The sequence below is a fragment of the Malus sylvestris genome, chromosome 16 (genome assembly GCF_916048215.2).
Source record: "Malus sylvestris chromosome 16, drMalSylv7.2, whole genome shotgun sequence".
Classification (NCBI taxonomy): Eukaryota; Viridiplantae; Streptophyta; class Magnoliopsida; order Rosales; family Rosaceae; genus Malus; species Malus sylvestris.
In genome coordinates, this window is record NC_062275.1 from 38,342,499 (window position 1) to 38,480,919 (window position 138,421).

A 138,421-nucleotide genomic window follows, 5' to 3' on the forward strand; every position below is an offset into this window, starting at 1 on the left:
AATGCGAGGCTTGGGCTCGGGCCGGTGCAAACTTGGTGCCGTGAGCCTTGGATGGCACGGCTCGGGCCGTGGTGAAGGCACTATGGACCTCACCACGGGTGGCTACCTAGGTAGCCACCGTGGTGGTTCCCATGGTGGTGGTGCTACTCCACTTATTGTCGCATTTAGCCTCACGGATCTCCGCAATCCTTTTTGTGCGAGGGTCTTTTACGAGTATGAATTTCAACTCTCAATGAAAGCACCAATTTGTGGATGCAAATTTCTTCCTCCTTGATCTTGGACAAAATTGCACCTACAAAATAAATAACACCTTTGGTTATGGCCACAAGCCTCACGCGCCCACGATGAATGGGGGGGCTTTGGCCGAAGAACCTCCGATGCCAAAGTTAGAATTTAGAGAGAAATAGTGTCTAGAGAATTTTAGGATTTTTGCAAGAGTATTCGAATTGTGTTTTGAAGAGAAGAGAGGGGTTTAAATAGGGGAGTGGCTGGCCTCTTAGGGTGAGAGAGGACCGGTCACCTTGCCTTGTTTGTGGCTTTTGTTCATGATTGATGATAATTTTGGGAATTATGTAGTTAATTGGATGATCTTAATTGGCAATTAACATATTATTTAGGTAAATATATTAATTGGCTAATTAGTCATTACAAAAGGAATGAATATATGATTTTTATGGTATGATTATCTAATTAATCAAATAATGGTTGAAAAGATTAGCTAATCAATGTAAAAAAGGCAAGTTATGGTGAAAAAACAAAGGAAATGGCCGGCTCCTATTTTAGAGAAGAATAAACAGCCTTTTGTGTGGTTTTTAGGCTTAATTGTCAATTTAATTGATAATTAATGAGTTTATTATGTAATAATCCCATTAATTTGTCAATTAACTCAATATATGTGGAATATTTGGTAGGTTATTGAATGATTAGATAATTGCTTGGCTAAAAGAGGGAAAGTGGGGTAAAAATATATGGAATGAGATAGGTTTTGAATTGTTACCTATTTTGGGCATTTCTGAATTGGTTGAGGATGATTGTCCGCCGCTCGTGTGTAGGACTCTTGGTATGCCTCAAGGGTATTTTTGTCCTCTTTTACCCAAAAATCCACGTGTCGCCTTGTGATTATTTTTTGCTCCACAAATTAGAATAGCAAGATAACCAGAGCGCAAGTAGGCATAAAAGCTTTAGTATACATATATGATGATAGATGGGATAATCACTAACAAGTAGCAATAGCAATAGCTAAAGTAGACTTAAGTTCAAACTTAGCAGTCAGTCATAGGATGTATTCCAATTTATGTGATGACAATTAATGAATTTAGTAAATATATTAAAGTAAGCATAAGAACAAAAAATTATAATATGAAAGGAGAGTATAAAAATTTGAGTATTAGCTTAATGTATATTGGTAAAGTGTCTAATAGATCTAATCATAAGTTTAATTTAGAATTTCAAAATTTAGTTCAAATATTTGGTAGTAAACATGTAAATATGATAGAAACAAAACCCGTAAATAATAGTTTTTTAGAAGGAACTCAGTGGACATTACCTAATTTACAAATAGCAAGAAATAGACAACCAGATAAAGTACAAATATATGAAACTAGTACGGGTCAAGCAACAATTAGATTTAGTAATTACAAGCAACTAGAAAAAATAGAAGATGATGAAAGTGAGATCGAAAATGAGAATATTCATATGACTTTTGATAATTTAGATATTAATTTAGTTGAGCAAAATTTTGATCATATTGTAGATAAGTATATAGAAGATATTGATCATTTAGATGAAGAACAATATTTAGAAAAATACAAAACATATGATTTACGACTACACAGAATTTCAGATGAAGAGATGAAAATTTTAATTTTAGAAATTGGAGTAGAATATATATTAGGATCAAAAGAATATAATAATTTATTAGAATTGAAAGTAGAATGTAATCCAGCAGAAGAAAGTAGTACATCAGGAGTAGAAAATCTAGGACACACAGGTAGAACCGATCAACAATTTTTTAGACCAACAAATGAACAATATAAACACCAAGCTAGAGTAGATTATATGGATTAAAGTATGATGAAACCACCTAAAAAAAATAGGATTTCATATTTGAGAGGATTAGAAAAATTAATATAGCAGGAAATATATTAAATTTAGATAATGTAGATGACACACCCCGACCTAAATCAAGGCGTGCTGGCCGTCACGCGAGAGTTATGTAACCATGTGCACAGTGCGGAAGCAAAAGAGATATAAGGAATTATGAATGAATAAAAACCAACTACTAGCAGTACTAGCTAATATAAAGTGCTTGTGCGAGATTAAGTGTGAAATATACAACCAGAGCATAAATATTATGGATGTAGTCAAGCAGGACAAGTACTAATTATACACACCCACGGGGAATCTGATGCGAAATATATAAGCACACAAATTAAACCCTCTTTTTATCAATTGTAGCAAAGTATGTAAGTAGGGATCGTTCTAGGCCAGGGATTAGGAGGGATTGCCAAATCACTTGAAACTGACTCAAAACGTAAAAACAAAGTTTAAAACACTAAACTAGACTCAAAGAATGCAAAACTAAACTATAAAACCCCAAAACAAACCAAAAGACTCAAAACAGCAAATAAACACTCAAAACTGCCTTAAAAACACTTTTTGGGCAGTTTTGAACACCTAACACTAAATTGGACGAAATTGGGTTATGACTTAACTCAAGACACTTAAAAACACAAACTAAATTGATTTCTAACTAATCTAACACTTCAAAATAAATGGGGGATTGAGTTTTGACGAAAATTGAAAACAAGAACAAACTTTGTAAATTGAACAGATTCTAAAACGAATTTGATAAAAGTGAATGGATGGAAAGCTAGCTAGGAGGTTCTTCTCCACACATGTCACACTTGCATACAAAACGATCTCCAATTGCTTTTCGATAAACTATGAATACTCAACGCCCCAGATTAATCGAGAATTGCACTAATTAACCCTCAGTTTTTTCACAAGTTATTGAGTTGGATGATTGCATACGACAACCCAAAACATTCCCTACAAGTTCCCTACATGAATTGCATAATAGAGATACAAGCAAGAATCATTAAGTTCTATGAAAAACATAAGCATTGACGAGGCACTCGTTACTATGAATTGCATGAAATTTATGCCAAGAATTTACTTAACGCGATTGTGACTAGCAACCTTCACTACTTGCGAATATAAGTTCATAATGATTAGGTGAAACTCCCTTATATTCTAGCATCAAATTCATGCATGAAAATTAAGCGTGCACTCTCAACCAACATACACAAATCAGTTTTTATATGAACGGATAAGTAAATTGAATTCACAGCTTATGAAACGCAATTAGAAGTAATCAAATCATATTGCAAGCATAAACATGGTTTCGAATTCCCCCCTAGCCAAAGGGGGGTTTAGTTCCTCATACTTACAAAACAAAGAGTATTGAATTTAAACATTGAAAACAAGGGAAAGAAAAGACCTAAAACGTTCCAGCAATCCTAACTCGAATGGCATGCACGTCCAAGGCTTCTCCTCCTTCCTCTTTGCTGCGGTACAAGGTTTTGGGGACAGATTTGGATGGTATTTGTATGGAGGAATGGATGGGAGATGGTATGGTGGTGTTTAGGATGGATGGGGGGTGTGGCAAAAGAGAGAAAGATGGCTGAAAATGTGTTTGTGATGTAGTGTATGAATGTGTAGATGGGTTTGGCTAAAAGAATGGATGGAGAATGGGTGGTGTGGCTGATTGTATTTTTTTGATGTAGTGTCATGTGTAGTGTTCTTCCCTTCACTCCCTATTTATAGAAGCTCCAAAGCAAAGAATCACTCAAGTGGCTTCAATAAACAATACAAACAAAGACCAAAATGATGCAAAAATAGTTAGTTTACATGCTCTTTTATCATTGTGTCTTGCCTTTAACAAAAGGCAATCATTCCTCTTTTGCTAATTCAACTCCTTTGTAGTTGTCCATGTGCCTTCATTCTTCAATTTCTGATGCATTTGCCTTGTATTCCATCCCTTTTCCACATGTACTAGCTGTTAGACAACTTTCACACACATGTTTTGCATCATTTCAGCTTGCAATTATGTTTGTAGTTGCTGAAAATGTGAATACAACTTGTAAAGCAATCCAACAAATGGCATCTTTCACTTATTTTCCTTTCAAATTGTTCCTTAAGTGTATGTATCTGCACACTTCCACACTTCAACTTCATTATTCAGATTTTTGCATGTGTTGAAACCCTTTTTAAAACACCAAAAACGTCCATCCCACTTGCTCCATATGCATGCAATCCATTTTGGCCCAAAATTGCTCCAAATTGCACCAAAATGCACTTTCTTTCCAACTTTGTTATTAGGACCTACAAACACACGAAAATAGCTTAAAACACTCTTATAAGCAATAACTAAGTAAGTAAATGCAAGAAAACATGTTAACTAAGTCGCATAAATATGCTCCTATCAGAATCCTACAATTATGATGTTCTGTTAGAACCCCCGTCGAATTTCCTCATGATCCACCAAAGCACTTTTACCTAAAACCTGGAGGTGCGCAAAATAGAAAGTGTGAGTGGGCAAAAACAAAGCTTTTCAAAATCATTTCATTTCTCAAAAGTTCTAACCCCTCGCCGTAAAACCTGTATAATTTCTCAGAAAATAACAATAATAATAAGATGTATCATAAATCATACTCAAGATGAAAATCCATAGTAGTATACCATGCCAAAGTATCTCAATGCAATGCCATAAATAATCCAAACAAAATATATCAATGTCAGATATCGTATCAGCCAAATTTCGTCCTCAAAATTCAAACAATAATTACAATCCATTAATAATCATAAAACAACCTTGGATACATATCCCTCATCCGGTCCTTAATTTCCCAAGTGGCTTTCTCCACCAAGTGATTTCTCTACAAAACCTTCACTAGGCGCACTGTCTTATTTCTTAGAACCTTATCTTTCCAATCCAAAATAGTCACTGGCTCCTCATCATAAGTCAAATCCGGATTAATTTCCAAAGGTTGATGAGGTATCACATGAGAAGGATCTGAGATGTAATGACGAAGCATAGAGACATGAAAAACATCGTGCACTTTTGACAACTCTGGAGGCAACTCAAGCCTGTAAGCAACCTCACCGACTCGTTCAATGATCATATACGGTCCAATGTAACAAGGACTCAGCTTGCCTTTCTTTCCAAATCGTAATACACCTCTCCACGGTGATAGCTTCAGAAATACCCAATCACCTACATTATATACCCGATCAATGACATGTCTGTCCGCTAGACTCTTCTGACGATCCTGGCCGCTTTCAAGTTAGACTTAATCACCTGAACATTCTGTGTAGTCTCATCCACGATCTCAAGGCCCACCAAAATTCTTTTGCCAACCTCTGACCAACATAGAGGTGTATGACAAGATTTACCATAGAGAGCCTCGAAATGTGACATACCAATACTTGAATGAAAGCTGTTGTTGTAGGCAAATTCCATCAAATCCAACCGCTTATGCCAAGCGTCACCAAACTGCAACACTGAAGATCTCAGTATATCTTCCAACGTCTGAATAGTCCTCTCTGATTGTCCATCTGTCTGAGGATGCTATGATGTACTATAAAGTCATCTCGAACCCAGAGCTTCCTGGAATGCTATCCAGAACTTAGAAGTGAATCTAGGATCTTGATTTGAGATAATACTAACTGGAATCCCATGGTACTTTACAATCTTCGATACGAATAATTCAGCTAATCGGCTTAAAGGATATTTCTCCCTCACAGGAATAAAATGTGCAGACTTAGTAAGCCGATCAACTATCACCCAAATGCCATCATAACCATTCTGTGTACGAGGAAGCTTGTACACAAAATACATAGTAATATTTTCCCATTTCCATTGTGGAACGGGAAGTGGCTGCATCAATCCAAAAGGCTTCTTTCTTTTTGCTTTGACTTGCTGACATATGACACACCTACTCATATATTCAGCAATTTCTTGTTTCATACCTGGCCAATAATAAAATGGTCAAATGGTATGATACATTTTTGTACCTCCTGGATGCATTGCATAAGCTGAAATATGTGCTTCATCAAGAATTGCTTTCTTTAATTCCATATTATTTGGCACATACATTCTACTCTTCTGCATAAGCATGCCATTAGTTTCTCGAATTCTGAAGTATTTCTTCTTCCCTCGATTCCTCGCTTGAATTATTTCCTGGGTCTCTTCATTATCCATCTGGGCTTCAAGTACACGATCAATTAAAATTGGCCTGACTTGAAAATTAGCAAGTAAAGCTTCCTCTCGATCTTCCACTCATACCTTCACTCCAGTGGACCTTAAATATGCAAGAAGAGGAACATGACAAGCGTACAAGGCATTAAGTCTAACTGGAGTTTTCCTACTAAGTGCATCAACCACTACATTCGCATGACCAGGGTGATACTCAATCGTGCAATCATAATCACTAAGCAACTCAATCCACCTTCGCTGCCGAAGATTAAGATCCCTCTGAGTAACAAGATACTGAAGACTTTTATGATCTGTGACATTTCTCACCATAAAGATAATGTAAGATAATTCATCTCATGAGGCTTCAATTGTCATGAAGCATAAGCAATTACCCTACCATGTTGCATTAACACAAAACCCAGACCATTTAAGGAAGCATCGCTGTAGACCTCAAAATTACCACTATCATCTATGAGTGCCATAATAGGTGCATGAGTGAGATAATACTTTAACTGTTGAAAACTTTGCTAACAATTATCATCTCACTCAAACTTAACTTCTTTTCTAGTCAACCTCGTTAATGGAAAAGCAATGACTGAAAAATCCTTAACAAACCGTCTATAATAGCCTGCTAGGCCAAGAAAACTTCGTACCTCAATGATGGTTCGTGGTTGTTCCCAATTCTCTACAGCTACTACCTTCTGAGAATCCACTTGAATACCTTGAGCAGAAATGAATGTCCCAAAAATGTCACATGATTCAACCAAAATTGGCATTTGTTAAACCTAGCATACAACTGATGTTCCCTTAATTTCTTCAACACCAAAGTAAGATGTCGAACATGTTTTGCTTTAGACTTAGAGTATACCAAAATGTCATCAATAAAAATAATGAAAAACCTGTCTATAAATGGCTGGAATACTCGATTCCTCAAATCCATAAAAGTTGCTGGTGCATTCGTTAATCTGAATGGCATCACTAGAAACTCATAATGACCATAACGAGTCCTGAAAGCAGTCTTAGGGACATCTTCACTGCTGATCTTCAATTGGTAATAACCAAACCTCAAATCAATCTTAGAAAACATGCAGGCATCTCGAAGCTGATCAAACAAATCATCTATATGTGGAAACGGATAACGGTTTTTAATTGTTACCCGATTTAATTGCCTATAATTAATACACAGCTTCAAAGTCCCGTCTTTCTTCCTTACAAACAAAACTGGAGCTCCCCAGGGTGAAATACTAGGCTGAATAAAACCTTTATCGACTAATTCCTGCAACTGGACTTTCAATTCCCTCAATTCAGCAGAAGCCATTCTATACGAAGTCAAAGATATAGGATTCATACCTGGAAGCAAATCAATAGTGAACTCCACATCTCGGTCTGGCGTCAATCCAGGTAAATCATCAAGGAATACATCAGGAAAATGCCTGACTACTCGAACGTCCTCCACACTACTAGAAGCAACATCATTCAACACTACATAAGCTAAATATCTGTGGTAACCTTTATATAACAACTTTTTCGCTCTTACAGCAGAAACAATACCGTGCCTCACCTTACTACTTTCACCCACAAAAGTAACTTCAGGTAATCCAAGACGATGGAAAGCAACTGTTTCTCATAGCAATCTATCTTGGCACGATTATAATGCAACCAATATGTGCCTAAGATTACATCAAAATCAACAATATCTAACAGGATAAGATTAGCTGGCATAACCACATCCTCTACCATCACTGGACATCCTGGATATACACAATCAACATAACATATCTCCCCTCTAGGCATAGCAAACTCTAAATCATACCTTAGAAGTGTAAGATGAGGTTGTGTCACTTGAGAAAATGTATGAAAAATGATAGAGTGCGTAGCTCCACAATCAATTAAAACTTTAGCAAAATGATCAAGAATGTTTAACGTACCCATGATCAAGTCCAGATGATTCTAAGCATTTTGTATAGAGATATTATTAATACGTCCTTGGGCTTACTGTCGTCCCCCACGACTTCTACGAGCTTGATTACCTCGCCCCTGCACACCTCGTCTCTGACTCGGCTGCCCAGATTACCTAGAAGATCCTGCACTACTGGAAGCAATCTCTACCCGCTGAAGCTGTCCTTCCTGATACCACTGAGACCCACCAGCTGGAATGGGAGGATACGGTGTATACCCTCCAGGATACTGAGAATACCCACTCTGATAATAAGGATCATCCGAATACTGATACTGCCCTGAAGCATAAGGAGCGGCATCGCCCTGATAATGATAAGCACCACCTCAACCCATCTAACCATAACTACCAGACCCTGGGGCTGTCCTCCCTGATACCATTAAGATCTACTAGTTGGAATGAGAGGATACGGTGTATACCCTTCAGGATACTGAGAATACCCACTCTGATAATAAGGATCCTATGAATACCGATACTGCCCTGAAGCATAAGGAGCGGCATTGCCCTGATAATGATAAGCACCACATCGACCCATCTGACCATAACTACCAGACCCTGGAGCTTGCTGGATCGGTGCTGGTGGTGGCATAGAAGGCTGCTGGGGCCTCTGTTAACTCTGGTAACCTTTAGATAACAACTTTTTCGCTCTTACAGCAGAAATAATATCGTGCCTCACCCCACTACTTTCACCCACGAAAGTAACTTCAGGTAATCCAAGACGATGGAAAGCAACTGTTTTCCCATAGCAATCTATCTTGGCACGATTATAATGCAACCAATATGTGCCTAAGATTACATCAAAATCAACAATATCTAACAGGATAAGATTAGCTGGCATAACCACATCCTCTACCATCACTGGACATCCTGGATATACACAATCAACATAGATATCTCCCCTCTAGGCATAGTAAACTCTAAATCATACCTTAGAGGTGTAGGATGAGGTTGTGTCACTTGAGCAAATGTATGAAAAATAATAGAGTGCGTAGCTCCACAATCAATTAAAATTCTAGCAAAATGATCAAGAATGTTTAACATACCCATGATCAAGTCCGGATGATTCTAAGCATCTTGTAGAGAGATATTATTAATATGTCATCAAGTCCGGATGATTCTAAGCATCTTGTAGAGATATATTATTAATATGTCCTTGGGCTTGTTGTTGTCCCCCACGACCTCTACTAGCTTGATTACCTCGCCCCTGCACACCTCGTCTCTGACTCGGCTGCCCAGATTGCCTAGAAGATCTTGAACTACTAGAAGTAATCTCTACTTGCTGGGGTTGTCCTCCCTAATACCACTAAGATCCACCAACTGGAATGGGAGGATACGGTGTATACCTTCCAGGATACTGAGAATACCCACTCTGATAATAAGGATCATGCGAATACTGATACTGCCCTGATGCATAAGGAGCGGCATCGCCCTGATAATGATAAGCATAACCTTGACCCATCTGACCATAACTACCAGACCCTGGAACTTGTTGGATCGGCGCTGATGGTGGCATATAAGGCTGTTGGGGCCTCTGCTGACTCTGGGGACAATTTATAGCTCTATGTCCCATCTTCTCACAATTAAAACATCCACTGCTGCCTCTCCTACACTCCCCAAAATGCCTATTATTACCTCTGTGGCATAAATGAGCACTTCCTCTTCCAACATGTCCCTGCCTCTGGAATCTAGGACCTCCTGAAAATCTACCACCTCTCTTCTGACCAGTGGCACTAAAACCTCTGCTAGAAAAACTGGAACTAGTTCCACTCCTCTTAAAGTTCTGAGTCTTGCTATAGAACGCTATTTCTTTTTAGTACCCAACCTGAAATGACGGAGCATCTCAACCGGATTAGTAGCAACCTCCAAATGATATCGCGACAAGTCAGTGAATCTCCTATAATACTCATTTGCCGTCATCTTCCCCTGCTTTAATTGAGTAAACTCTTTCTTTTTACTGTCAATATACTCAGGGGAATAAACCTTTTCTGAAACAACTGTTTAAACACTTCCCAGTCAGATGCTTTTTCTGGTAACAACTGAAAAGACTCCTGTCTCTACCAGGATGCAGGCTCTGGACCTAGAAACCAGGTAGTCATCTCGACCCACCTATCAGGAAGAAGATTCCCCTGACTCTGCATTACACAGAAATTCTTCTCAATATGATTGATCAATTTCTCCGTTCCTTCATGTCCTTCATTCCCCATAAAATGATTCAGCTTCAGATTATACACAGTCTCAAAAGGTGTCCTTTGGGGAGGACAGAGCGAAGATTGAATGGCATTAGCTATAGCTTCCCCTAACTGAGCTATATCGGGGAAACTAGGCTCAACAGAAGGACATGAATCTCTATGAGGCGGCATAGTTCTGACAGAAGACATCAAAATAATTAGAAATTCTCAAGATATGCAGGACTGCAAACCTAATGCTCTGATACTAAACTGACACACCTTGACCTAAATCAGGGCGTGCTGGCCGTCACGCTAGAGTGACGTAACCATGTGCACAGTGCAGAAGCAAAAGAGATATAAGGAATTACGAATGAATAAAAACCAACTACTAGCAGTACTAGCTAATATAAAGTGCTAGTACGAGATTAAGTGTGAAATACACAACCAGAGCATAAATATTCTAGATGCAGTAAAGCAGGACAAGTACTAATTATACACACCCACGGGGAATCCTACATTTATGATGTTCTGTCAGAACCCCTGTCGAATTTCCTCGTGATCCACCAAAGCACTTCTACCTAAAATCTGGAGGTGCACAAAATAGAAAGTGTGAGTGGGCAAAAACAAAGATTTTCAAAATCATTTCATTTCTCAAAAGTTCTAACGCATCGTCGTAAAACCTATATAATTTCCCAGAAAATAACAATAATAATAAGCTGTATCAGAAATCATACTCAAGATGAAAATCCATAAAAGTATACCATGCCAAAGTATCTCAATGCAATGCCATAAGTAATCCAAACAAAATATATCAATGTCAGATATCGTATCAACCAAATTCTTCTAACTCAATCTGTACGGCTGAGTCTATAGCTTATAGCCAATCTCAATCATATCAAATCAAATCCTGCATATGAGTCGGAACCACCTAAAATGGTCTGTACGACAAGACTAGGTGTAAAATAAATATGCTCTAGTGCTATGATCACGTGAAGACTGTGCGAATGATCGTGGGTCACCTACGAGTCAGAATCACCTAAAGTGGTCTGTAGGACAAGCCTGTGCACCTAACTTGGATCCAAGGTAAGCATATGGTGCGTAAGGTGAACATCACGTGAAAGACTGTGCCCTAACTCTGGGCGGAAGCACTAACACCAGGGTGCAGGTTTATGAGCTCTCAATACATCACATCATATCTCACATAACTGAAGCAATCTTATATCTTTAATTTATGAACTTACCTATCACTTACTTATGCATCCACAACACCAATTATAAATATATGCAACTACTAATGCATAAATAAACTAGGCAGATACTTTGCATGGCATTTCAAAAAGTAATATCATTCAAATTCATTTTCTGGGAAAAATCTCAAGTATATAGGTATATACGAAAAACCAAAATCCCATTCACTGATATGTCGAAGGGTCGTAGCCCCCAAGCCTCGATTGATGGCGCTCGTCCTCAGGATAGGTCTCACCTATATGCGAAATAACTGAATAAACGTCATTTAAAACACATACACAAAATTAGAAAGTAACTTCTCATATATTGCTAAAATGGGGTATTTAAATATACCACCATGACCTACTCAACCTCAGGAACATCCCCAAATTTTTAGAAAAAAATTTCATGACCCCATGTACCCTCACACGTCGGCCAAGGAACGGCTAGACGCGCGGCCCACGCGCAGGCACTGGCCTGGCATAGGGGATGGAATAGTCAACGCTGTTAGGGAATATTCCGTTAAAAACAAGAATATGCCGTTAAAGTTACCTAACAGTGTCAGAATATTCCGTCAACTTTGAAGGAATATTCTCCTCCTTCTTTCTTGGTTCACTGGAGTTCGGCGCCGATGCCGCTGCAATTGCCGGTTTCTGGAAAATCTTTAGAGCTTCATATGTCACTCATTTTTGCACCCAAATCCATGAAATTTGAACCAAAATAAAGCTTACAACGAGTAGAACAAAACCTTACCAATTTTATGCACTGAAATCCACGGGATTTCACTGGAGAAACCTCAATATTTCGGCCAAACTTGAAACTTGCCAAACTCAACTTCCCGACGTCCAAAACACTTTGTTTTTCTTCTCCAAGCTTCGCGAAGACGTCCTAAAGCTTCCTGGCAGCTTAAAATCTCCTAAAAACTTCACAATCACGAGTGCATGAACAGTGCTCGATTTGGAGGTTCTTAGGTTCTCGGGTTTTCGAGGGTTTCACGTTCTAAAAACGGTATAGATGTGTTCCTGAGCTCACCAGGAACATGAAGATGACTACAACAACCTCAATCCGTGAAGATATTGTTTGGTTTGAGGTTTGTCCGTACGTATTGTACGGAAAATGAAGAAAAACCAAGAGGGATGAGAGAGAGAAGGTCAACGGGATTGGGTATAGGTGTGTGTGTGGTCCAGTTTGCAGCCAACCAAAAACAAAAGAAATTAAAACCTAAATCCTGAATAGTTCCAAAAGTCTAGGAAAATAGGAATTGGACCACAACCAAAACATATCACACAACACATCTCAACGTCTAAGGGTATTTTAGACATTTCACTTAATCAAGGAATATCTTTCGAGACGGTCTGTGACAGTAGATCCACAAGATTGGGAGAGAACAATTGAGAGATAGGAGAAAGGTTGGGTACATGCACCATTAATGTTAGATTTTAGTAATTCACAAAATATGTTAGACTATTTTGAACCTTAGATGGTTTAGTTTTTTATTACTTTCAGTCATGGAAAGTTCAAAATTCAGAACAGCATCAGGCAGGTAAAACACATTTTAATATTGATGGTTTTGTTACCTTGATTAAACAAGAATTTTTAGATCATAATAGGTTAGATGGCAGAGGCAAACAAGAACAAATAAGAGTAATTAGAAATTTAGAACAATTACGAATTTGTGATTTACAATATATAGCTGAGTATACTACAGATTTCTTTAAATATTTAGGAAGAACAAGTAGAATTAGTGATACTAATTTATTAGATACTTATATGACAAAAATAAAAGGACCAATAGGTGAAAATATTTGGAATGAATGGCAAAAGCATCCAAAGAAAAATGATATTGCAATAGGACCTAGAATTCAACATGTATATGATATACTTAGACAAGAGTGTAGTCAAATAAAAGCTAAGAGACAGATTAGAAAACAATTTTACATGAGTTGTAAAAATATAGATTTACCACAACAGTATGGTTGTCATAAGTAAAATAAGCATAAGAAAATATACAAAAAAAAATATAAGTCATATAAACCTTACAAACAACATAAGAATTTCAGCATAAGACCTTCAAGAACATATAGGAATAGAAAATATATCCCAAAACAATTTAGAAAAAGAAGTGGTAAACCTTGAATTAGAAAATATAAAGCACCAAAGATAAGAGTAGCTGTAAATGTTATTCATATGGAGAAGTTGGACACATTAGACCTAAATGTCCAAAATTAGGTAAACAACCGAGAGAAAAAATACATTTAATGGAGTTGTTTAAGTTAGAAGAAGATGAGGATATACAGTCAATATATAGTTTAGATGATTTAAGTGATAATGAGTGTATTTATAGTATAGAGAGTATTAACATGATAGATTCAGATTTGGAAAATTCAAGTAGCACAAATAGTGATTTAGAAGAGTATATGTGTGTATTCATAGAAGAACAACATGAAGAAAAATATAAATATATAAATTTAGGTTGGCCAGAAAAATGTCATAAGTGTAGCAAGTTAGTTGCAAATAAGTACTGTAATACATATTCAATATTATGTGAAAAGTGTTATAGTAATAGGTTATTAGAAGTTAATTCAGCAGAATCATAAGAAAGTACTAAAATATTAGGAAATACTTTTCATAGTATAAAAAAAACCAAAAAATAGTTCTTTAATTACTATAAATTGTGAAATAGAATTAGCAAAAAAAACATAAGATACAAACAACAGTTATGATAGATACAAAGAGTACAAAGAGTGTCATAAGAGAAGAACTAGTATAAGAAAAATATAGACAAAAAATAGCAAAACCAGTGAGAATAATACAGTTTGATGAGAGACCAGTTTATTTAACACGCTGTATTAATAATGAGTTTATTAAAGTAGAAAAACAACAATTTAATTTACCATTAACATTTGTTTCACCAGTAGGATCATACCCATTCATTTTAGGTTTAAATTTTTTGAAAAGTTTGCAAGGTTTTTTATTTATGAACCCTAACATAACATTTTTCAAAAGAGGTATTACAATAACTGATCAAAGTAATACTGTAGAAGCATACAAAAGCATAAGTATAGAAGAATCTAGTAGTCAAGATAGTTATTATTTGGAAAGCTCAAAAGAAAATGATGAGCATAATAACATAGAAGAGTTTGATGAAGAAATATTTGAACATGAATATCCGATTTTAGAAGAAGGAACCCGTATAAAAATATTACAGTTAGATAGACCAAAGAGTTTAGAAGAATTGTTACAATTAGCAGAACAAACTATGATTATAGGAGAAGATCCACAGTTACATTGGAGTAAAAATAAAATATTAGCAAAATAATATATAATTAACCCAGATTTACCCATTAAAACAACTGATATGCCTTGTAGTTTATTAGATAAACAAGAGTTTGAGCAGCAAATAAAAGAGTTGTTAAATTTAAAAGTAATTAGACCCTCTAAGTCTAGACATAGATCAGCATCATTTATTGTGAGAAAACGTTTAGAACTTAAGAGAGGTAAAGCTAGAATAGTTTATAATTACAAGAGATTAAATGATAATACATATGAAGATAGTTATAAGCTACCAAATAAGGATGAGCTTATAAATAAAATTCAAGAGAGTAAATATTTTAATAAATTTGATTATAAATCAGGATTTTGGCAAATACGATTAGTAGAAGAATCAATTGAGTGGACAACTTTTACTTGTCCAGAATGACATTTTGAGTGGCTTGTTATGCCATTTGGACTTAAGAATTGACACACCTCAACTGAGATCGAGGCATGATGGCCGTCACGTGAGGGTGACGTAGCCATGTGCACAGTGCAAAAGTAATAATGATAATAAAGAATACGAATAAATGAAAACCAACTCATAAGAGTACTAGTTAAGAAAAGTGCTAGAATATGTGACAAATACTAATTAAACGACACCCAAAGATGCCCTATATTTGTGATAGTCTGTCAGAAAGCTTTACAAAACCATTTCATTTATCAAATGCTCTAACCCCTCACCATAAAACGTGTATAACTTTTCGAGAAATAGAATATAAATATATATATATATATATATATATATATATATATATATATATATATATACATATATATCAATTCATGCTTCACATATCCATAATCTTAAGTATGCCATGCCAAAAATAAAACAGAATAAGTAATGTGGAGCCAAAAATAATCACAAGGCGACACATGGATTTTTGGGTAAAAGAGGACAAAAATACCCTTGAGACATACCGAGATTCCTACATGCGAGCAGCGGACAATCATCCTCAACCAAGTCAAAAGTGCCCAAAATAGGTAACAATTTAAAGCCTATTTCATCAAATCCTTTCTATAAGGTAATTCCTAAAACCTAATTTATTCTATATATTTTGTATTCCATTATTTAGCTAATCAATTAGCTAAATAATATTTTCCTTTCATATTCCCTAAAAATTGATTAATTAAGGGATTAATTACCTAATCAATCCCTTAATTATCAATTAAAACACCCATTCACACCTCAAAACAACTTAAAACAACCAAATAAACTTAAACTAGACACTAGGAATGACTTTGGACAAAAATTGACTTTCCTTGAATCAAAACATTTAAAAACACAAATTAAAACAGATTCTAACTAATTAGACACACTAAAGTAAAGGGGGATTGAGTTTGGGACGAAGTTGAAACAAATAAACAAGTATGAAAAACTAGACAGATTGTAAAACAAATTTGAGAAATAAGATGATGGATGGGATAGCTAGAGGCTTTTTCTCCACACATGACATGTATGCAAATAACTCGATTTCCAGTTACTACTTCATTGAATTATGAACGACAATGCTCCAAATTAACCGTGACATCACTGGTTAACTCTCAAATTTTCCTAGTTTTATTGGATTGGATGACATCATTCGACAAACCAAAACATTCTTCGAAAGTTCCCTACATGACATCATAATAGAGATACAATCAAAGATCATTACGTTTAATGAAAATCATAAGCATTGACAAAGCACTTGCAACTATGACATCATGTCACTCATGCTAGGAATTGAACTTAACGCGATCGTTTATAAGCGACCTCCACTACTTCTGAATATAAGTTTGTAACGATTATGTGAAACTTTCTCATATTCTAGCATCGGATTTATGCATGCCAATTAAGTGTCCTCATATTTACAACAAAACAAAAGGAAATGAATTTAAACATTAGAAATAAAAGAAAGAAAACACCTAAACGCTCCAACAATCCAAGTTGGACAGCAAGCACGTCTAAGCACTTTCCTTCCCTTCCTTTGCTACGGCACAAGGTGTTGGTGAGTGTTTGAAGGTTTGTTTGTATGGAGGAATGGATGTAAAGATGAATGGGTGTGTTTGGATGAAGGTTGTATTGAAATGGGGATGAATGATCAATCAAAAACTAGACTATATGGCTGCCACACACACTTCCTTTTATAGAGGAAGTGCACGGCAATGGAGGGAAATTGGTGGTGTTTGAAATGATTCAAGGGTGAAAATGAAGTAATGATGCAAAGCATGGGGGGTAAAATGGAGTAGTGTTGCAGCAATGAGTGCATTGAGTGGTGTTTGAAATGATTCAAAGGTGAAAGTGAAGTGATGATGCAAAGCATCGGGGGTAAAATGGAGTGGTGTTTCAGCTAGGGAACATGAATGATTATGCACATGGTAGAGAAAGGAAAGGGAGGTGGAATGGTGCAGAAATGAGTCAAAGGTGCAGCAAGACTCATGATGCAAGGCATGGGATTCCAAATGTGGTGGATGATGCATCAATGAGTGCATGTAGTGGAGGTAAAAGTTGTATGAAATCTGATGGGTGAAGGGGACAAGAAATGTGCAGCAATTGAGTGCAATGATTCAATGTTTTGATGCATGAAATCAGAAATAATGAAGGAGACAAGGGTGGTGCACGGCATGGGTGGATAATGAGTGTAATGGTGCATGAAATGAGTGCAAGAAATCTAGTGCATGAAAGGGACAAGGGTGATTATGCATGGCATGGGTGGAAATGTGAGTAAGTGGTGAATCAATGAGTGCAAGGAGGTGAAAGGATATTGTGCACATGGTAGACAAAGGAAAGGAAGTGGAATGATGCAACAAATGAGTCAATGGAGCGAACATGGATGATGATGCACGGCATAGGAATCCAAAGGGAGTGCAATGGTGGTGCACAGCAATGATGGAAAGGTGAATGGTGGAGTGACACCCCTTTGTAGCTGAGCTCTTTGTCCTTTTTACATTAATTCTTCTTTCTCTTTAACACATTCCTAGCCTCTTTAGTCTTCAATTTCGTCCATCCACCTTGCTCCATGCATGTGTTATCCATTCCAAGCCCAAAATTGCTCCAAAATGCACCAAAATGCATCTTATTGCTTATAAGGCATATGGACCTACAAACACACGAAAATAGCTTAAAATACATAATTAACTAAGAAATAACAACATAAAAGCATGAAAACAAGCTAACTCAATTGCATAAATATGTTTCTATCAGCAGCCTACTCTCGCAGCCCAGCCTGCTCTCGTGGCCCAGCCTGCTCCTGCGACCCAGTCTGCTCCAATGGCTTTCCAAGCAGCCCAAGTTGGCCCAAGTATCTCAACCATCAGGACCTACCATCGAGCCGGGGGCATTCTCACCACATTTTTTCATGGATTTGGCATTTCCCAACTCAAATCTCGCGCCCGGAGTCTACCACCCTTCCATTGCCAAATGAGGCACATTCCTTCTAAACTTTTCCAATCCAAGTGGCGAACAACACTTATCTCAACAAGTCATAAAGTTGACGAGTGCCCTCGCACAGCAGACGACCTTGGTGAACCAGCTCTTGCAGCGCACTGAGATGCAACGTGCCCCAGACAAGGTGTCTCGAATTAGGACAAGGGCAGACAAAGAACCTCTCCAGCAACGTCCCGGTAAGCAGTCACTCGACTAGCCATAAATCAAGCATTCAAGTAGTGTACACTTCCGATTGGGCCCCTGAGATAGCGTATACTCCTGTCTTAGAGCGCGGAGAAGCGTGCACTCTCAACTAGGCCCACAGGCGAGCATACATTCACGGTTAGGGTTACACTCCGATAGTCAACATAAGCAACCTTCCAGGCAAAGTGTTCATTCGCGGCTAAGCCCGCGAGGAGCATCCTCCACCTCACATTAAAGTAGGCAGCACGACGAACGGAGAGAATAAGTCACTCAATCCGGCTCAAGTTCAATAGGCAGTCTGCGAAGAACTCGCTCGCCTGCTAGAAACACACCACACGCACTGTATCCGGGACATAGACGAGCCAAACACATGGAAGAGCAGCCTAGACCAGCAAGTCACAACTAGAGGCAGCCGAGAGCTCCGCTACCCCAACAAAGGCAAACTCAGGAAGAAGTAGAGATACTCTTGACGAAGCAATTGCGCAATTTCCAATGCGATGAAGTCACCGATAAGGCAATACGACGGAACATGACCAACATAAGCAGATCACCTTTCACAAACAAGATCAAGCAGGCAGAGCCTCCACGCGAGTTCAGCATGCCACATTTCACATCTTTCAAAGGGGGTGAAGACCCGGAGAGACACTTAAAGCACTACCGAAGTGCAATGATCCTCTATCGAAACAACGATGATCTCATTTGCAAGATATTCGCCACCACTCTACAAGGCGAGGCGCAAGATTGGTTATATACCCTACCGCCACAATCCATCCGGAATTTTGACGAACTTTCTTTGGTTTTCACCAAAGAATATTCATTTTATCGCTCAATCAAAAAGAAGTTTGACCATTTGTTCGATGTCAAAAAGAACCCAAAGGAGTCGTTTCGCGATTATGTGAGGAGGTTCAAAGCAAAGAAGGCAAAAATAGTCAGATGCAACGACTCGATAGCTAGAGCAGCCTTCCAAAAATCTAGCAGACCACCCATTGTTCGGAAAACTAATAATGAAAGAAGATGTAACTCTGGCAGACTCTTTCGCTCTGGCAGAAAAACATGCACTTTGAGACGAAGTTCGTCAATGCCTATTTAAGGCAAATCCAAGCGATCTTGAATATGAAGTTCCCCACTACTCTAAAGGAGATTCAAAGTCTGATTGGATGAGTAGTCGCATCTGAAGCAGAAATAAGCTCTACCATAATACGAGAAGAGCTGGGGGCCTGACTACCTATATTCCATAGTTTAAAAGCTTTCCTCGATGCTATCAGTTGTATTCCACAGTTTAAAAGCTCTTATTGATGTTATTAGAAATTCAAAAACTAACTTTGGCGATAATTGTTACAACCCGGAAGCACAAGTTTTACTTTTAAACGCATGCAGTCATCCACATGACGTGCTATTCTGCCTAATCCAGACGCGCGACGATAAAGGCGTAGACCCTGGCGGATGTAAAGTTTTCTGACGAACGCAACAACTTGGCCCAAAAGACATACCAAGGGTAGACGAACACTGGAAGGACACACTCGGAAGCAAGTTTTATCCTCGTCACTCTAAAAGATTTTACATAGGAGCAATATGTACCGGCAGTTGAGTACCATTTCCTGTTGCGCACCACACGGCCCTAGTCGACCCTTGCTTAATGATTCAACTCTAAAGTGGCCCAATACCGGCAGTTGAGCATCTCCTACTGCGTGTGACATGGCCCCATCTCCACAGCTCCCTACTGTGCCTTCACGCCGAGCCTAGGTGACACAACAGAGCGGCCCAACGATGCCTCAGAAGTAGCCGAGCACACTCTAGTTGCGTCTACTCCACCCGATGGAGACTTCTGGCATTTGCATGTCGATGGCGCATCCAACTACAAAGGCTCACAAGCAGGCATGATCCTTGTCACCCTAGACGGCTCAATGCTCAAGCAGGCGATCACTTTAAACTTCAAAGCATCCAACAACGAAGCAGAGTACGAGGCCCTACTAGTAGGGGATTAAATCAACTTTGTTTGGACATTCTTATCCGAGGATCCTACACCGGGCCGCATCTCCGCTGCCTAGCGCCTACTGATGTCTTGAAGGTTCTAAGCTCAATCCACAAACGCGTTTGTGGGAATCACTCCGGAGGCCAATCCTCAGCACATAAGGCTCTTAACGTAGGCTAATACTAGCCTACCATGCACCCAGATACTAAGGAGTTAATATTGAAGTGTGATCGTTGCCAACGTTACAAGCCGGTACCAGCGCTGCCTGTTAACAAACTACATCCGCAGACGAATCCTAGGCCGTTCATGCAGTGAGTGATCGACCTGGTAGGGCCAATGCCTCCCGCTACTGGGGAAAGAGGCATGATGATCATGGCAACCGATTACTTCACCAAATGAGTAGAAGCAGAGCCCATGATGATCACGACTCAGACGGACATAGAGCGCTTCATATGGAGGAACATCATTTGCTAATTTGGCATCCCTCAATCCATTGTTACCAACAACGGCCCGCAATTCGTGGGCAAGGATTTGGCGAAGTTCTTCCAAAAGTACAACATCAAACAGCACATGTCCACACCGAGATATCCTCAAGGCAATGGGCAGGCCGAAGCATCCAACAAGATGATCCTCGACTGCCTCAAGAAATCCCTCACCAACAAGAAGGGAAAATGGCCAGACGAACTCCAAGGATGTCTATGGGCATATCGCACCACCAAAAGACGAGCAACCGAAAAGAGATAAGCACAAGCGTAAATCTGGTAGAGGAGAAGTGCGAGTAGACTATCACCCGCATCGTAGCTTCCACAGCAGCAGTTCCTCTCCAGCTACAACAAAAGGGCCAAGATCTGACAGTTCCAGCCCAGAGATCTAGTTTTAAGGCCTTCATCATTGCCCGCAGAGAAGGCTCCAAAAAGATGAATCTCATCTGGGAAGGTCTGTACAAGATTAGTAGAGAAGGCGGCAAGAGTAATTACACCCTCCCCACCATGAAATGGCAAAAAGATCGAAAAGCAGTGGATGGCCTACAATCTGAAGAAGTACCATGTGTGACCTCCCGCTACATCAAAACCTGAAGACTCAAGAAGCTCGACGAGTACCACCTCACAAGCTGAGGATTATCCAGTTTTTATGCAGTTCCTACCTTATAGCTAAGTTCTCGTTCGTTTCACTCGTTTTTTCAATGAGGAATTCAGAAGTAATCACAAATTGGCACGGCTGCATACTTACAACAACTGATCACTCCTGCACTTCAAAAGAAGACCGCGCCCTACTTAGGGACTCATCGCAAGAATTGCGCCCCCCAAGAGACCAACCATGCTCTCTAGTGCGATAGGGTAAACTAATTGCTCTCCAGTGCGAGAGGGTAAACCAATTCCCCGACACCCATATGGGTCAGCTTTCCAAGACGGGAGGATAAACTTTACACTCCGAATATCCAGACGTGGATGAGCCTGGCTGCCCTAGTATAACTAGATGCACGATGGCTTACGCCGGGATTCCTAGAAGTAGCCACGATGGTCTTTGTCAAGACTTAGCTAACTAAAGGATTTTTGGTCTCTTGGCTTAATCCGTGGGGAACCGGGCCATAGAGGCGGAGGGGGCACATTACGTAGTACGCCTTATAGACGGCTGCCCTGGAACCCTAAAGCTGCTATCGAGTGCACTAAGGTAGCCTACAGATTCTGGAAGACTGCCTACGGCTTGCCCTTCGAGCAGTAAAGCCGCACTAAACTTATACAACCACACATTCTTGTCAAAGGTTAAACAAGCTAGCGCACATATACGAAGTTTTATCCACTACCGACATGCTACGTAGTCGATAAGCTTCACCTCTGCCAAGCGCGGAACAACCTACACCAAGTCCTAAAGTGTTGTGATACTTGCTACGTAACCTACGGAATTGGAGAAAGCCAAGGTTAATAGCCTAATGGTTACGCGGACTAGTCTGCTTCTATAAGTAAGGCATTCGGTTGCCAACCCTATGGCTAACAACTTTGCAAAGTTCTACACCAACACCTATGGCTGCATAGGCTACGCGGGCTTGTCTGCTTATAAAAAAAGTAGCAAGCCTGCCACTGGTCTATCAAGTCTAAAGGTTAGGGCATGAATAAAAGAAGCGAAGATGAAGAAAAGCGAAGGAAAACATGCTTATAAACAACTAGCAAAGGCCGAAGAAGTTCAAGCAAAACAAGAGCTACAAGGAAAAACAAATAAAATCCTAAAGGCTACCTAGAAGACTATAGCAGCTTGGACATCCCACGACTACTCAGTCGCCACACCTTCAGCAGCCGCGACGCTCTTGGCAATGGTATCATCCGACGTTTCACCCCCGACTGCCCCAGCCTGGGCACTAACTTCTCCAACTACTTCACCAATGGAAGCCTTAAAAGTAAAATCAAGCAAGCCTTCCGGAGAAATAGAGAAGGTCTCGAAACCCCGAGCCCAGCCTTTTCACCTTTTAGCTGTTCATCCTCCTCGAGTAGACCAACATGGATGCTCTGCATCTCATCCACTTCCTTCTTCAAACTTTCAGTACGCCTTGAAGTTCCAACACTTGGGGTTTAAGCCTATCGATGATTCTCTTGAAGTGGATCACTTGGTTATAAGCAACAATCAACTCTTCATCCTTTGCAGTAGAACGAAGCTAGAAAACGACATGCTTAAGATCTTAAATCCAAGGCATGTGACATCCGATCTCCTTCTCTACACTTTCATGCTTAACTTGGATCGCGTCAAGATCTTTTGGCGAGCGGTCTCATGCTACAAAAAAGTGGGGGCAAAATATTAGACTCCTTCAAAGCAACGAGCTTAGAATCTGCCATAGTATTTGCCATCTCCTTAGCAGCCTTGCTATATCTGCATCATAGCAAGCAGAGCAGTCATTCTATATTGGGTCGTATGCTTCGCAAATGAGCTTGGGCAAACAACCTTTTTGAAGCCATCAACAAACTTGGCATAAGCGTCCATGTTTTCAAGAGATCTGGTTTCATAAGCACATAGATCTTAGCAGCCTCCCCAGAAGCAGGCTTAGTTCATTTCTCACAGTTGTCTACGCGAGCAATCTCCTCATTCCCAGCAGGCGAATCAGTCTCAGTAGCATAAGGAATAGGCCTTGGCGCCACTTTAGCAGCAGAGTCCACTTTATCGCTCTTCATAATGGCAAGCCTCTCCAAAGATGAACCGGACTTAGCTCCTAACAGACGTCTTCATACAAAATTCGGCACTAGGGGCATGACAGGACCTTTATGCCAAACAATCTTATCAGCAATCGTACTAGCCATTCTTGACATGGCAGGCGCCACATGCTCAGATCTAGCAGCCTCATTTTTCGTCCCCTTGGAAAAAGTCAAGTCAATCACAAGCTTGGAGGCAGTCGGCGAATCCGCGCGAGTAGCGAAAGAAGTCTTTGGTTTTTTCTCAGCCGGCATCTCTTAAGCAGGCAAGGAAGATCCCTTTTCCCACCTTCACTTGTAGCGGGATCCACAACAGTGATTGGGCGAGCCAATGCATCCGCCTTGATCCTATTCACCTCCTCTTTTGGGAGCAGTCCACATTTATCCTGACGAAGAGAGTCAAAGTAGCCAACGCCATTCGTGGTACCCAGCAGAGGAGTTCAACCCAACATTCCAGTAGCTCATGAGGCCCGCAACCTCTTCATTTCTCTCAATCACCGACCTAGCTCGCGTCATGTCCAAAAGCCTAAAAGGACATGAGCCATGTGACTCGCCTAGTACTGCGCCCCAGCGCCACAATCCGTGGCCCCAGCCACACAAGCTGCCCTTGGTTCTAGCCAAGTCGAGCAGCTTAAAGTAGTGGTCCCTGCCACAATACCTCCTCGGCCCATGCCGAGCCAACTGCTGGCCTATGCTAGCAGACGTGCCACATCACCTCGACGGCTGCCCCGCGGTAGCACCATCCAAGAAGAAGACAAGAAAAATTAATTTTTTCTTACCTCAGTGCGGCACGAAGAAGATGAAGAAAGCAACGAAAGACGGTCCTTTGCACGGGCAAGATGTAAAAGATTGCTAGAGGAGGAGGAATAAATATCCTCTAAGCTATCTCTCTCTTGTAGGGTAGAATAAATCGCTCTCCAAAGTTGATTTAATAACCCACTTAAGGTGGACTTAAATAAGGTTTGAGAGAAATTTATTTCCCTTTCCTAGAAGGATCTAATTTCCTATTAAAGAGAGAATCAACATCAAAATAGGAAGCAGTCTTAAGTTTCCTAAAGCAAGAAAATCTCTACACCTGCTGCCCTTTCATGCGAGCAGCCCAACAGGTGTGGGGGCATTTGTGGAGCCAAAAATAATCACAAGGCAACGCGTGGATTGTTGGGTAAAAGAGGACAAAAATACCCTTAAGGCATATCGAGATTCCTACGCACGAGCGGCGGACAATCATCCTCAACCAAGTCAAAAGTGCCCAAAATAGGTAACAATTTAAAGCCTATTTCATCATCTATAAGGTAATTCCTAAAACCTAATTTATTCTATATATTTTGTATTCCATTATTTATCTAATCAATTAGCTAAATAATATTTTCCTTTCATATTCCCTAAAAATTGATTAATTAAGGGATTAATTACCTAATCAATCCCTTAATTATCAATTAAAACATCCATTCGCACCTAAAAATACTAAAGGGCCGGCTATCCCCATTCAAAACCTAATCCATCACTTTTTCTATCTTTTTTCACCATTTCTTCCCTTTTATTAGCCAATTAATTCCATAACTACCAAAACATTTCCTTTTATGCTTAATTAGCCAATTAATTGGCTAATTAAACCAAAATAAAACCTAAAAACCCTACTTAGTGGCCGGCCACATTTCCTCTCTAAAGTGAACCAACCTAGCCCTATAAATAGGCTCCTATTTTCACCAAATATTCATTCCAATTCTCGTACAAAAAATCCCAAATGCTCTAAACACTATTTCTCTCTAAAATTCTAACTTTGGCATCGGAGATTCTTCGGCCAAAGCCCCCCCCCCATTCATCGTGGGCGCGTGAGGCTTTTGGCCTTAACCTAAGGTACTAGTTGTTTTGTAGGTTTATGACATCATAAACAGGCCTGTACCATATCTCCGGCTAAATCACAATCACCCGGGGTGCAGGTTTATGAGCTCTCAATCACGTCTCACATTATCAATATCTCATATAACAAAACATAACTCACCTGGTACTTACCTGAGCGTCCACAGCACCAATTCATATTATGCATCATATACTAATTCATATGCTGAATATATATTTAGATGCATGGCATTTCAAAGCATACTTTCATTTAAACACATTTTCTGGGAAAATATCAAGTATATAAATATATACTGAAAACCAAAAGCCCACTCACTAGTATGTCGAAGGGTCGTAGCCCCCGAGTCGCCCTTGACTACACTCGTCCTCAGGATAAGTCTCTCCTATATGCGAAACAACTATAAAAACATTAATTTAAAGCACATAACCAATACTAGCTAATAACTTTTCATACATTGCTCAAATGGGGTGTTTAAATATACCAACGTGATCTACACAACCTCACGAACATCCCCATATTTTTGAAAAAAAATTCCAACGTCCCACACGCGGCCGCGCACCAGCCAAGGCACGACCAGACGCGCCCCCACTCGCAGCTAGCCCTGACGGAATCCTTAACCGCTGTTAGGGAATATTCCGCTAAAAATTAGAATATTCCGTTAAAACTAACCTAACACCATTAGCTACCGTTAGGAATATTCCATCAACTCTGACGGAATATTCTTCTTTCTTCTTCGGTGAACCTTGCCGGTCGCCGTCGTCGCCGAAAACTGGAAAATGTTTAAACCTTCATTTCTCTTCCATTTCTCAACCAAACTTCATGAAATCTTAACCAAAATGAAGCTTAGGACTAGAAGAACACAATCTTACCAATTTCAAGCTCCAAAAATCACGGGATCTCACCGGAGAAAGCACGATAATTCCGACCAAATTTCAAACTCACCAAACTCGACTTCCCAACGTCTAAAACACCTCGTTTTTCTTCTCCGAGCTTCGTGAAGACGTTCTAAAGCTTCCTAGAGGCTTAAAATCTTCTAAAAACTTCACATTTACGTGTGCATGAAAAGTACCTCGAATCTGGGTTCTCGGGAAAACGAGGGTTTCACGTCTAAAGAAGGGTATGGTTGTGATCCTTAGCTTGCCAAGAACTCAAGGACACTAACTTTAGCCTCGATCCATGAGTGATCAAGGGGTTTTGAAACTGGTCCGTACGTTGTACGGAAAAATGGAAAGAAACCCAAGAGGAAGGAGAGAGAGATAAAGTGTCAACGGGAGAGAGAAAGAAAGAGTGTGTGTGTCCACGTGGGTCACCAACCAAAACCAACAAAATCTTACTTCTAATTGGATCCAATTAATTAGGAATAGAACTAATTGGTCCTCAAGCTTAGACACTCACACTCCACAATAAAACTCAACATCCAAGGGTATATAAGCAATTTCATGCCTCAAAAATAAATATTTCGGGACAGGCTATCACAAGAATGCTCCATCGATCTTTCAAAGAAAGATGGATCAAATTTTCCAAAAATATGATAATTTTTGTAGTGTTTATGTAGATGATATTTTGGTACCTAGTAAAAATAAAAATGAACATAGAAAACACTTAGAGATAGTTTTACAAGAATTTATCAATAATGGAATTGTGATTAGCAAAAATAAAATAGCATTAGAAAAGCAAGATATAGAATTTTTAGGAATGTATATCAAGTCAGGTACAATACAATTACAAGATCATATAGCTAAAAAGGTTTTAGAATTTCCAAATAAGTTAGAAGTTAAAAAACAGTTACAAGCATTTTTAGGATTGTTAAATTATGCAAGAAATTTTATCCCTGATTTAGGAAGAAAAATAGCAGTATTACACATTAAAACTAGCAAAATTGGACAAAAGTATTTTAATAGTGAAGATATTAAATTAGTTCAAAATATAAAGGAAGAAATTACTAAACTTAAGCCATTAACATTACCATTAGATGATAGTTACAAAATAGTTGAAATAGATGTTTCATCATTAGGATAGGCAGGTATACTATACCAGAAAAAGAATAAGCAGTCTCCAAAATCTGACGAACAAGTTTGTAGATATTCATCAAGAAAATTTAGTGATGTACAATCAATATTACCGTCAACGGATTTAGAAATTTTAGGGACAATTAACTCACATGAGGCATTTTCTTTATTTTTACATAATGAAATATTTACTATTAGAACAGATTGTCAAAATATATTTTCTCATTATAACAAAATACATGCTAATAAACAGGCAACCCGAAGATGGGTTAATTTTACTGATTCAATTACAGGAAATGGTTTTAAACCAATTTTTGAACATATAAAAGGTAATGACAATACATTAACTGATATCTTATCAAGATTAATTTGTTGACCAGGAATGGAATATCATAGACCATCATCCTCAAATGACACAAGACCACAAGGCAGAATAGCACCTTTCAATAGCATAATGATGCACCATGGACCTTCACTATTCGATGGTTTCCAAAATAACATAAACAGATCAACATCATCACCAGTACCAACTTTCAACTTTAATGACAATATTGTTGAAGGAATCAGAAATCCAACTCTAGGGTATAGGTCAAGAGTACCAGGGCTTTCTAATAGGCAATAGGTTCTCCTAGATAATTTTTGGAATATCCAAATTAAACAGCCAAGTATAAGGTTAGGTCATGAAAAATTAATTAAAGCCTTAAAATAAGAGTTTGATAGTTTTAATTTTAGTATCCATCAAAGCTAACATCATATTCATTCTTTTGAGCACAACCTTCAAGTCATTTCTAGGGATCATAAGTCATTACTTAGTAAGTTTACCAAAATGACCCAAGAACTCCAATCTCTTATAATGCAGTAGAAGGAAAGTGACACCTTGAAAATAGAATTAAAAATAGATTTAGAAACTGATCAGCATAAGAATAAAGAAAAAGAGGTTATTGAACCCATAGAACAAGGGGCTAATGAGCCCATAGAAGAGATTAAGATTGAGCTCTTAGAAGAAGACATTAAAATGGAACAACATCAAAATAATGAGTAGCATCAGTATCTGAGTGACAAAGAAAAACAAGAAAGATATGAAAGTTTTCTTAGGAATTTATCTTTATACTTAATAATAGATGATATCCTATTAGAAGAAATTTCAAAAGCAAAATTAAGAATAATGCCACTAGATATGCAAAATGAGATCATAAACAGAGCATCACAGTCCATGAAAGAGTTACAATTACAATGTGCTTTGTATTAATCCATCTTTGATCCAAAACCAGGGATAGATATTATTACAAAGATATATCCACCATGTCTTTGTGATAATACATAGAATTGTATTTGTAAACCAGAGGTTAGCATAACTGTGGCCATGATTAACATGAGAGATTTTAGACCATGTCATTTTAGTTATGAGCATCAGAAAAAGCATAATGTAGTAGAAGTTACCCCTGCTTTACTATTAGAGTTTGGTCATCTTGATAAAATATTCATTAACCATATTTCGCAACTAGAATTATTTTCTCAAAAACTTATGAAAGTAGCAGAAGATTATTTGGAAAAGTGGAAAGAAATTTGCATAAATTTTATTAGTAGTCATCTAGATTGGTATGTACATATGCATAATGAGAAATCTAGACATATAACCATGATTAATGAAGAGTCCTTTAGACTATCCTCTATCTCCTCACAGAGATGGACTTCTTCATACAAAAATATTCTAAAATATCGAGGGATCCAAATGTTAGCCTTAGATGAGTTTGAAGATTTTAGGTATGATATGATATTAGTAGCAGAAGAAGAAGAAATGTATATTTACAGCAAGACAAGAATCAGTCATCAGCCCTATTGGAAGCTTCAAAATTTCAAAGAAGAAACAGCAGAAATGTACTACAAGGTGAAAGAAAATAGAGAAAGAGATGCAGAGCTAGTAGAAAGTGATGACCAGTACATGAACAATTTGACAGAAGAAAAACTGCATAACATCGACAACATGATGGAAACATGAAGAGCTGGCAGCAAATTAGCATAAGTTGAATAGCATCATGTAAAATAATGTATTTCCAGACAGAAATGTCAACATCATTGTGGACCCCGCTACAATAATAAAATAATGACGTAAGAGTAAATAAAGAAAAGAGCTTGATCCATCATGGACTTTTTATACACAAAATGTTCTTTTGATTAAGAATGAATAGTGCTAGCCCTTTTTTGTTCAAACTCCCTTAATTTAATTTACCCTAGATGAACCGACCATTGCTCCGATTACTTTATCACTCGTCAAATATACTTTGTTTGAATTACTTTCTTATTGGTGCGGAAAGTAATCCCTTTCAGATATTTTGGATTACTTTCCTATGAGTGTGAGTACCAGAAGAGCCTCATCGATATTGAATTGGTCCGCATATGAAATCTAAAGATTAGAATTCTAAACTTAATCTAGGTTGAAGCATGTGTTGATAAGTTAAAGTTATTTTTGCATGAACACAAGCATGATGATTAACCACAATAACAGGGATCAATTTAATATCAGCTTCCTGCTATAACCATGCATGATGCATGTTAATTGAATTATTATGCTTGCGCTTACTAAACTAGTCCACAACACGGGGTGTGGAATACCTTAGGCTTTGGCAAAAAAGAAAAGTGATAATTGTCTTATAATTAGAGGTACTGACCAGTCTCATTTACGAGAGGTTTATTTTTTAAATATCAAAGTGAGCAAGTTTAATAGGATACACGGGGAAACGAAACTGGAGCTAAACACAAACTCTCGGATGCTTTAAATCTCTCTCTCTCTCTCTCTCTCTCTTCTCTCATCTTCTTCAGAAACCATAAATGATATGCAAGAAAAGTTTACCACTGAATTTGCAGAAAGAGCGAGATAGACATTAATTAATTGGTAATTAAGGAAAAAGTTGTCATCAAAAGAAACATGTCACTAACAGAAATGCAGTGAATTCAGTGAACCCTATATCCTCTTGCCTCAGTAATTTAAGTGTTAGTTACGGAAGCAACGCATTGCCCTAGCTTCGTTTTAATGGTCAAAACAAAGTCCGGCAGCTGCCCGGGAATCTTCCCAACTGATGATACACCAATATTGCTATTCTTTATGCAAAGTCTCAACTTTCAAATGTCACGATAACAGTGACGCTTGAGAGGTCTAAGTTTCATAAGCAAGACAACTGAACTCGCAAAATGGTTTCTGTTTTGGCTTGTTTTCCGTTTTCAGTCTTTCCTTGCCTGCTATATGACGAGACGCCCCCTTTAACCATTCTGAACAGGCTAGGTTCCTGCCCATCCATTAAATGTTAGGGGAACTCATATTTTGAACTGGAAACTTTCAAATGAAGACTACAAACCACCGCCGCACAAAACCAGTGTTCAACCCACTACCAAAAGGACATTTCAAATTTATTAAATACCGATCAGATAATCAATGTTTACCTTGAATCTTTCTCAGGACTTTATTCTAGACCAATACTTTCCCATGGTATTGTCAGCATCCTCGTCCATTCGTACCAGTTCCTAAACCACAATCACCTTCGCATTTCAGTAGCACATCATGCTTCACTTTGGAACTCTCTTTTTCTCCGCAACCATCAAACTTTAATTTCGGAAATCTCACTCTTGTAAATCCCTTCATTTGATATCCATATAATGGATAGCAGATCATTATTTCAGAACTCTGTAATACAGTAACCGCAGTCTTGTCTGGCCTTCCCTGCATGAAGGTTAAATCAAATCTGTTAATATGTAGTAATGTTCACCCAATGAAAAAGAATCAGGAAAGAAAAAAGTGGTGGTCATACAGCTAACCCTGACAATTGACATCATTGGAAAAGGAATCACTCCACTAATCACCTGTCTAATGAGTTTCTTATGCCACTTTGTCAAAAGTGGTTCTGATTGGTCGGTTTCACAAATTCTGTTTAAACATTATTGACACCCCATTTATTTCATTCAAAATATTTCCTGGTGATAAGCTTGCCAACGAAATTATTTTGTTAAGAAATTTATTTCAGTAATGAGACTTAAGAGACAGGAACCTGTTCATGAACACTAGCCAAATATGATGACAACCCTGTACCAATAAGCTATGTCCATAATCAACACAACGAGCGTTATCATAATGAAATATCCATCCGCCAGAAATCCCTGTCTCAAATTATCCAGTTACTAAAAATTTGATATATTTGAATGCTAAAGATAAGAGTTAATTCTGTAAAAAGCACATTACAAATAATTTTAAAGGGTCACACAATACTTACTAAAACGGGTGGAACGCATTGTTCCACGGGACGAATTTTGGATGAATTTTCGTTCTGCCTCACCCCCTGGAACGACTCGTTCCACATCCGTGGAACACAAAATTATAATCTCTCCGTCTCCTCCTTCCTCATTGTTTCCATCCGAGGGCATTTTTGCTCCCTCTCCGTTCCGTCCCATCCTGTCCCATTCCGTTCCGTCCCGTCCCGTTTGCATACCAAACGATACCTTAAGGAACAAAAGCTAGATACTGCCATATCCCTCAAAGAACATAAAATTTCTTTACTTGACACCTCAATGATGTCAATTCAGAAATGCCATCCCTTAGCACGCCAAAATCTTTGTGCAGTGTCATAACGACGAGCATCTTTAACTTTTAAAAAGAGCCTATAAGCGCGCTCTACTTTATTTGAAGCAAGTAGTTTGCTATTTAGTTTGCTATAAATAAGCCTGCTTGGGCAAAAACCTTTCTGCACAGACTCTTCCATGACAAGTACAGCACTTTCAAGCTGCCCATTGTTGCAAAGTCCATTAATTACATAATCATAAACTTCCATATCCGAATCATATCCGCATTCTTGCATATCCTCCCAAATGTTTAGCAGCATTCCACATTTGCCAAACCTAGAAAGTCGCATAAGCAATAGCTTATAAGCACTCGATGATACTCTGCATCCAACCTTTCTTGCCTTCTGGTAGATCATCATCGCAGCATAGGGTGGACCGTAGCTACATAAGGGTTCAATAAAGGAGGTTATTGTCCCTGTACTGGGAAGAAAACCTCGACCTAACATCTCATCAAACGTTTCAAGAGCATCAGCTACTTTCCGGGCTTTAAGGAAAGCATCAATTAATTTGGTATAAGTATCAATATTTGGATCACAATTATTACTTGGCATACCCTTATAGTACTTCCGACATTCATCAAAACCTCTAACAGAGATAAAGTTTGAAATCATGGCATTATAAGCTCTGGCGTCTGGCACACAACCTTTTGTCTTCATGCTATCAAATATCTCAACAGCATCATCAATCCGACCAGCTCTCCCTAAACCCTCAATAATGAAACTGAATGTTGAATTATCGGGACTGAACCCATCTGCAACCATTGCTTCCAAAATCCTCACCATTTCACTAACTCTTCCATTTCTTGACCATCCACCAATGACAATATTATACGTAGTACCATTGAATTGTATCTTCCCCTTGATGGAATTGAGAAATGAATTTGCAGCACCTACATGAGACCGCTGGCACAAACACTGTACAAGCATATTCAAAGACTCAGTATCACAATCCAAACCAACTTCTTCCAAGTTTCTGAACACTCGAATTGCCTTGGACACATATCCAGCCCTCACGAAACTATCCATTACAATCGATATGGTCTCTAAATCGGGACTTATCCCACGAGCCCTCATGTTACGCAAAATGTGCATCATATGTGTAAAGAACTTTCTTCTGCCTAATGCTTTGAGGATTATGTGATACGTGTGGATATCTTTCGCTATGGCGGGCTTCTTAATCACCCAATTAAAGAACATAAGCATCGCTTCGCTGCTTAAATTCCCTCTATTCACTACCTGTGCAACAACATCAACACTCAAATCGACACCAACATTGTCCAAAGCATGCTCAATTGCAGTTGTACCCCTCAATTTCTGAAGAAAAACACCACGCAATTTCTCATCCGGCAACAAGAAACCGTCAGGGGCCCTAACATTTATCTGCTTCTCCGAATTACTCGGTTCCAATGGTTTCGGAGCCGAATTATTAAGAGGAACTGGTAACAGATTAGAGAGTTGATCAAGAACAAATCGTTCGTGGGGACTAGATTGGTTGTTGATCGGACGGTCATCGTGCATCGCATTGGATTGAGCATAAAGAGCTGAGAAGAGAGATGATGAAATTGGGGAAGGAAGGTAAGGGAAAGAATACCTGGTTGATGGGCCCCTGCTGAGCGATCGCAGCGATTGCAAAGCACCGTGAAACGCCATGAAATTTGAAATGGGGCGGCGGAGGAGTCGGTGGATTGCTGGATACTGTTATGATGGTATTTTATATATATTTTATACCTCTTTTACCTATAACTTAGTCACGAGTTTATAGTAAATTGGTGAGTTTGACGTGTTTTTGTGCGATTTTTGTAGAAAACATAATTTGTGAACAAAACAAAACAGGGAATTGGACATTTAATTTGGAGAAAATCAAAGAATTGCCAAGTGGGTAGGAGCACCGAGCAAGGAATGGAGTGGTGCATTGGACATTAAAGGCGGCCCAATTAAGCAGCCCAACTAACTAGGCGGTGCACGTTTAGGGATCGGTACCGTTTGGTACGCAAACGGGACGGAACAGGACAGAACGAGACGGGACGGAACAGGATGGAACGGATGATGTAAATATTGAAAAGGATAAGGAGAAATTTTGTCATAAAATGTTATAAATTTCTGTTCCACGAATGTGGAACGGGTCGTTCCAGAGAGAAGAGGTGGAATGAAAAAACAGCCAAATTTCGTCCCATGGAACAATCCATTCCACAGTTTTTAGGCGCATCAAACGTGAGACGGAACAGTTCGTCCTGTTCCGTCCCGTCCCGTCCCACGTACCAAACGGTACCATGGTACAATGAATTGGAATCAATTCCTTTGTGGTGAAATTAAGAAAATAAAATAAAAAGAGACATATAAAAGGGAGGAACCAAGCCCGCAAGAAAGGGAGGGGAAGGAGGAGATATCTCGCGCACATAGACAGACTTTCAGTTAGAGAACTTCACATAAAGTTGCAAGTTCCCAGGGCTTATCGCACACGGATACGGAATTGGAGTTTTGGGTTTCTTTATGTCATCGAATTCATCCATGTTTGTCATTAGTTTAATCATGAACTAGGTCCTTTTGCTAAGACTATGGTGTACTTTTATCATAAACATCTAATTCTTGTTATTTTATATTAATCTTAGTTCATTTCCATGTTAAGTAATTGTTGTTGTGCTTTATTATTATCAAATAACTGATCATTATTTGCGTGGAGATCTAAATTGTGACTGACAGGTTGAGTTTAGTAGATTGTTTCACATAACAATTACCATGAATTATATAATTGAGTAAACATACTGGTTATGATTTGTGTAGTATTGTGTAATTATCCAATTAGTAAAGAATTTCGATTATCTATATATGTGGTTAGACATAGCATAGGTAAATAGTTAGAAACACGGTTAGTATAATATTGACGAATCAAGGGATAATTGCTAGCAACATGGGAATAATTTGATATTAATATGAATAACAGGAATAGATGGGATTGAGAATGAGGAACCTAATATCCTAGTGCTTCAATATATTAATCTTTCATAATTCATTGACTTTTACTTCATGTTCGATCAATTGATATTTTCACCTTCGTTTGGTTTTTTTGCATATTTGAATTTGTCAATGTAATCTATCTTTTATTTACATTTAATTTGAAGTTAATCTTAATAGTAAATTTAAGTTAATCCGATCTTTATTTGAACAACACTCTTCTTATCACTATATTATTTGAACGATGTTGTACACTTGCAATTATCAAAAATGAGAATCAACCAGGAGTTGAGGAGGAGAGTGCTACTGGACTTAGACCTGGGTTCGTGTAGTATTTTTGGGGTAACCCAGACAAAAACACCACCACCCTATCGAGAACCCTAATCCCCAATTTCCTTTATAAAAAAAAAAAAAAAAAAAAAAAAAAAACTCCCCCCTTGACCGCTCCAAATCTCGATTCTCACTTCCCTCGAACACAATTTGTTGCCTCAACCCTCTCGAACCTCATCAGTGTGCCTCCGCTACCTTTATTATCCCCATTCATATCGTCAATGACTCCTCGAACGGCTCTTCCGCCTGGTTCGGCCGAGTCAGGGGCTGAGTTGTCCCGACAAGTCAGGGACTAAGTTCACTGCCGATTCCGACGATGACGATGACAACGACGATGACAAAAAAACGCAGGGAAGACCGAAAGGTCGACCTCACCAAGCCCGTCAGTTTCGTCTTTACCCAGGAGGTCGACGACAATCCATAGCAGCAAAACGATGATAAGCGGCCTAGCCTTGGCGCCACCACTGGGTTTAGATTTTAAAAATCCGAATTCGGATCCGTTGGGGGGCGAGGAGGAGGAGGGGGACGGCGAGCAGAGTTTTTTAGCGCGGCGTTTGGGAATTAGAGGAGGTTCTAAAGAACGTTAAATTGCAGGACTAGGAGCAAAGGGAGGCGGTGGCGGCGGGGATGGGGTCTGGGAGCCTTCAGGGCATTGGTATGAAGATGAAGGTTATTACGAAAATGGCCCCCTGCCAAGTGCCGACAATTAAAAATTTTATTTTCTGGTCATTTACATTATTAAATAATTAAAATATTTTTTAATTTATTTTTAATCTACTTGTCCACAAATTTGCCTTCCACGTCAATAAAAATATGGGGTCCGCATCTGTTGTGTCATCACTTAACTATCAATTTAATATAAAATTAAATGTAACTTTAACATTGCAATGAATTCGTAAATTATTGTATAACATTCCAATATTTAAACGATAGGGTATGACATTATGGTTCGACGAATAATTGAGATATTTTTGTGTAACTTATCTTATTTTTCGTGTTCTTGTTCGTTTTGCTTTCATGACATCCACATTATAATTTTAATAAGAGTAAATTGTAGCAATGGTCATTCAACCAAAGTCAATTAATAAAAAGGAAAACTAATGAAAAGGGCTTGAAAACTTTGAGTTTTAATGATAAGGACAAAATAAAGGGTAAAGTGAATAGTACCAGGATTGACTTTTTAGTGTAAAAATGTGGTTTTTCGTTAAAGTGAACAGTACCGGGTGCTTTTCGTTAAAGTTCCCTTAATAAAAGTGAGTAGCTATGATTTTAGTCAATTAATAAAAGTGAGTAGCTATGATTTTTTTTATCAACTTCGTTAGAATTTTATCAACATAAGTTATGTTAGAAGAACCATTGCTACAATTTAGATCACACAACTCATCCAAATGTATAACTATGACCATTTTCGTCAACTTTATCAGAATTTTATCAAAATGAGTTATGTTGAAAATACCATTGCTACAAGGGTTAAAGTCGAAGGATCATTGCTCTAGTTAAAGTTGATGAATCATTTCTCCAGTTGAATTAAAGTTAGGAACCAATGGTAATGAATTTTTAGTTAAGGGACCATATCTGCACATTTAGATGAATTGAAGGATCAATAGTAATAGATTTTTAGTTAAGGGACCATATTTGCACATTTTAATGAGTTGAATAACCAATGATAATGAATTTTTAGTTAAAAGACTATTGCTCTAATTGAATTAAAATTAAAGAACCGTTGCTACAATTTACTTTTTTAATAAATGTGTCGTGCAATACCCCAAAAAAAAATATAATAATATAACCCGATTCTAGTAGGGTGGACCATGGTGGTATCGGCCGTAATTGTACATTGTATATTTCGCCTCTGTGGGTTGAGATTATCTGCTGGAAAATCATGGAGCTCGATCCTTGTACCGATGACTTGCGAGGACATGACCAGCAACAGCAACACTGCTAGCCTCAGGTGCTCCTTGACAAATTCAAGAGTGAAAGCTAATTTCATGGTGGAGGAGGAGATGAATTTTTCTCAAACTATGCAAACCATATTTTACTTTTTTATTTTTCCAAACTGCATACAAACCAATATTGTACAGATAAATCCAATTTCCTCCTCCTCCTCCTCCAAAAAAAAAAAAAAAAAAAAAAAAAAAAAAATATCCAAGTCCCTCAACATTAATAAAAAGACATTAGTGCAGATGGATCTATGAGCCCCTGAAATATGGTTAGAAAATTATATACTCCTTACTCTCCTTGCAACTGATAGTGTCAAGCAAAACAATCGAATTCACATCTTGTGCTACAACGTAAGAAAAACAAACAAACAAAAAAAACACAACTGCAAACTTACAGCTATTAGAATTGCCCCTACCAATTCCGTTTGAAGAAATTTCTGAACAAGCATGTCAAATAGTGGCACCCTCTAATTTCTTCCACCACATAGACCTATCAAATCTCTTTGAAGATTTGGATTTTCTTGCGCTACATGTACAAATATGTTGACAACAATCTTACACAAAAGGGGAGAGGCCTATGCAAAGCGACAAATGTAGCAGCTGCGAGCACCCCAAACTTGATAAGTGGTCACCTCCCCCGTGGAGACCAGATGTCACGTGCACCTGGGGTTACAGTTTGGCAAGTAGAATAATAAGATGCCCTTACTTCCGCTGCTTTTTAGCAAGGGACTCCGACTGGATCTCAGCCTGGCAATTTAAACTTTCACATAAGTAAACAGTAAAAGAAATTGAGTAATCACTCAACACAAACACAATGTCTAGGAATTTCCTACTTTAATTTTGCCACACTCCAGGTTTGTTTTTCTTGTTCCTTTTTTATCAAGTACATTGTATTAATAATAAAAGGAGGCAAAGTCCCAGTATATGTTGGGTATACATCTATAAGTGTAGTAAATCAATAAACTCTATCAACCCATTGTTCCTGCGTACATTCCTATTCTGTAACCCCCAAAGAGTGTATATGTAGTTCTATGGCTGGGTGCAACAACAACAACAACAACAAAGTCTTTTCCCACTAAGTGGGGTCGGTGGGTGTAGTCTTTGTACAAGATAAAAAAATACCACCATACCATCTTTGTCATCAACGAAAGTCTACTTCTCTTCCTCCAAGGAAGCCACAACAATCCATGTTGTTTGTTAGGGAGACGAAGTCATAGTGTGAAGTGTAAAAGAATAAATTAAAGAGTATAACGTAGTGAGAGCAGAGGGATTGTGATGAACCATTAAACAAGTGTATATGGACAACCAGAGATACCAAACTGAGATTAGAGAAACTGAAAACCTAAAGTGGACGTAAACTAATATAACGCATCCAAAGATGTTAATTACAATTTACTAAGAGAAATCCCTACACTGATGAGGGAAGACTATGACAATACACCTTGTTGATACACAAAATCAGTGAGGATTTTGGTACAACAGAAAGTGTTAAGTTTGTGACCTTCGCAAAATTGCTCCGGTCACTAGTGTGGATAAATATGTAAATGGATAGGGACAGGGAAGCAAACACAAGATGTACGTGGTTCACCTAGATTGGCTATGTCCACGGAGTAGAGGAGTTCTCATTAATTGTGACGGGTTTACACAAGTACATAGGTTCAAGCTCTTCTTTAGTGAGTACTAGTGAATGATTTAGTACAAATGACATTAGGAAATATTGTGAGAGAATGATCTCTATTTATAGAAGAGAGTTTCTAGTTTCATTATGATATTGACATGTGTCGTGCTGTGATTGGCTTCTGATGTTGACACGTGTCGCGCTATGATTGGTTTCTGATGTCGACACGTGTCGCGCTGTGATTGGCCTCCTGGTTGTAGGGAAACTCTTCTGGGTCCTTGACGGTATAACGTTGACCGGTGCACAATAATTTCGAGATTGGTCAAGTACGGTACAAACAGTGCTCCCCTAAGTTCCCGAGTGAGGGAAGCTCCTCGGTTGGAGGCTTGCAAGATCTAAGCCATTGAGTAATCACGAAACTTCTAAGTACCGAAGTGTGGTATCATTTTCACTTGCCTTATCTGTCTCATACGTAGATGTGACATCTTCTCTGGAAGTACTTTTCCTCAATCCAGGGATGTTATCTTTAACCGATGAAGATGCACAAGGTAATGTATCAATTTCACTTGAAGCTTACTTGTAGTTTCGGGCTTGGTCAAGTGCGATACAAAACCTTATAGTAGGAGTCCCCCAAGTCGCCGAGCTAGGAGATTTGCCAAAAGAGGTAACAGACAAGGTAATCAATCAGACTTCCAAGCAAGCAACCTGGATCGGAGGTTCGACTTTGGCTTCCGGTTGATTGTTCTCCTTCTCCTTGTGTCGTAAACAGCAACAAAGATAAGGAGAAGCAAATGGAGAAGAGATGATATGAGATACTTTTGCTTTTGAAGAAGTAACTTTCCACAGGCTTATTCTTGAACTGGGCTGGAGGGTTTTCTGGTTTCCTCCAGAGTATAAGGCTGACTCAAGAATTTGAGGGTCAAAACAAGTCCATCAAATCAAGAGTGCGTTCGACCTTGATGATATGAGATACTTTTGTTGTTGACGAAGTAATAGATGAATCGGCATGTGTTCTGTTGCGTTTGTCTCCACATGCTTCCTTGTATCCTTCTCACTTGCCCTATCTGTTCCTCAGGCATATGTGGTATCTTTTCTGGAAGCATAAGATGTTAAAGATGAGTACTCGAGAGCAATGCCAGGTAAGTAATCAGGCAAGGGGTTCCAGGCAGTCAGTTCCTAACTGGAAGCTTGATTCCAAGTGCTGATTGATTGCTCTCTTTCTCCTTGTCTTGCAGGTAAGAACAAGGGCAAAGGAAAATACAAAGAAAAAGTATGATATGGGATACTCTTGCTTTTGACCCTGATGATATGAGATACTCTTGCTCTGGTGTGGCTGGTTTGTATAGGTATTATTAGGGGGGGGGAAGAAAGCTGAGTATTTCGAGAGGCTTCGTTAAGAGTGCCCTTTCAGATATGAGGAAGGGTTGGACATTTTTGCAGGTCTACCTGTTCGTGAAGGATGGAGGTCGACATATATAGGAGTCTCCCTAACAACAAGTAGTAATGCTATTCCTTTACCCTTCTTGGTCATAGCAATGTAGTGGGAGCTGCAAGCTTCAAGTGTTTTAACTTTATCAGAGCACTTTGAAAAAGTGGTATGTGGTATCTGGAAAGCTGATGTTGCGTGTGAAGATTGCAGACAAGCTTTATCCAAGGAAATCTGGCTCTCGAAGTTCGGAGAGCGATGCCTCTTCGGTTTTCGAACAAGCAATCTTGTCAAGGATCTGGCTTTCGAGATTCGGAGAGCGATGTGTCTTCGATTTTTAAGAAAGCAATCTTGTTGGGAGTCTGGCTCTTGAGATTCAGAAAGCGGTGCATCTTCGATTTTTGAGAAAGTAATCTTGTTGGGAGTCTGGCTCTCGAGATTCAGAGAGCGGTGCCTCTTCGATTTTTGAGCAAATAATAATGCTATTCCTTTACCCTTCTTGGTCATAGCAGGAGCTGTAAGCTTTACATGTTTTAACTTTGTTAGAGCGCTTTGAAAAAATGGTCTGTGGTATCAGGAAAGTTGATGTTGCGTGTGAAGATTGTAGACAAGTTTTATCCAAAGAAATCTGGCTCTCGAAGTTCGGAAAGCGGTGCCTCTTTTGGTTTTCGAACAAGCAATCCTGTCGGGGATCTGGCTCTCGAGATTCAGAGAATGGTGCCTCTTCGATTTTTGAGAAAGCAATCCTGTTGGGAGTCTGACTCTTAAGATTTGGAAAGCAGTGTCTCTTCGATTTTTGAGAGAGTAATCCTTTTGGGAATCTGGCTCTCGAAATTCGGAGAGTGGTTCCTCTTCGATTTTTGAGCAAGCAATCTTGTTGGGAGTGTTGTCTCGAATGTGAGTAAAAGTTGGGCATTTTTGCTAATCTGCCATGCCACGGAGCACAGAGGTTGACACACATTGGGACTTTCTAGTTATCAAGCAGTGTTGATGTTCCTTTACCCTTGTGGGTAATAGTAGGGTAGTTTGACCTTCAAAATTTATGTGTCTAAACTTTGTCAAAAATCTTTGGCAAAGTTATCTGTGGTACCCGAGGAGCTGATGTTGCGTGTGGAAAGTGGTGCCTCTTCGAAATCCGGAGAGTGGTGCTTCTTCGGAATCTGGAGAGCGGTGCCTCTTCGATTTTTTAACCAACGGCCCTGTTGCCCTTTCTTTTATAAGGGCACCAATTGTGTGCAAGGAGTACATTAAGAGAGTTATTGCTTGTAGGAATTTTCCCCTTACTTCAGAGATTTATTACACCTCATTTCTCCTTCATCATTTCTGAGAATGTCTGGCCTATCCGATCATCGTTTTGACTTGAACTTTGGTGAAAAGGCAGCCATGCCTTCTCAAGACAACATATGGCGCCCATCCTTCTTATCCCCTACTAGTCCTCTTACCTTTGGGGACTCTGTGATGAAGAATGATATGACCGCTGCGGTGGTGGCCAGGAACCTTCTCACTCCCAAAGATAACATACTAGTTTCCAAACGGTCTGATGAGTTGGCTGTTAAGGATTCTCTGGCTCTCAGTGTTTAGTGTGCAAGTTTTGTGTCTAATATGGTCCAACGCCTATTTGCACGAACCCGCCAAGTTGAATCATTGGCAGCTGAAGTGGTAAGTCTCGAACAGGAGATCAGAGGGCTTAAGCATGAGAATAAACAGTTGCAAGATAGTATGAAGCTTTTGAGAATTTATAGTTGTCCTCCATTGATGAAGTTTTGTTGAATTTCCCAATTTTTTTTTTAGGGAAACTAGAAATTTGAAAATGTAGGGAGAGAAAACATATAAAAATTTTGCTTCCACACTGTTGAACAAGAGATTGTGATGCAAGCCATACCTTGTAGTAGTCGAAGGTTTGGATAAACCATATAAATTGAATTTACTTTGAAGATCTGAGAATTGTAGTTGCCCCCTATTGATGAAGCTTTTGTTGGCACCATAAATTGATTTTCCTTCACACCATCTTGATCAAGAGTGTGTGAAGCTTTTAAGAATTATGGTTGAACTCCTTTGATGAAGCTCTTGTTGGCATCATAAATTGGTTTTGCTTCACACTGTCTTGATCAAGAGTGAAGTTTTTGAGAATTGTGGTTGCCCTCCATTGATGAAGCTCTTGTTGGCACCATAAATTGGTTTTGCTTCACACTGTCTTGATCAAGAGTGTGAAGCTTTCTACGAGTTGTAGTGATTACATTGTTACAGAAGGGAAATGTTTGAAGCAGATGCAACAGGGTTGAATAGCTTGATTTTCGTATGCCATACACTAAAGTTGTTGTTGGCTTGCAATAAGACTTTGTTGGTGACTATAACTCTTGTTGGGCATAAGTGCTCCCCCAGTTGAGTTGTCAAGCTTAAGGGTTTTTTATTATTTGTGAATGCTAAGAGTTCACATGTACAAGTTATACCACTCGTCTTCTGGTAAGTGGAATGAATGGTGAGTTGCTTTCATTACTTGGTTGGTGGTACGAAGGTAAGTTCCTTCTTCCCCTAGTTTGTGGCATGAATGGCAAGTTGCCAAATGATATTAGAGTACGGGTTGTACATTTCATCACATAGTTGGTGGCATGAAGGAGAGTACAGGTTGTACATTTCATCACCTTTTGAGAATTGTGGTTGAACTCCTTTGATGAAGCTTTTGTTGGCACCATAAATTGGTTTTGCTTCACACTGTCTTGATCAAGAGTGTGAAGCTTTTGAGAATTGTGGTTGCCCTCCATTGATGAAGCTCTTGTTGGCACCATAAATTAGTTTTGCTTCACACTGTCTTGATCAAGAGTGAAACTTTTGAGAATTGTGGTTGAATTCTTTTGATGAAGCTCTTGTTGGCACTATAAATTGGTTTTGCTTCACACTGTCTTTATCAAAAGTGAAGCTTTTGAGAATTGTGTTTTCCCTCCATTGAGGAAGCTCTTGTTTTTTGCACCATAAATTGGTTTTGCTCCGCACTGTCTTGATCAAGAGTGTATGAAGCTTTTGAGAATTGTGGTTGCCCTTTATTGATGAAGCTCTTGTTGGCACCATAAATTGGTTTTGCTTCACACTGTCTTGATCAAGAGTGAAGCTTTTGAGAATTGTGGTTGAACTCCTTTGATGAAGCTCTTGTTGGCGCCATAAATTGGTTTTGCTTCACACTGTCTTGACCCAGAATGTGTGAAGCTTTTGAGAATTGTGGTTGCCCTCCATTGATGAAACTCTTGTTGGCACCATAAATTGGTTTTGCTTCACACTGTCTTGATCAAGAGTGAAGTTTTTGAGAATTGTGGTTGAACTTTTTTGATGAAGCTCTTGTTGGCATCATAAATTGGTTTTGCTTCAAACTGTTTTGATCAAGAGTGTGAAGCTTTTGAGAATTGTGGTTGCCCTCCATTGATGAAGCTCTTGTTGGCACCATAAATTGGTTTTGCTTCACACTGTCCTGATCAAGAGTGTGAAGTGTTTTACGAGTTGTAGTGTTTGCATTGTTACAGAGGGGAAATGTTTGAAGCAGATGTAAGAGGGCTGAATAGCTTGATCTTCGTATGCCATGCACTGAAGTTGTTGTTGGCTTGCAATAAGACTTTGTTGGTGACTATAACTCTTGTTGGGCATAAATGCTCCCCTAGTTGAGTTGTCAAGCTTGAGGGTTTTTGATTATTTATGAATGCTAGGAGTTCACATGTACAAGTTGTACCACTCGTATTCTGGTAGGTGGAATGAATGGTGAATTGCTTTCATCATTTGATTGGTGGTACGAAGGTGAGTTCCTTCTTCCCCTGGTTTGTGGCATGAATGGCAAGTTGCCAAATGATATTAAAGTACGGGTTGTACATTTTATTACCTGGTTGGTGGCATGAAGGAGAGTACAGATTGTACATTTCATCACCTGGTTGGTGACATGAGTGGCAAGTTGCCAAATGATATTAGAGTACGGGTTGTATATTTCATCACCTGGTTGGTGGCATGAAGGAGAGTACGGGTTGTACATTTCATCACCTGGTTGGTGGCATGAATGACAAGTTACCAAATGATATTAGAGTATGAGTTGTACATTTCATCACCTGGTTAGTGGCATGAAGGAGAGTACGGATTGTACATTTCATCACCTGGTTGGTGGCATGAAAATGAATTCCTTCTTCACATTTCATCACGTGGTTGGTGAGAATAAGGGCAAGGTGTCTAGGCACATTGTAGCAAGTGTCGAATGACACAAAATATGTTGAACCCTTTCAAAGCACAGTTGGCTTATGTATGAATGTGTTGAAATGTATGATTGAACGAATATACTGTGAAGCTGTTCGTTTATTTATATAGTCTTGTTGACATATACTTAGACCTTGCTTCATGTTGGAAGCTTTCATGTTGAAGCATTCATGACGAAGCCTATGCCTTTGAGTTTTTCAACTTCTGCCTTCATTGCCTTGTACCATTCAGCGTTACAAGATCTTCGCTTCTGTCTCACTGGCTTGGTCTTGAGATCAATACTTAAGCGATGACAGATTATATCAGGAGAGATGCCTGGCATGTCTTTGTATGACCAGGCGAAGACCTCAATGTTCTCTTGCAAAAATGAGATCAATGCCAACCGAATAGGTGGTGACAAGGTGGTACCAATCTTCACCATGCGATCCGGATAATCTTTTGAGATAGAGACCTTCTCCAACTCTTCAGTGGGTTGTGCTTGCTGGTTGAAAGAGTCATCTCGAGGATCGTCGGGTTGACTGTTGCCACCGTAAAGATCCAAGTTGGCTTCGTCTGGGCTGGTCTTTATGACTTGGTCATGTATAGAAAGGGTTTCCTTGGGCACATGCAGGTGCTGTTGCTTGACCGAAGTGTTGTAACATGATCGTGCACTAAGTTGATCTCCTCTGATGTAACCATTGCCATAGGGGGTTGAAAATTTTAACAACATATGTGTGGATACCATGGCCTTGAGATCATTGATACCTGTGCGTCCGAAGATGACATTGTATGCCGTTGGGCAATCAACCACCAGGAAGTTAGTGGTAATGGTAGCTGTGTAAGGGCCTGTACCAATGGTGAAAGGTAAGTGTATGCTCCCCAAAGGTTGCACGATATCATCGGAGAAGCTTATCAGAGGGGAAATCGAGCGGTCGAGCAAATGTTCAGCTACATTAAGTGCCCTGAAAGCTTCAGAAAACATGATATTAACCGAAACCCCCGTGTCTACCAGGATTCGTCATACTTCAAAGTTGGCTATGTGACCTTCCACGATCAGTGGGTCGTTGTGATGGTAGATGATACCTCTTTCTTCCTCAGGGTAGAAACATATTGGATCCCAATTAGGCTTTTGATACTTACCTCCCCTGATGTCTTCCACGTGAAACACTTGGTGGCCAGACCTTAAAGCTCGTTCACTATTTTACATGGCCCTGTTGGAAGATTTAGATATGGGTGTGCCACCACTTATGGAATATATCACATTTACCTGGCGTTGGTTACGGTTACCCCTTGGAAGGTGAAGGAGGAATTGATCAATTTTTCCTTCATGTGCCAAAGCTTCAATATGATCACGAAGGGTGATACACTTCTCACCGTCATGGCCGTTATGCTCGTGGTAGCAGCAAAACGTGCCCGTGTTCTTCGTGGGCTTGTAATCTGGATGCCTCGGCTTTGGCTTCAGTATCAAGTGTGCCATGCTGGGGTAAATGGCCACGCATGTGGCGTTCAAATGTGTGTATGCCTCATATCTCGGGGTAGGGGCTGTCCTGACACGTGCTTGACCCACTGTGTTGACTGCCTGGGGTTGGGGATTATCATGGCGATACCCTTTGTTATCGCGGTAGTGTCTCTTACTCCTTTTACTAAAATGATACTGGTGAGGATGGAAATCTTTCATTTTACCCTGAGATTGATATGTCTGTTGACTTGGCAAAGTATTAAGTAAGGCAAGGGGAGACACCGTTGTCGTTTGGAAGATCGAGGTCTTCTCATTTAGTTGGATCTGGCTTCCACTCCCTACTTGCTGATAAGGGGTGGTTGTGGGGGGTTTCCCTTGATATGTCCTTGCCTTGGCAGAGGCATGCTTGTAAGCCTGTGCCATCACCTCAGTAAGTCTTCCAAGTGTTGGCATGATCATGTACTTGAAGAAACAATCACGTAGGCCTGCCGTGAAGGCCTTGAGGGTGGTCTTGTCATATGCCTCAGCGTAGTGAGAATACTCATGGCTGAAACGACCAGCATACTCTCGTAGTGACTCGTCCGGCTTCTAGCGAATAGTGTACAAGTCATCTGCAGAATGCAAGCGATCGGTCTGGAAGATGTGTTGAGAGACAAACAGTTTCCTTAGTTCCTTAAATGAGTATACTGTCTTAGGTGGAAGACGACAATATGAGTTTAGAGCTTCGCCAGAAAGGGTGGAGGGGAAGAGAAGACATCGCTCTTCGTCGGTGTGCATCTGATATGCCATGGTGGACTTAAAGAGGTTAAGGTGTTCAATTGGGTCCTCTCTTCCAGTATATAGTTGTAAACTAAGCTTTTGTTTTGTCTTCGCTTGAAGGGGGGTGTCAAGGATCCTCCTTGTGAGAGGGCCAGGCCTGAGTTGGTTCCGGTCAGTTATCTCGGCCTGACGTTCGGCCTTTAACTTGTTTACTTCCTCAAGGAGCTGTAGGACAAAAGGGTCTTGAGTGGAGTCATGTACCACTGAGATTTTCTTTCGTAAGTCTCCATCGCCTCTTGGAAGTAGGAAAGTTTGAGCAAGAGCGTGTGACTTTTCCTTGGACTCGTCGTACTGACTTCTAGGGCGAGTCTGTCGAAATACCTCAAAGTCCCCTGTACCTTCATGTTCCTCTAGGACATGTCGTTCCTTCCTTAGATTGGCAGCTGGCCTGGGTCGTGGGAGGGGACCGACAGAAACCCTTGGGTCATTGATCTTCGAGCATATGTGGAGGGGATTATCTCGACGTTGCTTTAGGAAGTCTCGGCAATCACGATAAACGGCTTTCGATCCTTCCAACTCTTCTGCAAGGAGGTGTCTTCCTCCATTTCTCTTCTTTGGGTCGAAGCAGCTGGATTGAGAGAAGTTTCATGTTGATCAATGTTTTGATGATTAGCTCGCTCCTCATCAGGGATACCCATGTCGAAGGAAGGTGACCCTCCGTGTTAGAGGGCACCCAGATGATGGTTGATGTCTATAGGGGCAACAAGCTCGCGTGTTTGAGAGCATCTCAAAGAGCTTCTCATACTGCTCCTGAATGACCTCATTCTTCATTGCTATCTTGTTGTTTTGAGCTTCTAGCTCATCGACTTTAGCTTGAAGAGCAACCCTCTTTCCTTCCTTCTTTCGTTGCTTCGCACTAGGTGCAAGAGGGGTGTCATTCTGTGTGATGTGGCTTCCTTCGCTCCACATGTTGGAGAGGGATGCCTGGTCAAAAGAGAGTACTAATGGTGGAAACTAGCTTGACAAAGCTGAAGAGAGTGAGAATAAGTGTTGTTCCCACAGACGGCGCCAAATGTTGATGCACAAAATCAGTGAGGATTTTGGTACAACAGAAAGTGTTAAGTTTGTGACCTTCGCTAGATTGCTCCGATCACTAGTGTGGATAAGTATGTAAATGGATGGGGACAGGGAAGCAAACACAAGATATACGTGGTTCACCCAGATTGGCTACGTCCACAGAGTAGATGAGTTCTTATTAATTGTGAAGGGTTTACACAAGTACATAGGTTTAAGCTCTACTTTAGTGAGTACTAGTGAATGATTTAGTACAAATGACATTATGAAATATTATGAGAGAATGATCTCTATTTATAGAAGAGAGTTTCTAGTTTCATTCTGACATTGACACGTGTCGTGTTGTAATTGGCTTCTGATGTTGACACGTGTCGCGCTATGATTGGCTTTTGACACTTATCACACTGTGATTGGCCTCCTGGTTGTAGGAAAACTCTTTTGGGTCCTTGACGGTATAACGTTGACCTATGCTCAGTAGTTTCGGGATTGGTCAAGTATGGTACAAACACACCTCAACGTTAAGAGCTCCCAAAAACCTACTAAATCCTGGAGGGGCGCAAAACAAAAAGTATGAGTATAAATAAAGATTTCTAAAAATCATCTCTCTTTCGAACATACTAACCCATTTTGTTTTGCGCCCCTCCAGAATTTAGTAGGCTTTGGTGCTCTTGCCGTCGAGGCATGGTGGCATAGACTTCCCACATCATTGTAGGGACTTTTCTTAGTAAATTGTAATTAACATCTTCGGATGTGATACATTAGTTTACTTCCGCTTTAGATTTTTAGTTGCTCCGATGTGAGTTTGGTATCTCTGGTTTTTCATCCCATACACTTATTTAATGGTTCATTTGGTATCTCTGGTTTTTCATCCCATACACTTATTTAATGGTTCATCACACTCTACGGACTCTGTTTTCACTACTTTATTTTGTACTCTTACTTTAATTTATTCTTTTACACTTGACCTTTTGTCACCCTAGCACACTTCAATTCGGGTGTCCAGGGTTGGATATCTAGGTTGGGGTGCGTCAGTTTGGTATCAGAGCCTAGGTTTGCAAAATTAATGTTATGATCTCTGATAGGTTTACGCAGTCCTGCTTTCATCACACACGCTATGTTATGCACTGATACCAGTTTGGTATTAGAGCAAAGGTCTTGGCAATCCCTTGGCTTTTACACCTAAGGTGTAACATCAATCTTCTGTTAGTTCTAGATTTCTTCCTTGAGACTTGCCACCTCGACGTCGTTGAGGTGGTATGAAGGCGACTTGCCTGATTTTGAACAACTTACTATTGCTACTCAGTCCATGATGACCTGGAAGAGAGACGAGTTCATGGACTTGATGCAGGGTAAGATGTCAGTTGTTGAGTACCATCAAAAGTTAACTTACCGATCCCGCTAGTGTCCCGCCATCGTTGCCAACCCATCCGAATGCTCCACCAATTTAAGAAAGAGACCTGCAAACAATTCCAATCTCTGGCAGCATCTGCTAGGTGTACCACATACCAGGAATTCTTTGAGGCTTTACTTCGTGTTGAGGATTCCAAAAATGCCCCTAGTGACAATGTTGGTGATGAGAGTGGTAGCACTCAGCTGAAGAGCACGGGGGGCAGTCGTCTTTTGGTCACCAGTAGAGTCAACCTTTCGAATGGAGTGGCTACAATTCCAGCTAATCTAGTGAAGGATCTAGTTCCAGCACACCCCGTTCTGAGGGTAAGTCTAACGATAATTCTCACTTCTATCCTTAGGGAAGTTCGAGAAACCCTAGTGCTTAGAATCTAGACGATACTTGTGACGACCATTCAAACAAGACATAGGAGAGGGGCTAATTCTTAAGTAACAACAATTAACGAATTGTTTAGGAGAAATATCAAGTATCATTGGGTGAGTGAAGCGTGCTAGTTTAGCTTCAATGGGTTTAATGCTAAGAACTTTTGGTTTCCCAAATTAAGGTCCAATATAGAAGACAACATCAACATCCACCTGTGTTCATGGATAGGGAAATCTACTCAATTGCTATGGCCACCACTGTAAGGGAGATTCAGTGTCACAACCCGTCCCGAGATTTTCTTATTCAGGACGTGAAATGACGGAATTGCCCTTAACGGGCATTAAGGTACGTGGGTGTGTGACATTATTTGGTCTAATCTTAGATATGTTTTGGAAGAAAATAAATAAGATAAGTTGGCTTATTAATTTGGTTCTTGTTAATTTGGTTAGGGATTTGGAAAAATGGATGGTGTGGATCGAATGTGGGCATCTAAACCCTCACACTCTCCCTTTCTCTATCGCGTAGCCCTCTCTCTCCTCCATCTCGACCCACCCTCTCTCTCACACCCATATTGTACGGCCTCACCCAAAATCCCCCAAAACTCAGTGGATCGAGGTAACCAAGGTAAGAATCTTCATCCTTGAGATGTTTTGAGTTGATTGGTACTGGTTTTAGGACGTAGAACCTTCGATTTCACGTGAATCCGAAACCCCCATATTTTTTGTCATTGTTCATGCACACGTGAAATGTTGTGTTTCAGGCAATTCTAAGCTTATAGTGAGCTTAGTGAGGTCCCAAGGAAGCTCGGAGTGCTTCGTTTGAAGGATTTGGACGTCGGGATCACGAGGGTTAAGTTTGGCCGGTTTTGCTTGAATTTTTCCGATGAGATTTAGTTGTTTTTGAAGCTTAAAAGTAGTGTATCGTGATTCTACATGTTTGGGGCTTCATTTTGGTATAAAATACGAAGAAAATGGTTGAGAAACGAAGGAGAACGAGACGTTCAAAGTTTGGCCGGAAACCGGCCGCCGGAAAGTTCAGTCCGGCGAGCCCGAGGTTGAAGATGGTGCGCGTGGGGGCGCGTGTCCCCATGCCTGTCATGGCGCGTGGGGGCGCGTGCGGCCTCCAAAATTTTTTCTAAAAATTACTCGACGTCCGTGACGTCGAGTAGGTCGATGTGGTATATTCATATACCCAAATTGAGCACCGTATAAAAAGTTATTTCGAATTGTTGGTTATGTGTTTAAATTAACGTTTTTATAGTTGTTTCGCATATAGGTGACACTTATCTCGAGGACAAGCGCATCCAGGGACGTCACGGGGGTTACGACCCATCGACTTATCAGTGAGTGGGCAGTTTTGTTTTCGTATTACCTATATACAACTGTTTTTCCCAGAAAATACGTTTATATGAAAATTATGATTTAAATTGCCATGCATGCAAATGTTGAGATATTTAGTTTGATAATGGATGCATATATATGTTAATTGACGCGATGGACGCACAGGTGAGTTTTTATATTATTCAGATGAGTTATTTTATGAGAATTGCATTGAAAGCTCATAACCTGCACCCTAGGTGTTAGTGCTTATATTATTATTCACCACACCGCACGCTCGTCTTGGATCCAAGTAGGTGGATGTCGTACAGACCATGTGAGGGTTCCGACATGCTAGTCGTATAGATCACTAGATGTGATTCCGACTAGTAGGTGACCTTAGTTATGCGCGCTGATGATTGATGAGAGAAGCACTAGAGCGTATTTATACACCTTTCATCGTACAGACTACTATACGTAGTTCCGAGTGATGTGCAGTGTAGTGCCGTACAGGTCACAGTTGGTGACTCCGGCAGGGCCGTATAGGTCACTGTGGTGACTCCGGCTGAGTGGGATGTTGAGCTTTAGAATCAACCGTACAGGACCATTGTAGGGTCTCCGGTTGATTTATTATTTCACCTGATTGATATTGATGCATTTTTGACTATATTTGGCATGGCGTGGTATATTATTTCTGATATGTTATGTTGATAGATATGAGCTGAGTTTTGATGATATGTGTATATATATGTTTATATACTATTTTTCTGGGAAAGTATACAGGTTTTACGGTGAGAGGTTAGAAATGTTTTAAATGAACTGTTTTGGAAAATCTTTGATTTTACTGACCCACTCATCTTTGTTTTACGCCCCTCCAGGTTCTAGTTAGCTGTTGGTGGCTCTCGAGGTCTTTTTCGGCATTCTGACAGACGTTCTGCATGTAGGACTCACCTGCGGGTGATGTACTTTTATTTTGGTCCTACTTGACTGCACTTAAACCTATGCTCTGAATTTATGTGTTTACCTTATAACTCATCCTTTTATTCTAGTAGGTGGTTCTACTAGAGATTGGTTTGAATTCCTTCATTTTCCGTTATATCTTGCTTCCGCGTTGCACTTTTGGTTACGTCACGCTCACGTGACGGCCAGCACGCCTTGATCCTCTGGGTTGGGGTGTGTCATTCAGATTTCGTTTTCACAAAAACGAAAAGAAAAAAAAATTGTAATTTTTTTGTGTTTATTTTAAACGATCATTCTATGTGTATTTTCTCCTATCACTGATTCACTCACACCCATCATATCCGCTCTGTATTGTCTCATTTTCCCTTCTCTATCATTAATGTCAAATCAAAATACAATAACCAAACACAAAAAAGTCACCAGAAAGGACCTAATAAGATATCTAGGATGAAGTGTAATAAGATATCTATTTAAGGGGAGGGGGAGAGAGAGATCCCTTTAGTATAATTTTTATTTAGTTTATATAAAATATTATGTTTACTATAAAAAAAATATTGCCAGATGATTACCAATAAATTACAATACTATCGAAAACGTTGAATTCCATACTATGTGATTTAGAATTTTGGAGATACACCTGCAAGATGTTCATCATCTAAATCAAATTACCAATAAATTCTTTGTATGGTTGATTAGGTTTTCTCTTCAGCTTTGGGCCTATAGTGGCCAGTAAATTCTTAAATTCTCTCTGTTGTACAACCTAAATACTTGATTCTAGGCACTAACTTTCAAACTAGTAATCCTTTACTAGGGAACATAAACATTTCAGAAATTTTTTGTGATACATAAATCAGCATATATGAAGTAGATAAACCAAAAACAAGACATCAAACGCAGAATTGGTTGAGAAAGCTTACAGCAGTTGAAAGCTGCTCACGGATATAGGCCATTGATCTTAGCATGGCACCCAATGTATCCCTAGAAACTTGAAACTTGACCTCTGACTCCCCTGAAGTTGTCTCTGTGTCTTGAAGCTGAAGAAATAGAAAAAGATTATGCATCTTAACCTGTCAAACATTAAGTAAACGGGAAAACAAAACCTTCAAAACAAAAAAGACAACAAAATCTTATCACAATTCTAGAAGTGACATCTATAAAATTTTCATTTCAAATCCAGAATAGTTAACAGAGATGTACTTAAGGCTTTAATGTAAGACTTACATTGAGAGTATTAGTTTCATTTGAGGACTAAAAATTTAATTTGTTACAACCTACACAATGTGTTAGCCCTCATCTTAAGAGGTTTAAGAAATGTTAAGCTTACCATAGTACATCCCTTCAATTGCAACCTCTAGATAATTATAAAAGTTGAGCTATTTAATATAAATGGTGGCGAGAGTCCACATATCAGGGGGACGGACGCAATTAGCAGTCAGTGTTCCACATCCCAATAGCTCAAGCCTTTCGGGATGATGATAGACCAACAAAAAATATCAACAAGGATAGAAACTGTCACATTTTGGAAGGTTTTAACCAGGTAGTTAGAATTGGGCCAAATCATTTAATGTGTGTGTGTGAGGAGAGAGAGAGAGAGAGGTTACAAGAGTTTATCTAGGCAAGTTTTAGGAATTTTACTAGTGCTAAAATCAAGAATAATATAACAAAAAGGTTTGTACACCAAGTACGCTTTCAGGGTTTTAAAAGGTACAGCAGGTAACAGATTATATGTTGCAATTCCAATAGCCACAAGTAGAAATGTCTGATTAAATGATGCAATTCTTATATCTTCTTGTCTCATTTGATAATCTAGTTGATGTCCCCCTCCTCCAACACTTACATTTTACAACCAATAAAATATGCAATGAAACCAATAACATTTTTTTTTTTTGAACAACTGAAACCAATAACATATGCAATGAATTCATGTCTACCAAAATTACAATGGTTGATGTCCCACTGTCCTATCAGCAACTGTGTGAAATAAATCATTGCAACTGCATTCCCATTTTTTAGAAAAGGACCAAACATGTGAAAACTAGTAATGAACCCTCTTTCTTTAGGGTCAGTGTGGTGACCATTTCGCTTTTAGTTGTTAGAGATTGACGAGAAATACATGGGAGAAAGGAGAGATAAAGAAGGGTGGAGGAATATTGGTAGGAGGGATATAGAATGATACACAAAACAAAATTTAAAACCAAAAGCTGACACTTTCAAGTTTTTGTTTCATACATCTTCATTTCTCCAACTTCCCCCACACCACTCTCCCTCAACCTGTCTTCATCCCCTCCTTTACTCCATATATTTTCCCTCTATCACTAAAAAATATGAAAAGATGGGAAAGTCTTTCCTGAGACGCTTTGAAATGATATAAATTATTTCTTTTCTGTAGTAGGAAGGAAAGAAGCTGCTCATCTAATAAATACATTGTTCTTTTGGTAGAAAACAGAATGACTATCATGAATTAAAAGGGCGGAGTATGATCCAAGTGAACCTGCAGTGCTTTTGAAAAAAAAAAGATGCAACCTTCCAATGCAAGAAACAACAAAGCAACATTTAAAAGAAAGGCTGTCATGAAACCCAGACAAAACCTAAGCCAAAATCTAGCCTTATCCAAGAAGAAGTCCACAAACTCCCCAACCTTCCCTCACAACTTAGGCTGTTTCCTTCCCCAAAAAGTCACTACCAATAAAGGATTTCGCAGAGAGAGAGTATGAAAGCTCTGTGAAGTTCCTCTAAACATAGTGCACCAGTCAGGGTATAAACAAAATTTGGCCTCCTCCACTGATGGACCAGAGAGGCATTCACCCTTCAATGAGCAACAATCCAAGCCAAAAGTTGGACCTCAGGAAAAACTTTGGCCTTTCAAAACTTATAGTATGGATTGGAAATAGAGACAGTGCAATCCATTATTAAAAAATAAAGTAACACTAAAACAGGGATCTCATGCCGATATATCCTTCCAAAACAGTATCCATCCCTCTTTCCTGCTGTGGGTTGGAGCTTCAAATAGAACACATTAAGGGATTGAAATATGCTTTTCCAAGGCAGCCTACACTGGTTAACAGAAAGATAAAATTGGAAAAACTTATTGAACACAGCCTAGAGTATTCTGAATTGATTAACCATAATTCCGCTTGCAGAAGACCCAGCTATGAAAGGGTGTTTCCAAGTGGAAACCCCATTGGCTGTACCCACACAAGGAATCAAAAGGTATTGGGAATGAACAAACAACATGAGGGAGAAAAGTGGTTCACCAAGCAGTCTGACCAAATTTAGGAGATATAGGTTTGAAACTTTGACTCCATACCTTCAAATTTATAACAGCAACCTTATTAGCCGGTGTTGATAGTTGATCACTGATGTAGGACATGGACCTTAACATTGGCTCCAATGAAACCCTTGAGAGCTGAAACTTAACCTCTGATTCAGTTGATGGAATTCTGCTATAATCTTGCAACTGCAGTGGTCATAATAGAGATGTTTAAGAAGAAAAATATGGAAGAAAGAGAACACTCTTGCTAAGCTTGACAGTGCAAACCCGAGAATTCCACTAGAACAATGCTACATCTCAGAATTAAGTGCAGTAATAATACCATATGAAGAGATAGCCTAAATGAAGGATTTAAAAAGATTTCATGCAACTCAGGCATCCTGGGGTCTGATTATCAAATACAGTAAACTTGAGCTAAATTTATTTGATAATACATTATGTCACAACTAATGAAATTTATTTGATAATACATAATGTCACAACTATTGTGTCATTTCTCATTTGTACCTTCAGGTTAATGACAGCTACTCTATTTCCTGGTGTTGAATTCTTATTTTCCATGACCCAAGTCATTGACTTTAGACACGGAAGTACCACCTGCAAAAAAGCCCTGATCAATGCCATGAACTTGCAATCAGAACAAAAGGGACTAGAAGTACAGCAACAAAACAAAGAATTCTTTTCCATACCATATTCTCAGGAGTACCATCATCTCGATGAAGAGATACAGGGGCCATCCGTGGAAAATTCAAGTCAGAAACATTTTGAGCAGGTGCACCAGCATCATTCAAATTAAAACGCCTCATTACTTCATCATGGTGTGGCCACAACAGAGGAGTCATATCTGATGTTGATGTCGAGTTTTTCTTGTCATCATAGCCAGTCACATTACTTTGAGAGCTAGGAGGTGCAACTTTAGCAACATTTTTTTTCACAACAGAAACCTTCTTCCCACCATCTTTAAGAGCAGTCATTGCTGCAATAAAAGTTTCTGTAGTGGTTGCCCCATCCTCTGCATATTTGATGGCTTCTCGACACAGATTGTTGTACCGTAAAGTTAGAGACTCTTGGCCATGTAACTCCCCAGTATGCTCATCTGGGTTAGTTCCATTCTTTGCATTTCTTGTCCATCGTTTCAAAATATAATAGAAAGGCAATGTAAGCACATTCGTTACAGTAAATACAGTCAAAACATGTCTACAAAGAATGCCTGAATACTCAAACATTTGACAACTACAGTTAGCTCTCATCTCCGGATAGTTAAATGTAACGATGTATGCCTTGCTGTCATCTTCGAATTTTGCAACTCTGAATGTGCTAATAGCTCCATCACCTTCAATCCTATTTGCTGTGTACACAAAAGTCTCAACTAGCTCTTCTTGAAATTTTGCAAAAATCTTTCTTGTATAAAGATTGGCTGCTTGTTTCTCCATGGGTGATGGTGTTCTCAAAACTGGCGTTGTACAAATTGTATCAAAGTCTGCTTCTATTTCCCTTTCAAACCAATTCTCCAAAGCTCTTTCATATTGCCTAAAGAACAATGGTAATGTGGTCTGTTGATTCACATAGCCTTCAAAGAAGGAACCATCGTACCCTTGATTGGGAGATATGGCAGCAAAAAAGGAATCCCGGAAATACACAGGTACCCACTGAGCACGAGCATGGTATAACGATTGAATCCAATCATTTCTCCTGAGGTCATATTTATCAAGGATAGAATCCCATGATAATTCAAACTCCTCGACAGTTTCAGTCAAGTTGATACAATTATAAAGTTCCAGCTGGAAATTGGGGTGTGCATGGCATACATGTGCCAACCTATCCTGGCCTTCTCTTAAAACATGCCACTTGCTAATGCAGTGACGGACTTCTGGAAACACCTGAGAAACTGCTGTCTGTATGGTTCTGTCCTGATCAGTCATAATCGAAACAGGAGAGCAATCATTCATTGCTGTAAGGAATGTCTTGAACAACCAAATAAAAGATGCTTCAGACTCATCTAGAAGTAATGCACAACCAAACAAAACCATTTGACCATGATGGTTCACTCCGGTAAATGGAGCAAAGGGCACCCTATACTGATTGACTCTGTATGTGGTATCCAGTGTCACAGAATCACCAAAATGACAGTACGCAGTTCTTGACCTCGCATCTGCCCAGAACACATTTGCCATGTGATTATCTTCATCAAGTTGTATTGCATAAAAGAAACCAGGGTTCTCAGCCTGCATTTTCTTGAAATACTCCAGCAAATTCTGAGCATCCTTCCCTAGTGTCCTCCTTCGACTACTAGGCCTAAGAGCATGATCAACTGTTACAGCATTCTTGATAGGCCTATTTGATTCTGCAGATGAAGTATTCCTAACGACACGGTTTTTCTCTACAATGGTATGGTTTCCATGGTTTCCATCCATTGATACATACATAACACCACTGGGAACAATCCCTACTCCTTGATAAGTTTCAGCTGCGTTCTTTGCTGCACCAGCAAAATGCCGGCGAGGCCGGATATATTGCATTTTAGCAGGATTCACTAATGCATGACTATGCTCCTTCACAAATTTCGTTGAAACCCACTTGTCTTGATCCTTTAACTCTATCCTAAGCATTGCATCACAACTATCAGCATGCCTTCTTTTCAAACCCTCTCTGCCACATACAAACTCCCGAGCTATGGTTGTCCCATCAGGTTTAGAACGACTGGATTGACCAACTTTAGAGCTAAAACCCAAACGCCTGGCGTATTCATCATAGAAAGTCTTACCAGCCTCTTCAGAAGTAAATTCCATACCCACGTATGGCTCAGAAATCCCATCTTCATCATGAGCCTCTGAATTTTTGCCATTATTCACTTCTACACCTTCACTTTGTTCAGCATCACCATCATCCACCATCCCACAATGCACCATTCCTTCGACATCAACCACTTCAACATCCATACTAAACCCACTGTAATGCTAAAGAATAGAGTACTTACCTTTCGATCAAATCAAATAGCAGAGCACCATGTGTTTCATTAACACAGAAAATGTAGTTCAATCTGCACACGGTCCCAAGCACACAAACTGGTTCATGGCTGAGCTTAAAAAATATGGGATATATGTATATATTACCTATAATTACAGAATGTAAATTTTGAATCTTTGAAAAAGCCGAAATTATCAATGGATATCGGAGAATTGTAATATCGACCAGAAATAGAAATATCCAGCATAATGGTGCCCAAAACCCGAAATTGACATGAACAAGATGAAATGAGTAAATTTTTATCCATCAATGGCGTTTTTTTAATCCTACTAACGCAATTGAAACCCACAATTACCAAAATTAATCCCTAATTTCACTCACGCAGAAAATTAAAATCAACTAATGAACATGAACGAAAACCAATCAGTGAGCACAGAAAGAAGGACATAAATTCAGAGTCGCCACTTACAACTGGTCCAGGCTTTCAGCGCCTTCGCAGCTCCAATTCAACACCGCGTAGTAATTGCACCACTTTCAGTTCCGCCATGGATTCGTCGGCAACAATTTCAGGGCAACACCTCTACAAAATTAAATGATGCCTTCAACTTCAAATTGACACCCCCAATCGAGCATGGCAGAGCAGAGCAAAAAAAACCCTTGTTCGGCTTCTTCTTCTAATTCAGATTTGACCTTCGAATCCGCAGATCCTCCGGTTTGTTGGTTGGTTTGTTTGTTTGTTTGGGTCTCCTTCTCCAACCCTGCCCACTTCTGTGTGTCTCTTTCCCTAAACCCCACTTTCGAGTGTCAATGTTTATTAATTTCTATTCCGTCTTTCTCCTTCGATAGATTTATGAATTTTGAAAAAATGTAAAATATCCCTTTTTGAGGCATTTTGTATCTAGCATTAGAGATGCCCTTTGTGAATAGGAGTGTGATATCCACACACCTAATTTTACTTCTCACACATACTTCTAATTTTCGACTGTCGGATTGGATGAATTAAAAAAAATCAACAAACAAAAATTAACAAGGGATATGTGAGAAGTAATTTGAGGTATGTGGATAGCACACCCTTGTGAATATTGGTAATGGGTGTACAAGTCTCGAGTTGTTCGAGAGATAGACTTTTTGTTGTTGTGGTTATAATATTCATCGGTCTATGACCAAAAATGAAAATATTTATTTTCCCCTATGGTCTCTGTTATTTTTTTTTTAAATTTTGTTGTAACTTAGTTGAAGAAGATGAAAGGAAAATAACATTTTAGAAATTTTAATGATTTTATTATGTTTTTCTTCAACTTTGTTGATGCACAAAATCAGTGTGTGACTTTGGTACAACAGAAAGTGTTAAGTTTGTGACGTTCGCTAGATTGCTCCGGTCACTAGTGTGAATAAGTATGCAAATGGATAGAGACAGGGAAGCAAACACAAGATGTACATGGTTCACCCTGATTGGCTACGTCCACAGAGTAGAGGATTTCTCATTAATTGTGAAGGGTTTACACAAGTACATAGGTTCAAGCTCTCCTTTAGTGAGTACTAGTGAATGATTTAGCACAAATAACATTAGGAAATATTGTGAGAGAATGATCTCTATTTATAGAAGAGAGTTTCTAGTTTCATTCTGACATTGACATGTGCCGTGTTGTGATTGGCTTCTGATGTTGACACATGTCGCACTATGATTGCCTTCTGATGTCAACACGTGTCGCGCTATGAATGGCCTCCTGGTTGTAGGGAAACTCTTCTGGGTCCTTAATGGTATAACGTTGACCGATGCTCAGTAGTTTCGAGATTGGTACAAACAGTGCTCCCCTAAGTTCCCGAGTGAGGGAAGCTCCTCGGTTGGGGACTTGCAAGATCCAAGCCATTGAGTAATCACGAAACTTCTAAGCACCGAAGTGTGGTATCATTTTCACTTGCCTTATCTGTCTCATATGTAGATGTGGCATCTTCTCTGGAAGTACTTTTCCTCCATCCAAGGGTGGTATCTTTAACCGATGAAGATGCACAAGGTAATGTATCAATTTCACTTGAAACTTACTTGTAGTTTCGGGCTTGGTCAAGTGCGATACAAACCCTATAGTAGGAGTCCCCCAAGTCGCCGAGCTAGGAGATTTGCCGAATGAGGTAATAGACAAGGTAAACAATCAGACTTCCAAGCAAGCAACCTGGATTGGAGGTTCGACTTCGGCTTCCGGTTGATTGTTCTCCTTCTCCTTGTGTCGTAAACAGCAACAAGGATAAGGAGAAGCAAATGGAGAAGAGGTGATATGAGATACTTTTTCTTTTGAAGAAGTAACTTTCCACAGGCTTATTCTTGAACTGGGCTGGAGGGTTTTCTGGTTTCCTCCAGAGTATAAGGCCTACTCAAGAATTTGAGGGTCAAAACAAGTCCATCAAATCTAGAGTACGTTCGACCCTGATGATATATGATACTTTTGTTGTTGACAAAGTAATGGATGTATCGGCACGCGTTCTGTTAGGCTTGTCTCCACATGCTTCCTTGTATACTTCTTGAATGATGATTTTGTGAAAACATGTTCATTTGAATAACATTTATAGCATGCATTTAACAATTAAAAGGCGGAATCATGCTTGCATGCATTCAAAAACAAAACATTTACCATGAAATTCAAAGCCTAGTAGATTGGTGAACCAAGACTCAACTCAAATCAAAGTGAGTTGAGAAATTATACCTTTGTAGATTCCTCTTTGCATAAGCAAAGGCTAATCACCCAAAGAGAGGGCCTTCATTCCTTGCATCTTAGATCTATGGATTTGGATGGATGAAATGGTTCTCCAAGTTCCCAAAATTGAGAACCTCTAAGTCTCCACACCAAGGTAAGATTGATGAAGAAATGAGTGACCTTGGAGGAGTGGGATTGCTAACTAATCCCTCCAAGGGGGCCGGCCTCTTTAGAGAGAAAGGAGAGCATTGTGTTCTCTCCAATTTCCTAAAAGAAACCCCTTATGAATTTTAGGCTATAAAGTTCTTTATATAGTCACTTCTTTAAATGACCTAAAGAACCAAAAACCCTAATTCAACACACATGGCCGGCCACATAAGGGATTTGGGCTTTTGGGCCTTTGTGAATCTTTATTCATTAAATTGTCATACAACTTAAGTCAATGGGCTTGACGTTCGAAGCCTATTGGGCCTTAAGGTCCAAAACTATCCGAGGTCTTTAACGAACTTATTCGTTTGATTAATTAACATATTAATTAATCCTTGCCATAAATAATTAAACCATTTAATTATTCTTACTCATCTCCATTGTTTCTTCAATCTCCACCTTACACAGTGTACGATCCATTAGGTTCCTTTTAGCGAGGCAGTGGGCGATTAAAACTCTTTCAAATCGATTGTGAATTGAAACTTACTTTCAATTCTCCCTTTAGTGTTTATACACGTTTAGGGCTTCCACAAATCAACACCTAGCAGCATATCATGGTTACCCAAGCTAATCAGAAGAGGTAGAGAACCTATTCAGTTTAGGATTACAAATGCAATACGGTCTTTCTCTAATACAATACTCTTGACCACATTGTTTGGTTTGATAGTTTATTCATGTCTACTATCCAATGTAATTCGTGTGCTTATATGATTACCTTGAATGTGATTTGGAACGACTTTCCTAAATCTCATTCATACTCTGGCCAGAGATTCTTAATCATATCATAGAGTATTCTCCCTCAAACAGTTTGAAGGTTAGAGATCCCTTGTTGCGCATTCACTTGCCTCCATGGCTAAGTGGCTTAACCCCAACTATGCCGTGGACACCCTCCTTTTGGAATGACTTTTGACATAATCAAAGATCAAGGACTTAACCACAAGACAACTATGATGCCTCAGGTCAAAGGACTATTTTGCATTATCCCAACCATGAGTTCTCATGTGATATGAATATGAGAACTCTTCGTTGATCGTGTTCAGTGAACTCATTCTCTATTGAGCACCTGCGTACTTGTCTTGATGTCACACACACCAATGACTCGAGACTAGTCACTCTCCCTGAGAGAAGACACAGCACGTACTGATCTTAACGGACTGTCAATGCCCAATTGGCAATCCTATGATCAGGAACGTTTAGGATGTGTCTACGAAAGAATGGTCTCATGAATCTAACTTCTTTAGATCGCATTCTCCCAATCATATATTCCTTGGACTTATCGTTTAAGCATATAACATTTATATGAGACGGCTCAAACAATAATGTTTGCCCTTGATATTAAACTAGATTAGTTTAACATGTGAAATGTCCGTAAAGTATCATCATATGATTGGTTTTAGGGCACATTTCCAACACTTCTCACTTACCCTATCTGTTCATCAGGCAGATGTGGTATCTTCTCTGGAAGCATAAGATGTTGAAGATGAGTACTCGAGAGCAATGCCAGGTAAGTAATCAGGCAAGGGGTTCCAGGCAGTCAGTTCCTGACTGGAAGCTTGATTCCAAGTGCTGACTGATTGCTCTTTTTCTCCTTGTCTTGTAGGTAAGAACAAGGCCAAAGGAAAAGACGGGGAAAAAGCATGATATGAGATAGTCTTGCTTTTAACCCTGATGATATGAGATATTCTTGCTCTGGTGTGGCTTGTTTGCAAAGGTATTATCGGGAGGAAAACAAGCTGGGTATTTCGAGAGACTCTGCTGAGAGTGCCCTCTCGGATGTGAAGAAAAGTTGAGCATTTTTTTTATTTGCAGGTCTACCTGGCTGTGGAGGATGAAGGTTGACATATATAGGAGTCTCCCTAACAACAAGTCGTAGTGCTATTCCTTTACCCTTCTTGGTCATAGCAATGTAGTGAGAGCTGCAAACTTCACGTGTTTTAACTTTGTCAGAGCACTTTGAAAAAGTGGCCTGTGGTATCTAGAAAGCTGATGTTGCATGTGAAGATTGCAGACAAGTTTTATCCAAGGAAATCTGGCTCTCGAAGTTCGGACAGCGGTGCCTCTTCGGTTTTCGAACAAGCAATCATGTCGAGGATCTGGCTCTCGAGATTCAGAAAACGGTGCCTCTTCGATTTTTGATAAAGCAATCCTGTTGGGAGTCTGACTCTTGAGATTCGAAGAGCAGTGTCTCTTCGATTTTTGATAAAGTAATCATGTTGGGAGTTTGGCTCTCGAGATTCGGAGGGCGGTGCCTTTTTTATTTTTGAGCACGTAGTCTGACTCTTGAGATTCGGAGAGCAGTGTCTCTTCGATTTTTGAGAAAGTAAACCTGTTGGGAGTCTAGCTCTCAAGTAATCCTGTTCGGAAATTTCCGAATTTTTGAATTTTCGAATTTCTGAAAGAAAAAAAAAAAAATATATATATATATATATATATATATATATTTTAAAGCTTTGTAGGTGAAGCTTTGGTGTTGAAGCTTTGTAGGTGAAGCTTTGAGGTTAAAGCTTTGTTGGGTACCATGAACTGATTTTGCTTCACACTAACTTGATCAAGATAGTGTGAAGCTTTTGTAGGTGAAGCTTTTGTGTTAAAGCTCTGTAGGTGAAGCTTTTGTGGGTGAAGCTTTTATGGGTGAAGCTTTTGTGGGTGAAGCTTTTGTGGTGGAGGAAGCTTTTGTGGGTGAAGCTTTTGTTGGTGAAGCATTTATGGGTGAAGCTTTTGTGGTGGGGGCAGCTTTTGTGGGTGAAGCTTTTGTTGATGAATCTTTTATGGGTGAAGCTTTTGTGGTGGGTGAAGCTTTTATGGGTGAAGCTTTTGTTGGTGAAGCTTTTATGGGTGAAGCTTTTGTAGGTGAAGCTATTGTGGGTGAAGTTTTGGAGTTGAAGCTTTGTAGGTGAAGCTTTGGAGTTGAAGCTTTTGTTGGGTACCATGAATTGATTTTGCTTCACACTATCTTGATCAAGATAGTGTGAAGCTTTTGAGAATTTGTAGTTATCCTCCATTGATGAAGCTTTTTTTGGTGAAGCTTTGGAGTTGAAGCTTTGTTGGTGAAGCTTTTGTTGGGTACCATGAATTGATTTTGCTTCACACTATCTTGATCAAGATAGTGTGAAGCTTTTGAGAATTTGTAGTTGTCCTCCATTGGTGAAGCTTTTGTGGTGAAGCTTTGTTGGGTATCAAGATAGTGTGAAGCTTTTGAGAATTTGTAGTTGTCCTCCATTGATGAAGCTTTGTTGAATTTCCCAATTTTTTTTTTGGGAAACTAGAAATTTGAAAATGTGGGAGAGACAACATATACAAATTTTGCTTCCACACTGTTGAACAAGAGATTGTGATGCAAGCCACACCTTGTAGTAGTCGAAGGTTTGAATGAACCATATAAATTGAATTTGCTTCGAACAGTCTTTAATTTGCTTCGAAGGTTTGAGAATTGTAGTTTCCTTCCATTGATGAAGCTTTTGTTGGCACCACCAATTAGTTTTTCTTCACACTGTCTTGATTAAGAGTGTGTGAAGCTTTTGAGAATTATGGTTGCCCTCCATTGATGAAGCTCTTGTTGGCACCATAAATTGTTTTTAAATCAAGCACGATATTCCACGTGATTGATGCAAGAACTTCCTACAGTCTGCTCCTAGGAAGGCTTTGGATCCACAGAAATGGAGTAGTACCATCCACCCTCCACCAATGCTTAAAATTCTATCGGGAAAGGGTAAAGGTGATCCAAGGTGATACCACGCCATTCACCAAAGCGAATCACACTTCGCAAATGCCAAGTTCTACATGGATGAAGACATAGTGCCTGAAGCTCTTCCAGAAAAGATCAAATCTACGGGCAAAGCAGCACCTAAAAAGTAAGAATGGCAAGCCATGCCATTTTTAGGCAAAAATGATGACGAGCCTGTTAAACCTGCAACAACCAAAGGGAGTAAGACACCTTCAGAACGATCGAACACACCCATATTTCGATACATCCCGATGTCAAGAAGAAAGAATGGTTAATCCCTGTTCGAAACCGGAGCAAGCAATGCCGACACACAGTGGCACAAATGATAATGTGAAATTGCTCAAGACGAATGCAGTTTTGCCTTTGACACAGCTAAATGGTGCTAAGGTTGCAAGACTACCACAAGGCTTCATAAAAGCTCTGCCAAAGGGGATGGAACCAAGCTTTCTCCCAACCAAGAGGACTGAAGAAGGTTTTAATCCAAACGCCTACAAGCTCATGTTGAAAGCTGGGTACGACTTCGCTTCCTCTTCGAATCTTAGAAAGAAGGTTTCAAACACCGTCAACGACAAAGAACATAACCTCACCAAGACTCAAAAGAAGTTGAAGGAGCATGGTTACGGAGTTGACAACAACAAAGCTGGGCTCGGCTTCACACCAAATGCACCCGTGAAGATTTCAAGCATAGCGAAAAATGCTAGCACTCAACACATCAGCGTGAGCGTTGAACAAAATCAAGAAAAGCCTAAGTCCGCTCCTCAGACGTCAATCTTCGATAGAATGAATCGTTCAAAGCCTAGAATTTTGACACTTGATCACATTTGTGGTCAAGACCAAACCTCCGCTTTCAAGAGGCTTAACACACCAACATCCCAAAGCTCTGTTTTTGAAAGGTTGTCAAAACCAAGCAACAAAGCAACATGGCTAACTCTCCTCCGTGATGGTCAGCTTTGGAAAGACTTGAAGACAACAAGAAGCCTTCTAGAAAAAGGGAAATGACGTCAAAGGAAGAAAAGCTCGACGGTCTGGCAAGAAAAGATGATGTTCGAAGATCTATTCATTCAAGGATGAAACGCCAAGCAATCTTGAAGGTTGACACCATCATTTACACCAGCCAATCTTCACGCCAGCAAGCCCGAAAAGATGGCACTAAAGAGGAAGTCTAAGATGTCTTCCACATCACGATCCAAGAAGGCAAAGAAGACGAAATCCCCAAAGAAGATGTCACTGCCGCACCACCACAATTGAAGGATGGGGGGCAAGCCACGGTTGATGATCTCAATGAGCTTAACTTAGGCACAAAAGAGGAGTCGAAGCCTATCTTTGTAAGTGCACTGCTAAGTGCGGATGAGACAGAATAGTATTACCAACTGCTACCAGAGTACAAAGACATCTTTGCTTGGACCTACAAGGAAATGCCCGACCTTGACCCTGTTATTGATGTGCATCATCTTGCAATTAAGCCTGCAACGCGACCGATAAAGCAAACTCAAATGCGATATCGATCGGAGCTCATCCCACAAATTGAGGCTGAGATTGACAAGCTAATCGAAGCAGGCTTCATTCGAGAGGTGCAATACCCCAAGTGGATTTCCAACATCGTCATCATCCTTAAGAAATCTGGACAAATACGTGTTTGCGTAAACTTCCGAGACTTCAACGATGCTTGCCCGAAGGACGACTTCCCCTTGCCAATCATCGAAATCATGGTGGATGCAACCACTGGCCATGAAGCACTGTCATTCATGGACGGCTCTTCTAGATATAATCAAATTTGCATGGCTCTCGAAGACGAGGAACTAACAACCTTCCGCACTCCGAAAGGTATCTACTGCTACAAGGTGATGCCCTTTGGTCTAAAAAACACTGGAGCTACATATTAACGCATAATGCAGAAAGTCTTCAATAACATGCTACACAAAAAAGTAGAATGTTACGTAGATGATGTGGTCGTCAAGACAAAGAAAAGATCAGATCACTTGAAGGATTTGCGAATAGTGTTTGAAAGGTTATGAAAATACAACCTTAAGATGAACCCGTTAAAGTGTACAATTGTTGTCACCTCTGGAAAGTTCCTCAGCTTCATTGTCAAGCACCGTGGCATTGAAGTGGACCAATCAAAGATCAAGGCCATTCAAAGCATGCCTAAACCAAGAAACTTGCACGAACTGAAGAGTCTACAAGGACGACTAGCCTTTATCAGGCATTTCATCTCCAACCTTGCAGGGCGTTGTCAACCGTTCAATCGACTCATGAAGAAGGATGTTCCATTCGTATGGGATGAAGCATGCCATAATGCTTTTGAAAGCATAAAAAAATATTTATCAAGTCCACCTGTCTTGGGGGCCCCTGTGCCCGAAAAACCGCTAATATTGTACATCGCCGCTCAAGAAAGTTCAGTTGGAGCATTCTTAGCACAAGAGAATGAATCCCAGAAAGAATGAGTGCTCTACTACCTCAGCCGAACTCTCACAGGCACCGAGTTGAACTACTCCCCAATAGAAAAGATGTGTCTCGCCTTGGTGTTCGCCATCCAAAAGCTCAGGCATTACATGCATGCTTACACCATCCACTTGGTTACTAAGGCTGACCTGGTCAAATACGTAATGTCCAAACTAGTTTTGACAGGGTAACTAGCTAAATAGGCGTTGCTTCTTAATCAATACGAGATCATCTACAACCCAGCTAAAGCCATCAATGGACAAGCGCTAGCAGACTTCCTCGCCTATCATCCAATCCTAGCCGATTGGAAAATCTCAGACAACTTGCCTGATGAGGAAGTGTTCTACATCGACATCTTCCCGACATGGGCGATGTTTTTCGACGGATCCGTACGAGCAGACGGAACGGGGGCAGAAGTAGTATTCATGTCACCACAAAGGCAAATACTACCTTACTCCTTCCAACTAAGCGAACTATGCACCAACAACGTTGCTGAGTACCAAGCATTGATCATCGGGCTCCAAATGGCGATCAACATGGAAATCATAGCCTTTGAGGTATATGGCGACTCCAATCTCATAATTAATCAACTCTTAACTGAATATGAGGTGAGGAAAGATGATCTCATCCCATACTTCAGCTGGCAACTCAGCTGCTACAAAAGTTTGAGACCGTGACACTAGAACATGTGCCAAGAAAAGAAAATCAAATGGCAGACGCTCTCGCCACCCTAGCCTCGAGTATGACACTAGGAGAAGATGAAGTTGCAGACGTGTCAGTTTGCCAAAGATGTGTGATCCCGCTCGTTACTGAAATGATATTGGATGATACAAACGTCATCTCAGTACTTCCAGTCGACGTTAAAGAGTGGAGACAGCCGTTGATCGACTACTTGAAGCATGGAAAGCTTCTAGATGATCTTAGACATCGCCTTGAAATACGTCGACAAGCACCTCGCTTCCTCTACTACAAAGAAACACTCTATCGACACTCTTTTGAAAGAGTACTTTTGAGAGGCCTAGGAGAGGAAGAAGCCAATCAAGCCATGGAAGAAGCACACTGAGGTGTATGCGGAGCGCATCAGTCTGGACCAAAGCTACATTTCCAGCTCAAAAGGATGGTTACTATTGGCTAAGACTGCCAATTCCACGCCAACTTCATACATCAACAGCCTGAACCATTACACCCTGCAGCTGCCTTATGGCCATTCGATGCATGGGGATTGGACGTCGTAGGACCAATACGCCAAAGTCATCTGCAGGAGAAGCTTACATCCTAGCAGCAACATATTACTTCTCCAAGTGGGCTGAAGCCATACCTCTAAGGGAAGTCAAGAAGAAAACTGTTGTCCCTTTCATCAAGGAACATATCATCCACCGATATGGTGTGCCTCACTACATCATCAGTGACAACGGAAAATAGTTCTCCAACTGACTCATTGACGAGCTCTGTAAGAAATACAAGTTCAAGCAGCACAAGTCATCCATGTATTATGCTCCGGCCAATGGTCTTGCGGAAGCATTCAATAAAACATTGTGCAACCTCCTAAAGAAGGTGATCGGCTGAACAAAGAAAGACTGGCACGAAAGAATAAGTGAAGCACTTTGGGCATATAGGACAACACATAGGACTCCTACCCAAGCTACGCCTTATTCTCTCGTATATGGTGTGGAAGCTGTTCTACCACTCGAGAGTCAAATCCCTCACTAAGGATAGCCATACAAGAAGGCTTGACTAACGAAGAAAATGCAAAGTTACGCTTTCAAGAGTTGGAAGCGTTGGATGAGAGAAGGCTCGAAGCTCAGCAACATTTGGAGTGTTATCAAGCACGACTCTCCAAGGCCTTCAACAAGAAAGTTCACCCTCGTTCTTTTCAAATGGGAGATCTCGTCCTTGTATTGCGTAGGCCTATCATCACAACTCACAAAAGAAAAAACAAGTTCACATCAAAGTGGGATGGACCTTATGTAATACAAGAAGTCTACAATAATGGCGCATACTTAATCATGGCAGAAGACGGCTTGAAGATCGGCCCCATCAATGGCAGATTCTTGAAGCGCTATTACCCCTAAAACAAATGGACCATGCTCCAGGCCCGCAAGAGCATAAACTTCGCACGGCACACAAAAAAAAATGGCTACAAAACTTTATTACAATGATCAACAGCAAACAAGGCTTAAGGAAGACATTACTAGAGAACTATGTCTCTAAAACTACAAAAACGATCCTCAAGCAGGCCTTCCAAAGTCTTCAAAGTCTCCACATCGGTGAAAGACAAGGTGGGCAACTTCATAACCATGCCTTTCTCTTGCTCTAGGCATGACATTTCCTTCTGGTACTAAGAAATTATAGCTTCCTACTTCGAAAGAACACCTTCAAGTCTTGATGCTTCGATTCCCAACTGCTCTCACTCCTGTTTCAACTATTCTAGACGTACTCGGACGGAAGCTAAAGAGTCCATGTACTTGATAATCTTCTGAAACAGCTTGTTGAGAAGACTGAACTTAGGCAATTGATAAATCCATTACCGCAAGTTGTTGAGCTCTAACATCTAGACTTAACTTCTTCGAGGAAATAGCACGCAAGGAAGAATACTCCGTCAAGGTGGTCATAAGTTCGGCAATCTGGACCCTCAAGGGCGAGGAATCAACGTTAAGGTTGTCAATTGCAGAAACAAGTTTCAACAAATCCTCCTTAAGCAACGCAAGGTCTTCCTATGGGCACTTTGAAATCCTCTCCTCAATATGGCTTTTGACATCCATGGCCGCATTAAGTCTGATGTGATGGATAAGTTGCTCAGTACCACGAAGGTTCAACCTTCTTAAAGAGACCTCAGAGCTAGATGGCAAAGGTGTTGGACGCATGACGGGCCCTTGTATACCTTCACCTACACACGGCAAACTAGGGCAACTTGGCGGATTCGAAACGGGCTCTGCACCAGGCAGATTCCCAATATCCCCGTCTGTAGGTAAATTACCTTCAAATAGCATCTCCATATAAGAATAAATGCATGTGTTCGCCAAATCAAAAGAACAAGAAGGCCCAGCCTAAACAAGACAAAGAAAGATATTAGAAATCAAAGCTAAAACAATGAAAGCAAAGTAAGTCACAAGAAAGAAATGAATATGTACATCTTTATCAAGTGACACACAACCACCAAATTGAGAAGGCCTAAACGCTTCTTTCTTCTTATGACGAAAATTGACGTCGCTATCAGCCTGAGCACCTTCAAGTGGTCGCTTGTTTATAATTTGTTGATGCTGCTGCAAAACAAATCCATCTTTGCATGAATCAACTTCATCACCCGCCTCTTCCTAAGCATTCGGATGTTGAGGAGACAAGCACGGGCGTCGAGGAACTAAAACCACAGGTCCATCTTGCAAAGGAACTGTACTCACATAATCAAACGGTACCAGCTGCGTAGGAATCACAGAACAACCCTCTCTTAGCGCATCATTACGTAAGCAAGAAGAATTGGTACCATTTGCCGTCCCCAAGTTTTCATAATGTACCTTTGACCACCAATTTACGTAAGCACGAGTCACCGAATTGTTCTTGAACTCATCTTTGGCCGGCAGGGTGATAAAAGCATTTGTACATGGACGGGTACAAGACTCCCAATGCATATACACGGCTTGCAAGGATTCCAATCGGGCTTTTTCCTTCAGCTTACCTGGCATATTTTGGACAAAACCAAATTGTCTGCTAAAACGGTGAGGACTATACAGCTGAACGATGCATCGGTCTTCTTACCACAAAGAAACATACCCCGAGCGAAGATGTGAATCATCCATGATGCCTCGCCGCATCGACCCCACTCTCGCCAGGTGATCCATCCTCAAGCCTTCATAACTTCTAAACAACGCTTGCACCTGCAATTCATTAAGGCTCTTCGCAGAAAACACGCCAGAATACTTCGTCATCAAAGGCCCCAGCTTAACTGAAGTCGGTGAAGAAGGCCCTGACTTGTCTAAAGTTGACGAAGAAAAATGAGTGCCAAAGTACTCACCCAACTAACCATACACGTAGTGGTAGGGAAGTACTACAGCATGATCTTCAGTGCTGGCCAAGTTTGAAACAAAACCCAAGCTATTGTAAATGTTGGCTAAGACCGAAATAACAAGGCTAAAAGATTTGTCTTTGGGGAAAATGAACTTACAAAGCCAACAAGCTAAGAAAGCGACTAGATAAGATACTTCCAAGTGCTATGATGCCACATCAAGATCCTCAAATGCCTTCAACTTGGTAGGGGTATGGCACCCAACTTGACCAATGACACTTGACGGATCTAAGTCTCCCTTAGGCCTGGTTGTCTTGTTACGACCACTTTTCTTCTAACACCTCTGGTATTTCATGACATCCTAATACCAAAACCATATCCATGAAGAAATCTTCACGCTTGACTTACCTGGGGCCTCTTGGGAAAGCTTATGGTACGCCCAAAACAAATAGCGACAACTCGCAGGCAATCTTTGACTATTGCAATAAGAAAACTCATCCACGCTAGGAACAACCTCATCATAAAATTTTCCTTGGATCAGCAAGCCTCCTATCTTGTGAAGATCCCTAAGTGAAATCGACATCTCCCCTTGAGCCGTGTAAAGTGTGTTGGTTGTTGAACATCAATGCTCAAAGAATGCACGAATGACATAATGATGGCAATCATAACTGAACAAAGATGCATATACAGCATGATAAAGGCCCATATTGATAAGCACATCTTTGGAGTGGCTCAAGACATCTTCAAGCGATTCCCAGTAAAACTCAACGAAGGCGGCTCCTCCAGTAGTTGACAGGGTGCTACTCCAAGCCACAGCTCCGCTACGAATATGATCACCAAAAATCTCAGACGAGGCCAGATGATTGTCATGAACATGGTGCGAAGAGTTCAAGATAAGAATCCTTGAGGTGCACGCCTTCTTCTTCGTATCTGGTTGAACAGAATCTACCACTTCCCAAGATACTTCGGAAGACCACGACTTAATATGCATGGAGTTGTCTTTTGCAGGAAGAGCAAGTGCCTTATGACCAGTCAGTGGCGCGTAAAGCTTCAACGTCGTTCCCCTGTCTTGCAAATCGCCTTCCTTTGCAAGAATGGTGATGGTACTGCTCTTAAAGCACTTGAAAAATACCATGACCTCAACAAAAATAAATAAATAAAAAATCAGCCACAAAACTTGAGCAGCACGGCAAAGAGGGTAGCTACAAGACAGTCCTTCCGAGCGGCGGCAAGAGGCACGACGAAGTCACCACCGAGGAAAGTCGTGACCAAAAGGCACTACACAGCATAAACTCGCTGCAGTCTTTTGCACAACCCCACATGGTAGAAGTGATGCACTGCAATAAGCTCCAAGCGCGGGCAAAGGAACCACCATCGAAACAAGCAAGGAAATTAACCAATATACACTGTGTACCTTAAAACCAAAAAAAAAAAAAAAAAAAAAAGTCGTGTGCATATGTGTGTGTGTGTGTGTGTACACACACATACATGCTAGTCAAAAGAAAAAGCACAATGAACCATGTGTGTGTGTGTTTATATATATATATATATATATATACACACACGACATCCTTTCGGTGCCCAGCATGAAACAAAAAAAAAAAATCACAGAAAGACCTGAACCTGTGGCAACAAGCGTAATAAATAAAGCGCAGCAAGAGGTGATCAATGGTAGTCGTGGCACAGCCCAAGAACTCTGCAACTTAAAGGAAATTGGATGGGGATCAAATACCTGTCTAAAGCCTTACAGGAGGGTCTATTTATATACGACTGGATTCAAGAAACTTGATCGACATTGCAGAACAGATGCAATGCAATGATGATGCCTTTTCTCCCCTTTTGGGAAAGCAAAAGTTATTTTAATTATTTTTGTAATTTGCTAAGTGCAATTGGACAGATAGATGCAACGCAATGATGATGTCTATTCTTCCCTTTTGGGAAAGCAAAAGTTATTTAATTGTTTTGTAATTTGCTAAGTGCAATTGGACGAATAACAAAAAAAAGGAGGAGTCTTAGCACCAAAAGCAAGAGCATAGAGACAAACAGCAAGATACAATGTAATGATGATGCCTTTTCTTCACTTTTGAGAAAGCAAAGGTTATTTTAATTGTTTGCTAAGTGCAATTGGACAGATAACAAAAAAAATGAGGAGTCTTAGCACCAAAAGTAAGAGTATGGAGACAGACAGTAAGATACAATGCAATGATGATGCCTTTTCTTCCCTTTTGAGAAAGCAAAAGTTATTTTAATTGTTTTGTAATATGTTGAGTGCAATTGGACGGATAACAAAAAAAAAAGAGTCTTAGCACCGAAAGCAAGAGCATGGAGATAAACAGCAAGATGCAGTGTGTTTATACCATACTTAGGGTCTCCGTATTTAGACCTTGTATAAATACTAGGGAGACTCAAATGTAATTATGTAATAAATGAAGGGGCAAATATGTAATAAGTGAGGAGCCCTTATTCTATAAAAGGACTCCTCACTCTCTTCATTAGGGGAGGCCAATTCTTAGGCCATGGGAAGCCTCACTCTCACCCTCAAAGGTTCTCACCCTCTCATCCTCTCACAAACAGAGAAATACAATATCAGTGTGGACGTAGCCCAAACATTGGGGTGAACCACGATACATCTTGTGTTCTTTACTTTCTTGCAGATTCACAATCGGATTTACGTTGTTCCAAGACCCTCCGATTTTGTGCATTAACATTTGGCGCCGTTTGTGGGAAACGACACAAAAAGCTGTGTCGGTTCTCTTTCATTTTTTCACCTCCGCCGTGGATCTGCAAAACCAAAAACCAAACCAACAAGCAACAGAGAGAACAAGGCAAAGAGAGAAAGCAGAGGAATTTGAGCACTGGTAGAGTCAGAGTTCCATAAATTTCTTCTAGCTTTTCCTACAAATTAAAGAAGAAAAATTACGTAAATATGGGAAGGGGCAAGATAACAATTTCGAGGATAGAAAACAAAACCACAAGGCAACTGACTTTTGCGAAACGGCGGGCAGGACTGATCAAGAAGACTCATGAGCTTTCTCTGCTATGTGATGCCCAGATTGGCCTTTTCATTTTCTCAAGCACTGGCAAGACGTTTCAGTACTGCAGTGAGGCATCAAGCGTGGAGGAGCTTATTCAAAGGTACCAGGTTGCTAAAGGGATTCGAATACCGCAACACAACGACACGGAATATATGAATGCTGAGTTGGGAAAAATGAGGAGAGAAACTCACCATCTAGAATTAAGTTTGCAACGCTACACGGGCGAGGATCTAAGTTGCGTTCGATTTGAAGATCTGGTGGAGCTTGAACACCAACTGGAGGCGTCTGTTAACAAGGTTCGGGCTAGGAAGGTATTATTAATCTTCAATTGTCTCCTAATTACTACATCTTTTATTTCGTCGATAACTTTAGCATGGTATCCATCAAGAAGGAGGTTTCTGAGTTCGTCGTCAATGGCAAAAGCGAGGAAAAGATGGGTTATTACGGTAGACATAATTTTTGATTGTATCACACCATCCTCCTCCCTCCAACTGAATGAGCCAACTATTTGCTCCTGACCCATATCCATGGTGGATGTGGTAAGCAGCTGAAGAAAAAGAAAGGGGAGACAGAAAGACAGAGAGGACACGGTGTTTGTTGTAATGCTGTCAGCTGTCATTATTTTAATCTGGTGAGTCTGAAGGGTTTAATCAACCACCCACATGGATGGCTTTTGTCGACCACCCACATGGAAAAGCTAGCTATAGGTGTGTTTGCTATAAAGCAAGCATGCAAATCTGCAAAGGAGCATGCTTTGAAAAATGGACCCATTATGCCTGGAAATGGAGTGGGAAACAAAAGCAGAAACAGAAAGAAAAGTAGAAAGCAAAAGAAGATTAAAAAAAAAAAAAAAGCAGACATAATTGCAGTGGTGATGGCATGCAGAAAAGGGAATTATGGACGTGACCCATTGAACTGAGAGTCGGATTTATTTTTGAATGATGTAATTTATTTTTCTTATCTTTTGGAGACATCTGTATAAACCCCATCAGAGGGTAATCACACAAAAAAAACCAAAAAAAAAAACGGCAAGCCCAAAATAATGGGATGGAATGTTACATGGAGAGCCAAGGCCCGTATGCCTAAAAGAGCCAGGCCCTGTGGCTTCAAAATTATTCGGTAGCCTACCGCTATTATCACCAACCAGGTGATCAAAAATACGTCCAGTACTCCAAAATTATTCGGCACCCTGCCGCTATTATCACCAACCAGGTGATCAAAAGTACGCCCAGTACTCCAAAATTATTCGACAGCCTGCCACTATTATCACCAACCAGATGATCAAAAGTACTTCCAGTACTTCAAAATTATACATGAGCATCACTCATGTCAATCATACATAAACATTCATGAGCATCACTCATGTCAATCAGCTTCGAAAGCTTCATTTACAGAGCTCCGGCTTCAAAAGCTTTATTTACAAAAGCTCCAGCTTCAAAGCTTCACTTTCAAAGCTTTACCTACAAAGCTTCAGTGCATGGTCTACAAAGACCGCCTTCGAACAACTGCCACTTCGGCCCATACATGGATTCAATTTGAAGTCTCCAGCTAACAAACTATATTTACTGAAGACTTGGGGGACTACACTATGTACCATATATTGGGCTTCCGCAACTAGGCCTCATGAACAATACTTGTGGGACTTAGCCCATTATTTATGTATTGAGGAGCGAACCCTTATTTTATAAAAATGATTCCCTCACTCTCTCACTTTCATTAAAAAGCGCACATTATTCATGTATTAAGGAACGAGCCCTTATTCTATAAAAGGGACTCCCTTACCATCATTAGAGAGCATCGCCGCCTACTGAGCAACCGCCTCGCTGCGAACATCAACTCTAACCCATTATTAATGTATTGAGGAGCAAACCCTTATTCTATAAAAGGGACTCCCTCACCTGAAGGATTTATTTTGAAAAACATGTTCATTTGAGCAACATCATATAGCATGCAATTAACAATTAAAGGCGGAATCATGCTTGTATGCACTCAAAAACAAAACATGACCATGAAATTCAAAGCCTAGTAGATTGGTGAACCAATTAATCAACTCAAAACAAAGTGAGTTGAAATTAATACCTTTGTAGATTCCTCTTTGCATAAGCAAAGGCTAATCACCCAAAGAGATAGGGCCTTCATTCCTTGCTTCTTAGATCCATGGATTTGGATGGAAGAATAGATTCTCTAAGTTCCCAAAATTGAGAACCTCTAAGTCTCTTCACCAAGGTTAGATTGTAGAAGAAATGAGTGACCTTGGAGTAGTAGGATTGCTAGATGTACCCTCCAAGGTGTTGGCCTCTTTAGAGAGAAAAATGGAGAGACAATTCTCACCAATTTTCCCCAAAATAAACCCTTAATCACTTGATGAATATTTGGCTATAAAGTCCTTTATATAGTCCCTTCAAATAAGTGACCTAAAGAACCAAAACCCTAATTCATCATACATGGCCGGCCTACCTTGGGATTTTTGGGCTTTTGGGCCTTTGTGAATCTTTATTCATTAAGTTGTCATACAACTTAAGTCAATGGGCTTGACGTTTGAAGCCCATTGGGCCTTAAGGTCCAAAACTATCCCGAGGTCTTTAACGAACTTATTCGTTTGATTAATTAACATATTAATTAATCCTTGCCATAAATAAATGATTAAATCATTTAATCATTCTTACTCATTTCAGTTTAATCTTCAATCTCCACCTTTTATGGTGTGCGATCCATTAGGTTCCTTTTAGCGAGGTAGTGGGCGATTAAAACCATTTTACATCGATTGTGAATTGAAACTATTTTCAATTCTCCCTTTAGTGATTACACACGTTTAGGGCTTCCACAAACCATGAGTGACACCTAGCAGCATATCATGGTTACCCAAGCTAATCAGAAGAGGATAGAGAACCTATTCAGTTTGGGATTACAAATGCAATACGGTCCTTCTCTAATCTAATACTCTTGACCACATTGTTTGGTATGATAGTTTATTTATTCATGTCTACTATCCAATGTGATTCGTGTGCTTATATGATTTCCTTGAATGTGATTTGGAACGCATTCCCTAATCTCATTCATACTCTGGCCAGAGATTCCAAATCATATCATAGAGTATTCTCCCTCAACTGTTTGAAGGTTAGAGATCCCTTGTTGCGCATTCACTTGTCTCCATAGCTAAGTGGCTTAACCCCAACGATGCCGTGGACACCCCGAGGGGGTGACTTTGACATAATCAAAGATCAAGGACTTAACCACAAGACAACTGTGATGCCTCAGGTCAAAGGACTACTTTGCATTATCCCAACCATGAGTTCTCATGTGACATGGAATATAAGAACTCTTCGTTGATCACGTTCAGTGAACTCATTCTCTATTGAGCACCTACGTACTTGTCTTGATGTCACACACACCAATGACTCGAGACTAATCACTCTCCCTGAGAGAAGACATAGTACGTACTGATCTTAACGGACTGTCAACGCCCAATTGACAATCCTATGATCAGGAACGTTTAGGATGTGTCTACGAAAGAATGGTCTCATGAATCTAACTTCATTAGATTACATTCTCCCAATCACATATTCCTTGGACTTTATCGTTTAAGCATATAACATTTATATGAGACGGCTCAAACAATAATGTATGCCCTTTATATGTAAAACTAGATTAGTTTAACATGTGAAATGTCCGTAAAGTATCATCACATGATTGGCTTTAGGGCACATTTCCAACATCACCTTCATTAGAGAGCATCGCCGCCAGCTGAGCAACTGCCTCGCCGCGAGCATCACTCCTAACCCATCACTTATGTATTGAGGAGCGAGCCCTTATTTTGTAAAAGGGACTCCCTCACCTTCAACGCCACAAGCCGAGCAACCAAGGCAACATAAGCCACAAGCCGAGCAGCCTCGCAACATGTGCTACTTCTAGTTGAGCATCATTTCACATTGAGCACCGCCTCATATCAAGTATTCAATTCTAGACGGCATCTAGTTACTTCGGCCCACACATGGACTGAATTGCAAGTCTCCAACCAAAAGACTTTCTTGACTAAAGACTTGGGGAACTACTGTTTATACCATACTTAGGACCTCCGTATTTAGACCTCGTATAAATACTCAGGGGACTCAAATGTAATTATGTAATAAATGAATGGGCAAATATGTAATAAGTGAGGAGCCTTTATTCTATAAAAGGTCTCCTCACTCTCTTCATTAGGGGAGGCCAATTCTTAGGCCATGGGAAACCTCACTCTCACCCTCAGTGGCTCTCACCCTCTCATCCTTTCACAAACACAGAAATACAATATCAGTGTGGACGTAGCCCAAACATTGGGGTGAACCACGATACATCTTGTGTTCTTTACTTTCTTGCAGATTCACGGTCGGATTTACGTTGTTCCAAGACCCTCCGGTTTTGTGCATTAACATTTGGCGCCGTCTGTGGGAATAAAGCAAGTTATGGCCACAAGGAAGTTATGGCCGTACTATTTGGTTTATGGCCAATTTATGGGATCAACATTGCTTGAATAAAGCAATTAGATGATCACAATATCACAATATGAGGAAACAGATTCACACATCAAAAAAAAAAAAAGGTAAAATAATAATAAAAAAAAGGTAATGATGGCCATCATTGCTTTGAAAGATGGTGTCGTACGAAACAAAAAATATAATAAAGTAAATAAATAATAATAATAATAATAAAAATAAATAAATAAAAAGAAAGAAATACATTGAATGAAACGAAACTCATTTATTGATTTCTCTAAAAATTTACATAATTGTACATTTTACATGAGTCAAAAAAAGGAGCTTTCACAAAGGTTGATCAGGTGGCGCCTCATCACTCGGCGAAACTCCAGGAAGAAGAGGCGCCGGAGGTTGATTGTTTGGAGCCTCAACACTCTATAAAATAAAAAAAAGGAGCCTTCACAAACATCTGATGGTCACTCTGAATCCGACTTTCGGATTCCTGAAGCTGGTCAAGCTTTCTCTTCATGCTCGTCGAGTAACTATTGGCAAGCATGTGCAACTCTCTGTTTTCATGCTTAAGCCCTCTAATCTCTTGCTTAAGACCCGCCACCTCAGCCTTCAGTGACTCAACTTGACGAGTTCGAGCAAGAAGGCGTTGACCCATATTTGATACGGAGCCCGCACACTGAACACTGAAAGCCAGAGAATCCTGAATAGCCAACTCATCAGAATGCCTAGAAATGATCCTATTGTCCTTGGGGGTGAGAAGATTTTTAGCTACCACCGTAGCGGATATGTCATTCTTCATCATAGAGTCCCCAACTGTAAGAGAACCAGTGGCGGATAAGAAGGATGAGTGACATACGTTGTCTGGAGAAGACATATCAACATCTTCCCCAACATTCAAATCAAGACGACGATCAGATGGGCAAGCCATTTGCAAAAAAATGATAAAGGAAGAAGAGGTCGAGTAAATCGAATTCTCAGAAATACAAAAAAAAAAAAAGGAAACTCCTACATGCGGCAACTCTCTAAGCGTGTTTTCGAACACGATTAATGCCTCTATAAAAAAAATGAGGCAACATGGCCGTTCAGAGATCGAAGGGGCACCGCTTTCCTAATTTCAAAAGGACCGGCTTTTCAGGATTTGTCAACACCTTCCACACGTAACCTCAGCTTTGCAGAAAAACACGAGCAACTTTGTCAAAGATTTATGACAGCAAAGCAAACCTGCAAAAATGCCCAACTCTTCCTCACCACTAAGAGTACACTCTCAGCAGAGCCTCTCGAAATACTCAATTTTCTTCCTCTCCAGGAATACCTCTACAAATAAATGACACCAAAGCAAAAGTATCTCATATCATCATGGTAGAAAGCAAGAGTATCTCATATCATGCTTTTTCACTGTCTTTTCCTTTACCCTTGCTCTTACCTACAAGACAAGGAGAAAGAAGGCAATCAGTCAGAACCTGAAATCAAACTTCCGATCTGGAACTGATTGTCCGGAACCTTTGCCTAGTTGCTTACCTTGCATTGCTCTTGAGTATTCATCATCACTTAGAAGTAATGCTCTGAAGTACCATTTAAATGCAAAGGTTGCATTCCACTCCTGCATCGGGGGCAAATACTGCAAGAGATCGAAGCAGAAGGATCAATGATGAGCCATAACGCATCACTATAGCAAGACGCCCTTCCCTGCAAAACCGCATAACCCAGATGGAGGAGTCTATATCAAATCCAAGCTTAGCATCGTTGCCCTAATCAAAGAGCTCGAGAAGCTTCAATAGCCTTTCGCTGGCACCATCGCCGAATAGCAAAGCCTCACTGTGTAACGCTATCAAATCGCCACCACTTCTTCGAAAGCAAGAGTATCTCATATCATGCTTTCTCCCTGTCCTTTTCTTTGTCCTTGTTCTTACTTGCAGGACAATAAGAAAAAAAGCAATCAGTCGGAACTTGAAGTCAAACTCCCAATCAGGAACCGACTGCCTGGAACCCTTCCCTGATTGCTTACCTAGCATCGCTCTGCCAAGGAAATAGACAAGGCAGCAGAAGATACCACCTCTACCTGAAAAACAGATAAGGCAAGTGAAAATGATACATTGAAGCATGTGGAGGCAAGCACAGAAAAACACGTGTCGATTCATCTGCTACTTCTTCAAAAGCAAAAATATCTTATATCATCAGGGTTGCAAGTACTCTAGATTTGGCGGACTTGTTTCGACCCTCAAATTCTTAAGTCGACTCGCAAGGCGTTGTGAGCTGCACGTGCCGATTCACCACCCTTGAATCAAATCCTTAAAGATCAAGTCACCAACTTGAAGAAATCACGTCCAATTCAAGATCAAGTATCCACCATCCTTGAACCAAATTCAGCTCCAGATAAAAAGAGTAAATCTAGACATTTTGATGCAAGTCTAGCAGAAGAAACCCCTAGCCCAGTTCAAGAATAAGCCTGTGGAAAGTCAACAATTGGAGGAAACCAGAAAATCCTCCAACCCAGTTCAAGATCAAAGTTGTGGAAAGTCAACAAGCGCAACAAAATACGTGTTGATTCATCCATTACCAAAGCCAAAGATCACCTACCACGCGAAGCTCATTGTGGTCCAATTTAATTCAAGATCAAGCATCGACGGCCTTTGAAGAAATTTCAAACAAAGTTAAAAAACAAGCCTCAACGGCCCTTGAAGAAACTTCCAGCCCAATTCAAGATCAAGCCTCAACGACATTTGAAGAAATTTCCAGCCCAATTCAAGATCAAGTCTCGATGGCCCTTGGATCAACATCTACATTAAAGGACTTCAAAACGCATCTCCTACACGTGACAAGCACATGTATACGACGCGCCTTGAAGTGGGGGCATTTGTAGACATCGAAATTTCGGTGAAATAAATGTTGACCAATAATTACAATTTCAACACTCACGTGTCACATAAATTTTTACATGTAGCGTGTGCTAAACGAAAAATCAAAATAAATTGGAAAAGTCATCAAATAAAGACACGTGTCAACACCTGGCATAAATTATTTATTTCATCTTAATATTATATTCAAAATTAGGCCTTGAAAAAATTCTATAAATACAAGGCCATTTCATTCATTTTAGGACAACAATTCATAACCAATTCACATCACACCAAAACTTTGAAGCTTTGAAACTCTAAAGCTCCCAAGCCAATCCCGAAGGATCAAGAAAGCTCTCTTCGTTCTTCGTCAAATCCTCCTTCAAGATCAAGCCCTAACGGCCCTTGAAGAACCTCCACCAATTCAAGATCAAGCCCCGACAACCCTTGAAGAAAGTGTTCATCGTTCATCGTCCGCTCATCCTAAGATCAAGCCCTAACGGCCCTTTGGATCAATAACATCAACAAATCCACACATCGAACCGTTCTTCAAGATCAAGTCTAAAAGCCCTTGAAAATCCGTTCACCCATCAACCTTCAAAATTAAGCCCAAAAGCCGTTGAAGAAATCCGCACAACTGTTCTTCAAAATCAAGCCCAAAAGCCCCTTAAAGATCCATTCGTTAACCTTCAAGATCAAGCCCCAACGACCCTTGAATCAACAGCACAATCCACAAATCTACGCATTACGAAGATCGAATCAAAGGCTAAATTTGTAGAAGAGATTGTAACCCCTAAATCATTAATACAAATATTATTTTGTACACGTGTTCTTGTCTCATTCATTGCAGGAATATTCGTGTTTATAGAGGCATGATGAGAAATTTCACTAAACAAACGGAGATTACAAAAGAGAGTTTAAATTCTCACAACTCAAATCCCACAAATTACAAACCCTAAACCAAACGAATACAGAACCCAAAACCAATGGAGCAGATTCTCCTAAATTGTTCTTTAACTCTCAAACTACGAGTCATGAATTTGCCGCTCTTGGGCATCTCGTTGATCTTTTTCATGCTTGCCTTTGCAGGAAGGTGAACTTACCTATGGTGGATGACTTTGATAGGTTTGTTATACTACTTATCTCTGATCTGATACGTGGACTAGAAGAAACTAGGGACCGATCTGAAGAGCTTGTATTTGTATTTTTGGGTATCTTGAATTCTTGTAGTTTTTTCGTTGCTTCTAGTTGTTTGCGACATTGTCTACAAACTCCACATTTCATTACCAATGAATTCTTCTGTTTACCAGTCTATAAATTGGCATAGTAATTTACGATATAGTCTTAACATTAGATGCTGAAGAGAGAGTAGATGCACGGTACATTTGAGTTACTCCACTGCTCACGCCCTTTCGCTCTCTCGCCATTGCTGTAGGTAGAACCAAATCGACTTGGTGGATCATATCCATGTAAATGCAAGACAAGTTTTCAACGGAACTAATGAAAATCAAGCAGCAACAAAATCATCAACTGCTCTGCCTGCTGCTACCTTTAGTCATATTACAATGGGTGGAGTTATCGGCTCCATTGTCCTGGTGGCAGCAACAAACTCAAATTGTTAATGCACTACACAATAGCTTAAGAAAAATGCAGTTGATTTACAAGAACCTGTATTGCCTCGGTAATTTATATAATGTAAGGAGGGAGATCTACATCAGCATCACAGCATCGACTGAGGTGATATGTGCAATAATTTCAGATACAAAGACAATTCCCGCAGTTAGTCCTCTGCTTCAGGAAGTAGGCGTCTTTTGGGTAGTTTAAGCTGCACCGTTACAAAAATTAATTATCACATCCGCCCTGGAAGAAATCGCTATAATCAGATTACAATGTTCCTTATTTCCTAACCTTTGATTTTGTAGTCCTCCAGCCTCCCATGTTCTGCTTTTGCGGCGAGTATGAGAATCTATCAAAGGAATTTAGAATGGAGGCTTTATCCCTACTTGAATCAACTGCAGGCAAGAGATCCTACATACAAACAGACTAGGACCATTATTTAGACGGTCTTGGACATTTATGCTGTAAATCTTCACAAAACAAAAAAATGCTCTGCAAGATGGTTAAGGGAGACTAGCAAATCCATGTTCAATCAGATTTTCAGTAAAATTGCCAAAAGAACTTTACTATGGAGTTTCAAATTTCAATAAATAAAATATCGGCCACTTCCGCATACTGTTATAACTTAACTGTGAATCCCTGATTCTACGATGACACAAGTCCTAAGTTTCTTTTTAGCATTCCAAATACAATTGTAAGACCAAATATTACAAACTTACCTTGTCTTCTGGAGCCCTATCACTAGATGCTTTAAGATTTTGAATATGCAACTGATCTAAGTAAAACAGTATCTGCATCAATTAAGAAACCAAAAAAACAATGAGTCAGGTGAGAAAAGAAAGCACCATAAAATACCAGCTACAAACAGTATCCGCAAAGATGTAAAAAATTGCATAAACTTCTCAGAAATTGCAAGAATCAGGCAAAATGGGAAATAAATTTAGTGTAGCAACACTCAATCCAGTTTTTTTATTTAAAAAAAAACGATAAAAATACAAGAGAGGACATGAAGTCTGCAAAAGCACAAACAAAACAGGATAGATAGCAAGATCACCCTGACACTTGGAAACGGCGAAAACATTCCAAAAGTAACTAATAGCAGACTACGAAAACATTCCAAAACTAACTAATAGCAGCAATCCAATTACGCAAATTTCTGAGAGAGAAAAATTTCTAAATTCTGTATCAAAATGTAATCCATTAACCTATAAAAGTTAAATAGAAACCTACCTTGTTGAGTAAATGAACATTTGACCTGTTAGCTGCCATGACCTGTACACCAAGGCAATTGTTGTGGCTACTGCAGAAGGGGCAGAAGATGGTACTGAAAACACATCCATCCTCTTCACACCATATGCCCTGTCCAGTAGCACCTTCAGAATTCAAGAGCCTCTGATCAACTGATGCACTGTCAGTTATAATAACAGGTATTCCTGATGAGGATGTATTTCCTGTGTGAAACTTTAATACATTCGTACGAAGAGATTCTAAATGACATTTCGACGAAGAAGACAAAGAGCATGCTAGATGTAGCTGATTCTCAGGAAGTCCCAACGGGGTTTTGCAGAGTGAGCAAGAAATTTGTAGTCTTTTATCCATTACACAACCAGCTGACGTGGATGAAGCAACACAAATATTAGTCGTGAGAACATGAGGAACATTGGACTTAGATTTGTGTTCTGAACCATTAGTCTCAACACTAAATTCAATTTTGCGATTCGCATCTCTGCTAGCCATTGAGTAATTTACAGAACTAGTAGAATCTGGAGTTTCATAATCAGGAGTATCAGACTGTCCATTAACGAAGTTGACCAGTGGTGAATACATTGACTTTCTCCTCTTTTGGGTATGAGAATTAACACTCAAATTCAAAGATGATTCTGTTTCTAGTATCGAGCTGTGCATCTTCAAAGTCACATTCTTTTTAGGAGTTGCTACAAGGCTGCACTGGGCATTTGGAGAAGCTCTGCTACTATTGGTCAAGGCTATTGATTGAAATGACATTTCATGAGAAGAAGCCTCAATTGTGATTGAAGTTAAACCAGAATTCTCATCCTTATTTAAGGATCCTGGACTGTATATGGAACCAATTCCATCCATATTAGGGATTTCTTTGACAATGGAGATGTCTGGATCTGCATCAGAGAATGCCATGGACAAAGATGGCTTTGGGTACCTGAAAAGAAATGGGTTTTGGACGGTATTGGTAACAGAATGCCGAATGAGAATTAGAAACTCTGTGCAGGAAAGCAGATTTATTGGTGCCCTTAACAAATACAAGGCCATTATCTCACTTGAGTAATCATTATTTAATTCAGAAAAACACAGCGACACTTACCCTGAATTTTTCTGAGGACAACAATCTAGATCAATTATTTCCTTGCTATGATCAGCATCCACATCCATTCGCACAAATTGCTGAACTTCCATACAACCTTGAGATGCCAGTTGGCCATCATGCTTCATTTCAGAATTCTCTGGTCGTTTGCAACAATCGAACTTCTTTAATTTCTGATATTTCACTTTTGTAATTCCTTCATTTTGACCCATAGAGTGAATAATTTCCTCTTTAGCTTCAAAACTCTGTGAAACATTAACCATATTCTTGCTTACTCTTTCCTGCATGAAGGTTAACCAATTTATAATACTTAATATTGTTCAAGGATAAGAAAAGTATCTGAAGAAGAAAATCGGGAGCATGCAGCAAACCTTGACATCACTGAAAAAGGATTTTAATTCCTCCATTGACGTATCAAAGTTGTTATAATGTCTGATGGATTTCTTTAGCCACTTTGACACATTTGCTGTATTTCTTTCCTTGTGATAGCGTTCATCTGCTTGGAATAAATTATTAAATTTGTATAAACAATGTTAAAAGGCAGACATAGAAACAACAAAAGACTAATAAATTGCACCCAAAAACCAAAAAGATGTCAAAGAAATTGTGTTTAAAACTTTGAAAAACCTTTACATAGTGAGCACTTAGAAAAAAAAAAGAATTAAAAAGATATCATGGAAAAGTTTGACAGCAAATCGCACAAAAGATGAGGCTGAAGTTAGCCAATGCGAGATTCAAAAACAGCTTTCATAGAAACATTACTGAGCTGACAGTGACACTGAGAGTTTAAAGTCCGAATACAAAATATTCTAGTTAATAAATTTGCCAAAAAACTACTTCTGTTGAGAAAATTATCCGTGATTTTAAGAGATAAGAACATATATTCAAGAACAGTTACCTAATAACATGACAGCTCCATAATCAAACCTATGGCGAATGCAACGTCCTACACAAATAAAGAAGCCAGTTAATACAGAATAGCCTAACTACAGATTAAAATAAATCATCAGATGGTGCACAGAAAACTTTCAAATGAGGCTTGGTGGAAAAATTTCTACGCTTAGTGATGAGTCATCTTATACACAAATATGTGTTAAGTTAATCCACTTTGAAAAGGTAGGGATTACCTGCAGCTTGATTTAGAGCTCGAAAGGCTTGCTGGCAATACCACTCGTTCCCACTCAAAAGGCTTTTGGATGACTTATGTGTATCATTATACTTCTTCTTTAAGACAACTTGAATATCATTTCTGAAAAGAGGTTGAGAGCAATCAGCGAACTGTTACTCATAAGACATATCTGTTCCAAAACAAAAATACTAAAACGAGAAGTTCTTACATGTTGGGAAACGGAATCCCGACAATTATCTGAGATAGTTAAGATAAATAGACAATCAGATAAAAATATGACCATTGTATTACTGTATTAGCCAATCCAATTAACCAAAGATTATGATGTCTAAGCTCATCAGTCTCCTCCCCATTGTGACCAAACACCAACCTCCCCCTCTCCCCCACCCTCCCTCCCCCACCTCAAAATATAAATCACACTACCAAAAAACAGAAAAGGATACCACTGCCCGAGCATTGTCATCTGAAAAATCAATTCCTTCTGAAACCTGCAAGCATAAGCATAATGATTGAGCATGTGCAAACTTAACAAAACACCCTATCATTATTTTTATGTAGGACCACAATTGTGTGCACCTTTCCTCGGCACACAGCAAGAAAAGCAGCTCCATCAATGTTACTCTTTCGTGGACACTTGAATGCAGCGAAGTGACTTTTTTTTGCTATCTTGTTGGCACTTTTCTTTGCCCCAAGAACTGGTTTATTACCCTTACAAATTGAATCATAATAACCCTTCAAAACAGCATCAAATTCCTCCTGGTCTCCTCCTCTTGGCTCTGCGCTAAGCAATAACAACTAAGTAGTACAATCCAACACAAAATAACAATAAAGAAAAATCAACAATGAGCTCCAAGTCTTGCATTCATGCAGAAATACCATGAGACGAATAAAGTATAAGCACAATCTCACAGGAAACTTCTAAAGGAATGTTTTATGAAGCATAACATAAGTAGTGAGTGAGTAAGCGAACAAAAAAAGCCTCACCAACAAAAAGGTTCTTTTTTTCATTTAACTGAGACCATTGTCCTGTTCCATGCCAACGCTTGCATAGTTTTCCCATCAGCTTATAACTTGGGAAGAACACAAGACACCCACCTGGAACAATCTTGAAAATTTCTTCCAAGGATTTTCCGAGTGCATCCTTCACAGTAACATAAAATTACAATATTAGTTTACTAAGTGGAAATTAAACTAAAAATCATTTCAAAATTTGGTAAAATTACCTGGAAGGCATATTCATCTGCTGTCTTATAACTTGCATTCAATGGTAAGTTACCTGGGCCAGTAGAAATAACAGCGGGCCAAACCTGCAGGGAAAAAGCTGAAACCTTATACTTACAAGAACTATGCAAGCAGAAAGAATGGATGACCAGTATGGGACAAAAAATTAATATACTTGTGATTCAACATCAATAACATGTGGAGCTTCCAGAGTTGTTCCAAACTGAAGACCAAGCTCAGATGAAAAGGAATTCATAGGTGACAGAGTCCTAAGTTAAAAAAAAAAAAGATTGGTCAGGCGTATGATTACTGTGAAAAGTATCTCACCTAGAGGCAAGCAATGCAACGAAAGTGCAGGAAACCAGACCATGAGAAGCATCAGTCACCAATATAAAACAGGCAAAAACATTCATTTGGACAAATAGTTATAAAAATACAATTGTACAGATTCACCTGCACTATACTAACCCTGATGTTAAAATGACTGACAAGGAAAGATCAGCAATATCTTTAAACACAACAGCAGGATTCAAACACCACAAACTTAAGGTATGCGTCCAATCGCCAGAAGCTCCTGATACAATATCAGAATCCGTATTTTATCAAACTGCAGCTCCCATAAAGATATTTTTATGAGAAATAATGAGATCAAAAAAATGCAATACAAAACATAGTGAACTAGAGGTCCACCAAAAAATTATACAACCTTCAAGGACAAAACCAAAGTACCGTCGTAATGTAATTCAACTCACCGAATGAGCTACATAAGCACCCCAATTTAATAAAATAATAGAACTGACAGATCCCTGAAGACTATAGAAGGAAGCCCATAATGATGCCCAAAACCGACTCTTTCCCAAGAGCTTTCTTCTACATCCCCACTATAGCTCTCAAAGACTCCTATTTCTCTCCAAGAAAATTACCCAAATGACAGCTACCACAGTGGAATTCCACAACATTCTTGCCTTTCTTCCTCCACTAAAAGACATACTTTACAGAAAGAATGTTTAAAGGGTAACATGAAAACAAATTTGAACAATGCCTCTGCTTTACCAACTACATGATTAATTTGGATGAAAATTAAACTGCTAGACAGAGAAGACCCAACGAAAAATATTAGCCACGTGTTCTATATCACTATCCTCAGAGATAACCAGATAACAGCTATTAATTGCTTACCAGCATCTCTTTTAACATATCGTTGTAAAGCAAGCTGAAAATCAACCATATGACACCCATTTCTTGAGAAAAAGTAAGTAAGCGAAGAGAACAATCCTGTGTGACATTATCAAAGAAGATCAATCGATATATTTAGTGAGGGTAAACTTAAGACATTTATACTTAAAAACTACAAGGTTTTTACCTTCCAATATCACAACAGCCATGCCACTTAAATGTGGTATATCTGATTCTGTATCTGTAGCAGCTTTGAATGCCTGAAAAAGAAAACACACTTTGACTGACACAGAACAAAATAGTGTGTAATGGGAGAAACTATTGTAGCTAAATTACCTTCACAGCACATTCAAGTAAGATTGGGAAGCACTGCTGTGATACATTAGCTTCTTGGAGCTCTCTCAAAGCCTTATCGCCAGTCCAACTGTGACATACAATAAAAACCACCCAAAGAAAAGTTAAAAGACCAGTCTAAAATTATTCAAAATGCTAGATTTCCAAACCTGAAACACAAACACTTCTCATCCTATCGGTAATTGTTTAAAGAAATTTTAAGAATTAACAGAAAGAGTGAAAGATCAAATTACTTGTTTACATTTTTTTTATTACAAGATTGCAAAGTGAAAGGTACCCCATAATTGCATGAACCATTTTTTTTTTTAAATTACTTGAAAATATTATAGTTAACAGATCAATGATAAATTGATAATTGAGGAAAACGTCAACCAAAATTCTTACCAAGAGACATAGTACTGAAATTCACGCTTCTCCAACTTATTTTTCCTTTGCTCAATCCAACTTATGAGGCCCTATGGATATGTATCACTCATTAATGACCACAGAATCACAAAACAGTTACTTGAAACAATTGCAAGAAGTATATATGAAACCAAACCTGTATTGTTTCGTATAGAGGTTGGTATACCAAAACGTCAACTGGGCAAAGCTGCTCTAGTTCTATCTGCAATTCTTTAGAAGGTATGACAACTATATAAGAACTAGAAAGTGACATGAAAGAAAATATTACTAGTTTAGTGCCCTACTGTGCAAAATGTCTTCTTCAATATCAACACTACCAGCATCACGAGCAACGTCTTCCATATTGCTGCAAACAAGTAATTTAAAAGACCTCTTGAGAAAGTCTCAAAGACCCAAGCATGAAAGTCTTAATTAAAACAAGTTCAGAAAATTTTAAAAGGGAAGTAATTTCAACACACCCTATTTCACATTCTACACACCCCATTTTAATTTCAACCATTGATTCTCCTTTGATTGTTCAATCTCAGGGCTAAAATTAGAAGAGGGGAGTGTAAGAGGTGAAAAAAGGTGTGTTGAAATCATTTCCAAATTTAAAATTTAGGCAAATAAAATAGGGAAATATCTCCTTTTATTTTGTATCCTGCAGCCAAAAAGAATCCATAGAATGAAGCACCAAGTTAATGGGGAATCTTTCGACTTAATAATCAACATATTCTAATTTATAGCAGTGATATGTAGCAGGAAAACGCATAATATTAACCAGGGAATTCCTCATTTTTATGATCAAGTACAACTGGAAATTGGAAAATGCAGAATCTTCATTTACCTCTTAAATAGTGTTGCAAAGAAATACAAGGGGTGTCAAACAGAATATAACTTGAAGTAGAAAGAATGTTTGAAACAAAGAGAGGATCAATCACAATAATGCTGCAACTCATATTGCCTATACGCAGAAAACCGAGCAAGGTGAAAAAAAGAAAATAAAACAAATATATACACAAAGTGGTACAACATACTGGGCTTCATCGAGAACAACAATGGATCCCTTAATATCTACTTCCATTGCTCCCCGAATTACTGGATTAATGATGTAGTTATATGGGCAAAAAACCAATTCTGCATCATCTGACAAAGATCGTGCTGCATAATATGAACAACCTGAAAAGTGACGAGTATCTCAGCCAAATGTAACTATAGCAGTATACACAGTGCACATGCTAGATATATAACAACAAAGCAGACCTTTCACAGATTTTCCAACTTTTACAAGATCTTCAATATCATGGGCCTCATGGCAGCCTCCTTTCTGAAGTGATGGATGGCCTTTGACTTTGTTTACATTTCTGTTGGCAAGAGAGATTGTCATACGATTACGCTCCTAATTAATTGTTCTAAATGCTCTGAAGTACATCTGCTGTGTAACCAAACACAAATAAGATAATGGCAGCACAAAAATAGAAAAGTAACTCACTTAAATTCTAAGCATCCAACCTCTCGGTTCTTCAAAAGCAGCTTACTGAAAATTCAAATAACAGATTTTAGACAGAAACATAAAAGGAGATAACAAAAAGGAGTAACAATATATGTTAAAAGTGCACCATTCTTCGTCAATATTCTCTTTCCCATGTACTTGTGCATTTGTGCAGTAATGCTTCCTTGAGGCCTGGAAAAAATAAAAATGGTGAAAAACAAGCATGCAAACAAGAAAGGTGTGGTGCATCTTAGTGTAAGTTTAGACTGCACCAACTTTGATGGTAGAAACTTAGTCAGGAATTTCTAGAAAAGAAAGAAAAAAGAAAAAAACAGTAACAGAGGAACTTAATAATTCTTTCTGCTGTATGGACCACATTTTGGTGAATGGTTAAATACACAGATATCATGTAACTGAAACATTCATCTTAAGCAATGTCGGTACTCTTCATCTGACCATATCCAGATTTCTACAAACACAGATGCTTGTGCAAACTTCAACATTCGGCACTTTACAGTCTCCATCAAACCTTCATTTTTCATTTAAAACTTAAATAAAGTGTAAAGTCTGAACACTGAAGTAATTGGAAATCTCAATGTTCCTTAACGACAAATCTTTGTAGGAGCGATCAGATCAACATTAACAATAAACATAAAAGGAATGTATTAAACTTACCAGCACTGCCATAGGCACCCGGTAGGAAGTTTTCCGATACTCACGTATCACTTGAGAAATTTGTGAGTGTGTCCTCCTAAATAGACATGAAAAAAAATATGATCGTTAAGTTAGTCTAATCAATTTGACACTCAATGGTACTTCAAAGCTCATAGTTATTCAATTCTACTGTTGGACTTGGACTTATAAAATGATAAGCAAATCAAAGGATGATTCCATTTAGCAAGCAATATGCTGAAATTTTGAAATATCTCTAACATCTTTCATTTCAAGGGCTCGTTTTCATGATAAGAAAGCAGATTTCTAACTCTAAGGCTAGTTCAACAAAAATAAATAAGCAAACAACTTACGATGCGTAGTATATGGTAGGTGTTGCCCTTTTCTTTTCATCCTTATTGTTTGCCAAGGATTGCTTTGTCTTTGCCTTCTCCGATAACTGAACACCTATAAATAAAAATTACACATTTAACAATTAATGCAACGGAAGTAGCAGTTTGAAGCATCTATACCATACGTATATAAATTTGTATCCTATAAAAACTAAGTGGACTCTATGAAATTGACATCAGAATCTAACGGGTGAATAGAAAATCAAGAACAAAAAAATATAAATTTAGGGTTTAATGTGATGGCACAAACTTGAAGGTTCCTCTTCGGGAACAAATCCGCCGCCGTGAGCCGCCGGATCGGTCATGGCCTTGGGATCGGGCTTGGAATGCAAGAGATTGGCGAACTGATTCTTGGACTTATAAGCCTGTTGCCAAGCGAGAGTGGAGCAGAGAAGAGAAAGCGATTTTCCGGTTCCGGTCGGAGACTCGAGCAATGCGTGGCAATGACCGTCTCTGTGAGCTCGATCGAGAGTGGAGATGACCCTGCTCATGAATGCCAGCTGGGCACCGTACGGGTGGTACGGGAACTCCACCTGGACGCCTCCAATTTGGTACCCATTTTTGGAGGTTTTAGTGGTAGGGTTAGGGTTTCTTCCGGGAGTTGCAGACACCATTTTTGGGTGCTCTGGTGCGGAAATAAAAGTCTGGGAATGAAGGAATCCATGGGTTTTATGAGGGTGAAAATGTGGGGTTATTTAGGCGGGAAAATTAGGAGCGCAAACCCTTTTTGTTCTTTTTCTTTACCCTTTTATTTTTTGGGCAAAAATATTCTCATATTTTCTTAAGTGATTATTTTATAAATTGTGGATGTGGGTCCATAACAATAATTTTTTATTATTTTCAATCATCTCCAAAGAATTCCATAAAAATTAATTGAATGCAAATATGTGATTAAAACTTAAAATGGAGAGAGAATGAAAATTGAAAACATGAATTACTAACCCAATAAAAATTTCGATTTTAGGAAAAAGATTTTCACCCTAAAATTCATCACCATCTATTTGTAATAACAATGAAGAAGCAAAACTGAAGAGAACTGGTTGGATTAATTGGAACACTGCCAATTTCATTGATCCTTCTTCCCATGCAAATAAGAAATCAAATTGAGTATCTAATTATAAACTTTAAATGTAAACAAAAAGTATTAAAAGGCTTACTAAAACTATTAAAGCAAAAAGCAACATTAATTTAAATTTTGAACAACCTGATTTCTGCATATTCCTTTTATCTGTTGCGTAACTTGCGTTACCAACATTCACAGAGAAAATTCAATGAAGGAAAACTACAATTTTGAAGTTAAATTGGGTTTTAATGAATAAATTTAGATTACGTCTGCCCACAAACACATTGATCTCTAAGACATCAAATGATATGAATTACAAAGAACAGGAATAAAATGAGTTCTATCACAGTAATGAACAACAAATAAGGCAATAATTGTGCAAATGGTTCTCTGCAAGTGCCGGCTGTGCAGGCCATGAGATTTAGTTGTGTACGTTCACAGCAGCACCAATGGTTCTTCCCTGCTTGAAAATATAGACGGATTACTTCTAAACAGAAATACATTGGCAGCAGATACGTGTAAAATCAAAGTCATGTTTGCCACCCATTTGTTTGCACTTGATGCTTTAGATTTTCATGGTTAATCTGCAAGCAATGATGATAAAATAAGAAGTCTAACTATAATGCACAATCCCAAATATAAAGGTTGTAAGCAATTTAACCTAAATACCTTTAACTTTGACAATTTTCTGATGGCAATACTTTTACTCCAGTTACTTTTAGAATACTGAAAGATAAATAATTTGTCAAGTTTGAGGTAACAAATTGTAATCATGTTTACAAAATTAAATAGTAAGAACTGTTACCTTAATCTTGTACTTCAACCTTTGTACTTTGAGACAGGTGTGATGCTTGTAACTCTGACAAAAAAATGAAATTTTATTTCTGTTTGAAAGTTGAATGCAATTTGAATTTACAGTATACTTTTGTATGAAAATCTTACCGTATTTAGAAAAGTTGTTTGGTCACTATTAATCTTTTTCCTACACCCATAAATTGTTTTTTTTATAATTCGAGATAATTAATTTGTAGACTGTTTTTAATTTTATAATTTGAGATAATTAATTTGTAGAAAGATATAGACAATGCCATTAAAAATAAATAGGTAAGAAATGGTGTTGTACCTAATTTGTTTGACTTTATTCCAAATTCGTATGATGCGAAGAGTTGTTGAAGGTTTTAATTCTTCTACAACCTTTTTCATGCGCCACCTATATATTGAAGGTACATATAATGTTAGAATTCCTTGTAACAAATTTAATAACAAATTTAGAATACATACTGCTCATGCTTCTTTTTTTTCCACTCTTTGAGAATCAGTTGGCTTATATCAGTAGTTTTTACTCCAACAGATATCTCCCAACTAAGTGTAAAAATAGAGACACGTTAGTTTAGGATCTTATCAATAGGTAGTTCCTTCTCCATTTTTTTTGTGGGTATTCTTGTAAATATTATGAGAATGAAAACAAATAATTTTTTTAATTTCCATAGCACACATATAGGACATCAAGATAATCAAAATTGAAACTCATAATCTGACCAAAATTAAAAAATCGCACAATGAAAATTTCAAAGGAAGAAGTTTAAAAAACTAAAATTGACTTAGAAATACTAAATACAAACTCATATATACATCCTGAAAGCTGCAGTAGATCGCATCAAATTCATCACCTAAAAGATAAACCGTAAAAAAAAACCTAAAACTGATAGGGTAAATTTAGATTGAGAATTACCCAAAGTTACTCAACCCTTTGAACTTTGGAGCCTAATAGAATCGTCTTGACCCTATAACAAAAAGGAGAGAGAAAGAATAAGAAAATTGAAATAAAAAGCACCAAGATTTTAACCACAAAAGCTAAAACACATACGTTTCAAAGGTGAAAACCCGTGGAAGTGAAAAGAAAGAAGCTTACACCCAGATTAATTTCCTTTTTACGCCTGGGGAGAGGGAGAGGGAGAGAGAGAAGAATGGCAAAGCAAAAAAAGCAAAAAATTTGAAAAAAAAGAAGAATGATGACTCGGAAGTTGCTTAAACCCGTTTTATCCCACGTTGGAGTGTGAGAGTCTGTAATACCAAGCAACAACTCTTGATAGCAGTTACATAACTAAGGGGAAAATTAGAACATTTGAATTTGGAAATGGGAAAATGAGTAGAAACGGAAAAAATGAAATTTTACGAACTGGGAAGTTAGTGTTTGTAGTGGGCAAATTACACTCCTTTTTGAAAACTCACGGCAACCTCTACCCCTTTCTTTTTCCCACGTTGGTTTCGTATATATCTATATATAAATATATAATTTTGTGAGATATTAATTCTTTTTATCTCATTTTTAAATTTCTTAGATACTTTTTTTAAATATAATTTTGTTAGATTAATATTTTCTCCAAAAATAGAAGAGGAGTGGAGTATTATATGACCTTTTTTTAAAAAAAAATTTCAATAAAACACAACTAATATTTCTAACACACTCACCACTGTTGAACGCAATATCATTTTTGCATTTATCTTCTGGTACGTGGGTTCTGGGTAGTTTTTGTTTCTACGGTTGTTCATGGTTCTCTCTGAATTTGGAACTAATGACACCATTTTGAACATCTTTTTCATTTGCCGCTTAGAAAAATTTTCCTTGGCTGAGCATATGAAAGGCATTGAAGTGAAATTTGTAAACTGCAAGTAACTGAATATGAGGAGTTACTGCTTGGTAGTGGGTGGAAATTTTGATCCAACGGGAGTTGAAATTAATTAAATAAAAGAAATTCAAGGAGAGAAGAATCATAGGATAAGTAGGATTCTCCCACGTTGGTTGGTTTCTGACACACCCCGATCGAGATCAAGGCATGATGGTCGTCATGTGAGGGTGACGTAGCCATGTGCACAGTGTGGAAGCAATAAAGATAAGAAATATACGAATAATTAAAACCGAATCTACTAGAGTGCACTACTAAACAAGAAGTGTTAGGAGTAAGATACATAAGTAAATACTCATAATCAGAGCATAGAAAGTCTAGGTGCAGTCCAGTAGGACAAGTACTAATTATATAGTACCATAAGATGTCCTACAATTATTTAGATAGGTCAGAACCACCGAAATCCTCAAGGCCACCGACATCAAGCTTACCTAAAACCTGGAGGGGCGCAAAACAGAAAACGTGAGTGGGCAAAAACAAATGTTTTACAAAACCATTTCATTTATCCACATATATAACCCCTCGCTGTAAAACATGTATAATTTTTCCCAAAATTAAGGTATAAGCATATACATAAATATATATGTAAAATATCAACTCAATTCATGCTTCATATAATCATATTCATATGTAAGTCATGCCAATATATAACAAAGTAAACAATTCAGGTAAGAATAATTTTGTTTGTACCATACTTGACCAATCCCGAAACTACTGAGCACCAGTCAACGTTATACCGTCAAAGACCTAGAAGAGTTTCCTTCCAACCAGGATGCCAATTACAGCGCGACACGTGTCAATATCAGAAGCCAATCATAGCGCGACGCGTGTCAACATCAGAAGCCAATCACAACACGACACGTGTCAATGTCAGAATGAAACTAGAAACTCTCTTTTATAAATAGAGATCATTCTCTCACAATATTTCCTAATGTCATTTGTACTAAATCATTCACTTGTACTCACTAAAGGAGAGCTTGAACCTATGTACTTGTGTAAACCCTTCACAATTAATGAGAACTCTTCTACTCCGTGGACGTAGCCAATCTGGGTAAACCACGTACATCTTGTGTTTGCTTCCCTATCTTTATCCATTTACATACTGATCTATACTAGTGACCGGAGCAATCTAGTGAAGGTCACAAACTTAACACTTTATGTTGTACCAAAGTCCTCATTGATTTTGTGCATCAACATTTGGCGCCGTCTGTGGGAACGACACTTATTCCCACTCTCTTCAGCTTTGTCAAGCTGGTTTTCACCATTCGTACACTCTCTTTTGACCAGGCATCCCTCTCCAACATGGGGAGCGAAGGAAGCCACAGCACACAGAATGACACCCCTCTTGCACCTAGTGCGAAGCAACGAAAGAAGGAAGGAAAGAGGGTTGCTCTTCAAGCTAAAATCGATGAGCTAAAAGCTCAAAACAACAAAATAGCAATGAAGAATGAGGTCCTCTAGGAGCAGTATGAGAAGCTCTTTGAGACACTCTACGAAACTATGCGTACTCAAACACGCGAGCTTGTTGCCCCTGTGGACATCAACCATCATCTGGGTGTCCCCCAACACGGAGGGTCATCTTCCTTCGACATGGGTATCCCTGATGAGGAGCGAGCTCATCATTAAAACATTAATCAACATGAGACTTCTCTCAACCCAGCTGCTTCGACCCGAAGCAAGAGAAGTGGAGGAAGACACCTCCTTGCAGAAGGGTTGGAAGGATCGAAAGCCGTTTATCGTGACTACCGAGACCTCCTAGAGCAACGTCGTGAGAATCCCCTCCACATATGCTCGAAGATCAATGACCCAAGGGTTTCTGAAAGACTCGGTCCCCTCCCACTACCCAAGCCAACTGCCAATCTAGGAAAGGAACGACATGTCGTAGAGGAACATGAAGGTACAAGGGACTCTAAGGTATTCCGACAGACTCGCCCTAGAAGTCAGTACAGCGAGTCCAAGGAAAAACCACACGCCCTTGCTCAAACTTTCCTACTTCAAAGAGTCGATGGAGACTTATGAAAGAAAATCCCAGTGGTACATGACTTCACTCAAGACCCCCTTGTCCTACAACTCCTTAAGGAAGTAAACAAGTTGAAGGCCGAACGTCAGGCCGAGATACCTGACTGGAACCAACCCAGGCCTGGCCCTCTCACAAGGAGGATCCTCGACACACCCCCCTTCAAGCGAAGACAAAACAAAAGCTTGGTTTACAACTCTATACTGGAAGGGAAGACCCAATTGAACACATTAACCTCTTTGAGTCCACCATGGCATATCGGATGCACACCGATGATATGAGCATATTTATGCGACTTAGTGAGCTTGTTCTTGTGCATTTAAGTTGTGTTTTCTTAGTTAAATTAGTCTTTTAAGCTATTTTCATGTGTTTTCAGGTTTTAAGGGCAAAGTATGCAAAGTAGTGCATTTTGGAGAAAAATTGAGCTTGGAATGGATATCACATGCTTGGAACGAAAGGAATGGACGAGATTGAAGGAGTCCTAGTTAAAGATGGATTCCTAGTCAAAGATGGATTCCTAGAAGAATGAGGATTTCTACTCAAACAAGGTTTCCTACTTGAAGTAGGAAAGTTAAGCCTAAAGTTTCCTAATTTGGGTGGATCTTTCCTAAACCTAGATGGCCTTAAGTTCCAGCAATATTGAAGGTTTCCTAAGCATTTTTGGAAAAAAAGAAAGGTTCTAGAACACTTCCCTATCCTTGCCGTGAGTTATATCCTATTTCCCCTTGGTTTTGGGCTTCTAGAAGTCCTATCTTTTTCCCCCGTACCTGCCGCACCAATTTCAGCAAGGAAACCTCTTTTCCTTGCCTTGCAAGGCTTTCTAGAAGCCTTATCCTTTCTTATCTAATCTGCCGCACCTTTTGGCCTTTTCCCTTGGGGATTCTGATTGTTTAAACCTTTTTCCTTGTGGATTTGGATTTTACAAGTCCATATCTGATTTCCCTAGGGTTTTATGTGCCTATATATATATTGTTATTTATGCCTTGGCCGAACCACCACCTCTCATACACATCAATTCACGCCAGAAATTCATCACCCTTCTCTGCCCCAGCAATCACCACCAATTCTCCATAATTCCTGACCAAAACCACCCCTTGCCGCACCTTCCATCCATCCTAAACACTACCATACCATCTCCCATCCATTCTACACCATTCATAACCCCAAGAACCTATCCCCAAGCTTTGTGCCGCAGCAAGGAGGGAGGAGGACTTCGTGGATGCACCTGTTGTCCAAGTTGGAGCGTCTAGGTGTTTTCTTTCTTTGGATTTCAATGTCTAATTTTATTTATCTTTGCTTTGTGCGTACGAGGAACTAAACCCCCTTGGCGAGGGGGGATTCGAAACCATGTTCATGCTTGCTATATAATTTGATTACTTTCAGTTGCATTTCATAAGTTGTGAATTCAATTTGCTTATCTATATGAATTAAAACTGATTTGTGTATGTTGGTTGAGAGTGCACGCTTAATTTTCATGCATAAATCTGATGCTAGGATGTAAGGGAGTTTCACCTAATCGTTATGAACTTATATTCAATAGTAGTAAAGGTGGCTAATCACAATCGTGTTAAGTAAATTCTTGGCATAAGTTTCATGCAATTAATAGTAACAAGTGCCTCGTCAATGCTTATGATTTCGATAGAACTTAATGATTCTTGCTTGTATCTTTATTATGCAATTCATGTAGCGAACTTGTGGGGAATGCTTTGGGTTGTTGTATGCAATCATCCAATTCAATAACTTTAGGAAAATCTGAGGGTTAATTAGTGCAATTCACAGTTAATCTGGGGCGTTGAGGATTCATAGTTTATTGAAAAGCAATTGGAAATCGTTTTGTATGCAAGTGTGACATGTGTTGAGAAGAACCTCCTAGCTAGCCCATCATCCATCTAATTCACCAAATTTCGTTAAAATCTGTTTAAGTTTTTCTTGTTTTATTTTACTTAATTTTCGTTCAAAACCAAATCTCCTTTTTCTTTAGAGTGTCTAACTAGTTAGAAGATGTTTTAGATTGTGTTTTTAAGTGTTTTGAGTCAAGAAAACCCAAAATTCGTCCAAAGGAGTGTTAGAGTTTAAATCTGCCCAGTTTGTGTTTTTAGACAGATTTGAGTGTTTTTGTGCTGTTTTGAGTCTTTTGAGTTGTTTTAGTGTTTTAGAGTTTAGTTTTGCATTCTTTGAGTGTAGTTTAGTGTTTTAAACTTTGTTTTACGTTTTTGAGTCAGTTTTAAGTGTTTTAGCAATCCCTCCTAATCCCCGGCCTAGAACGATCCCTATTTACATACTTTGCTACAATTGATAAAAAGAGGGTTTAATTTGTGTGCTTATATATTTTGCATCAAATTTTTGGTGCCGTTGCCGAGGATTAGCAAAGTTGCTAATCCCTTGGATCTTTTATTTTGTTTTGTTTTACTTAATTCTAGATTCTGACCTTGTTTTGTTTTCTTATTTTTAGGTACTAGTTTATGACTCAGAGTTCTCATCTGGTTCGTGAACATATCTTGGACTTTGACAACGATTTCGAGCGAGAGTTGAGATGAAAGAGGAAGAATCCAGAACCTAGTGAATCAAGCTCACATTCGGAGGCCGAATCTGAGTTTGAGAAGGAAGAACCCACGGCAAGGGTGGGTGAAGTAGTGCAAGACATGGCAGCGAACAACCGAACGATTAAGGAGTTTTCCGCTTCGGGATTAGATAATGCCGCACCCATATGCATCCAATATCCTGTGGCTGCTCAAGGCAAGATCGAGGAATTCAAGTTGAAGTCAAGCTTGTTGCACCATATTCTGAAGTACCATGGGTTGTCCATGGAAGATCCCAACAAGCACTTGAAAGAGTTCGAGGTGGTGTGTTCAAGCATGACTCCTATCAACGTCGACGGGAGCATATTGAAGATGAAGGCGTTTCCCTTTTCTCTCATGGAAAAGGCGAAAGATTGGTTGTATGAATTAGCTCCCGGAATTGTCACATATTGGGAGAGCATGAAACGGGCCTTCTTGGAGAAGTTTTTCCCAACTTCTCGAGTCATTCTTCTACGAAAAAGGATAAGTGGAATTCAGCAAGATGAAGGTGAATCTTTTCTTACTTATTATGAACGTTTTAAATCTCTTGTTACTTCTTGTCCACAACATCAAATGAAGGAGAAGCTTCTTCTACAATACTTCTACGAGGGGCTTCTACCAATTGAACGTCAAATGCTAGATGCCTCAGTGGGAGGAGCCTTGGTGGACAAGACCCCCACGGCTGCAAAGACTTTGATTGCTAATCGAGCGTTGAATGCTCAACAATACGAAGGTGTTGGACAAAGAAGCACCTCACGGTAACACCAAGTGAATGAGGTAAGTGCTATTTCTGAACTTTAAAATCAAATGGCTAACCTTACTACTTTGCTTTCTCGGGTTGTGGAAGGATCAAAAGTTCAAAATGTGGCTGCTTGTGGCGTGTGCTCCATGCAAGGACATCTCACGGACAAGTGCCCACAATTGATTGAGAACGGAGGATGGGAGACACTCAATGCCGTGGGTTTTGGGAATCAATATCAACCAAGGAATGATCCATTTTCTAATACATACAATCCGGGATGGAGAGATCATCTAAATTTCAAATGGAGGGAACCCCAACAAGGCCAACAACAAAGTGCATTTAGGCAACAACCCCCGGGTTTCTATCAAAAACCGTTTGCACCCACACAACCTCAAGCACAACCTGCCCAAAACAAATCAGGTTCGTCTATTGATAATGATCAGATTTTTCAATTATTAACTTCTATGGTGCAGAGTATGCAAACTAGGGACAAAAATGTGGACGAGTTGGAGAAACAAGTAGGGCAAATTGCGGAGTTCATGGGACAATTTCGAGAGCAAGGTAAGTTGCCTAGTTCAACCGTTGTGAATCCGAAATGAGGCTTTGAATCTGCCAAGGCAATCATGCTAAGGAGTGGAAAAGAAGTTGGAACTGATCCACAACCATCTAAATCAGCCCAAAAAGAGGACGAGAAGTTGAAATTCGAAGAGGAGGATCAAGCCAAGGCCACGGCAAGGAAAGAAGCACCCTTGCCGCAACCTCCTACATCCCCTAAGCCATCCAATCCGTCCAAATCAGGTAAGGAAGTTCCAATTGTGATTAATTCTAACGTTGTTCCTCCAAATGTACCTTTTCCTCGTAGGTTTATGCAATCAAAGAAGGAGGAGGCTAAAAAGGACATCTTGGAAACGTTTAGAAAAGTTCAAGTCAATATCCCCCTTTTGGATGCAATTAAGCAAGTCCCGAGGTATGCCAAGTTTTTGAAGGAACTTTGCACCACTAGGAAGAGGATTTCGACTAGGGAAGTTGTAAAAGTAGGTGAAAACGTCTCAGCCATCTTGCAACGCAAACTGCCCCCTAAATGCAAAGATCCGGGTAGTTTTACAATTCCTTGTGTCATTGGTAATACTCGTTTTGAATCTGCCATGTTAGATTTAGGTGCATCTATAAAGGTCATGCCATATTCAATTTATGCATCTATGAACTTAGGAGAGTTGAAAAATGATGGTGTGATTATACAATTGGCCGATAGATCTAATGCCTATCCAAAGGGAATTTTGGAAGATGTTGTAGTGCAGGTTAATCATTTAATCTTCCCGGCGGATTTCTACGTGCTTGAGATGGAAGAGTCGGACCATGCCCCGTCATTGCCCATCCTCCTTGGAAGGCCATTCATGAAAACGGCCCGAACAAAGATTGATGTGTTTAATGGAACATTGACGATGGAATTTGATGGGGAAGTTATTAATTTCAATCTTTCTGATTCTATGAAGTATCCTAGTGAGAATCATTCATGTTTTGCTATTGATGTAATTGACTCTTTGGCATAGGACCATTTTGACAAATTGAAGGACGATGCACTTGAATTGGTCATTGCACGAGGAATGGACATGCAAAACATGGAAGCAGCAACCATGCACACCCACGGCATGCATGAAGTCTCCCTTGCCGTGCCCCCTAGTGATGGTATCATTGAGATGGTGGCTACCCTTGAATCATTGCCACCACAATCTGGTAAGTTGTTAGACCTAATTTTAAGTTCAGTTTCAGCTAATAAGATGCTTCCCTCAGTTGTGCAGCCACCTACACTTGAACTTAAGCCATTGCCTAGTCATTTGAAGTACGTTTTCTTGGGAGAAGATGAGAGGTTGCCCGTCATTATCTCATGCTCACTCACGGCACAAGAAGAGGGTAAGTTGGTGAGGGTTCTAAAGGAGTACAAAATGGCAATTGGATGGACATTGGCCGACATAAAAGGAATTAGCCCTACTACGTGCATGCATCGCATACTTTTGAAGGAGGGGTCTAAAACATCTTGAGAGGCTCAATGCCGACTCAACCCTCCCATGATGGAAGTTGTGAAGAAGGAAATCATCAAGCTTTTAGATTGTGGAGTAATCTATCCAATCTCGGATAGTAGGTGGGTTTCGCCAGTTCAATGCGTTCCAAAGAAATCTGGAGTGACAGTGGTAGCAAATGCCGAAAATGAACTTGTGCCTACTCGCATTCAAACTGGTTGGAGGTTGTGTATCGATTATAGGAAGCTAAACGCCACCACAAGGAAGGATCACTTCCCCTTGCCATTCATCGATCAAATGCTTGAGAGGTTAGCAGGTTATGCTTTCTATTGTTTTCTTGATGGTTATTCTGGTTATAATCAAATTGTCATAGCACCCGAGGACCAAGAAAAAACCACATTCACATGCCCTTTTGGTACATTTGCTTATCGTCGCATGCCCTTTGGTTTATGTAATGCACCTGCCACATTTCAAAGATGCATGATGAGCATATTTTCTGATTATGTTGAGAAAATTATTGAAGTTTTTATGGATGATTTCAGCGTTTTTGGTGATTCATTTGATGGTTGTTTGCATAATCTCAGTTTGATCTTAAAACAATGCATTGAAACTAACCTTGTTCTTAATTGGGAAAAATGTCATTTCATGGTTAAACAAGGCATAGTTTTAGGTCACATCATCTCTGAAGACGGCATTGAGGTTGATAAGTCAAAGATAGATCTTGTGCGTCACTTACCCTCTCCTACTTCGGTTAGAGAGGTTCGTTCTTTTCTTGGCCATGCAGGTTTCTATCGTAGGTTCATCAAAGACTTCTCAAAGGTTGCCCAACCTCTTTACCGACTCCTACAAAAAGATGTGGCGTTTGATTTTAATGAGGAATGCACGGCATCATTTAACCAACTCAAGGAGTTGTTGACCACGGCACCAATCATTGTCCCACCTGATTGGAGCCTACCTTTCGAACTTATGTGTGATGCGTCCGATTATGTGTTAGGGGCTGTTTTAGGACAAAGGAAAGAAAAGAGGCCGCATGTCATCTGCTATGCCTCACGGACGTTGAATGATACGCAATTGAACTATTCCACTACGGAAAAAGAACTTCTTGCCGTTGTTTTTGCTTTAGATAAATTTAGATCATATCTAATTGGTACTAAAGTAATTGTTTTCACTGATCATGTAGCTCTGAAGTACTTGCTCACTAAAAAGGACGCCAAGCCACGGCTAATTCGTTGGATGTTGCTACTTCAAGAGTTCAACATTGAGATTCGGGACAAGAAGGGAAGTGAAAACGTGGTGGCTGACCACCTAAGCCGAATGGTGCATAATAAGGAGTCCCTACCCATTGCAGAGACATTCCCTAATGGACAATTGCTGTCCATAAAGGTAAGTGAGCCTTGGTATGCTGATTTGGTAAATTTTTTGGTATCAAAATGAATTCCTAGCACTTTCACTAGGCACCAACATGATAAGTTAAGGCATGATGCATGGTTTTATGTATGGGATGATCCCTATTTATGGAAATTTTGCCCTGATCAGATTGTACGTCGATGTGTGCATGATTATGAATTTCATTATATTCTAAGCTTTTGTCATACATATGCATGTGGTGGGCACTTTGGCACACAAAGAACATCACTTAAGGTGTTACAATGTGGATTCTATTGGTCTAGTATCTTTAAGGACGCTAGAACGTTTTGCTTAACATGTGATAAATGCCAAAGAATGGGTAACATAGGTGCTAGGGATCAAATGCCGCAAGTTTCTATCCTTAATGTTGAAATTTTTTATGTATGGGGTATTGATTTTATGGGTCCCTTCCCTTCCTCGTATGGTTTCATGTATATTTTGCTTGCGGTGGATTATGTGTTGAAGTGGGTGGAAGCAGAAGCCACCCGGACTAATGATTCTAAAGTGGTTGCAGATTTTATTAGAACTAACATATTTGCAAGGTTTGGCATGCCACGTGTAATCATAAGTGATGGATGGTCTCATTTTTGCAACCAGACCATTGAGGCGTTATTGAGGAAATACAATGTCAACCATAAGGTTTCTACACCTTACCATCCTCAAACAAATGGCCAAGCCGAGGTGTCTAACCGAGAGATCAAGCAAATCCTAGAGAAGACCGTTGGGCCAACAAGGAAGGATTGGAGCTTACGCTTAGATGACGCACTATGGGCATATCGTACGGTGTACAAAACACCCATTGGGATATCCCCATTTAGGCTCATTTATGGCAAGCCATGCCATCTTCCCGTTGAATTGGAGCACAAAGCGCATTGGGCCGTCAAGAAGTTCAACATGAATCTAGATGCAGCGGGAAGTCATAGAAAATTCCAATTAAATGAACTTGATGAGATGAGGCATGAGGCATACGAGAATGCTAGCATTTACAAGGAGAAGACCAAAGCTTTTCATGATAAAATGATTCATGGCAAAACATTCTCCATAGGGCAGAAAGTGCTATTATTCAATTCCCGTTTACGTTTGTTTCCCGGTAAGTTACATTCTAAGTGGATTAGACCGTTTGTTATTACTAATGTTTTTGTTCATGGTGCAGTCCAAATCCAAAGCTTGAAAACGGGACACGAATTCAAGGTAAATGGGCATCGATTGAAGCCCTATTATGAGCACTTTGAGGAGCATGCCATGGATGACATTTCCCTGCATGCCATGGGCTCCAATGGGGAGTGAATGCGTTCTTCGTCCGGCTACACGACGTTAAAGTAAGCGCTACTTGGGAGGCAACCCATGCATTCAACAAAGGAAGACCTAGGAACCACTCCAATTCCAGATTTGCGTTCCTCAAACCCTTCTCTTTGTTGTTATTTCGTTTCTGTTCTGTGAATTCTTTAGTTGCTGTTTGCTTATTTATGTTTTGTTTTTGTGAGTTTATGCTTGAAACATTGTGGACAATGTTTGATTTAAGTGTGGGGGGGGGGGTAAATAAGTGCTTTTGATGCAAATTCGTAGGATTTTATCACCCTTAACTTCCAATGTTGTTCCTTGTTGTTTTTAAGTGGTTTTTAAGCTGTTTTGATGCATTTTAGTGTGTTTTACATAAAAATCCGAAAATCCCAGAAAAATTAGGAAATTTGTTTTGAAAAAAAAACCAAAAAGAGTTGTTTTGATTTGTTTTTGTGTGTTTGTTTGTGTATTAGGGTACCTTCTAACACAATGATGAGGATTCGGTTTTTAATTGCATGACTGTTAAAGAGAGTTATGAACATGGATGAAAGTTTGATTTACTCTTTGGTTTATGCTTGGGTGTGGTTATAACTTATGAATTTACATGCAATCATAAAGGAAAAAAAATTAGTTTTTGTAACATGCTTGAAGGAAGGAACTCAAACTAACGCTACAACCTTGTGAGACTTGAGCCTAAACGTTTATTTGGAGAGTTAATAATCTGTGCATTGTTGTTTTCTAAAGTTGTTGCATGATCTCATTATTCTTTGCTTGGTTACTACTTAGAAGGCGTTTCATCATTTAGTTCCAAATGCTAGAACTCATGCCCATTTCATTCAAAACATGCTATTGATTTGCATACATATTCAAGATGAAGTTGTGTAGTGACCACCACCAAAGCCAAACTGCCGTGTATCCTAATTCATTATATGTTTAAGTTTAACCCCATTGAGCCTTGTGTAGCCTATGTTTTTTGTTAACCCACAATATCCTCACCTAGCCTAGATTAGGACCATCCATACCCTTGTTCTTGAAGCATAGTAAAGCACGACTCAAGATGAATTCCTTTTGATCAATGTATTGCAGAAAACAAGTGTGGGGGAAAGGATGTGTGTGTGTGCCAAAGACTTTTAGGTGGCACGGGTAGAAAAAGAAGAAACAAAAAAAAAAAAAAAAAAAGAGAAAAAATTTGTGGAAAATAGAAAGAAAAAAGAAAAGTATGAAAAAGAGTTGAAAAAGATGTGAAAAAGAACTCTAAAGTGTTATTTGTTGAAGATAGGGTCCAAAACATTAAATTCGGCCCTAAGTGTTGTATGACTCTTCCCTTTGTGTTTAAAAGTTGATTTCTACATTCTAAAGTGAATTCTAAGTTTCGATTTCATTGTTTTGCTTGCTATTGCTTTAAGAACGTTTGTTATCCCTATCCTTTCTTTGTTAGCCATTACCCTTAGCCCCGTTACAACCCTTGACTTCTATTTTGAGTGTTATGTGTTTCAATTTGTGGAGTTTGAATTTGGTATGAGCATATGGTGTCACTGGTTCTCGCATTTAAGTAGTAGCATTCCATTCATGAGATCATATCTAAATGCTTACTAACTCCAAAAACTGCTTTCTTTGTTATGCATATATGTGAGCGTTCGTTTTCATGTCTACATCAATCTTCTCACATATAACTAGTATAGGGTGTGTAGTTAGAAAATCTGAGTGAAAATTGAGTGCATATCTTGTAAGGAATTGAGCAAATTCTCTAAGGCATGTTACTACATTCAAAACATCGTTTTAATTGGTTAAATGTGAACTAGTAAGTGGTGACTATGATTAAATATGTGCTCAAGTGTGAAGCTGACTAAAATCTGTGGGGATGATGATTTTTAACATGTCAGTGCATTGGAAATCCCTGAGGCAAACGTTGGAAGGTTTAGGTTTTGTTTGTTTTGTTTCGTTTTGTTTTTCTTTTGTTTTTTTGTTTTGCTCAAGGACTAGCAAAAGCTAAGTGTGGGGGAATTTGATAGGAGCATATTTATGCGACTTAGTGAGCTTGTTCTTGTGCATTTAAGTTGTGTTTTCTTAGTTAAATTAGTCTTTTAAGCTATTTTCATGTGTTTTCAGGTTTTAAGGGCAAAGTATGCAAAGTAGTGCATTTTGGAGCCTTTTGGAGAAAAATTGAGCTTGGAATGGATATCACATGCTTGGAACAAAAGGAATGGACGAGATTGAAGGAGTCCTAGTTAAAGATGGATTCCTAGTCAAAGATGGATTCCTAGAAGAATAAGGATTCCTACTCAAACAAGGTTTCCTACTTGAAGTAGGAAAGTTAAGCCTAAAGTTTCCTAATTTGGGTGGATCTTTCCTAAACCTAGATGGCCTTAAGTTCCAGCAATATTGAAGGTTTCCTAAGCATTTTTGGACACAAAGAAAGGTTATAGAACACTTCCCTATCCTTGCCGTGAGTTATATCCTATTTCCCCTTGGTTTTGGGCTTCTAGAAGTCCTATCTTTTTCCCCCGTACCTGCCGCACCAATTTCAGCAAGGAAACCTCCTTTCCTTGCCTTGCAAGGCTTTCTAGAAGCCTTATCCTTTCTTATCTAATATGCCGCACCTTTTGGCCTTTTCCCTTGGGGATTCTGATTGTTTAAACCTTTTTCCTTGTGGATTTGGATTTTACAAGTCCATATCTGATTTCCCTAGGGTTTTATGTTCCTATATATATTGTTATTTATGCCTTGGCCGAACCACCACCTCTCATACACATCAATTCATGCCAGAAATTCGTCACCCTTCTCTGCCATAGCAATCACCACCAATTCTCCATAATTCCTGACCAAAACCACCCCTTGCCACACCTTCCATCCATCCTAAACACTACCATACCATCTCCCATCCATTCTACATCATTCATAACCTCAATAACCTGTCCCCAAGCTTTGTGCCGCAGCAAGGAGGAAGGAGGACTTCGTGGATGCACCTGTTGTCCAAGTTGGAGCGTCTAGGTGTTTTCTTTCTTTGGATTTCAATGTCTAATTTTATTTATCTTTGCTTTGTGCGTACGAGGAACTAAACCCCCCTTGGCTAGGGGGGATTCGAAACCATGTTCATGCTTGCTATATAATTTGATTACTTTCAGTTGCATTTCATAAGTTGTGAATTCAATTTGTTTATCTATATGAATTAAAACTGATTTGTGTGTGTTGGTTGAGAATGCACGCTTAATTTTCATGCATAAATCTAATGCTAGGATGTAAGGGAGTTTCACCTAATCGTTATGAACTTATATTCAATAGTAGTAAAGGTTGCTAATCACAATCGTGTTAAGTAAATTCTTGGCATAAGTTTCATGCAATTCATAGTAACAAGTGCCTCGTCAATGCTTATGATTTTCATAGAACTTAATGATTCTTGCTTGTATCTTTATTATGCAATTCATGTAGGGAACTTGTGGGGAATGCTTTGGGTTGTTGTATGCAATCATCCAATTCAATAACTTTAGGAAAATCTGAGGTTAATTAGTGCAATTCACGGTTAATCTGAGGCGTTGAGGATTCATAGTTTATTGAAAAGCAATTGGAAATCATTTTGTATGCAAGTGTGACATGTGTGGAGAAGAACCTCCTAGCTAGCCCATCATCCATCTAATTCACCAAATTTCGTTAAAATCTGTTTAAGTTTTTCTTGTTTTATTTTACTTAATTTTCGTTCAAAACCAAATCCCCTTTTTCTTTAGAGTGTCTAACTAGTTAGAAGATGTTTTATATTGTGTTTTTAAGTGTTTTGAGTCAAGAAAACCCAAAAATTCATCCAAAGGAGTGTTAGAGTTCAAATCTGCCCAGTTTGTGTTTTTAGGCAGATTTGAGTGTTTTTGTGCTGTTTTGAGTCTTTTGATTTGTTTTAGTGTTTTAGAGTTTAGTTTTGCATTCTTTGAGTGTAGTTTAGTGTTTTAAACTTTGTTTTACGTTTTTTGAGTCAGTTTTAAGTGTTTTAGCAATCCCTCCTAATCCCCGGCCTAGAACGATCCCTACTTACATACTTTGCTACAATTGATAAAAAGAGGATTTAATTTGTGTGCTTATATATTTTGCATCAACCGACAAAAAACGATGTCTTCTCTTCCCCTCTACCCTCTCTAGCGGAGCTCTAAACTGGTATTGCCGTTTTCCACCTAAGACAGTAAACTCATTTGAGGAACTGAGGAAACTGTTTGTCTCTCAACACATCTTCCAGACTGATCGCTTGCATTCTGCAGATGACATGTACACTATTCACCAGAAGCCAGACGAGTCACTACGAGAGTATGTTGGTCGTTTCAGCAATGAGTATTATCGCTACGCTGAGGCAGATGACAAGACCGCCCTCAAGGCCTTCACTGCAAGCCTACGTGATTGTTTCTTCAAGTACATGATCAATGCCAACACTTGGAAGACTTACTCTGAGGTGATGGCACATGCTTACAACTATGCCTCCGTCGAGGCAAAGACATATCAAGGGAAACGCCCCACAACCACCCCTTATCAGCAAGTAGGAAGTGGAAGCCAGATCTAACCAAATGAGAATACCTCGACCTTCCAAACGGCAGCGGTGCCTCCCCCTGCCTTACTTAATACTTTGCCAAGTCAACAGACATATCAATATCAGGGCAAAAGGAAAGATTTCCATCCTCACCAGTCTCATTTTAGTAAAAAGAGTAAGGGACACTACCGCGATAACCAAGGGTATTGCCATGATAATCCCCGACCCCAGGCAGTCAACACAGTGGGTCAAGCACGTGTCAGGACAGCCCCTACCCCGAGGTATGAGGCATACACACCTTTGAACGCCACATGCGTGGCCATTTACCCCAGCATAGCACACTTGATACCGAAGCCAATGTTGGAAGTATGCCCACAAAGCCACTCATTTGATGTAATAGCTTTTGAAATACTTATTGTATTAAACTATTATATGTTTAATGAAGGGCAAAGCTTATTGTTAATCACTATTTATTGTATCATGTGTTTAAGCAATAAGGGAATCCAAGGAATGTATTTGATCTAAGAGATAAGTGATTTAAGTAAGTTAGATTAACGAGACCTTTCTCTTATGTTCATTCCTAAAACGTTCCTAGCCATAGGATTGCCAATTGGGCATTGACAATCCGCTAAGGTTAGTATGTGTTATATCAACTCAAGCGTGAGTATGACTAGTCTCAAGTCATTTAGTGTTGGACACTAAGACAAACACATAGGTGCTCGAAAGAGTAATCGAGTACACTGAACAACGATCAAAAGAGAGTTCGAACATACATGTCATGTAAGAACTCAATAGTTGCAATATGCAAAGTAGTCTTTTGACCTGAGGAATCATAGATGTCTAATGGTTAGGTCCTTGATCTTTGATCATGTCAAAGGCATTCCATTGAGAGTGTCCACGGCATTGTTGGGGTCAAGCTATCTAGTCATGTAGGCATATGAATGCACAACAAGGGATCTCTAACCTTCCATGGTGGAAGGAGAATACTCTAAGATATGATTCGGGAGTCTTTGGCCAAAGCATACAAATATGACTTAGGAAGTATGTTCCAAATCATATTCAATTGAATCATATAAAGAAGTATCACATTGGATAGTAGACATGAAACAAACTATCACTCAAACAATGTGATTAAGAGTATTGTATTAGAGAATGACCGTATTGCATTGTAATTGTAACTGGATAGGTTCTCCAACCACTTCTACTTAGCTTGGGTAACCATGACATGCTGCTAGGTGTCACTGATGGTTTGTGGAAGCCCTGAAGATTAGCAAACACTAATCTTAATCAAAGGGAGAATTGAAATGTAGTTTCAATTCATAATCGATCGTCAAGAGTAACAATCGCCCACTGCCTCGCTAATTGGAACCTAATGGATCGTACACCGAGTAAGGATAAAAGTGAAGAAATATAAATGAAATGGATATGCAATTAAATGGTTTAATTGAAAATGGTCAAGATTAATTAATTAGTTAATTAATTTTACGAAAGGTTCGTATTGGGCTTTTAAGTTGGTTTTGGGTTTCGGGGCCCAAAAGTGTTTTGGTCCACAAAGCCCATTATGTTTAAGTTGTCTGACAACTAAAACAAAATGGGCAATTAGCCCAATAACAAAGACAAGGCCGGCCATAAGGGAGAGTGGATGCAAACTTGAATTAATTACAAGTTTGCCACTCAAATGTGATGTAGTATAAAGTTAACTTTATAGCTATTTTCTCATTAGGGTTTTCTTGAGGCAAAGAGGTGAAACACTTTCTCTCTTTTTCTCAACGAGGAGGCCGGCCACTTAGAGAGGATTTAGCTAGCAATCTTTTCTTCTCTAAGTCATCCATTTCATCTTCACACCTCATCCTTGGTGTGGAGACTTAGAGACACTAAACCTTTGGTGTTTTGGAGATCCTTTCCTCACATCCTCAAGGAGCAAAGGAGCACAAAAAGGGAAGGAAATCACAAGGAAGATCCAAGGAGCTAGGAGGTGACTTGAAGGCCCTCCACTTGGGTGAATCCCTTGTGTAAACAAGGATGAGCTTCAAGGGTAATGAATCTCTAAATCCTTCCTTCTCTTTAATGTAGTTAAAGAGTCTCTTGGTTCACCATTCACTAGGCTTTGAAAGTCATGGGTTTTAGAATTGTTTTTTAATGCATGCCTACTTTAATGTGTTAATAGTTTGCATATGTGTTTAAATATTCTCACATGTTCTTAGCTAGGACAAAATTTTTCCTTCAAGTGGTATCAGAGCCTAGGCCTAGTTTATGGTGAATTCTTTTGGGTTTTGTGATTTTCATGATTTGTGATTTAAATGTTGTAAATGTTACAAGCTTTGTTCTTGCTTTTGAATATAAATTTTGCTTGAAAATTTAGCATCTCAAATGTTGTAGATGTAGTTCATTTAAGCATGAATATTGGAACTAAAATTTGGTGCCATGTATGTTGGGAAATTCGGTCAAATCCAAAGGGTGGATTTTTGGGTTCATGTTTGTCTTGTTAAAATGGTTTTAAAGTGACTTTTGGAACCCCTAAGTACCCTAGGATATTAACCCTCTTTTGTGTTGTGAAAATTTGAGTTTTAATGTGTGAAAACATTCATGGAGCTCTTATGAGTTTTCATGTGTGCTCTTCAATGTTCTTGAGTTTCTTACCAAGAACAAAAAGGTTGGGAATTTTGATTCAAAGTGTTTGGTGTTTTTCATAAAGTTTTGGTTTATGTTTGATGGGTGATGGATTATTGGTGAGGGATGATAAATGCCATTAATGTTTCACAAAACATTTTCTTACAATCTATACCCATCACCTTTATCCTCACCACTTGCATAAACCACTGGCACTAGATTTTTTAATTTTTTTTTGATTTTTCACCAAAACCCTTTCACACTCCTTTTCACTACTAAAACCGGCCAACCCCAAGTGGGGGGTGATTTTGGGCCTTTTATGCAATTAAATAAAGTTTTGATACTTTTGTGTTTTTGTATTTTGGCCCAAAAGTATACGTTTTTACGTTAATGCCCAAAAACTCTAAAGGACAAATTGTTTTGTTCCTTTATTGATGTTTTTGTTATTGTTAAAAATTTTGGGTTCTAGTTGTAATTACATGAAGTTGTGGACTTTTGTATTTTTACAAAGTGACCCCAAAAGTTTATGTTTATTAAATAATGGCCCAATTGTTGAGGTCATTGTTTTTTGCCCAAATAAGATGAGAACAAAATGGTTTTGTCTCTTTAATGAGAATTGGATTTTCATTTCAATTAGTTCCATTTAAATCAAGTCTATGAATCCGAAAACCAATTGTTTAAGTTGCTTTCTTAGTTAATGTGATTGATTAAGAAAAGGGTGATTATGAACCAAAGGCCTCGATAAAGGAGCTATGTGATTGGCCACTTTACATTATGAATGTTTGGGTTTAGTAGTTTAGAATTGAATGTAATTCGATTAGTTCGAATTTGTTGTAAATGGACATAAGTCCATCAAATGTGTTGTAAAAGGGCATAAGCCCTTCTCTTTATTTCAAGTATTCCTTTTTGTTTATATGTATGCAAATTGGAATAGTTGGGTCCAACGCCCAATAGGAAATAAAGGTTTAATTGGATTAAACGCGTAACTAAAATCAACAACTATCTACCTTAAACCCAAGGTCCAACACAAGGCTCGTGTTGGATCAAATCAAACGGTTCATAATCATCCTAAGACCTAATATGACTATATAGTCCATATGAGGATGCAATGCATTCGTTAGTAGTTCCATATAGTCTCGCTTGTTTCATCGAAATAGTGGGAGTATTATATACTACTAATTCATATTAATTTGGACCAATGGTTGTGATAGGCCCAAGTTCTTTTAATGAGATTAAAATAAAATTGATGTAGCCCAACACTACTCCTTCAACAAAACGAATATTAAGTTGATAAGCGAGAGATGTTTTGAACATCTCTTCGTAGGCCTTCCACCGTGGTGGGCTCCAATCGTTTGTGACTCATACACTGGCTTCACCCTATAATGGGGAAGTTCAAAGTACGTGCTTACATCCAGGAGGAGTCCATAAACATATATGATGAAGTGAGTGTAGACAACGAGTATGACCAACATGATATAATTCTGAGGTTGTGCTTGAACCCCTACATCAACTAGCATGGTGGGAATGACTTAACTAAGTGCAATGGTGCCAAAATGATATAATTCTGAGGCAATCATTCTCTAGAGGCCAAAACAGATGGGTAATTACAAAAGTTGTAAATGGCTAAGAGTTATCCTCTCATCATTATTGTTGCTAGCCAAAATGATATAATTCTGAGGTGGGCTTGGTAATGGTGAGCCTCCCATACCCCGCTAAGAGTTCATCATAACTCTCGAATTCCATTGAGGGATGTGGAATTTGCCAAAAATAGTGGGTGGTACTATTTGATTCAAGACCCAATCAAGTAGTTTTAATATCAACAATCTAATACGATTTCTGTTATGTTATGTAGTTAACGACATGCCTAAAATTACACCCACCATTATACTTGACAAAATGGGCCTTAGGGGCCAACGTTTCCTTGCTTGGTATCGCCACATTGAGAATGTCTCAAAGGTGAAAGACATATTGTATGTGCTTAAGCAATCCCCTCCTTATGCACCTCCTATGAAACTAGCTTCAAAGGAGGAGTGTCAAAATTATGCTAGACACTATGAGGATGACTTACAAGCCAAATGCTTAATCCTCACTTCACTTAGTGAGGAGCTTATGAAGCTACATAAGCACATGGACACTTCTTGTGTCATGGTTGAAAGTTTGCATAAGATGCATGACATTAAGACTAGTAATGTACGATTCTCAAATGTTTGTAGTCTATTGAATGCCAAAATGGCAAAGGGGGCATTGGTCCAAAAACATGGACAAAAGATGGAAAGGATCTTTCAAGATCTTGAAAGTTCAGGAACTTCCATCGATGGGAAAATGGCCCAAGACTTTTTCCTTGCATCTCTCTCGGATGATTTCACTAAGTTTATTGTAAACTATAAAGTGAATAGATTTGATCATACTTTTTCCAAGATGATTGACATGTGCTGTAAGTTTGAACAAAGTTTCAAAAAGGACAGTGGGAGTGAGAATGCAATTATAAGGAAAAGGTTGCATAAGAAGAAGGCAAGAAAATCCAAAGGAACATGCTTTCATTGTGGAAAGGATGAACGTTGGAAGAAGAAATACAGGGTGCGCATTGCGAGCCTTATGACACGATCTTTTGAAGGAACTATTTCTGTCATAGAGAGTGCTTTTACAATGAGCTCCAATTCCTGGATATTTGATTCAGGCGCTAGTCAACATATCTGCAATTCGTTGCAGGGACTAACAGGGAGCAGGACATTGCGCAATGGGGAGATGATTGTGCGAGTTGGGAACGACACTAAGATCTCTGCAAAAGCAATAGGCACCTACATGCTTAAACTACCCTCTGGGGAAGTCTTGGAACTTAAAAATTGTTTATATTTTCCTTCATGTATAAAGAATTTGATTTCTATCTCTAAGCTTTTACGAGATGGGCACTCAGTATTGTTTGACAAAATGAGTTGCACTTTATACCTGAATGGTCGTATTATCTCTCATGGTAATATGATAGAGGGACTTTTTCACCTAGAGACAAGTAGTGGGATGCACTGTATTGAAAGCGGGAATACCTCAAAACCCAAAAGGGCTAGAGAAGAAGTTAACCAAGTTAGACTTTGGCATCTTAAACTTGGACATGTAAACCAAGATAAGATTCACAAGATGTCGAAAGACGGATATCTTAGTCCATTAGGTAATGACCTCATAGGCACTTGTGAACCTTGTCTACTTGGGAAGATGACCAAATCTCCATTCACTGGGAAAGGAGAGCGTGCCGTTGAAATTCTTGGCTTAATCCACACTGACGTATGTGGACCTATGTCTACTACATCGAGAGGAGGCTTCTCCTACTATATCACATTCACCGACGATCACTCTCGGTTTGGCTATGTGTATCTTATGAAGTACAAGTCAGAATCCTTTGAAAGGTTCAAAGAATTCAAGAATGAAGTTGAGAAGCAAACTGGGAAACAGATAAAGATCCTAAGATCAGATCGAGGGGGAGAGTATCTAAGTAACGAGTTCCTAGATTATCTCAAAGAGTGTGGAATAGTATCACAGTGGACTCCACCAGGAACTCCTCAACATAACGGAGTTTCTGAGAGGAGAAACCGAACCTTGATGAACATGGTTCGTTCTATGATGAGTTCCGCTGATCTACCAATATCATTCTGGGGATATGCACTACACACAACAACTTATTTGCTGAATGCAGTGCCTTCTAAATCTGTTCCACAAACACCATATGAGATATGGTATGGGAAGAAGCCAAGTCTTAAACACGTTAAGATTTGGGGTTGTCCAGCATACGTTAAGAAACAAGATGCTAGAAAGCTTGAAGCAAGATCTGTTAAATGCTATTTTGTGGGGTATCCTAAATAAACCTATGGATACGAATACTATCACCCTGACGACCAGAAAGTCTTTGTCGCCAGAACTGCTATATTCATGGAGGATGAATTCGTTCTTAATGGAACTAGCAAAAGAAAGATAGAATTGAAGGAAATTAATGAGATTAATGATGAACCACAAATAAGCACTCGACAAGTTGACAACCCTGTTCCTGAACCCCTAGCTCCACGTAGATCTGAACGGGTTAGTAAGCCACCTAAGAGGTATGGCTTAGATAATGACTTTGGGGAATTGCACCTTCTAGGTGACAATGACACAAAGGAAGACCCTAGAGACTACACTGAAGCAATGTCCGACATTGATTCAAAGAGATGGCAAGAGGCCATGAAATCCGAGATAGATTCCATGTATCAAAATCAGGTCTGGACTCTTGTAGACCCTCCAGAAGGTATAGTACCTATTGGAAACAAATGGGTCTTCAAGAGGAAGATAGGCGTTGATGGGAACGTGGAGACTTATAAGGCTAGACTAGTAGCCAAGGGTTACAGGCAACGAGAAGGGATTGACTATGAAGAAACCTTCTCTCCTGTAGCCATGATTAAGTCTATTCGGATTTTGCTTGCTATAGCTGCGTACCATGATTATGAGATATGGCAAATGGACGTGAAGACGGCCTTTCTGAATGGCTACCTAGAGGAAGAGCTCTATATGACTTAACTCGAAGGTTTCATGTCCAAGTCTGAAAAGACTAAGGTATGCAAGCTTCAAATGTCCATTTATGGACTTAAGCAAGCCTCCAGGAGCTGGAACATTCGTTTCGATACTGAAATCAAAACGTTTGGTTTTACTCAAAACGAAGACGACAATTGTGTTTATCAAAAAGTCATTGGGGATGCAGTTGTATTCCTAGTGTTATATGTAGATGACATATTACTATTCGGGAATGACACTGCAGTACTTTCTTCTGTAAAAGTGTGGTTGTCCAAAGCCTTCCACATGAAAGATTTGGGATATGCATCTTATGTACTTGGAATAAAGCTCTATCGTGATAGATCCAGAAAATTAATTGGATTATCCCAATCTATGTACATAGATAAGGTGCTAAGTAGGTTCCAGAGGGAACAATCTAAGAAAGGTCTTCTTCCTGTAAGACATGGAATTCACCTTTCTAAGTCCATGGGACCTAAAACTCCTGAAGAGATACGGCAGATGAGTGCTATTCCTTATGCTTCCGCCATAGGAAGTCTCATGTATGCCATGATATGCACAAGGCCTGATATCGCATATGTTGTGAGCATTACTAGTTGATATCAATCTAACCCAGGATTAGAACACTGGGCAGCTGTCAAGACAGTCCGTAAGTACTTAAGAAGAACTAAGGACATGTTCCTCGTTTATGGAGGAGCGACAGAGTTGCGAGTGGAAGCCTATACAGACGCAGATTTCCAATCTGACGTCGATGATAGAAGTTCCAACTCCGGATATGTATTCACTCTGAATGGTAGGGCTGTTAGCTGGAAAAGCAAGAAGCAAGATGTAATTGCTGATTCCACAACGGAGGCAGAATATGTCACTGCAGCTGAAGCCGGCAAAGAAGCGTTTTGGATGAAGAAGTTCATTACTGAACTTGGAGTGGTTCCAACCATTACATCACCAGTAACTTTGTACTGTGATAATAGTGGGGCGATAGCTCAAGCCAAGGAACCCAGGGCTCATCAAAAGAACAAGCATTTTGACAGGCGCTTTAATATCATTAGAAGATATGTTGCCGAGGGGAAAGTCAACATTCTCAAAGTTGCCTCAGCAGATAACATAGCAGATCCACTGACAAAGCCAATGTCTCAAATCCAACTTGACCATCATATGGAAAAGATGGGTATTAGATACATGGGAAGGTGGCTTTGAGTGCAAGTGGGAGATTTTTGGAAGTATGCCAATAAAGCCACTCATTTGATGTAATAGCTTTTGGAATACTTATTGTATTAAACTATTATATGTTTAATGAAGGGCAAAGCTTATTGTTAATCACTATTTATTGTATCATGTGTTTAAGCAATAAGGGAATCCAAGGAATGTATTTGATCTAAGAGATAAGTGATTTAAGTAAGTTAGATTAACGAGACCTTTCTCTTATGTTCATTCCTAAAACGTTCCTAGCCATAGGATTGCCAATTGGGCATTGACAATCCGCTAAGGTTAGTATGTGTTATGTCAACTCAAGCGTGAGTATGACTAGTTTCAAGTCATTTAGTGTTGGACACTAAGAGAAACACATAGGTGCTCGAAAGAGTAATCGAGTACACTAAACAACGATCAAAAGAGAGTTCGAACATACATGTCATGTAAGAACTCGATAGTTGCAATATGCAAAGTAGTCATGACCTGAGGCATCATATATGTCTAATGGTTAGGTCCTTGATCTTTGATCATGTCAAGGGCATTCCATTGAGAGTGTCCACGGCATTGTTGGGGTCAAGCTATCTAGTCATGTAGGCATATGAATGCACAACAAGAGATCTCTAACCTTCCATGGTGGAAGGAGAATACTCTAAGATATGATTCGGGAGTCTTTGGCCAAAGCATACGAATATGACTTAGGAAGTATGTTCCAAATCATATTCAATTGAATCATATAAAGAAGTATCACATTGGATAGTAGACATGAAACAAACTATCACTCAAACAATGTGATTAGGAGTATTGTATTAGAGAAGGACCGTATTGCATTGTAATTGTAACTGGATAGGTTCTCCAACCACTTCTACTTAGCTTGGGTAACCATGACATGCTGCTAGGTGTCACTGATGGTTTGTGGAAGCCCTGAAGATTAGCAAACACTAATCTTAATCAAAGGGAGAATTGAAATGTAGTTTCAATTCATAATCGATCGTCAAGAGTAACAATCGCCTACTGCCTCGCTAATTGGAACCTAATGGATCGTACACCGAGTAAGGATGAAAGTGAAGAAATATAAATGAAATGGATATGCAATTAAATGGTTTAATTGAAAATGGTCAAGATTAATTCATTAGTTAATTAATTTTACGAAAGGTTCGTATTGGGCTTTTAAGTTGGTTTTGGGTTTCGGGGCCTAAAAGTGTTTTGGTCCACAAAGCCCATTATGTTTAAGTTGTATGACAACTAAAACAAAATAGGCAATTAGCCCAATAACAAAGACAAGGCCGGCCATAAGGGAGAGTGGATGCAAACTTGAATTAATTACAAGTTTGCCACTCAAATGTGATGTAGTATAAAGTTAACTTTATAGCTATTTTCTCATTAGGATTTTCTTGAGGCAAAGAGGTGAAACACTTTCTCTCTTTTTCTCAACAAGGAGGCCGGCCACTTAGAGAGGATTTAGCTAGCAATCTTTTCTTCTCTAAGTCATCCATTTCATCTTCACATCTCATCCTAGGTGTGGAGACTTAGAGACACTAAACCTTTGGTGTTTTGGAGATCCTTTCCTCACATCCTCAAGGAGCACAAAAAGGGAAGGAAATCACAAGGAAGATCCAAAGAGCTAGGAGGTGACTTGAAGGCCCTCCACTTGGGTGAATCCCTTGTGCAAACAAGGATGAGCTTTAAGGGTAATGAATCTCTAAATCCTTCACTCCCTTTAATGTAGTTAAAGAGTCTCTTGGTTCACCATTCACTAGGCTTTGAAAGTCATGGGTTTTAGAATTGTTTTTGAATGCATGCCTACTTTAATGTGTTAATAGTTTGCATATGTGTTCAAATGTTCTCACATGTTCTTAGCTAGGACAAAAATTTTCCTTCAGCCAAAGCCGAGGCACCCGGATTACAAGCCCACGAAGAACACGGGCACGTTTTGCTGCTACCATAAGCATAACGACCATGACGGCGAGAAGTGTATCACCCTTCGTGATCATATTGAAGCTTTGGCACGTGAAGGAAAAATTGATCAATTCCTCCTTCACCCTCCAAGGGGTAACCGTAACCAACGCCAGGTAAATGTGATATATTCCATAAATGGTGGCACACCCATATCTAAATCTTCCAACAGGGCCATGAAAAATAGTGAACGAGCTTTAAGGTCTGGCCACCAAGTGTTTCACGTGGAAGACATCAGGGGAGTTAAGTATCAAAAGCCTAACTGGGATCCAATATGTTTCTACCCTGAGGAAGAAAGAGGTATCATCTACCCTCACAACGACCCACTGATTGTGGAAGCTCACATAGCCAACTTTGAAGTACGACGAATCTTGGTAGACACGGAGGCTTCGGTTAATATCATGTTTGCTAAAGCTTTCAGGGCACTTAATGTAGCTGAACACTTGCTCGACTGCTCGATTTCCCCTCTGATAAGCTTCTCCGGTGATATCGTGCAACCTTTGGGAAGCATACACTTACCTTTCACCATTGGTACAGGCCCTTACACAGCTACCATTACCACTAACTTCTTGGTGGTTGATTGCCCAACGGTATACAATGTCATCTTCGGACGCACATGCATCAATGATCTCAAGGCCATGGTATCCACACATATGTTGTTGATGAAATTTCCAACCCCCTATGGCAATGGTTACATAAGAGGAGATCAACTTAGTGCACGATCATTTTACAACACTTCGGTCAAGTAACAGCACCTGCATGTGCCCAAGGAAACCCTTTTTATACATGATCAAGTCATAAAGACCAGCCCAGACGAAGCCAACTTGGATCTTTACGGTGGCAACAGTCAACCTAACGATCCTCGAGATGACTCTTTCACCCAGTAAGCATAACCCGCTGAAGAGTTGGAGAAGGTCTCTATCTCAAAAGATTATCCGGATCGCATAGTGAAGATTGGTACCACCTTGTCACCACCCATTCGGTTGGCATTGATCTCTTTTTTGCAAGAGAACACTAAGGTCTTCGCCTGGTCATACGAGGACATGCCAGGCATCTCTCTCGATATAATCTATCATCGCTTAAGTATTGACCCCAAGACTAAGCCAGTGAGACAGAAGCGAAGATCTTATGACGCTGAACGGTACGAGGCAATGAAGGTAGAAGTTGAAAAACTCAAAGGCATAGGCTTCGTCTGCGAAGTCAATTATCCAACGTGGGTAGCAAATATTGTCCTTGTTAAGAAGAATCTGACCAAGGAAAGTTTCCTGCTCCGAAAGGTCTTGTGGAGAATATGTGTCGATTACACTGACCTAAACAAAGGATGCCCAAAGGATAGCTTTCCTCTTCCTCTCATAGACAGACTTATAGACTCTACGACAGGGTGTGAACTCCTGCGCTTTATGAATGCTTACTCAGGATACAACTAAATCCTCATGAACCCTCCGGACCAAGAACACACAGCCTTCACTACTGACAATGGACTATATTGCTATAAAGTCATGCCTTTCGACCTAAAGAATGCAGGAGTGACTTATCAGAGATTGGTCAATTCAATGTTCGCCAAACAGATTAGGAAGAGCATGGAAGTTTACGTTGATGATATGCTAGTCAAGAGCAAACATGCTGATGAACACATCACTAACTTATCTGAAACTTTCACCATTCTGAAGAGGTATCGAATGAGGTTGAACCCAAACAAATGTGCCTTCGGCGTAGGCTCTGGCAAATTCTTAGGCTTCAAGATAAGCCAACGAGGCATTGAGGCTGTTGGAAGTATGCCCACAAAGCCACTCATTTGATGTAATAGCTTTTGGAATACTTATTGTATTAAACTTTTATATGTTTAATGAAGGGCAAAGCTTATTGTTAATCACTATTTATTGTATCATGTGTTTAAGCAATAAGGGAATCCAAGGAATGTATTTGTTCTAAGAGAGAAGTGATCTAATGAGTTAGATTATCGAGACCTCTCTCTTATGTTCATTCCTAAAACGTTCCTAGCCATAGGATTGCCAATTGGGCATTGACAATCCGCTAAGGTTAGTATGTGTTATGTTGACTCAAACGTGAGTGTGAACTAGTCTCAAGTCATTTGGTGTTGGACACTGAGACAAACACATAGGTGCTCGAAAAAGTAATCGAGTACACTGAACGTCGATCAAAAGAGAGTTCGAACATACATGTCATGTATGAACTCTAAAGTTGCAATATGCAAAGTAGTCCTTTGACCTGAGGCATCATAGATGTCTAATGGTTAGGTCCTTGATCTTTGATCATGTCAACGGCATTCCTTCGGATTGTCCACGGCATTGTTGGGGTCAAGCTATCTAGTCATGTAGGCATATGAATGCACAACAAGGGATCTCTAACCTTCCATGGTGGAAGGAGAATACTCTAAGATATGATTCTAAAGTCTTTGGCCAAAGCATATGAATATGACTTAGGAAGTTTGTTCCAAATCATATTCAAAGGAGTCATATAGGAAAGTATCACATTGGATAGTAGACATGAAACAAACTATCACTTAAACAATGTGATTAAGAGTATTGTATTAGAGAAGGACCATATTGCATTGTAGTTGTAACTGGATAGGTTCTCCAACCAATTCTACTTAGCTTGGGTAACCATGATATGCTGCTAGGTGTCACTCATGGTTTGTAGAAGCCCTGAAGATTAGCAAACACTAATCTTAAGGGAGAATTGAAATGTGGTTTCAATTCACAATCGATCGTTAAGAGTAACATCGCCCACTGCCTCGCTAATTGGAACCTAATGGATCGCACACCACATAAGGATGTTAGTGAAGAAATTATATGAAATGGATAAGCAATTAAATGGTTTAATTGAAGAATGGTCAAGATTAATTAATTAGTTAATTAATTATACGAAAAGTTCGTATTGGGCTTATATGTTGGTTTTGGGTTTTGGGGCCCAAAAGTGTTTTGGTCCACAAGGCCCATTATGTTTAAGTTGTATGACAACTAAAACAAAATGGGCAAATTAGCCCAATAACAAGGAGAGGCCGGCCATTAGGGTGAATGGGCAAGCTTGCTTAATTACAAGTTTGCCACTCACCAAAGAAAATGTTATAAAAGCAACTTTATAGCAATTTTCTCATTTAGGGTTTTCTAATAGAAATTGGGTGAAACATTTTCTCTCATTTTTCTACATAGAGGCCGGCCACTTAGAGGATTTATACTAGCATCTAAAATCTCTCTAAGTCATCCATATCATCTTCACAATATACAACCTTGGTGAAGAGACTTAGAGACATCAAGCTTTTGATGTTTTTTTTGGAGAACAAATCCTTATTTCCTCAAATCATCAAAGGAGCACTAAAGGGAGGAAAACACAAGGAGGATTCAAAGAGCTTGGAGGTGACTTGAAGGCCCTCCACTTGGGTGAATCCCTTGTGTAAACAAGGATGAGCTTCAAGGGTAAAGAATCACTAAATCTTTACTTCTCTTTAATTTTGTTAAAGAGTTTTTTTTTTGGTTCACCATATACTAGGCTTTGAAAGTCATGGGTTTTATGAATTGTTTTTGAATGCATGCCTACTTTAAAGTGTTAATAGCTTGCATGAGTATTCAAATGTTCATACTTGTTCTTAGCTAGGACAAATTTTTTCCTTCAAGTGGTATCAGAGCCTAGGCCTAGTGTATGGTGAATCCTTTTGGGTTTTGTGATGTTCATATTTTGTGATTTAAATGTTGTAAATGTTACAAGCTTTGTTCTTGCTTTTGAATATATAAATTTTGCTAGAAAATTTAGCATCTCAAATGTTGTAGATGTATTTCATTTAAGCATGAATATTGGAACTAAAATTTGGTGCCATGAGTTTTGGGAAATTCGGCCAAATCCTTAGGGTGACTTTTTGGGTTCATGTTTGTCTTGTTAAAATGGTTTTAAGGTGACTTTTGGAACCCCTAAGTACCCTAGGATATTAGCCCTCTTTTGAGAGGTGAAAAATTGAGTTTTGGTGAATGAAAACATCCATGGAACTATTATGAGTTTTCATGGTGTTCTTCATTGTTCTTGGTGTTCTTGCCAAGAACATAAAGTTTTGAAGTTTTGATTCAAAAGTTTTATGTTTATCATAAAGTTTTGGTATATAATTGATTTATTATTTGATGGGTGATGTTATTGGTGAGATGTGATGAAATGTTTTAATGTTTTGTCATAAACTTTAAGTTTTTCTTACAAACCATCACCTTCACCTTTAACCTCACCTAATAAAATCAACTTGCAAAAACTTTTTAGAAATTTTTCAATTTTTTCATTAAATGGCCGGCCACCCCTAGTGGGGGTCCTTTTGGGGCTTTTTGTGCAATTAACATAAAGTTTTGATACTTTTGTGTTTTTTGCATTTTGGCCCAAAAGTTTACGTTTTTACGTTTAGGCCCTAAAACTCTAAAGGACAAATTGTTTTGATCCTTTAATGATGTTTTTACATTATTAAAATTTTGGGATCTAGTTGTATTTACATGAAGTTGTGGACTATTGTGTTTATACAAAGTGACCCCAAAAGTTTTTTGTATTTGCATTATGGCCCAATTGTTGTGGTCATAGTTTCCTTTTGGCCCAAATAAAATGAGAACAAAATTGTTTTGTCTCTTTAATGAGAATTGGATTTTCATTCTATTTAGTTCCATTTAAATCAATTCTATGGATCCAAAAACCAATTGTTTAAAGTTGTTTTCTTAGTTAATGTGGTTGATTAAGAAAAGGGTGATTATGAACCAAAGGCCACGATAATTGAGCTATGTGATTGGCCGATATACATTTTGAATGTTTGGGTTTTAGTAGTATAGATTTGAATGTAATTTGATTAATTCTATTTGTTGTAAATGGACATAAGTCCATCATTTGATTTATGTTGTAAAAGGGCATAAGCCCTTATTATTATTTCATGTATTCCTTTTTGTTTATATGTATGCAAAATGGAATAGTTGGGTCCAACGCCCAATAGGAAATAACGGTTTAATTGGATTAAACGCATAACTAAAATCAACAACTATCTACCTTAAACCCAAGGTCCAACACAAGGCTCGTGTTGGATCAAATCAAACGGTTCATAATCATCCTAAAACCTAATATGACTATATAGTCCATATGAGGATGCAATGCATTCGTTAGTAGTTCCATATAGTCTCGCTTGTTTCAACGAAACAGTGGGAGTATTATATGCTACTAATTCATATTAACTTTGACCAATGGTTGTGATAGGCCCAAGTTCTTTTAATGTGATTAAAATGTTTTGATGTAGCCCAAAACTACTCCCTCAAATCAAATATTATGTTGATAAGCGAGAGATGTTTTGAACATCTCTTCGTAGGCCTTCCACCGTGGTGGGTTCCAAGCGTTTGTGACTCATGCACCGGCTTCACCCTATCATGGGGAAGTACAAAGCATGTGCTTACATCCAGGAGGAATCCATATACATATGATGAGGTGAGTGTAGGCAACGAGGATAGCCGACATCGTATCATCGTGAGGCTATTCTTGAACCCCTATACAAACTAAGCATGGTGGGAATAACTTAACTAAGTGCAATGAAGCCGACATCGTATCATCGTGAGGCAACATTCTCTAGAGGCCAAACGGATGGGTAATTACAAAAGTTGTAAATGAATAATGCGTTATTCTCTCATCATTATTTTTGCTAGCCAACATCGTATCATCGTGAGGTGGGCTTGGTAATGATGAGTCTCCCATAACCCGCTAAGAGTTCAATATAACTCTCGAATTCTATTGAGGGATGTGGAATTTGCCAAAAATAGTGGGTGGTACTATTTGATTCAAAGACCCAATCAAATAGTTTTAAACAAACAATCTAATGCGATTTCTGTTATGTTATGTAGTGAACGACATGCCTAAAATTATACCCACCATTATACTTGACAAAAGGGGCCTTAAAGGCCAACGTTTCCTTGCTTGGTATCTCCACATTGAGAATGTCTCAAAGGTGAAAGACATATTGTATGTGCTTAAGCAATCCCCTCCTCATGTACCTCCTACGAAATTAGCTTCAAAGGAGGAGTGTCAAAGCTATGTTAGACACTGTGAGGATGACTTACAAGCCAAATGCTTAATCCTCACTTCACTTAGTAAGGAGCTTATGAAGCTACATAAGCACATGGACACTTCTTGTGCCATGGTTGATAGTTTGCATAAGATGCATGACATTGAGACTAGTAATGTACGATTCTCAAATGTTTGTAGTCTAATGAATGCCAAAATGGCAATGGGGACATCGGTCCATAAACATGGACAAAAGATGGAAAAGATATTTAAAGATCTTAAAAGTTTAGGAACTTCCATCGATGGGAAAATGGCCCAAGATTTTTTCCTTGCATCTCTCTCGGATGATTTCACTAAGTTTATTGTAAACTATAAAGTGAATAGATTCGATCATTCTTTGAAAAAGATGATTGACATGTGCTGTAGATTTGAAAAAGGTTTCAAAATGGACAGTGGGAGTGAGAATGCAAACATAAGGAAAAGGTTGCATAAGAAGAAGGCAAAGAAATCCAAAGGAACATGCTTTCATTGTGGAAAGGATGAACGTTGGAAGAAGAAATACAGGGTGTGCATTGCGAGCCTTATGACACGAACTTTTGAAGAGACTATTTCTGTCATAGAGAGTTCTTTTACAGTGAGCTCCAGTTCCTGGATATTTGATTCAGGCGCTAGTCAACATATCTGTAATACGATGCATGGACTAGTGGGGAGCAAGCCACTGAGCAATGGGGAGATGGTTGTGCGAGTTGGGAACGGCACTAAAATCTCTGCAAAAGCAATAGGCACCTACATGCTTAACCTACCCTCTGGGGAAGTCCTGGAACTTAAAAATTGTTTATATTTTCCTTCATGTATAAAGAATTTGATTTCCATCTCTAAGCTTTTACGAGATGGGCACTCAGTATTGTTTGACAAAATGAGTTGCACTTTATACTTGAACGGTCGTATTATCTCTCATGGTAATATGATAGAGGGACTTTTTCACCTAGAGACGAATAGTGGGATGCACTGTATTGCAAGCAGGAATACCTCAAAACCCAAAAGGGCTAGAGAAGAAGTTAACCAAGAAAAGATGTGGCATCTTAAACTTGGACATGTGAACCTTGAAAAGATTCACAAGATGTCGAAAGACGGATACATCCACCCATTAGGTAATGACCGGATGGGTACTTGTGAATGTTGCTTGAAAGGGAAGATTGATGCGTAAAATAACTAAACACACAAATTAAACCCTCTTTTTGACAATTGTAGTATAGATGTAAGTAGGGTATCGTTCTAGGCCGGGGATTAGGAGGGATTGCTAATCTATTCTAAATTAATTTAAAAATATTAAATAAGACTCAAGGACACAAAATTAGGCTAAAAACTCTAATAACTCGAAACACACTTAAAATGACTCAAAATAATGAAAACAATTAAATTAAACACTAGGAATTGAAATGGACGGAAATTGAATTAAAAGACTAAAAACAATGAAAACTAACTAAATAATATAATTTAATAATGGATGGGTGTTTGGTTTTGATGAAAAGTAAATTAAACTTAATTAAATTACAGAATTTACAAAAACATGAAATTAAAATGAAAAGATAAATGACGGACTAGCTAGAGGGTTCTTCTCCACACATGACACATATGCAACCTAAATTGATTTTCAGTTGTTCTTTCAATAAATTGTGAATTTCAATACTCCAGATTAACCGTGAACAGCACTTTTTTAATCTTCAAGTTTTCCTTAAGTTATTGAATTGGACGGGAAAACGCATACAACAATTCAAAACATTCTTCAAAAGTCCCCTACGTGAAAAGCACAATAGAGATACAATCAAAGATCATTAAACTTTGTGAAAACTATAAGCATTGACGAGACATTCGTAACTATGAAAAGCATGATACTCTTGCCAAGAATTTACTTAACGTGATTGTGACTAGCAACCTTTACTACTTGTGAAAATAAGTTCATAACGATTAGGTGAAATTCACTTATATTCTAGCATCAAATTCATGCATGTAAATTAAGCGTGCACTCTCAACCAACATACACAAATCAGTTTTTATACGAACGGATAAGTAAATTGAAATCACAACTTATGAAATCACAACCGAAGGTAATCAATTCATATTACAAATATATTCATGGTTTCGAATTAACCTCTAGCCAAAATAAAATTTAGTTACACATTATTATCAAATTAAACCAAAAGTAAAATATAAATTTGGAGAGAATTAACCGAGAGAGAGAGAACAGCTTGCTGCTTTCTTCACTGGCGTCCTCCCTGACTTCCCTCTTTTCTGCGTTTCCTCTCTCCCCACGTACGCTGCCAAGCAGCTGTTCTGCTTTCCTTTCCGCGTCAGTCTCCCGCTGCCCGTCTCTCCTTGTTCTGCCAGTCAAGCTGCCAAAGGCAGCTTGTGACCTCACCTCATGCTCAAGCTGCCCCGTTTCTGCCTCACTGCCCTCTCCTTTGCTCTCTCCACTCTCACGCTGCCCAAAAGGGCAGCTCCCTGTGCTCACCCTGTCCCTTTCGTCTCTGCGAGCTGCCCAAAGGCAGCCCCCTTCTCTCGCTCCCAGCCTTTTTTTCTTCTCTCTCCTCCGCTGTGCTGCAAGGCAGCTTTCTTTTATTCTTTTCTTTCTGGCAGCCTTGCTGCCTTTTTTCCTTGGATCCGTAGCTGTCTCCCACTATTTATTTCTGTTTTCTTTCTTTTCTGCCTTTCAACCCCGTGAGTCTCTCACTTTCCTCCTATTTTTATTCCATTGTTATGCCTTTCTTCCTGCCACAAAACATGAATCATGATGATGTTTCAAACATCATCATGATTTATCATTATTATTATTTTTTTAATTAATTTTATTTAAAAGCTGATCTACACAGACAGTTTGACGAATTTATTACATAAAATTTCACTTGTTCTATTTTTATTTTCTTTGCATAACAAATCCTAAAAGCATAAAAATAACGTAAATAGATTAAAAATATAAGGAACTAACTAAGAAAAGACGAGTGAATTCGAAGTAAAAATATATATAAATATCATCCGATCAAATACCCCCACACTTAACTTTTGCTAGTCCTCGAGCAAAACAAAGAAAACAAGAACAAGAAGTAACAAGAAAAACATTAGTTTCTCCCTATCTGACCCTCATAGAATTTCATTTAAGAAAACAAATCATCAAGAACCATAGCTAGCACCAACAAACTAATCCAAGTTCATCTTCCTTATTCAAATATTAGCAGTAATCTTTGAATCATCCTTGAAGTGTAGTGTGTGAGATAGCCATGCTAATGCAATTTCAAGTTTTTATTTTTAAAATCATCATATGCAAACTAGCGACCTTCTCACTGGATATGCACTCAATCACACATGTGTTTAGTTTTAATGTGTTTCGCTCAAAGAAACAAATGTGAAATTTCTACCATAAGCTTGCATAAAGATCTCATCTCCACAATCATAATTGCAAAACTTAAATCAAGAGGACTTTTATTGGACGTAATGAGGTTTAGGGAGAGGGTTATTGAAATGAAAGAATAGGTAAACACAAGTTCCAAGCTACAAGCAGTTCTTTTGTTTAGATTTATAAGAACTCAATATTTCCAGCGATTCTTCTAGCACCTCCAACCACACTCTTAAACTGAAACCTTAAAAACTTTTTATTTTCTTTGTATACAATCTTTTTTTTTTTTTTTTTTTTTTTTTTTTTATTTTATTTTTATTTTATTTTTATTTTTAAATACAAACATGAAATACCCCCACACTTATTCTTTTGCCAAACACCTTCAAAGTACTTCACAAACATTTCTCATAAGACAATCTCACATTGCTCACTAGCTTGCTTGGAAAGGGTAAGGAAAAAAAAATGTTTCAGGTATAAGGGTAGACATATCTGGTGATAAGAAATAAAAGGCTCAACAAACACGGCTCAAATTGGCAAACTAATGATATCATTTTTCTTTGGGAAACATGGTTATTTGGGCCATAGTGGTAAACCTAATGCCTCTATCATTTCCAAGTTCATGCAATCAATGACAAACATTTCGAAAGATCGTTACGCAAGTTCTAGAGATGTATCTCACATAAGTTCATCACACATGAAAGAATAGGAGTGTATGAAAAAAAATGCACACACTTTCAATCGGCTCAAAAACTCACATAGGATGTATATGGTCACTAAATTCACATATAAAGCTTTAAGTCATGCTTTAGTTTCACATTAACAAGGCTATGTGCATTTGGTTTTTCAAAGATGATCAAACATGTACAAAACTAACAAGAGAATTAGGAATTTCACAAAACACATGTTAACTAAGTTCTTGATAATCATGATTCAAATTTGATCTAATTATATCATTGGGTCGGGAAACTAACAAAAATCTAATTCAAAACAATAAGGGAAACAAGACAATATTTTTGGATTTTTAAATTTTCCGAAATTTTTTTTTTTAATTTAAATTTTTTTTTAAAAGAAAACAAAACTAATTAAGAACACAAAAAACAACAACACAGTTTTTTTTATTTTTTATTTTTTAAAAGAAAACAAAACTAATTAAGAACACAAAAAAAAACAACAACACAGAGACAAATGAAATTCTGGAGATTTCTACCCCCATACTTAAACTTGACATTGTCCCCAATGTCAGAAAACACTATAATGCAAATAAAAAAATAAAAAATAAAATAAATAATAAGAAACAAAATAAAACAAGTGGACTGAAAACTTCCCTAATTTGCAGTAAAATCAAGCGATGACCCCCAAGCTAAAATTCTGCAATCAACTTCAAGGGTGGAAAGAACCAAAAGTTCCTGCAAAGAAAAGAAATAATTCAGTTAAGTACGCAAGAAAATTAATTAAAAAAAAAATTGCAAACGAAAAATTGAAAATTACGATAAAAGATAATGAATAAAACTAATAAGTAATCATTGGTCGTGCTTGTTGACTTTCCACAGCTTTCCTCTTGAACGGGGTGACACTTAGCTTTTTACTATTTGATGATATTGTACGGCGGAGCTTTGCTCTTTGGGAATGTTGCAGTTCCTTATTTGTTCTCCAAGCAGATGTGGCAGCTTCTCTTGTTCTTCATCTCAGACTCCTTCTGCTGGGATGATTGTGCAAGCTGCATTCTTCTCTGCTTGTTTCCTCTGCATGGCGGGCAGGCACGAGGGAGAGGTGTTGGTCTGTTTCTTTCTTCAATCTTTCCAAGTGCCCACCTCTTGCTCTCTTTCTCCTTGTCCTTAGTTGAGGATGAATCAGCACGTTGTCTCCACATGCTTCGAGGTATCATCTTCACTTCCCTTATACGTAAGAGACGAAGAGGAAACACAAGATGATGAGTACTCGAGAGCAAGTGCTGGCTGGAGAAAGGACAGGGAGAAAGCATGATATGAGATACTCTTGCTTTCAACCTTCATGATATGAAATACTTTTGCTTTGAATGGGTTGTTCGCAGGAGTATCCCAAGGAATGAGGAACACAGAGTAACTTAGGAGGATTCTTTGGGAATGCATTTTCGGAGATGAAGAAGTGTTGAGAGGGTGTGCTGAGAGAGTGTGCTTTTGCTGTGGAAGGCGAAGGTAGAAACTTATAGGACTTGTCTTCACAACCGGAACTGTTCTCTCACTCATTGTCGGCAGCCGGTGGATGGATGAATAGTACAAATTACGCGCTTTCTGACAAAGCTGCCCGTAATTTCCGCAAAGCAGATTCCTCATTGATATCTGGAATCGGCGCTTCGAGCTCTGAGCAACGTCGATTGTAGAGGTAGCATGTGACACGTGCGGATAAATCTGGAAAAGAAGATTTGCCCGTGGGTTGAAGCCCAGCTTTTGAGAAAGCTAGCGTGTCTTTGACTGTTGAATTTCCCTCTTCGATTTCTGAATTGGTGCTTCGACAAACTGCCCGAGAATTTCGCAAAGCAATTTACGTGTGACAAGTGACGACACGTCTGGACAAATTGATCTTTTGAAATCCGGGGTTCGGCTCGTGGTTTCTGAGCAAGCCCAGCCTTTAAGAAATGAAACGCCTCTTTTGAGAAAAGAATCCGGCTTTTGAGAAAGGAGCCCCGACTCTTCGATTTGCGAGAGGACGCTTCTCTGAGGAGCGCCTCTCCGATTTCTTCTTTTTATAGAGGCGTTAAGCTTGTTCCACAACACACTTATCCCTCCAGTAAACACTCCCTTCTTGCACTTCCGAAATCTTAACCTGTCCAATCTCTTCTTTCTCAACACCTTCAGAAAATGTCTGGCCCTTCTGATCGACGTTTTGACTTGAACATTCGTGAAGAGGCAGCTCCTCCTTCACCAGACAACATATGGCGCCCTTCTTTCATATCCCCCACTGGTCCCCTTACCGTTGGGGCTTCGGTGATGAAGAACGATATGACAGCAGCGGTGGTGGCCCGGAACATTGTCACTCCTAAAGATAACAGACTGCTCGCTAGACGGTCTGATGAATTGGCTGTTAAGGAGTCTCTGGCTCTCAGTGTGCAGTGTGCGAGTTCCGTATCCAACATGGCCCAACGCCTATATGCCCGAACTCGTCACGTTGAATCCTTGGTGGCTGAAATACAGAGTCTCAAGCAAGAGATTAAAGGGCTCAAGCATGAGAATAAGGAATTGCACAAGCTCGCACACAACTATGCCACCAGTATGAAGAGGAAGATTGACCAGATGCAGGACACCGATGGTCAAATTTTACTTGATCATCGGAGGTTTGTGGGTTTGTTCCAACAACATCTGCCTTCGTCTTCTGGAGCGGCACCGCGTAGTGAAGCTCCAACTGATCAACCTCTGCCGCCTCCTCCTTCTGTGGCCCTGCCGACTGCTGAAGCCCCGCCTACTACTGAAGCATCACCCGACCACTGAATACTATTAGTTTACATCATTGTAAAATATTTGTACTACTTTTTTTTTTTTTTTTTTTTTTTTTTTTTTGTTTATTTTTTTTTTTTTTTTTTTTTTATTTTTTATTTTTTTATTTTTTTTTTTTTTTTTTTTTTTTTATATATGTAAATTAATGTAAAGAGACTTTGGTTAACCTTCCCCCACACTTAAACTAAATAACACAAATTCACTGAAATCAACCAAATAACACAAATAACTAAACAAAACAAAATGAAAGCAGTAAAGATAAGGGTGGAAGAATGCAAAGCTGATTGGGTTAGTGATTCCAAAGTCTCCCTTCGTTGAATGCTTGGGTTGCCTCCCAAGAAGCGCTTGATTTAACGTCTTTAGCCGGACGCATCTTTCCTTTAAATTTCCCTCGGCTCCATTTGAACCTAAAATCAAAGAAAGAAAAATAAATCAAATATCAAAAGTAAAATACACAAACACCAATATAAACATAAACAAAAACAAAAATAAAAGGATTAGCAAAGTTGCTAATCCCCGGCAACGGCGCCAAAATTTGATGCGTAAAATAACTAAACACACAAATTAAACCCTCTTTTTGACAATTGTAGTATAGATGTAAGTAGGGTATCGTTCTAGGCCGGGGATTAGGAGGGATTGCTAATCTATTCTAAATTAATTTAAAAATATTAAATAAGACTCAAGGACACAAAATTAGGCTAAAAACTCTAATAACTCGAAACACACTTAAAATGACTCAAAATAATGAAAACAATTAAATTAAACACTAGGAATTGAAATGGACGGAAATTGAATTAAAAGACTAAAAACAATGAAAACTAACTAAATAATATAATTTAATAATGGATGGGTGTTTGGTTTTGATGAAAAGTAAATTAAACTTAATTAAATTACAGAATTTACAAAAACATGAAATTAAAATGAAAAGATAAATGACGGACTAGCTAGAGGGTTCTTCTCCACACATGACACATATGCAACCTAAATTGATTTTCAGTTGTTCTTTCAATAAATTGTGAATTTCAATACTCCAGATTAACCGTGAACAGCACTTTTTTAATCTTCAAGTTTTCCTTAAGTTATTGAATTGGACGGGAAAACGCATACAACAATTCAAAACATTCTTCAAAAGTCCCCTACGTGAAAAGCACAATAGAGATACAATCAAAGATCATTAAACTTTGTGAAAACTATAAGCATTGACGAGACATTCGTAACTATGAAAAGCATGATACTCTTGCCAAGAATTTACTTAACGTGATTGTGACTAGCAACCTTTACTACTTGTGAAAATAAGTTCATAACGATTAGGTGAAATTCACTTATATTCTAGCATCAAATTCATGCATGTAAATTAAGCGTGCACTCTCAACCAACATACACAAATCAGTTTTTATACGAACGGATAAGTAAATTGAAATCACAACTTATGAAATCACAACCGAAGGTAATCAATTCATATTACAAATATATTCATGGTTTCGAATTAACCTCTAGCCAAAATAAAATTTAGTTACACATTATTATCAAATTAAACCAAAAGTAAAATATAAATTTGGAGAGAATTAACCGAGAGAGAGAGAACAGCTTGCTGCTTTCTTCACTGGCGTCCTCCCTGACTTCCCTCTTTTCTGCGTTTCCTCTCTCCCCACGTACGCTGCCAAGCAGCTGTTCTGCTTTCCTTTCCGCGTCAGTCTCCCGCTGCCCGTCTCTCCTTGTTCTGCCAGTCAAGCTGCCAAAGGCAGCTTGTGACCTCACCTCATGCTCAAGCTGCCCCGTTTCTGCCTCACTGCCCTCTCCTTTGCTCTCTCCACTCTCACGCTGCCCAAAAGGGCAGCTCCCTGTGCTCACCCTGTCCCTTTCGTCTCTGCGAGCTGCCCAAAGGCAGCCCCCTTCTCTCGCTCCCAGCCTTTTTTTCTTCTCTCTCCTCCGCTGTGCTGCAAGGCAGCTTTCTTTTATTCTTTTCTTTCTGGCAGCCTTGCTGCCTTTTTTCCTTGGATCCGTAGCTGTCTCCCACTATTTATTTCTGTTTTCTTTCTTTTCTGCCTTTCAACCCCGTGAGTCTCTCACTTTCCTCCTATTTTTATTCCATTGTTATGCCTTTCTTCCTGCCACAAAACATGAATCATGATGATGTTTCAAACATCATCATGATTTATCATTATTATTATTTTTTTAATTAATTTTATTTAAAAGCTGATCTACACAGACAGTTTGACGAATTTATTACATAAAATTTCACTTGTTCTATTTTTATTTTCTTTGCATAACAAATCCTAAAAGCATAAAAATAACGTAAATAGATTAAAAATATAAGGAACTAACTAAGAAAAGACGAGTGAATTCGAAGTAAAAATATATATAAATATCATCCGATCAAAGATGACCAAATCTCCATTTACTGGAAAAGGAGAGTGTGCCACTGAAATTCTAGGGTTAATCCACACTGACGTATGTGGACCTATGTCTACCACGTCGAGAGGAGGCTTCTCCTACTATATCACATTCACCGATGATCACTCTCGGTTTGGCTATGTGTATCTTATGAAGTACAAGTCAGAATCCTTTGAAAGGTTCAAAGAATTCAAGAATGAAGTTGAGAAGCAAACTGGGAAACAGATAAAGATCCTAAGATCGGATCGAGGGGGTGAATATCTGAGTAACGAGTTCCTAGATTATCTCAAAAAGTGTGGAATAATATCACAGTGGACTCCACCGGGAACTCCACAACTCAATGGAGTTTCTGAAAGGAGAAATCGAACCTTGATGAACATGGTTCGTTCTATGATGAGTTCTGCTGATCTACCAGTAACATTCTGGGGATACGCTCTATATACAGCAGCTTACTTGCTTAATAGAGTACCTTCCAAATCAGTTTCACAAACGCCCTATGAGATATGGCATGGAAGAAAGCCAAGTCTTAAACACATTAAGATTTGGGGTTGTGAAGCATATGTCAAGAAGCTTGAAGCTACTAAGCTTGAAGCAAGATCAATAAGGTGCTATTTTGTGGGATATCCTAAAGAAACTATGGGATATGAGTTCTACCATCCTGACGACCAGAAAGTCTTTGTCGCCAGAACTGCTAAGTTTCTAGAGGACGAATTCGTTCTCAAAGGAACTATAAGCAAACTGATGGAAATTAATGAGATTAATAATGAACCACAAACAAGCACTGGACATATTGACAACCCTGTTCCTGTACCCCTAGCTCCACGTAGATCTGAACGGGTTAGTAAGCCACCTAAGAGGTATGGCTTAGACAATGACTTTGATGAATTGTACCTTCTAGGTGACAATGAAACAAAGGAGGACCCTAGAGACTACACTGAAGCAATGTCCGACATTGATTCAAAGAGATGGCAAGAGGCCATGAAATCCGAGATGGATTCCATGTATCAAAATCAGGTCTGGACTCTTGTAGACCCTCCAGAAGGTATTGTACCAGTTGGAAACAAATGGGTCTTCAAGAGAAAGATAGGCGTTGATGGGAACGTGGAGACTTATAAGGCTAGATTGGTAGCCAAGGGTTACAGGCAAAGAGAAGGGATTGACTATGAAGAAACTTTCTCTCCTGTAGCCATGATTAAGTCCATTCGGATTTTGCTTGCTATAGCTGCGTACCATGATTATGAGATCTGGCAAATGGACGTGAAAACGGCCTTTCTGAACGGCTACCTAGAGGAAGAGCTCTATATGACTCAACCCGAAGGTTTCGTGTCCAAGTCTGAAAAGACTAAGGTATGCAAGCTTCAAAGGTCCATTTATGGACTCAAGCAAGCCTCCAGGAGCTGGAACATTCGTTTCGACACTGAAATCAAAACGTTTGGTTTTACTCAAAACGAAGACGACAATTGTGTTTATCAAAAAGTCGTTGGGGATGCAGTTGTATTCCTAGTGTTATATGTAGATGACATATTACTATTCGGGAATGACACTGCAATACTTTCTTCTGTAAAAGTGTGGTTGTCCAAAACCTTCCACATGAAAGATTTAGGAGATGCATCTTATGTACTTGGGATAAAGCTTTATCGTGATAGATCCAGAAAATTAATTGGATTATCCCAATCTATGTACATTGATAAGGTGCTAAGTAGGTTCGAGATGGAACAATCTAAGAAAGGCTTTCTTCCTGTAAGACATGGAATTCACCTTTCTAAGTCCATGGAACCTAAGACTCCTGAAGAGATAGGGCATATGAATAGGATTCCTTATGCTTCCGCCATAGGAAGTCTCATGTATGCCATGATATGCACAAGGCCTGATATCGCATATGCTGTGAGCATTACTAGTCGATATCAATCTAACCCAGGATTAGAACACTGGGCAGCTGTCAAGATGGTCCTTAAGTACTTAAGAAGAACTAAGGACATGTTCCTCGTATATGGAGGAGCATCAGAGTTGAGAGTGGAAGGCTATACAGACGCAGATTTCCAATCTGACGTCGATGATAGAAGTTCCAACTCCGGATATGTATTCACTCTGAATGGTGGGGCTGTCAGTTGGAAAAGCAAGAAGCAAAGTGTAATTGCTGATTCCACGACAGAGGCTGAATATGTCACTACAGCTGAAGCCGGCAAAGAAGCGTTCTGGATGAAGAA

The 138,421-nt window shown here is 39.1% G+C and overlaps 3 protein-coding genes across 11 annotated transcripts; all 3 read right to left on the reverse strand.

Moving 5' to 3' along the window:
- Positions 1-30,409: 30,409 nt before the first annotated feature.
- LOC126606546 (putative pentatricopeptide repeat-containing protein At5g43820) lies at positions 30,410-33,932 on the reverse strand. 5 transcript variants are annotated; one of them, XM_050273945.1, is made up of 4 exons: positions 31,814-33,932; positions 31,592-31,700; positions 30,990-31,266; positions 30,410-30,835 (listed from the first exon to the last, which is right to left on the reverse strand). In XM_050273945.1, the coding sequence occupies exon 1, from the start codon at positions 33,806-33,808 to the stop codon at positions 32,120-32,122; it is 1,689 nt and encodes a 562-aa protein (XP_050129902.1). In that variant the 5' UTR covers positions 33,809-33,932; the 3' UTR covers positions 30,410-30,835; positions 30,990-31,266; positions 31,592-31,700; positions 31,814-32,119. The 5 variants fall into 5 exon arrangements, with proteins under 5 accessions (XP_050129902.1, XP_050129899.1, XP_050129900.1 ...); XM_050273942.1 differs by lacking the exon at positions 31,592-31,700; XM_050273943.1 differs by having other exon boundaries at positions 30,990-31,700.
- A 3,713-nt stretch (positions 33,933-37,645) lies between these two features.
- Positions 37,646-59,020, reverse strand: LOC126606545 (protein FAR1-RELATED SEQUENCE 3-like). 2 transcript variants are annotated; one of them, XM_050273939.1, is made up of 6 exons: positions 58,674-59,020; positions 55,927-58,277; positions 55,745-55,834; positions 55,274-55,423; positions 52,884-53,033; positions 37,646-38,127 (listed from the first exon to the last, which is right to left on the reverse strand). In XM_050273939.1, the coding sequence occupies exons 2-6, from the start codon at positions 58,174-58,176 to the stop codon at positions 38,083-38,085; spliced, it is 2,685 nt and encodes an 894-aa protein (XP_050129896.1). In that variant the 5' UTR covers positions 58,177-58,277; positions 58,674-59,020; the 3' UTR covers positions 37,646-38,082. The 2 variants fall into 2 exon arrangements, with proteins under 2 accessions (XP_050129896.1, XP_050129897.1); XM_050273940.1 differs by having other exon boundaries at positions 52,884-53,000; positions 58,674-59,019.
- Positions 59,021-82,463: 23,443 nt separating this feature from the next.
- On the reverse strand, positions 82,464-93,051 carry LOC126609370 (uncharacterized). Of its 4 annotated transcripts, none has more exons than XR_007618118.1 (29): positions 92,628-93,051; positions 92,339-92,432; positions 91,989-92,064; positions 91,441-91,505; positions 91,314-91,358; positions 91,085-91,185; positions 90,859-91,000; positions 90,127-90,188; positions 89,979-90,052; positions 89,822-89,892; positions 89,420-89,507; positions 89,271-89,343; positions 89,087-89,182; positions 88,376-88,481; positions 88,083-88,176; positions 87,910-87,993; positions 87,671-87,827; positions 87,263-87,462; positions 87,130-87,174; positions 86,895-86,923; positions 86,685-86,806; positions 86,456-86,503; positions 85,929-86,053; positions 85,558-85,838; positions 84,450-85,395; positions 83,939-84,010; positions 83,511-83,630; positions 83,316-83,427; positions 82,464-83,194 (listed from the first exon to the last, which is right to left on the reverse strand). XR_007618118.1 is itself a non-coding variant. In XM_050277299.1 (28 exons), exons 1-28 carry the CDS (start codon positions 92,989-92,991, stop codon positions 83,383-83,385), a joined length of 3,825 nt encoding a protein of 1,274 aa, XP_050133256.1. In that variant the 5' UTR covers positions 92,992-93,051; the 3' UTR covers positions 82,464-83,382. The 4 variants fall into 4 exon arrangements, 1 of the variants encoding a protein (XP_050133256.1); XR_007618117.1 differs by having other exon boundaries at positions 83,280-83,427; XR_007618116.1 differs by having other exon boundaries at positions 83,271-83,427.
- Positions 93,052-138,421: the final 45,370 nt, after the last annotated feature.

What these genes read in the sequence shown, in the direction of transcription:
- LOC126609370 (XM_050277299.1), bottom strand. Translation starts at nt 92,991, where the DNA reads ATGGTGTCTGCAACTCCCGGAAGAAACCCTAACCCTACCACTAAAACC. An exon ending in GTTGGATGCTTAGAATTTAA is followed by an intron (nt 91,186 to 91,313) that starts GTGAGTTACTTT and finishes TCTTGCCAACAG; the next exon opens with AAATGTAAACAAAGTCAAAG. An exon ending in GGAGGACTACAAAATCAAAG is followed by an intron (nt 83,428 to 83,510) that starts GTTAGGAAATAA and finishes GTAACGGTGCAG; the next exon opens with CTTAAACTACCCAAAAGACG.
- LOC126606545 (XM_050273939.1), bottom strand. Translation starts at nt 58,176, where the DNA reads ATGGATGTTGAAGTGGTTGATGTCGAAGGAATGGTGCATTGTGGGATG. An exon ending in TTGCTGTTATAAATTTGAAG is followed by an intron (nt 53,034 to 55,273) that starts GTATGGAGTCAA and finishes AATGTTTGACAG; the next exon opens with GTTAAGATGCATAATCTTTT. An exon ending in GTGAGCAGCTTTCAACTGCT is followed by an intron (nt 38,128 to 52,883) that starts GTAAGCTTTCTC and finishes TTAAATTGCCAG; the next exon opens with GCTGAGATCCAGTCGGAGTC.
- LOC126606546 (XM_050273942.1), bottom strand. Translation starts at nt 33,808, where the DNA reads ATGGCGTTTCACGGTGCTTTGCAATCGCTGCGATCGCTCAGCAGGGGC.